Below are 134699 nucleotides of genomic sequence, written 5' to 3' on the forward strand. Positions count from 1 at the left end.
TTAGGATAATAGGATGAACTTATTAAATTATCGCATTTTCAATTCAATAATTCGATTCAATCCGACCAAGCTTATAAAAGCGTATTAAAAACAACAAAATATTTGACAAATTGTTTGTTATAGTACAAGAGACGGTATAAGATCGATCTTCACTCATCTAATAATCGGTTGAGACTTATATTTCATGAAATTTTATTGATTTATAAACATTCCTATCATAGTTTTTCTATCGAAATGTGTTCAGGGCAATTTTAATTAAATTAATTAAAATAAATTTTTTAAAGGAACGGTTATAATAAATTTTTTTAATGAAGTTTATACCATTATTTTCGTAATTAAATTACCTTTCTTCTGATACCAATTTCAATTGGTTAACAGGTCGTTCCATCCTATACCTAAACAGCTAAGTCAATATAGGTAACTATACCGATAACCAATCGAAATTGGTATCAGAAGAAAGATGTAATAACGAAAATATTATAGACTTGCTTGCAAATATCATTGCTTGCAAAAATTATTAAAATTAATTTAGTTAGAAATATCCATGAACAGTTTTCGATTAAAAAAAAATGATAGAGTTTTAAAATTAATAAAATTTCATAACAAATATGTCTCATCTGGTTATCAGATGAGTGAAGACGACCTTATACCATCTTTTAGTCCATTATAGGCGAAAATTTTTTGCACCTAATGCGGCTAAAATTATAGGGAAAAAATTTTACTGGGAGGGAGTATTTTCGGGTAAAAATTTAAATAGGTAGAAATTTTTTTTAAACTGACATAAAAGCAGAAGTAAAATATTTTTAAGAATAGTTTTTTGTAGGAGTTAAAAAAACTTTTAATATAAAATAAATAAAAAAATTTTCGATGATGATTCTTTACATATTTGTTATTGCATCGTGTATATTTTTAATGTTGTTACTTCTTAGTTAATACTCTTTTTTTACAGGTAGGTTCTGATAAAGTGGGTCACTATATATAAAGACAAGTTCAAGGTATATCTTGTACATTCTGAATCGAGAATTCTTTGTAACTGCAGTGTGGTTTTTTTTGTTTATACAACAACAAATAGTCAGTGACTTCAACGATACATCAGGTGAGATTCATTACATTTTTATATATTTTTAAATTAATTTTCTTTTTGTAACAATTATTATAAAATTTTTCTTTGTGTCATTGTTGTGATCATTTTTTAGTGCGTTTTTTTCGTTGTGATTTGTTTGAATATATTCAAGTGTCAGTGTGTTTTCACTGCCGTGTTGGTCTCTAGGTCAACATTTGATTATATAGTAAGAAAGTATTATTTTTGTAAAGTTCACGACTGATCTTAATCAATTTATTGTAGATAATTAGCTTATGGAAGTGCGTTTTCTTTTTTTTATAAAACGTTTATAACTGTTTCTTGTGGAATGAAATTAAAGATGATGATATCTTCTTCTGGTCACTTCGATCACTTTCTTTAAAAGTTATTATTGATTTATGTTAATGGGTGTGGTTGAGGTCAACAATTATTTAAATAATTAATTGAAATTAATATTTAATAATTGATTTAAAAATAAATCAAAAATTGTGCAAAGAAAACAATAAATACCAATTGTTCTACATTTGTTTTTAAATATAGAATTTTCTGAATTATTTTTTTATAGCAAAAATAAATAAATTTTGCCGAAAACAAATACAGTTATTTTTCTTTTTTTTTCAAATAATAGCACCTTAAGAGTTAGCCGGCAGAGTTTTTAGTTAAGCTAATTGTAAAACTTTCAATAAATTTTTTAAAATTTTAATGTTCGTAATAAAAATGAGAAAAAAATTATATCGCTCATTAAATTTTCTCAGGGGATAAATTTTTCATGTTCGAATATCTCAAACTTTAGAATTCATCGCAAATATAAAAGTGTTATCATTAATAAATTTAGATACTTACTTAAATTAAATATTGAGTGTAATAAATCTTTGGAACTATTCTACAAGTCAATAGTTTTGGGGACATAGGGGAAGGTAAATCGTAAATTCATTGTTGGTAATTTTTTTAAATTTCAAATCTTAATTTAATCACAGGGGTTGCGCACTGGCATACCTTTACAAATCTGCAAAAAGTAAAAAATTGTTTTTAGATGTTTCTATTTACAATTGTTTTCGAACAGTGGATTGCCTTTTAAAATCAAAGAATAATATCTACCAACTTCCTATAAAATAATATTCTAATTAATTTTTTTGAAGCCCGGTCTAATTTTGTTTTCCAAATTTTATGGAATTTTTTGAATTAATTTTCTGCATTCTTCGACAATTACTCAATAAGACTCTTTTTCTCGAAACAAAATACAAAGAAATTTGAATTATACATTTGGCATTTGTGGTATACAATTTTTCACATCAATTTTTGTAAAATAATGCAACTTACTCGTATTTTGTATGTTTAACGCGAAAGATTTAATAATAAGTATTTGTTTAAATATTATTGAGGATTGAAGTTTATGAATTCCAATTTGTTTCTTATAAACTCATCTGGCTAGCAATGAAAAGTCAAACATTCAATTAGGAACAGCAAAAACAGATCAATAGATACAGAATCACATTTCGTTTATGCTCCCAAAGTTTATCGATTAGATATCACAACTCTGGTAAAAAAATTTTAGTTTATATGGTTTACATTTAAAAATGATGATATCTGATATGGAAATTCAGGATTAGAGTGCCATTGTTTTTTCAATAAAGGACTTAAAGAGTGGCTTAAGTAGCTTACAAGTATAAGCAGTTTTTGAAAAAAGGCTTAGTTTGAACGTTTATATAAAAGTATCTGACTAGACTTTGATAATCAAGCATTAATGGATAACGGAACGATAAGATGCGCAGGCCTGGAAGTAAAGTATAAAGAGTAATAAAGTAAAATAAATAATTTTATGGTTATTATAAATATTTTTCATATAAATTATAGTGATTTAAACATGCTATAAAAGTATAAAATATAAAATATACATGAATCTAATCATATTATTTTCAACAACATTACATTACCTACTTATTCTGTAATAAAAGTAGGTTCCTCGCTACATATTGCATATTTGTTTGATTTAATTTGTTACATGTGAAATAAAATACCTACCTATTTTATTTTATTCACATCAGTCATATAAGTACCTATCATTTTATTTTCTGGTTTTCGATGAAAACTATTGTCATGCAATTGTAAAGATGTAAAGAAGAGACTATTCAAGGTAGTACGTCCCACTTTTCCTCACGTAAAAACCCACTTTTCTGTAGAATGTAAGAACATTATTTCGATATAGATGTTAAGAACAACCGTTACCTTGAGGATTCCTAAACAAAAAATTTCTGGTCCATTTATAGTAAAAGAGATATTCGCTATCAAAGTTTGTTACATGAGTTAAATGTAGATACTATTATAAGTGACAAATTTTGTATAACTTGTATAACTTAAAAAAACTTTACTCAAATTTTTTTTAAAACCACTTATTTACCATTAAATACTAACAATTTTTTTGGAACCAATAAAACGACTCATGCCCGTTTTGTTGAAAATTTATTGAAATAATATATAGATATACCAGTACCACTACTGATCTCACATATAGTGTATAAATGTATACGCATTCACTGGCGTTTACTACAATGCTGGTATGGTATGGAGACAGATACTATAGTATTTATGTTAGCATAAGTAATATTGCAGTATTGAATAGGGCTATTCATCCGAAGTTTTGTGGGTATAGCCAACCAGTATGGGCCTGCCATCCATACTGCTTTGACTCGTCCGCCATAACTATGGCTAATGCTACTATTCCCTCAATACAGTACACAATATGACGTTCACACCGAAACTGACAAATTGATATTCACAAAAAGTTTATTACCATCTTCTTCCGTAAATTATGTTATTTTTTTAAATTTAATTTCATTTAGAAATTTTGATAGGCGAAGTAAGTTTTGGTACAGTTTATAAAATAATTTTAAAGCTCATTTCTGTCTATATGTCGAGCACTCATACATACCTATCTTTGAAGACAGTAGCTTCTAAACGAAATAGAAAGAGATATAAGCAGGGCCGGATTAACCCTCAACGGGGCCCTAGGCAACCATCAATTTGGGGGCCCTTTTTTTCACGTCCGTTCCCTTCTTTTTTCGATTAAAAAATACAAACTTTTATCTTTCATAAAAATTTTATTGTCCCAATGTAATAATATCAATAAAATTACTATCTACATTTTAAACATGTCGTTTTCTACATTTGTTTTCGGCAAATTCATCAATTATATCATCAGTATCGATTTTGTTCAATAAATCTGACTCAATGCAAAGTATACCTAACATCTCGAGTCGCTCTTGTCGCGTTGTAGCTCTTTCAGCAGCTTTGATTCTTTTTAATTGCGAGAAGGATCGTTCGGCAGAACAATTTGTGATCATTAATGTTAAAAAAATCCGAAGAGCTATTTCTGTGTTAGGAAATACATCGGCTAATTGATCTTCCATTAGAATCTTATACAAATGACTATGAGTTTTTTGTGCGTCAGTGTATCTGGAGTTCACGTAACTTTGGAATTGTTTCATTTCAATAAAAAATTCTTCCAAATCTCTAGAATAAAAACGAACTAAGTTATTTATAGCTTCGTGGAGGTCTCCATCACTTAGAGAAAAGTTGATGAGAAATGCAAATCTCTCTGAAACTGAAGTGTGTTTGGCGTATAACAGCGTATTTAAACTGTATTGTGTTTGGCGTATAGCAGCGTATTTAAACTGTATTGTGTTTGCTGTATAGCAGCGTATCTAAACTGTATTGAGGTTGTTGTATAGCAGCGTATCTAAACTGTATTACATGCGTTAATTTAGTATGAACACTGATGTGATTTTATTTCATGAATATTGATGAACTTTAATACGAACATTTTTCTATGTATATTAATTCTTAATTAAATTTCTAAATTATCCTGTACGTTGTTTAGTTGTGTCCTATTTGTCCCTGCGCAACCCCAAATATTACAAGTTCTGATTATATTTTTCTTTCACTCTCTAGAATTTTATGTTTGTAAGAAAATTTTAGAAGTCTTTTTCATTTTTCGGGGGCCCCCTAAAATCGGGGGCCCCAGGCAACTGCCTATTCTGCCTACTTGTTAATCCGGCCCTGGATATAAGCAGCTCAAATACTTAAATGATTCTTTTAAAACAATTTCTCATAAAATTGTTTAAGCAAAAATTCGAATCTAAACTAAATCCATGAAATTTCATTTTATTTTTAAAAATTAAACTTTTATATCCTTTATGGCTAAAAATTTTTTGCATAGATTATTTAATAAACGAGTAATATTAAAAAAGAAATGAAAAAAATACAGATATAATAGTGACACTGGATTCCTTAAATTGCGGCAAATTCTTCCTTTTCTGTGAATATTTTTCTATTACCCAAAACAGTAATATGCTTTTTTCGAAATATTTATAATTACTTTCTAGACCAAAAACTTTAATATTTATAAAGTATTCAATCATTTAAAATTTTTATACAGAGCTATAAAATTCAAGCAACCATTGTTTTTGCCTGTGTGTCATTTTTCTGTGGTCTTTTGTCTGTGGTCTCATTGTCTTTGGCTTGCGTCATCCAAGAACCTCTAAATTATTCCAAACATAGCTCTGAGATTTGAATCTACAATGCGATTCATTGACTGAACTATTTTAATTAACATATTTTATAAAAATAAGTATAATCATTCATTGATGTTACATAAAGTAGAATGATTTTATTGAAAACAATACTTAACATAAAATGTCATATTATATCAATAATTAAAATATATTAATAATTAATTTATTGATACAATTCATAAATAATGGTGTTAGCTATTTAATAAGAATAATTATTCTAGTTTATCACAATTATTTAAATGTGAATTGAATAATTAAATAAACACATAACTTTATGGTAAAATTTTAACAATGCCACAATGCATATTGTTTTTTTTTTGTTTATTAATTAATTTAACACACTGGAGTATTTTGTATAATTTAGTAATTACTCATCAACAGTGAAGAAAAATTGTCTTGATTTTATTGATACATAGGTACATATGTAACCGACCTGAAGTATCGATTGAATTTTACACTTACAAATTATGTAGCTTAACTTTAAATATCTATACATATAAAATGCTTTGTCCTGAATGACTGACTGACGTATCAACGCACAGCCTAAATCGCTGATTGTAGAGACCTGAAATTGGAGATTGTGTTCTTTGTTAACGAAGGAATGCGATAAGAAAGAATTTTCGGAAATTATACTATAAGAGGATGGAAAAGTGGGCAAAGTTTGTATAGGGCAACGTAATTTTTTGATCCAATCTACTTCGAATTTTGCATAAACATTCTTTAACAGAATTAATGGTTGAAATTTCGTATTTTATTGAAACGCATAGCCCAACGGGGTAGAAAGTATCATTTATACGCAGCTGAAGCCGCTGATAAAATCTAGTTTCACTAAAAATGCTTTTAATAATAAGATAAGCTTTTTCTATAAAAAACTTGTATGAAGAGATGAAAAAAACTATTTATCACAATAGTAGAATAACTGATTATGAAATGAGAAGAATTTACAAAATATAATTATTTATAAAATAGAAATACTAAATAGTGTGCTCTGAAGAATTTGAAGTTGAATGTCTAATTTGCATCTGAAGTTATTTGCTAATATCACTTGAAACTAAGATTGAAAAACATTCGCACTGATTGTTTGGTTTAGTCCACAGTTCAGTGTTCTTTTTCATATTCGATTACTTACTTAATTTAAAAAATTTTTTTAAATAAAAATGCTTGCCCGCGGCCACTGCTAGGAATTACTTTTGTAAAAGTGCGTTGTATTATTTTGAAAAGCTTTGAAGATATTCAAGGAGGCCGTGTGTATTTGAAATTAGTTATGCTTATACTTGGAATTATAAAATCTCCGCTTTTCATTGGTTTCGTGACTTCTTTTATACATTTTATTTCAAATTTTCTGAATTATCCACGGTCCAGAAAGATCATATCTAGGAACGATAGAATCATGATAATCCAAAAAACACTTTTATAGTTGTGAGGAAATAAAGAATATATGTTTTTAAGTTTTAACGAAATTAATTATTTTTCCTGAATACCTATTATTTTTCTTTAAAAACTAAAGATGACATTAGTTTTAACACATTAAAAAATCAACTATTCATGAAGTAAGGAGTTGGAATTTCTTGGAGAAAATGATGACGTATGATCATACTTGAGACTTATGTTTTTAATTTTATTTATGAATTTTGTTAGAACTTTTATTATATCATGTTTGTGCGAAATTGATCTAGCTTTCTCACCAAAATACGATTAAATTAATTTTTTACTAGACTAGGATTTTTTTTCGTTTAAATCGGCAACGGTAGTAAAATAATGACAAAAATAAAAAAGAAAATTGTAAATAGCGAGAAAATTAGGTATTTATTACGCACACAAATGAGATTGAAAAATGAATATCATTGTATACTAGACGTTCAGCCCAAATCTATAAATTTAACACCGTAAGGTGTATCGAAAAACTTATCTGATTATAATGGGTATTAATTAGAATGTATACACGATTTAAAGATTATCTTAAGAAAACGAGATTTTTAATTCTTCTCGGAGAACGTCCTAAATGAGGTACCTTTCGATGCATATGATAATATTCCTCAAATGTCTGCTAACAAACTGACATTATTGTCTGTAGATAGACTTAGAAAAGTAATTATTTTTTTTTCATAATTCAAGCAGTTTTTAAGTGTAGTAAAATTAAGTTACGAGAGCATAAAATCATTATCAACAAAAATTATACCATTTTGATAGTTATTACATATTACGTATAGACATGTTTATAAAAAAATATTCCCATATATATATCGCTTACTTAAGTAGAATTTTTAAGTAATTTGTTACATTTGATTGTAGTTAATGTGTAGAGTTATGCAAAGGAAATAGAGCATATTAAATAAAGAATTAACCTCGAAATTTAATTAAATGAATTAAGAAAATCTCACCAACTTTAATTTTATTTTGCTAAATATTAATAATTCCAAACAAAAATTTAATTAGCTTTATGAATAAATTTATGTATTCCATGCAAGGAGTTAATATGGACCATAGGATCAAAATGAAGCAAAATTTTCATATTATTATTTTTAAGGATTGATAAATGTAAGATCTCATCATATTGATTATTACAGATTCATTCAACGTTTCGTTGACAAAGTCATATGCCTCTAAAATGGGCAACTTTACGATGCTACCATTTAACAAACATTTTTTATTTTGTTGTCTTGTCACAAAAATTATTGTTGAGTCACCAATACGTTGTAGGGCAAAAAGGTTTAGTTACGATTCATTTTATACTTAGTAAATTCGCTATTTATTAAATTTTTCAGGGGCATTTTGCCATCATACTAAAAACGAAAATAAAGTCCAAACAGAGGTGAAGGCAAAGATTTACGCAATTTTAATAACTGTAGAAATTCAATTTATTACATAAAATAAAAACATGAAATTCAAACTAAATTTAAAAATAAAACTTTAAGCCCACTTTCGTATCGGAAAAATCTCTATACTTACTCAAAAGTTTTATTAATATTTAAACGATATACTATTATTATTTCCACTCTTCGAAGAAGCGAAGCTATTTTATTACTTAACGAAATGTGAACCACCCGCTTTGCTGGGCATCACGACCACTTTCACTCTTTCCCCCCATAATATTCGATTATTCATCCCCATTTTCTCTCTCCACCTTTTCATCCCCCCTCCTGAAGGTTAAAAATAGATAAAGTCAATTCTTGAAGCTGGTTGTACATCTTGTCAATATTTGAGATTAATCGATACCCAACTTTTTAAGTTTTTGAAGCATATCCTTTTTAACCCCTTACTCAACTATATTATGCATGTATTATACATAAAAACTTTCCTCTTGAATCACTCTATCTATTAGAAAAAAATGCATCAAAATTGGTTGCGTACTTTTAAAGATCTAAGCATACATAAGAAACTACTTTGTTTTATGTATTGGTTATTATTTAAAGGTTCTTCATTTTGGTGGAAGCGCAATAACTATATTATGTTTGTGGCGAAATCAATCTAGCGCTCTCACCAAAATACGACCAAATTAATTTTTTTGCTTGCCAAATGAAGGTTTTTAAAATTTTATGAAGCAAAATTATGAGAGAAAAACAATATGAGCTTTATTTGAACGTGCTTTGAGTATACAAAAAAAAAATCAGCTTGTGGTGGAAATTATACATCATGCACAGCCAGATTGTAGCTCGAAAATGACAAAAACAAAAAATAAATTCAAGTATGAGTTTAATAATTGAATTAAACCCATTTAAACCCAACGATTCTAGAATGAATTTCACTTGAGTACACGTGGAATTGCATTAAAGTACCTGTCTATAAAATAAATTTCAAACATTTATAAATAAAATATCATTCTTTCTCGTCATCAGTATGGTCATTGATAAGACTTATTGAAGTATGACCTATCTATCTACAATAAATAAATAAGTGATTGATATCGTTTAGTAACTTAATATTAAAAATTCCTTCACATCTTTCTTCAATAATCTCACTTTGTCTAACATATATACTATTTATTATATGCATCTTATTTTTACTGCATAACTACATAAGACAAGACTTGGTGGATATAACCTTGGGTGGTAAGACCAATAACATTCTGATTATATGAAAAATAATAGATAACTTATTTGCAGTACAAATATCTCTGAAAATAAAAGACTTACAGAAAAAAATGATCTATGAATACATTTCTGAAAATTTGGTTTATCAATCTTCCTTTAAGGTGACACAGGATGGAAACTTCTCTTTTGCGAATCGCAAGCTACTTCTGAATTACACCATCCGAATGGTCTCTCTATGGAATATAGTAGCAATTATTACAGGGCACTGATCGGAAAACATATTTCTTCTATTTCACACCAGCTTTGTATTGAAGTGCTCGGAATGATTGGGTAAGCAAATTGCTGACAATTTCCCAAAATTGAATCAAAGAGTGGTTCCTTGTGAGACAATTCGTTTTTCCGATGTCATAATGCATCATATGGGGACAATTTTGGTCTGATAAATTTTAGGAAAGCTTACTTTCCTAGTTGTAATTTGACTTGATATATACAAAGAATTTAGTTGGAAAAATAATAGAATCAGCTCCACAATTAGCTGCATTGTGAATTGAAATTTCAATCAGATCGTATAATTTTTTCACGGATTATCGAGTGATATTACAATATACAGACAAGCTTGTACACTTGCCCACACATGATATCCTTTCTATCACTTTTCATTTCGACTTTCGAGGTGAACACATTAACTTTCTATCATATATTCTTCTTCACATAGCTACTAAAGTAACATAACTCTTAAGCAACTCAACCAATCATACACACGCACACATACACAATATGTCGCCTATGTAAGTGAGTATATTCACTTCTTGTACAACGGTAAAATTTTGTCGACATAAACAACACGGAACTAGGTACATACAGCAGGTATAACGGTGACCTCAATTGTATAGTCACAAGGTCAGTTACAAACTTACACACTGACTTAACTAATAATAATAATAATAATAATAATACGGTAAGATGTAGTGCCTAGTCAAATGTACTTTGAAACTTTTAATGGTAATTTCTCGAAAGAAATCGCATTCGTACTAACATGAGTACTCTCACCAAATTACTTGACATTTACTGAAGTTTTGGAGGCAGTAATGCTACTTATGTCAAGAAAATACATGCAGAAAAAAAAGTGATTTCGAAAAAATCTACAGCTTCCCACGTTTTTCCACAATTATTTGCAAGCTATACAGCGTAAAATTTCCGATTGATTTGTATTAATAAAGTTTTTATGATCTTTCATATTTTCTGAAAAATCTACGTCAATGTCCAATTTTCCTTCTTTAAATTTAAACCTAAAAAATTTTTTAGATATAAAATTTATTACATATCTGTCTATTTTGATTGTTTTCAATCTTACGCAGTTTGTATACCGATTGAAAATTGTACTCTCTAAAACTTTGAACTGAAGTTTTTTTCTCTAAAATTAATAGTTTTTGAATAAATAATAAAAAACTGCGGAAAAACGCGAAAAATTTCATTTAAATATTGATTTTTTCGAAAATTCGAATGGTCACGAAAAATTAAAAAAAAATTAATCGCCCGATAACTTTCAACTGAATTAAAAATGAACTGAAAATTTTTATAGAGCAAAGTATAAAATTAAAATCTTAAAAATTTGACACTAATCACAGCTTTCATAGTTTTTTTTATTGAATGGTTCTCGAGTTTGATTGACACACTTATATTTCCTCATTCTTCTTACGCTAGCAAAACGCAGTTTTTCACTGAGCACGTATATTTTTTCCTTTTCCAAACTTTTAGAGAGCAGAGTTTAGGAGAGTTTAAATCAAATGGCATAACTTTGACTTCCTCCCCATTTAGTGTCCACTCAATATCTTTTATTAGTAAGGAGTTTACTCTCACAAAATCCTGAGTTCCACCAAAATATATCCTTTGAACCAACATCATTTCTTTATATGAGTTTCTCTCTAAAATATTTCACATGAAATGTTAAAACGGTCCACGCTGTAGGTTATACAGTATTTTGCCTTCAATAAAATGTCATTCTAATATTTAATAATTATAATTTTGTATTGTATAGTCATCATAGATGTAGCGATTATAATTTAGTTTAGTATATCACGGTTATTTGTTTAAATGATGTATAAAACCGCTATACTTATAATATAGGTAACATTATTTGATTATCATTATTTATATCGGAATATTTCTTTTGTTGAAATTCTAAGTAGGTGATGTGTTGATACAGGTTGTTCGCAAAAATATTATAAATAAGAAATTTAAAAACTCTCTTTAAAAATCTTTATCTAAAATATGAAAATGGATTTAAAAGTACAAAATAACAATTAAATTTAATGCAAAGAAGCTTGGTGTGCCTTGGTTTTATAACTAGAGTGTTAAATGATAACGCAGGTAGAGAGAGAACTCTACACTTTCTTTACACTACTTATATTTCTTAGTCCACACTCTAATAAAAGGTTTTCCCTATTTTTTAAACGTGTTTTTTTTATTTATGATATTGATTTAATTTAGTAGCCCTTAAACTTGAATATAAATACTATCCCACCGCGCCAGCGAGTGACTAAGCAAAAAATCTTTTTATCGTGAAAAATTTATTTTCACTTTTAATTCAGCTAGCTATAAAAGCGTGTTTTTTAAACTATTTTTTATTATTATTATGGATTGATATCTGCGTTTTTCACCATCAAAGATTTTTTAGTTAGGTAATCTTGAAGACCCTGATCTGGATACTTGGACAACACTTAGAATTATTTGAGTGTCATTGGTCCTTGATATGTATCAATTAAATTCGATGTTTTGGAGTAGGTTAAAATCACGTTCCAAGATTCCGTTACATAAGATACATACCAAGGTAATAAACGCGTGTTCAAAACTGATAACATATTATTCTATTGGAATCACACTTTAATGTTAGTTCACAAATGTAACTACTTATATCTAAGAACACTTATATCAGAGGTCCAGACCAGTTATATAATAATGAGGTCCAAACCAGTTGAAGTCTTAAAACATAGACAAATTACACTCCCTCTGGAAGTCTTATCCAACTGTTGTACCTGGAGTTGATAGCCTAACATTACGCATGAAACACTCTTTTTATCTTGATTTCTTATTCGGAATATCTCAAAAAACCCGAATTTTTGAGACTTGTAGAGACTTTTGACTTTCAACAAGGACACAACTATCAAAGGACACTTCCCAGACCTCTGTATGTAAAAGAAGTAGAGGGAGAGGGATCATTCCTGAGATTCTTTTTAAAATTTAAAAGCATCTTTTAATTTTTATAGTACACTTTTTATCAGTTGTCAAGTGATAATTTAATGGTTATTTAATATATTTTCATTTTTTTTAATAGAATGTTTGAAGTAGCTGTTTTATAATAAATTTTTTGTTTATAGTAATTTTTTCAAGTGATTTTATTTTTTCTTTATTTAGATTCTAACATGTAATATTGTATCTTCTTATAAATTTACATATCTTATACCCAACGGCTATAAAATAATGAATAAATAACTGTTAAAATAAATTAAAAATATTTATATAAATATATGTAACAAGATAACCTAACCTATCATTAAACAAACATAACCTGAATATTTAGTGTCAACGATGTCGGTAATATATTATTAACAAATTTTTTTTTATATTAAAACTGAATAAACTTGTTATGTACAATTAATGTAAACATATACAAAATACAATTATAATAAATATTTTACAAATAAATTGAATGATTTTTTACTACTGTAAAAAATATCTTGAACTTGAACTAGGTAACTTGACCTTGAAACTATTTGGGAAGCTAAAGTGCTGTCTTTTTATAATACCTAATACAATAATTTAATCAAGTCGAATCTCTGACCTAGGTCACATGCTATATAATAATAATGACAACTAATTATATGGATTTTCTTTTAAAGAAACTATTATTGTTTAATGTTGAAATTTGTTGAGATATTTATAAAGTTTCCAGCAGTTGTAATAACCATAGATGCGAAACAACTCGTGCTATTATATTGTTTGTGGGTTCCGATGAATCAATTCTTCTAAAATTCTGCAATTGTAGCAAAAACCTCGACAAAAGCTGTAATAACGGCAATCTTAATGATGTGTGATCTAGTTCTCTTCTGCCTTTACTACGACTAGCGTACTCAATTCGCCATGGGAACTGATTCTAGCTCTGTCTGATGGTAGAAAATAGAAACTGTCTATGACAAATCAGAAATAGGAGTACGAACGTGTTAAAAGTTTAAATAATTTATTTTTTTTATTTCACTCATTATCAAAATATAATTAAACAATTCAATCATAGCCATGCATAAATTTGACTTGTCATAGACAACTTCTATTTTCTACTACTAGACAGCGCTAGAATCAGTTCCCATAGCGAATAGATTTTGAAAACCCTCTGCCCTCATGCACAGCCGTTGGTATCAATCAATATTACAGTGTTATCTTTAACAACATCTGCCCTGACGAAATATAATAACACTTTTTTCCTTGTGGTGATTAATCGTGTATCATACCCCAAACTTTCTGCGAATCCTCCATTTCTTGGATGAGGGATAAGAAGGACGAGGAGTTGCGAATAGTTCATTGTTTATTAGCCTTCCAAAACTTGCTGTTGGTAAGGGCCGTTTCTGAAGCAGTATACGATTAGCATGTGTAAAAATTGTAAATTTAAGTAAGAGCATTATTTGTAATAATAATTTAACTGTAAAATTGAAACAGTTCAAAAAAGGCTGAATACATAAATCGATTCAGTGAAATTAAATAAAATTCCCCAAACCTATTTTGAAAAACTAATTTCGAATGTTTATTGAGGTATCAAATTTTAATTTGTAAATTATTAATTCATAATTACAAAAGATAAAACATATTTTTCTATTTGATAAAATATATATGGACTTTAAAACTACACAGTTTCTAATGTACCTACCAAAGTATAATAATATACAATCGTAGCGGGAAACTTGTTGTTACATTATGGTGTTGTTTAGAAAAAAAAAAAAGTTAAAATTTACCTTTTAAAGTGATAAATAAGAAACCATATATTAAATGATTTAAACGTTATGAATGAATGAATGAATGTAAGAAGAAAAGAAAAGAAATGAAGATGAATCAATAACTTATGTTTGATTGAAAAAGTTTTATCTTTGAATTATGTAAACGGGAGAGTCTTGTACCTTGGATCGCAATTTTACTTAAATCTATGTTTTATTCAAAACATTTTTTAATGGATATAGTCTCTTTTGTTAACTTCATTATTCCTTCATACTATAAGAATTTAAACTAAAGACAAAAACTATTTAATTTATGAACCATGGTACAAGAGCATAATGTACCTTAGATAATACTCAATATAGTTTACCTCCATGCATTGTATCAGAAAGCACCTCTACTTTAATTTTACTTAAATAGTCAAGCAACCATTCTTTCGGTTCTCTCGCCTTATGGTAACTTTCTCTTCATGTTACTGTTATCTCATAAATAGCAATATCTTTCATGAAACTTAAGGATGAGTCGAGATTCATTGTCCGCAAGGTATATAACTTTACCCTATGTGTACATTATTAATATTTCTTTTCATATCAACCGTTAGAAATTTTTTCTAAAATTTATATTAATAATTATTACAAATAAAAAAAAATATATATAAATAAGTGTGAAAAATTAATTTGAATATTGAGGCCAAAATATAATTTTTTTTACACATGAAGACAAAAAATTAAAATTAGAAAGAATTATTATAGAAAACCAAATAATAATAATAACAGTTATAGAAATTTTGTGTTTTTTGTGTGTATTTATTAAAAATATTACAGTTGATGATATTTTTATTAAAAACCGTTAAATTCGAAATAATTAATGTAAACAAATACCTATCTATATACAGATTTAATGTAGTTTATTTGAAAGGGGGTTTTTTTAAAGCAAATTTGGACATTTAACACACTTTTCATTTGTATTATTTATTTTAATACTTCTAAGAATTAGTAGCGTTTCTATTTACAATTAATTAATTATTTATTTATTTATAATTCTTCATAAAGGTCTGCAAAACAAAAAATTTTTTTCAGCTGCATAGTATATTTTTTTGTAAATTATATAGTTATTAGAATTCTGAATCCAAAAAAAAAAATATACATTTCCTTCTAACACGTCAGATTTTTTTACAAAAATAAATTAAAAAACCAAATTCGATTAATTGAAGGAGTTAGTAGGGATAGCCCCTAAATTGTCAGTTTTCCTTTTTTGTCTTTGAAACATTTTTTCTTCTCACATGCTCCTCTGAGCATGTTTCGTTTTGTATCTTACTAATATAATTAGCTGTGCCGGAAAATGAAAGAGACTTTCGGATTAAAGTTATGCTTAACATTTTTAGCTCAAAATAAGCAGATTCTTTTTAAATTCAATTTTGCATCAGGCTCAAAATAAGCAGAATCTTTACAGATTCAGTTTAGAACTATCAAACAGCTGTTCATGTTATTTATTATTCATATGCCATGTTTTTCATTATTTTACATTTTTAATTATTAATTATAAATAAAATGCTATCCGATATTCCCTCAATTTAAAAAATTATAAATGGAACGTAATTTATGAAGATAATTTGGAGAAGAGATGTTTTTTTCTTCATTAAGGTAGTACCAGCATGAAATCACTTTTCGACAGATTTGGCCGAATTTTTTTTCTCGGGTTTATAATAGCTTTATTTATGAATTCCTAAAATTTCATAATTTTTGACCGTTTAGATCGCGAGATATTTAAAGACAAAGTTCGCGATTTTGAGGGTCATGTCCCATTTAAAGCATGTAAAATGTCCGGTCTCTTCAACTATTTTTTATGATATTATTATATATTGAAGAAAAAGTAGAAAAAAATGTTTATACAATAAAATTCTAAAAAAAAAATTTAGAAATTAATTTTCACTTTCGAGATATTAATTTTGACGTAAATTGATCGAAATTGGGACGTTGGCATAATTATTTCCCATTTTAAACGGTCAAAATTTCTGAAACTTTGGGAATTAATAGTAAGCATTATTAAATTCTTAAATTTAATTTTTCGTTAAATTCTGTCGAAAAAAAAATTGTACCATTGCTTTAACATAGAAACTGCAAATACCATGCTGGAAATACCTTAAATCAATGATTTGCTTTGAAATGATGCAAAAGAAACAGGTCTGATGTAAGAAAGTATAGCAGTGATATAGATAATTAATAATTTTCCAAAGAAAATATTTTTATTTGAAACGTCGACTTATCAAAGTTTGATCAGTTTCATAATGAAGTAAATTTCTATGTAAAAATGCTGGTATTATTTTGTTTTTAAATTACATTTTTTTATTAACTTTACCCGTATTAACAAAAGAAAAAACGTACTTTTATATTTTTATAATTGTCAAATAATCTAAAAATAATTATCAATACTTTTACTTTATGAAATTTTTCAATTATTAGTTTGTTAATTCCAGTTTTAAGAAGATAGGTAAATATTTTTAATCTTTTAAAAAACTGTTTAAGGAAACGGTAAAGAATAGTTCATGGAACTCAAATGAAAGTTCTTTTGCAGTGTTGGGTTCAATGTATTATTAACGGGCAGTATATATTATGATTTTGAGAATTTCTCGGATACTTTTAGTCAAATTAAAGAAAAAAAAATTTATCATTGATATAATTAATAATTTTCTATAAAAAATATTTTTATTTGAAACATCGACTTTTGAAAACATTTTAGTAAATTGTTTTTTCTACAATTTTGCTTACTATTAAAATTTTAATTTAATTAATATTAATAAAGAAATTCTCAAAATTACAGTTCATAATTAATGAAGCTTTACTTATCTTGTTAATATAATAATACATCAAATCTAAATTGCAATGGAACTTTTTTCTTAGAATTGTATCCATTATTATATCACTCTGATGTTCTAATGCAATAATTCTGGCACATCTTGTATGTACTCAATCTATTCATACTTGATCGATTTGTGTGGCACATTTTATGATATGAAAAAGATGCGTTTTAAATGTTTAGAAATTGGCATGATTTTATTTGTGTAAATATACAATGTTTACATACATTCCAATAGTTCCAATTAATTATTCACATTCTGATTACATTAAATATTATAAACAATTATTATTAAATGCGCATTTATAAACCATCAATAATTATTATTATTAAAATATCGTTTTAAAATAAATATTAAAAACGAAGTGTCTAAAAGTACAGAAAAAAAATTATAGATATTGTGATTTCGTTCACCCACTGATCTACAGGGTGGCCATACCTTTAGTAGGGTCCAACTAGCATAGGTCCACTGTTTTTTTGGCCTTAACAGTCACCCTATCATTTATTTTAACAAGCACGTTTAGTTTTCTAGAATAAATTATGGAATGCCTTAAAAATTGCTTTTTAAATACATATATTTTAATTAGGCCAGGATTTACATATTGGGCCACATGAGCTATGGTCGTAGGTGGCAAATTTTAGAGGCGTCCAATCAAAAAAGATCAAAATATTTTTGCGTACATGTAAATTTGATCTTAGGCCTGATGAAAAATGTTGAAGTTGTTGAACAAATTTTATACTCTTAAATTTCACAACCGAACGTATAATTTGTAAATCCTGATTCATACGCTTTCTGAAATAATGACGAATTCTTAAGCATATAGCACCGATAAAAAAATTGGCGTGAAATTTTTCTCTTCAGTGTAAATTGTTATATATTTATTGTATCAAAACTAGCTGAAGAAACTTAGGGCGGTATTTCTTGCCATCGCTCAAGGACGACGTTTTGTGTTAATCTGGCCCTGATTTTAATTACTATTTATTTATTTTTTATTTATTAATTTTACGTTAATTACCTTTAAAAATTTTAATTTTCCCATTAATATTGAAATTTTTGTAATAAGCTAAACGTAAAAAATATTTACTATTATTTATCCCTTTATAAAGTCTTTTTAAGTTTTTTTGAAAATTTTTATGAAACTACGGCTGTTGGATCATTTGCGTCTACACAGATATTGGATAAGGTAAAATAATTAAAGTTGTAAATTACAAAATTTTGTTCAAAAAAAATTTAAACTTTGTGTTAGAGGACATTGAACGTAGGTATATATTAAAGAAAGAATATTTGGAGACTACTATAGTAAATTTTATTTCTACGATTCTTGCATTTTATAAAATTTCAATTTGTCTTATATTTTGAACCGATACGATAGCTCGATAATGGTATAAGTAAAAAAAAATGGCAAAGAATATTTCTTCTTGAAAAACCAATACATCATTACAAGCAATAACTTATAATTATAACGATAATTACACCTTTTTATAATTGAATAATACTAGCTCATACATTCCCTTTACATTAGATTAAGGGTCACTGAAATTTTAAGTAAAATTAATGAAAATGGGTTATACCAATTTTGAATGAAATTAAAAATGGAAATCGTATTATATGATAACAAATTTATTAAAATAAAAGAATCAAATCAGATTAGATTTCCTGCATTATTATAATGCTTATGTATTTTACTTTCTAATAAAAATATTATTTACATTGTTTTTCTGTGCTCATTAAAATCAGTTATTTTAATTTACGAACAAAAAAAAAACTTGTAAAGTTAAACTTCAAACACAAGATGTTCAATATTTCATTATCTACTGTTTTATTTTACGTTAAAAACAGACGAGGTGAAATCCCATTGAAAATTCAACGATATTCTTTTAAACCGTTACAAAACAAGTTTGGTAAAAAATAAAAATTTAACAGTGACTGGAGTGTTAAAATTTATTTTTTCAGTTTTTTCTACGGTTTCCCTTTTTCTGTTGCATAAGAAATTTATTGACTAACTTACACGTAAAAAAATGATATAAGGTTTGCAACCGTCGAAAGGGTTGAAAAAGGTGTTCAATTTTCAAAATAAATCTATTCTTTACCTTTTCTTCAGTTTCAAACGGCTGATCAAAAATATAGTCTAAAAATGCGATTATAAAAAACTTCGATTTCTATAAATTCGACACTCGAGGTACAATTGAAACTTCAATTATTATACCGTATTTAATATTCAATGCTCTTTATAGCTCTAAAAAGTTTCTAATCCCTTTCAATGATTATGAAATTAAAAATCGTTTTCTTTTTATTCCTTCCCAGTATGGAGAAGTTCTAAAAAATCGGTCGATTTTTTCTCTCTCGATTTATCGTAAATAAAAGGTGATAGTAATCTCGGATTTCTGCCAATCGTGCCGTAGTAACATCAAAATATGCTGAAAAGATTTCCAAAAATTATTTATATCCTTATAATTTTTTCTGTAAAACTATATATATCTCTTTAAAATGTTCACAGAAATATTAACGATAATTGATTTTTTTCAACTAAAAAATTTTTTTCATGGCCCAGGTTTTGTTTTTAGTATTTACAAGAACAGCTTGTTACGTTATTTATCTAATGTATATATCAAGTATGTGGAAGCGCAAATAATTACATTGAATATATCTCTTTAATTACATAATTGATCTACCCAACGCTTCCACCAAATTTATATATATTTTTAAACTTGAATAATCATGTATAGTAAAAATAATGTGATTCTTTTTGTCTGCCTTTGAAGGTAAGCTTAATCATAGGTTGAAGGTAAGTTTAATCATAGGAAATTAAGGTTTTAATAGTGGTTTGAAAGGAAACAGCGTTTCTTGTTTATTGTGTTAAAAAAGTGAAAAATGCACCACATTCAAACTTCCTTAATGAAACTTTTACATTCAATGACTTTCATTAATATCAATTTTCATTATTACCAAACTTAGCGTAGCTAGTTATTGACCCAAAAGGAGGTAAAATAGAAATTTCGGGTTTATAAGGGAGAAAATAGGATATTTTTGGCATAAAAATTACATAAATTCAGCACTATTTTACCATAAACACATAACTAGGCAACTAAATCAACGACAATTACAGGTTCGGCAGGACAGTTGCCCTAACATGCCCTCTCTTCGATACGCTCTTTATCAACCCCCTAAAAGAAGTCGGCGCAATAGAATTGTTTCTTTAATACGGACTCACAGCCTATTTGTAAACGTTTAAAGTGACATATTATCATATTAATGGACTAATTTCAGTCGTAGTTTTATTGGGATTCCGATCTATGGTATAAGGGAACGAAAACATATATTTTATTTCAAAAATTGTTTTTCTGCATTATGCATCCTTTATACGTGGCTCAACAAAATTTGGACATTAAGTCATACAAGTTTTAGGACAACAAACATAGAACTGGCACCATTCAAGACAATTTTATATTATGATAAATTATATTTATTATTAATAATAATACCTATCATTAAGGTAATTATATTTGATACATAATAATGAACGCTTTCTTGGATTAAAACAATACAAGTTGATCAGAATAATCATTTATACCTACTTAGTACAACTTGTCAAAAGATGTAACTGAAAAATATGATCATTCTATTCATAAAACTTATTGAAATGTAATAATAGTTATATTGTTTGCTTTTATTATAACATATTAAACAATATGGCATTATTTCTATATTATTATTTTATTTTAATACATAATTGTTAAATATTTTTTTAATGCATAATAATTATGATGTAATTTTTTATATTATGATAATCACGAGATATCACCAATTTAAGTGCTCACTGGGCTTGTAGTTTTAAGAGGTTTTATGAAAATGTCGGTGAAAAAACGTAAGTTTATGTAAGTAAATATCTCAAAAGAATCGTGATAATTATCGTGAAAGCGTTGGGAAAAGTACGTTGATAAATAATTAATATGCTTCCACCTATATTAAGAGCTTTCAAATTAGGAAAAGATAATAATTTTCAAACAGTTTAAATTTTCTTTAAAAAATACATCAATTTACAAAGACTTCAAGTTTTATAAATAGCTCTTAAATCTCCTATTTTTATTAAAGTATAATAAAATACTTCTCAAGAATACATTTTTATTAAAAGGCTTCTACTGATCGAGAAATTGAGTCGAAAATACTGTGAAATGTGGAAAACCTGTCGAATAGCACCGATTTCCAAAATTCTTTTTTTTTCGCGTGCCTAATACCTTCAGGAACATTTACTGCCAATACCCTCTGCATTAGAGGAAAAGATAACAAATTTTTACCTCCGGATTTGACTCGGGGGGGTTTTTTAGTCGTTAGTCACGAAACCGAGGTCTGAATTCCATACTACAGTAAAGGATTCAAGATATTTTTGGCCACAAACTTACTTGTTTGGATACATTTTTAAATATAAATATAAAAGAGTCGAGTTAGATAAGTTTTCATTTATTTTGCAAATTGCCAGTAGATATATATTATTTGCACAGTAACAAAATTACTGGATTGACGCGTTTACTTGACAATTATTTATTCTTAAAAAGAGTAAATATTTCTTAAGTCAGCTATCTCAATACTTAATTCAAGAAATATCATGATCATTTTTTCAGTATATGTATTAGTAGAGAGGATTTGCATACTAATATAAAGAATCTTAATTAAAATCGTCAGCATGAAGTTTCTTTCTGAAATAGGCAAAAATATTCAGATATAGTTCTTTCTAGAACTCTAGAGTATCTGGAGGTCTTTTTTCCAAAGATCTAGCCTTGAAATATAAAAGTTCAAAGAAAACAATGTATAGATCACTTCTGTACGAAAATAAAGACACATTTCATTTCCATATGTCAAATTTGCCTTTCATAATACCACCGATAAAATTTGTAAATTTATTGTATCCAAAACGAAAATTATGTAGGTTTTCTGATTAACCTTGTTATTATTGTATCGATACCTAATATTAGATGGCCTAAATACAATAAAATTACTTTATATAATAACGTCTTTATTTCTTTTTTTGCAGTAAGTATGTTTCCAAAACAATATATCGGTTGGTGTTTGGTGGTATTAATATCCACCAGCAGTCTAGTATCCACTCTCACATATCCAAGTCAGGTATATGGATCACATCATATGGCAGTAAACAGTGAGCCATGGAAACCAACTGTTGGAATGCAAATACCACGACAACAAGAGGGTCCAGTATACCGAGGCGAACGAAAATTTGCTGAAAAACCAAATGCATTAAAAAAAGTGGCGTTAGATGATATTGATGCAGATATTCAAACAAATCAAATTGGACAAGAAAGTGGATTCTCTTGGTCAAATATGATTGGTAAGTTTCATGTATCAAAATTCACTAGCAAAAATTTTTAATTGAGCTAAATACTTCAGTAAACGAGGATTAAACCACTAAATTCTTGACTTGAAAATAAACGGAATATAATGAAAAAAAAGTTACTCGTGCCTTTTTAATGTTAAGCGGGAACTAAAAATAATGCTTGCCACTTTCCAAGTTTTAATTTTAATTTCATCACTCTATCGATTCTGGTTGTTATTTTCAACATATATTACGTCATCCTCTAGAAGTGGTGGATAAAACCCCCTGGGAAAAAGCACCACTCGGCACCATATAACTTTTTATGTACCTATGATTAAACAAAGTGTAATCTTTTTTTCTACTCATTTACTGGAGTAAAAAGTTTAGCAAAAATTTGAATAAAATAATATAATCTATTTGCTCAGACTTTAAGTTTGGTAACTACATACGTATATTTGGCAACTACATTTTTTATAATTGGTATGAATATTTTTATAGGTATGATTATGCAAATGTTATTCAATGGTGGAGGTATTCAAGGACCAAATAAATCTGATGGATTAGACAATGAGACAGGTTTGGCGCCATCCCCATGGGCAAATCTGTTATCAGTTGGTTTAAAAATCATTTCAGCTGTACTTGGTGTAACTGCTGGTACTGACAATAACATTGATAAAGTTGACAATGGTGGCTCATCCCCAATGCAGGTACATAAATTAATATTTTTATCTTCTTCATAAATCTTTAAACTTGTTGTAAAAATTTCATTATAAATGTTGTATAAAAAAAAAATTATATATATTTCTTAGTTTTTTTGGCACAATTTGTAATATAATTTTGGTCAAATATTTATTTGTTTCTTTACTTACAATAACTTTGCATCAAACTGCAATACCTAAATGTTTCAAACAGACATTTTATTATCTTCGTTACAAAACATCCTATTTAGGAGATTGATACAAAAATTAGAAACTAAAATAACTTTTTAGAAAAATTAGAAACTAAAATAGCAGGAGCTGCGTTGGTTAAGCGAATTCCTTCAGAAATTGAAAAAATATCACATTTTTCTTAAAATCGAATACCTATTGCAGTTTTAATTTTTCAATAGTTTTATTTCGAAAACTAACCGTCTAAAGAAAAAAGAGTACTTTTTTGTTTAAAACTGATCAAAAAATACAAAAATATTTTTTGTTTTGAAAAAATTCAAAATTTTTTTAAACATTTATTCTTTATGTTTTAATAATAGTATGGTCACTATAATTCGTGGCTAAACGACGAGGACGAGGAATGAAATTTTCCAAAAATAGGTCCCTTCCTTCTGTTATGCTCTATGTTATTTGTTTGTCAAAAAAAGCGTCACTTCCTATGCAATTTTCTCTGCGCATAAAAACAATAATTATAATTACCTAAGTTGTAATTCATTAGTGATACTGCGAATCCAAAAAGTATTTTTCTGCGCTCCTCTGTATGGACAGAATAAAATCATTACGAACCCATCTACAGGTTTCCAGTATGTTTCCAGGCGATCAAAGAAATTGCGCAATCTACGAGAATAATGCAATTACGAGTATCCATTTTTGAATAGATGCTGAACAATTGTAACGTTAAGAAACAAAAAAATTTCAAAATTACAAAAACATATCGGTATTATGTAGTAAAAGGTAGAAATTATATAACAACAATGGCAGTTTTTCAGCCTGTTTAAAAGGAAAATTATTTAACATTTTTCATTTGGTTATCAATTTGAAATTGTTGTTGGTTCTTTCTTAGAAAATTCGATTGCTTTTGCTTTACTAAATTATTTTTATTTTCCATTCACAACTGTTATTTTCATCATTAAATTAATTTTAACATTATTTCAATAAAGTACCTATAATTTTAAACAAACATTTGAATAATCTTAAAATTAATTTAAAAAATCACAATTTCATGCAAAATGTATATAAAAATATAGAAAAGTGTAGCACGCTTGGCATTTGCTTTACGCAGGGTATTCTCGCAGCGGTTCTGAGTGCTGTATTGGGAACAAGGGACCCCGATCAAGTTGCTACAATGGCTAAACAAGCCGGTGAGGTATGTTCATATAATTGTTCATATTGTTTTGTTTATCATTTTGGATTAATTCGAAATTATTTGTATAAATATATGCAGTTAAATAGACTGACTTGTTAGGATTAAACCTGGGAAGACAGAAGCGTTAAAAACTACTCTTATTGTAGTAACAGCTCAATTTAACAAAACGTATTGCTAAAAACTACGACCGTAATTTTTAACGCTCGTGTTAATGGATTTTTGCAACATGTTACCATATAGACCAATTTTTTTAACAGAAATGATCGTTATCCTTTTAATATTCAAAACTAGAGATAGTTTTAACACGAAACTTCTATACAGTAGTCGTAAGTGTTACATAATGCAGCTAAAAAATAAAACTAGCTAGCTAAAACAGTTCAAGTATCTCAAGTTGATAGCTAAGATATATTATTTAGTACAGTAAAAGATGTTACAAATAAAGGAAAATGAAATAAACCGATCGCGTTTTGCTAAAACCTCATGGAATGTGTTTCTTTTGTATACATGTATAATGGCTTTCGATTATTTGACAAACACTGAACATTTATGTCATACAGAACATAAGTTGTCTAATAAATAATTTTTTAAGTGAACTTTAACATTGATCGTTTCATTAGATTAATTATTTATTGTTTGTTAACAAATAGAAACATTTGCATCACTAACTCATGCCTTACTAATGATATTTGGCACGTAAGAAACACATTCCGTGAACAAAATGTGAGCGGTTTCTTTCATTTTCCTTTATTAGCCGATTTTTGTAACATCTTTCACTGTACTAATTGGTGACAGATAGAAACAAATTTATATCAGAACGTTTTTCTCTATAAAAGATCAAATAACTTTTTTCGAGTTGTTTTTCGAACAAAAGTTTTTTGTTACGTTTAATAAAGAACAATGTTGTAATAATATATTGTACATATTTTTCTCTATCTCTTACCAGTTACAGTTCCGCAAAAAGAACTATCTCTATTTTAAGTATTCAAAAGGGCAGGGTGTATCCTACCATTCCATTATTTCTATTAAAATTGATCTACATCACAACAACAATTATCCACTTGTATAGAAAAATTGCTGCTGTTTTCGCAGCTTGCTTGAAGATTATACTTTTTAAGAGCACAATTTTTTTGTGTGACAACCTTAATTGGACTTTATACAGTGTGTCACATTTAAAATGAAAACACCCTCATATTTTCGTTATTTATAGAAATATCGATGTCACACAGGGTGATAGGTCACATTTTTTAAGATACTTCTGACAAATAGGGCCGATTCTTAATATTTGCAATTTTGCGTCGCGTCAGAGATGGTAAGAGATATCGTAAAAAATTGTTAGCAAAAGTTGCTTAGAGTATTTTTTTATACCTATATACCGATTTCCATGACAAAATTTTAATTTTCTCATAATTGTCTTGGTCTACACTCAAAATTATCAATTTGTCCAGTTTTTTACATTCCATAGCGCAACCAGTGCTAAAACATGTTCAAAAATAAACTTAATTTTGAGCAAAGACATTTTGTCATGAAAATCTAAGAATACAAAAATATTCTTAGCAACTTTTCGAATAATTTTTTTCGATATCTCTAATCATCTCTGACGCTTAGCAAAATATTAAGAATCGGCCCTATTTGTCAATTTCAGTATCTTAAAAAATGTGACCCATCAAACTGTATGACTGCGCTCAATTTCAAGATATTCCCATAAATAACGAAAATATGAGGGTGTCCTCAACTTAAATGGGACACACAATACTAAAAATTTCAAGCTCACATATATTTTCTATAAAGTTAGAGGTATTGTGCGGGTTATTTTAACTGGAATACTGCAAAAATTTCAAAATGCATGTAAAAACTAAAAAATATTACAATCATTGTTTAACCTAATTTTTTTTTGTAATTTCTTTTGAACAGTTCATCAATATTGTTGTAAACTTATTGGATGCATTGAAAACATCATTTTCACACCGATCAATAGCTGCTCGGAATCTTGGAAGAAAAGACACAATGAGTGATGCAGCAGTTGCCAGTATTACATTATTAAAAGGATACATGAAGACATTATCAACATCCGACGATCAATGTATGCAAATGTATGTTTGTGAAGCAAACCGAGAATGTGCACATGATATTGGAAGTTCCATGTTCTGTCAATTTGGAACGTAAGTAAAAATAGTGCTTACTTCTATTTATTATGATTAAATAAACTTGCTTACACGAGTTGTATGTCGGTAAAAATAGCTGTGCTCTTAGTGGCGGAGAAATGAAGCTCCATTGATAGTAAGATACAATTTGTGTCACGACAGTCTTGGAAATGAAGTTCGAATAATTTTGTATAAATTTTTGTTGTCTGAACTACTGAACCGATTTAAATTAAATTTGATGTAGACATAGTCTAGAGCCTGGCTATCAAATAAAATAGCATGATTTGTACATTATTGTAACTATAAGATACATGAAAGTCAGTCCAGCCGTTTAAAAATTGTGAACTCTTTTATCGGGGGTTTATTAAATTTAATAAAATTTACTAGATACTTCTCATTTATTTATATGCCACCATAATGTCCCACGGCGAAGAGTGGTCGAGTACAGATTAGGCTTTTGCCCAAAAAATAGTGTTGCGCACCAAAATAATAAAATCGACGAAATTGTGAATGCATTTGCATATGAAGATAATGTTATAATACAATAATCTTTGTATTTAAAACTGAAGATGCCCAGCGAAGCTGATAGCTCACAGCTAGTTGAACTACAAAAAAATAGTCCTTGTTATGGTCCACCTATTAATTCACTGTTATATGGCACAAATGAAGACATATTAATTTGTTTTATAAGATATTTTTAGAAACTAAAATTTTGAAAATATATATAAAATACAAGCAGTTAAAAATTAAGATATTTATGTATAAAGAACACGGTCATGGCGAATTAAATAATTTCGTGTATTATTCATAATTTAATTTATGGTATTTTAAATGCAATAAATTTAAATATATAATTATTTTAATCAAAATATTTTATTTTAATTTTAATATTTAATTTCAATAATTTTAACAAGTGTCAATATTTTTAATATATTTATCAAATATTTTATAATGAAAGTTATAAATCACCATCGAAAGTAAACGTGTTTAACTAAGTCGGTTATTTCAATATTTGACATATGGGGTAAGATTGTTCTTTAAAAAAATGAACTGAATACCAAAACAAATTAGTGTATGCTTAAATCGACCGAATTTTTTTACATTTAATAAAAATTTCTTAATAAAAATATTAGATTAATAAATCAGGATTCAGTTACGTTGAGACAAATTGTTTGGCATCAAATCAAAGAACTTGATCGCATGAATAATTTTTGAGTAAAAAAAATTATTCGTGCGAGGAGGGAAAGATATACCATTGGCGAATATTTCTCTTTTATCGGATAACATCGGCTAGTACAATCAATAGAGAAGTTGTATGAATTTTTTCTCCACAAATCCATTTATAAATGAAAGAATAATTCATCTTAAGTATATTTAAACAATTTTTTTTAAATAAATATTTCCATTTTTTTAATGAATTATTAATAAAAAAAAAAAAAAAAACTTAAACTTTTTAATAAAAAAAAATGACTTGTTATTGGCTGTGACGTATTTACTCCCGTTGAGGCTGTGAGCCAATCGGAATTACGCTAAATTCACATTTTTTGGATTGTTTCTATGGAAAATAACGTTATAATTTAGTGAAAAGAGGTTGAGATCAGATCTTACAAATCTCGCACAAAATTTTTTTTAGGTATAGGTACTATCAGACCTGAATCTAGCTACTTTAATGTTAACACTAAATAGTTACGAAACTAAATATTGAATAAAATTCATATTATTTCATTATTTTAAAAAATCAAATCATTTTTGACCTCTCATAAGTAAAATATTACCTACTGCTTTCATACTAAATTAAGTAAGAGAAAAGTTTAAAACACAATATTTTAATATGGTATATTCTAAGCCATTATTTAAATTTCTTGAATTAAATAATACACCATTCTGTGCAGTATGGTTTTGATTTTTTTATCGGCGTATTTAAATTTCTAGTGAAAACATACACGCCAACAATTAGAACCTTTAACATCTAAACAGTTTTCATACTTAATCGTTAGCAATTTCTTTGTCGCTGAAGCCAAAAATGTGTCAAATATATGATTATTAAATCTACAAACACACGTATATTTAAACGTAATATCAATAGTAACTAATCTCACTTATTTTGTATATAAAGTGTACAAAATGTACATGCTTACTGTTAAGCATGCTTTTAATCTCTCTGCTTTAATATATAATAACTTTATTTGTAATTCAGAAAAACTTGCTTGAAAACAGACTTGCTCTTCTTATACAAATTATTTTCGCTTGGCTTCAAAAAAGGACTAAGTTCTGAATTCGTATAGTTTTTTTTTTATATGTACGGTGTACACTAACCGATGTACAGTGTACACTGATTTTTAAAATTTTTTACCAATTTGTCTGAATATTACTACATTAAAAACTCTCGTCTTTATCTTATTCAAATATTATTTTTGACCACATAAATAAATTTGAAAATTCGTGGCGAAATAATAGTAATACGGTGGGAGCGCATTTCAGAATATACAAAATAGTCTTTACAATTTATAATAACCCGTCGTCAGCCAATAACGAAGCGATATTCCCATTGTTTGCTTTATTGAGAAATGGTAAAGGTAAGTTTGTTAATACAAAAAATTGAAGTTTAAATCGTGGCTTGTGTGTTGAATTTGGATGGAAATTTGCAGTTGTAAAGCTTGATACATGGTTTTGTTTTTTAGGTATAACTGCACTATTAGCCTTATCGAATGCCGTAAACCTGCCATTTTATCACACATGCTATTGTCAATAACTTTCTTTTGATTATTACGGGCCACCCCATATAATCTCCTTAATGATTTGGCACACTTAACTGCGATTTTCTGAGACTCCTTATGTTTAGATTATAAAATATTGATAAGACAATAATTGTAATGCATTTAACAAAATTCTTAGATTTAATAATGTAATAAATTTAATTAATGATTTGTTTACAGATATGCTGCCAGTTATATTTTAGAACGATCATCAAACAGCACATTTGATAACTATTTCGAAGCAGGAAGACGTGGTCGATCAGGCAACAATTGTCGTCAAAGTTATCACGAATGTAATGAAGTTTAAAATAATAATTTTTATTTAATTTAATGCCGAATTATTTATTTACATTATATGTCAAAACAACAAAACAAAAACATACAGACCACGAACATTAAATCATATAAAATCGTAAACGAAACGAAATATAAAAAAAATCGGAAATAATAATCTATTTGAACGAGAAAGGCTATTCTTAACTTGGGGAGGGATAACATGGATGTTTTGTACTTCTTTTGAAATTTTGTCGAAAATTTTCAAATTAAATTGATTAAATACTTTGTATTATAAATCAATCTCCTGCGAAAGCTATTTTTTAGATCTAGATTTCGCAATTTAAATTTCAAGTCGCGGTTTTTAGTTCTTTTGTTGAAAGATAGACAATTTGTCTGAAAATAATACCAAAATTTATTTTTATCATTAAATTTTCCAAGAGTTATTTTGATTTGAGTTTTAACTAAATTTATATAAATGCTATTTTACTCTTATTTAGAAAAAAAATTAAATGCAAGTTTCCTATTTAAAAAAAAGTTTGATTGACGTCCTTAACCGTGACAATTATTTACAATTTATTGACGTTCTTTTGTTTTATAATATCGGTAGGCGAAATTTAACGATTTTTCAATTTTACGCGAAATTAATTTAACTATAAAAATAAATCAAAAATAAACTAAACAATTGCGTCAAACACATGTTATTCCAAAATACACTCCCCAATTTAAACAAATTTTTATGTAATATAAGTAATAAAAAAAATTGTTACCAAAAACCAAGAATTATATGACTGATTTTCAAGTGAAATTATTATCGTATGGAAATAATAGATTGTTATTTCTAGAATAGAAAAATCGCTGATTGTATGGTTAAATTATTTAAAAAAAAAAAAAAGAACTAATTGTATTTTTCTAAAATTCATTTTCATTTCATCTTTCTCTCTCATATACATATATTTTACATCATTATTATAGAACTTATTTGATGAGAAAAACAAAAAGAAAATTTTTTATTTATTATGATTTGATGAAAAAAATAAATAAAACGATGTTTAACGATGTTTTTTTATTATAGATAAAATAAAAAAACAGAACTGAAGTTTTTTTATTATTTAATATTTATGTAATATATTATTATTTGATTGTTAGTATGTATTTATTTATTTTTAATATTTAAATTTAAATTCAATAAATTATTTTTAATTTATAATTAATTATCATTTCTGTATATTTTTTATTTGATAACCTCCTAGTATTTACTTTCCAGTATAGAGAAGTTCTTGTAATCGATCCGAAAATCCAAGTATAATTTTTCAGCTTATCTTTACGTTTAATGGTCAGGAAAATGTATTAACAAAACATTTAGATTGATGTCTGTATATACACATGTGTGTGTGTGTTCTGAGACATTTTTTCGTTCACGATTTCTGAATGAAAGGTAATAGAGATCTCGTATTTGTCTCAATCGTTGCGAAATAATACCAAGACTAGAAAAGACTACCAAAGCGGCACGTACAAATAGGAATTGAAGCATATAGGGGAAGAGAAAAATTAAACTTGAAATTTTTCTATTAATAATAAGGGAACTTATCAACTTGAAATTTTTTTGAAATTGATTATTTCAAGAGAAAACATGCTAGCTTCGAAAGAATAGTTTAGCCAAAAGTTGTGAAGGGTAATATAGGACATTCGCCTGTGTCCATAACTTTGACCTACAATTATAGATTATCTTTAAGCTTATTTTCCGTTTAGAATCTAAAACCGTTTACCGTTTAGAATCTAAAATGGCTATTTAAGCAACCCAAAGACCTAGGTCCAATCTGATGTCAGAAAATGATGCCCCCTATCGAACTCTACAATTTTTGTTGAGGTCATCGGGTTTCTTTTTCTTTAAATGAGTTTTCTCAGCTTTACGTATTTAAAAAAAAAAAGCCCTGATAACTGGCTACCAAGTTTATCGAACTTGTTCTAGTTGATCTTATTTTGTTCGTCTTGAGTTTTTTCAAGTATTGAGTGGTCAAAATTTAGTTCTTTTTTTATAGCTTTTTGAATTCAAATTTTCGAAAAAAACTAACAAACAAACAAAGAGTTATAACTTTTTTCTTTTAAATTTTTTAAAATTTCGACCAGTCACTACCTGTAAAATAACGAGTACTTTAAGATTTTAACTAAAGAATTTTTGACTTTTTTTAAGACAATCCGAAATCGAAATACTAGGTCAACAGTTGAAAAAACTTTTTTTTTGTGACCTCTACAGGAAAAATAGGACGACAAAATCTAAATAACAAAATAATAATAAAGGAGATTGTATATTTATAACCTTTATATATTTTTAAAAATTCAAACTCAAAGGTTTCATTTTTTTCTACTCCCCTTAAGAAACTGAAAAACATTGTTAATTAGTTTTAAAGCTCTAGAAAATCACTCAATAATTTATCCCATGATCATTTTTTCTGTAAAACTAATATTTATGAAACTGATTTTATGAATTCTATAACATTCCAAAAATTTGAAATTTGGTTTTGAAAATCATTTGTTTTTATGAGTACTTACTCATCTATAAGTCATTTCTATTGATATCTGTTACCAGAACTCCAGAAAATGCTCTTAAAAATCCTATTCAAAGAAACTGATTTTTTATATCAAAAATGAAGGAGTGGTTTTAAGTTCTATAAATTAACATATAGAAAAATTAAATTAAAACCAAATAACATTCTTTAAACTCGGAAATAATGAAAAACTATTTTTCGAAAAGAACAAAAAAAAGTTTTAAAATTGGTGATTTTTCGATATTATAATCTCAAAAATATCAATGTAGCCGTGAAAATAATTTTATTTATAAATACGATAAAATTGAGAAATAAAAATTTAATTCAATATTTTATGTATGACCCAATTTCTTTTTTCTTTTTAAAAATAAATTATTAATAATGACCGTGTAAAGTTAGGGCAGGCTTTCAACATATATAAGAGAGAGATGCTTAAGGTAGTCCGGCTGTTTGAGCAAGTACGGGGAATGTTCATTTTTTTTTTTTTTGCGGTAAATGATAGGTTACAATAAACACAGTTTTGGGGCCTCTTGCGAGGAAAAATTTTGAATTATTAATCACTTTAAAATTGTGATTTTTATCACAGTACCTTATGGAATAGCTCACAATAATGTTAATTGTACAAAAATATCGGCAATTGATTGCTTCAAAAAAATTTATGACAGATTCTGTTTATGCAAAAAAAAAAAACTTTACTTTACGGCGCTTTCCAAAAAGAAAACATTTAAAAAAAACTTTCCTTTTTGACGCTTTTACGATATTTTTAGAGCATTTTATTACATTTTACGGTATATAAATTGCCTAGTTGACTAGTTGGCTAGTCACGTAATGGCCGGACTACTTTAAGACACATATTATTCGATTAAAGTTGATTCACATCAACACAATACGTGTGTGGTGAATTGATGTGTGATTTCAAAAGTAGAACATAAAAAAAATTATTTTAAAAATATGTAAATGTCATGAAAAACATAAAAAAAAAACTATAATCCTTGACCAATATTTTATTATATATTTATCCTAATTTCTCCAAAAAAAAGAAAATAAATAAAACAATATTATTTATTTGTTTGTTGAAAAGTAAGAATTTATTTTGTCTATAGAATTGTTTCAATATTTTATAACTTATTTTTTTCACTTAAAAAAATTACTATTCAAAAGGAAATCTAAACTTTTCTCCGAAGTAAATTGTTGTCTTAAAATGCACTGTAAAAGATTAGGTGAGAGATAATTAGAATATTGAACCAAATTTTATTTTTTACAAAAATGGAAAGATCATAAATAAGTTTTATACTAAAACTATTTTTATTTTTTTCATGATAATTTTAGAGTTACAGGCAGTTTTAAAATAACTTTTTAAAAGAGAAACCAAAACGCCCGATAAAAAAATATGCGTAAAACATCATTGTATCGTTTAAAACTGTATGATCTTTCCCTTTTTGTCAAAAAAAAGGAAATTTTTTTTCTTCAAAATCCCAATTGCTATGTGATAATTACAATTACATAGAAGAAGCGTGTGTAAATGGCAATCTTTTTATTTTTTTCCAGTGTAGGAAAATTACCGTTTTGACAAAAAGCTTATATTTGGAAGAATATCTATTATATTTCGAATCATTTAAAAAATTGAAAATTATTCACCATTTAGTTTCCTTAAAATATTAAATTAAATATTACATTTAGAGTTTTATTTTTAATGAAGGGGAATATATTTGTAACTTTTTTTTCATCCTAGTATATATGTGTATTCATTCCTAGTATATGTGTGAGACAGTATTTGTAGGTCCAGCAAAATGCCGCCGTACGATTTCACTGTTAAAAATATTCATTGTATGACCGAGATTCATCTCCAATTATGAAAAAGTCCAGCTATCTTTGAATACCTCATCTTTGCATTATTATAAGCAGCTTTCAAATAATAAAAAGAAATGTGTCTTAAGAATGACGAGATTTAAAATTAACATAGACTTAAATCTCTAATAATTTAAAGAAACTGCTAAGGCAATGAAGAAATCCTCGAAAACTGGAGTTAATTTTACATCTAGATATTACTTTTTATAATAACAATTCTTAGCCACCTTCTCCAAAATTAAACTATTTTTAATGGATCTCTGAAACATTAGTAATTTGATTCATTTGAAAACCTAGAAAATTATTGAATTTTGAGCAATTTTTCACTAAACTGCTTTCAAGTAGGCAACATAAAAAAATTTGGCATGGTTTTTGTGGTAAATTTTATTATTTTCAAAACAATTTCTAAATTTATTTATTTCAAAAGACTGTATAAAATAAAATACATCTAAAATCAGCCTTTTTTTTCATAATAGTTTCTATATGATGATAAATGCATTGTGTCAATTTATTGGCAGACACGGACAGTTTTTTTCATTACCTATATTTACAACCAAATTATTTTCACGATACGTTTTTGTAACGTGATTTTAGCCAAAATTTTCATTTACTAATCTATACGTCTAACTGTCATTTTTAATAATTCAATATTTTAGTACTATATCTTTCTGATATCAAAATGCTGCACAAAAATACACTGCAAGTTTTTGTCCCTTGTATCTACCCTGTAATTTTATATATCATGTAACCCGTGGGTTAGCCATAATGGGATCGAATTAGCACGGATTTGAAAGTTCTTTGGCAAATACGTTCACCCTGTGATGTAGCGCCACCCCTTCTGCCATGCTTGAAATGGGAACGAGTAAGAAAGGACTACAGTATTTTTGGCTATTGTGTTCAACCCGTGGCGGAGTCCACCCTTTTATCCTTCAATTTTCTGAAGTTCTAATTGTAAAGGTTCAAATTGTACAAAGTTCAAATTACAAAAGTTCAAATTTTCAAGCTCATAGTATCAAAGCTGAATTTCCAAAGTTATTTTTGTATCGAACTCTTAAATGTAATATAAAATTTTATGTAAAATGCGAGGACTCTCTTAAAAATATTCATCCATTAAAAAATAACAGATTAAATTTTTAAATATCCACGTGCTTCTTAAATTACATTAACATATTATTTATAGATAAGAGTATATCACTAGAAGTAAATATATATTCATAAATTGAAAATAATAAAATAACAGAGAATTTCGATGAGCCTTTATCAAGAAACACATTTATCGCGTTCATCCTGTACAATTTTTTGGCATTAAAAATAATAATATGTAAAATGTCAGGTGTTTTTTCAATTGTCTTAAATAATGTTTGGTCCAAAGAGTGATAAAAATAAAAGTTTTTAAATGTATAACAACAAGTAACGAACGATTTTTGGAACAAGTTTACAATAAGTAACTTTATAAAATAAAAAAACCGACTTTTGTAGGAGAAATTTCTTCCAACTCATTCGGATAGTAATATTCTTTGCGCGTGCAGAAGTGAATTTAACGACCTTTCGAAAATATTTATAACTTGAAAGTCTATTAACTGTGCCTATTAGTAAAATAGACAAATTTTTAATATTCTATTAATAATGATCCATCCCATCTCTTCTGTGTCTTGGAGAAAATTCTAGTCACATCTTTAAATGCACATCTTTAAAAGTGGCATCGCTATTAAACTCAAATCATAAGTTTTCGATACATGCATTTTTATTTAACGAAGATCAAAGACATCACAGGTATTCTTAAAAAGCTGTGTAAGTGGGCAGGTTATGTGGCCAGGGCCGGATTTACACAAAGCGCCGCCCTTGGACAGTGGCAAAAATGTCGCCCTAAGTTTCTTAATCTAGTCCTAATACTATACAATAAAATGTTATACAAAGTTACTTCCATTAACAGAGAAGCTTCTGCCTGTTTTTATTTCTATCTTTATCTCAGCTTGTTCTAAAGCTAGTTCAATGCCTAACAAGTTTTAAACGTGATATTGAACTATATCTATTGAATGAATATTTTTAGCTTATCTTATAATACGAACCAACAACATAATCCGATAATTAATCTATTATTTTTAGATTACAATGAAACATCTGATAATATTCAACGTTAGACATACGACGTTAAAATGTATTTGGCAACACCTACAAATAATTATCTAAAATTCATTGACTACAAACGAACTCAATTTCATTATTAATCGATGAATCAATCAAAATAAATTCATAAGTAATTACTATATCAAGCTTAATTTAGATATTTTTATTTGGATTAAAAATTTTTTTTTAAAATTCTTACATCGCCAGAGACGTGACGTACCTACCGGTTTTAGTAGAAATGGAATAAAATGAACCTTTCTCTCTCTTAAGTAGATGTTTAGACTAATGGTAGTTGTTACTTCCCACCGCGTCATACAGAATTTTGAATACTTTTGTTTTAGACGAGGAAATTTAACATTTTACCGCAAAAATTTCTAAAGTAAGAGCGATCGTGATGTAGGGGGAGATAATTTTCCTCGTTTGTGCATTAAAAATGCATTTTTTGTACATATTTTGTATAATTTTTTGTACATATACGATAGTAAATAATGATTAGAAAATGAATTTCTTTTCAATATGTTTACGTTTCATGACTATTACAAGCCTTTTATGATATAACAAAAAGTATGCATTTTTTTCAAAAATTCTGCTTTTGAAATTAGCATGCCCAGGTCCCCGGGTACTCCGATCAATTCTTTTAACATCGGATTCTTGTTTCAATTTCCTAAAATAGTACATCACAAAAAATACATTTTTTAATGCACAAACGAGGGAAATTATCTCCCCATAATTTGCAATGTTCACAAAGTTTATAAATGCCTTGTAAAACCTAATGCAAAAAACTACTTCTCGATCCATCTTAGGTTAAGTTATATTGGCTGTCCACGAAGGACACACTTAGGCTATAGACCCCATTGTGATACCATATATGTGATTTACCACCTTTCCGCTGATAATTTCATTTATCAGCTCCTCAATTTCCCTAAGCATACCGCGGACGGAATTGGTTACGCCTTAACCAATTGAGCTAATTGGGCGACTTCGACCCATCTTGCTTTAGAAATTTTTGCGGCGTTTTTTGTATTAAATTTCTTTCTCTATTTCTAATCTGTCTATTTTAATGGAAATGAGTGCTCTGTAACTTTCCACCAAGTAAAACAATATTAAAAATCAATTGTATTAATAAAGAAAATTTCTTCTTTTCTGGCGCAGTAACAAATATTTAAAATGGAAAAAAATATTATTATTATGACAAATATACGCCGTGCCCGCAAACTCTGAAAATGGTTAAATAACACTTTTAAACTCGAAAATTCGTATTAACTATTTTTTTAAAAGCTATAGGATAAAATCAACCCCGCCCCCTTCGCTTGGGTAGCTTTCTAAGTCTACGTCAAAAAATCAAAGCAATAAAATATCCACATGATTAAACGTATTTTAAAATACATCGCCGAAAATTTTTTTAACAGAAACTGTGTCCCAATAAAAATCAACAGTCCCCAAACATACTAAAATTTAACAAATTAAAAATAAACATTCATATTTTACAAAAATATTATTGCGAAACCAATGTTGATAAAATAATTACACAAGGAAAAAAAATAAAAATTTCACAAGATTCCATAATAATTTTTTTGTAATACGTCGTGTTAAACTTGAAAATATCTATCGAAAAAAAAAATTGTATACAAACGAATGGCCGCCCACAATACAATTGAAAAAAGTATAGAAATAATTATTATATTTAAACTATGACTAAATTATTACATAGCTCTTACATAGAATGTGAATACGACCTATTTATGAGTGAGTTTTCGAGTATAAAATAAATATTATTTACACAAGTGACTACGATAATAATACGTCGACAATCGTAACGTACATATCTAGGCGTCACGACGTTACCACTGGCATTGCACGAACAGACGTCGCGCGAATAACAACTTAAGTAGTGATATACGAGTGTTGGTTGTTTTGACAAATAGAAAGAAGCGCGAGTGAATTTTTTAAATATCCAAAATGGTTTACGAATCCGATTTCTATACGATCCGCCGGCCATACAGTACCCGTGTGACCCCATCTGTTTCTTCATATTCTGTATCTGTAAGCATTATTATTTTTTATTTATTTTATGTTTATTTTTCCCTCCCAAAATTATAAAATCCAAATGTTTGTTAATATAAAAGAAAATTTTTTCTAGTTTAATATTTTAACATTCATTTAATGTCCAATTTTTATATGTTTAAATATTAATCTATCAAACTGACAAGATTTTAAATTTCCAAAAAAAAAAAACCTTCGACTAAGTAAATAAAAACCATCAATTTATTTTTTTTTTTATTTGTCAGTATGCTTAAAATTATTTGCTTGTTGATTGTGATAAAATAGACTTTTGCTTTCCTATACAATACAAATTTTTACATGGGATGATTTTTTTTTTTACATAAGAAATACAATTTTTTGTGGATGTGATTGTTACGAATTTATCAATATGAAAATAGACGATTTTTTTATCGATTCGGAAATATTCGGATAGGAAAACTAATTTTAAAATAGTGAAAAATAACTAATGTATAACTATTTCACTCACATAATTGTTCTGCAAATCTGTGAAAATATGGAAAGTGGCCATAGAATTTGTAAAGGTAGCAACAGAACACATGCAGGCAAAGCACTTTCATACTTAATTTCAATGTCTAAATTTGGAGCGTAAAAATAACTGAAATATTAAGCTGCGCAGTAGATATCTATTAAAACAAATTTTTTTGTGTAGTCAGTCTTATGTATATGTTTAGTTAATTGGTAGCTTGTGCAAAACTTATTTTATTCAAAAATATTTTGTATATCTATAAATATATTTTCTATATTAATACTCGCGTATGAAGAATTTTGCAAAATGAACATTTTGCTTACTCATAATATTTCAAATTCCATAATTAAAAACTTAAAGATAATTAAAAATTACAATAAATTTTTATAGCCAAGAAGTCAAATATTTTTAATTAATTTATTAATTTTTTCTTTTTGAACAATCAACAAATTTTTCGCTTTATTTTATTAGGTATCTCTTTTCGAAAAAAAAAAACTTCTAAATTTAATAATAAAGCCGAAAATAATAAATAAAAATTCTTTGTTTTAAAAATCAAATACCTATTATATAAAATCAATTAAATAAAAAAAAAGAGAATTTCGATCGAAACGAGATACTTAAATTTAAACAATTAAAACATGAGAATTTTATTAAATATGTGACCAACTACAGGGAAAGTAAGCTTTAATTCCCAGGGTCAATATTGAGTTATTAATATAACTAAAATAATTTTCAAAATATTCCAAAGAAGAATATTAAGATATGTCTTTTTGAAAATCAAGGGGCAAAAAGTTATATTTCTGTTTTCGTAGGTGCCTTACAATAATATGCATTCTTTAAGTGTACAATCAGATAATAAAGTTTACAAAACTTTAATTTGACGAATGTTTTAATTACTTAAGAATATAAATAACCAATTAATCTATTATTCATTTTTTTTGTCCGATTTTTTAATAAAATTTTCAATTTATAAAAGTGTTTTGAAGCAATTACTATTTCAGTATAGTTAGTAGCAAAAACTTCCCCACTTTTTAAAAACGGACTAGCAAATTATTTGATAGTCGCTCAAAACTTATGGTAGTTTTTTTCTGTAGCTAGTATAGGTAATAACTAATAAATTGATTAGCTATGATATTTTAAATAAGATTGGTTAGGTAGATTGATTGTATATTGACCATTGATATAAACATTTTACAAAATAATTACGATTGAAAACAAGAAAATTCATTTTTCTTTATCAATGCATGTTAGGTTCTTTATTTCCGCACAATTTTTCCGTGCAACAATTCTGCCAAGTATAAAATCGTCAAATTAACATTATATATCTTTATCTTCGATTGTACTTATCATACTTTTTTAAATTCAATACAAATTTTCATTTGTTGCCCGTTTTTATTTGTGAACGCTTTCAATGGTTTACATTTTTCATTTGTTTCTCATGCAAAGATTCGGCTATGTTAAATTTTTCAAAATTAATATGAAAATCTTGCTTTCTCATTACACAAATTAGGTACTAACAAAAAAAAAAAAAAAAAAAAAAAAACAGAAAACTGTATGTTTTTTGTTAAACCTATAATATTGGCACTCGAGTTCCTTTCTCTGTGGCCGGTCACACATTTTCTTAATAAAATTTTCAAAATTTCACACACATTAAATACTATTACAAACAAAACAATTCTGGATCCTTCCAGAGACGTGAAGTACCATGGGAAAAAGTACCATTTGTACCTCGTCCAAGCTTGATACCAGATCCAGTAACTGCATTTGGTAAAAAGAAAGAACCAGCACCAGAACGAAAAGTATTAACAATAAGACCACAAATCAAAGCGAAGGTTCTTGTACATCCCCCAAAACCATACGTTTCACCAAGAGAGGCAACACGTAACAAAGTTATGGCCGTGTTACGAAAGGAATATCCAATCGAATAAAACTTATTATTTTCTAATGTAGTTTTAGAAATGAAATTTAGTATCAAATTTAGAAAAAGCTCTCTAAATGATAAAACTTTAAATTATTATTATCTAACACAAAATGCTTAATTTACGATAAATTTGATACTTTATTTTAGTTGAAACGCTCAGTATTGACCTATGCTTTTTTGCTAAATAGATTACACTAATCTTAATGAAAATAGTTGCTAAATTTTTGCTATAAATGCTTTTTATAAATAGTTTACGATTTGTACACAAAAAATACTAAAATTTTAAAAAATAAAAAAAAATTTTGGAATAAAGAACATATTTTTTTTAATTAAAACGTAAGAGATGCCCAAAAAATATTTTCACAGATTTGTAAATTAAAAAAAAATCCTGTAATTATAAATGTGAAAATTATAAACGCGAGGTGAATTTTTAAATACGAAGATTGTACCTAAGAAATACCTATTTTCGAAGTGAGTAATTTTTTTTTCGTTATCAATGTGCTGATTAAAATTAATGCTTATTTTTAAACGTTTGTTGTTTTTAGAGTGTCTACACTGTTTCATAAATTTTTTTAAATCTTTTGCACAAATTTTTTTCTTAGCTATTTTTAAATCACACACATACCTTTATACTAAAAATATATTTAGCTACAAGTTTTTAATGTCAATTTTAAAGAAATTAAGTTATTAGTTGCATGACTCATCTTCATAAAAATTCAAATTTTTGCATGAAATTTCAAAAAATAATAATAATAATTTTAGCTTACTGACATTTTTTAGAAAATATAATTGATGGTCAAAAACTTAAAAATAAACATTTTTTTTAATTTTTCTTAAAACGAATTTAAAGCAATATCCAGCTGATCTCACAGACAAGTATCAAGTAATTTTAAAAGAAGTACCTTTCGTTCCTACCCCTGTTAAATCATTATATGGGATGAGCATATGTAAATGGCGAGCTCGAAATGCAATACCATTTGGATTGGTAAAATCCATTTAACATATATTTCTTTGTTTTTTATTTAAACGCTTAAATTTATTGTCTCTTTCCATGTAATTAAAATACCGCTGCAGAATAATTTTTTTATTTTATTTACTTTTTGTAAAATCCACAAAAAACTGGGATTAAATTTCTTTTGAAATATTTTTTTTTTTTGACAATGATGCATGTCAATATTATAATTCTTCGTAAAGTTTAGCATGACTACAAAATTGAGCATCGATAACATAAGTTTCAAAATCGTTTCTCAGATAACATAAGTTTTCAGGAGAGAGACAAAAACGTATTATTATATGCATAAACAATAAATTAATATATGCCTGTCTCTCTCTTATGAGCCTAAGTTTTATTTTTTGAAACGAGTTGCGTCTGTATCTGATAACCCACGATTTTTGTGTGATCATTCACATCAAATCTTTAAAAAAATTTCGCTTTTTATTTAAAGAAATATTTTAAATATTATGATTAATTTTAATTTTATTTTTTTCTTAGACCCCCCGTCACTACTCAGTAGTAGACTCACCATATGCACCACGCCGGGCTGAAGAAAACTATTCTTATTCCTACACATCGAATACTGAATCTTCATCTCGCGCAAACGACCCCTACAGCCCATCACGTAATAACCGTAGCTACTCAACTACTGAACGTGTAAATCGTACATCTGGAGGACCTGGTGGATACAATTATACAACAACATCTGAAAGTTCAAGACGTTCAGGTGATGGTCCAGGTGGATACCATGCAAGCTACAGTTCAACAGCTAGTGGAAACCTTCCTGGAGGCACAAGATATCGTCACTTTTCATACCATGTTTAAATAATATAAATTTTTTTTAAACTAAAATTCGCTGATATTGAGTGAATTGCTTTTCTAACATAACTTTATTTATTTATTTATTGACTGAAACATAACACAAATTCAACAAGCGATACAAATTTTTATGAAAAGAAAAATAAATAAATTTTTATTAAAAATTATATCGCTCCATAAGTTTATATAAAAAAAAAGAAATATTGGAACTATTTTTCTAGAAATTTTACCTTATATTACAAAACGATTTCAAAAGTGTATTTATTTCATATAATAAAAAGCTTTTAATATAAAGTTCATATTGTTTCATTTTACAAAACCTTGAAAGACTAAAATAGTTTCTAAAAAAAATAAATTGATGGTTTTAGCAGAATAGAAGGAAAATAAAATTAATAGAAATTTTAAAGACATGAAAAAAAAAATTGTTAAATAATTTTCTTTATTTCAGACCGTTCCAACACAAATTACGAAATATTTGTCTGGAGCTGGAAAGGTAAGACCTTGTTTGAAAAACAAATTTTACTTCGTCCATAATAATCATCGTTTGTTCGTTATCATTGCATAATGATTAAACATTTTCTCAATATACAAAACAATTTTTTGCAGAAGTTTTGTCCTTATACAAAGTAATTTATTTCATTAATGCCCATTGATTTCTTAAATAGATTTTTAAATGTATAATAAAAAACATTAATCTATTCTTCATTACCTAGTGGTAATTTTCATAATTTATAATTTTGCCATAAAGAAAAGATTGTTACGAAAAAATCAAAAATTGTTTTTTATTGTACTTTTAAAATGGATTTTCTTCCGAATCGACACAATCAATACAAAAACAACTGTTAGCGCCTTAATGACACTAATAGAAAAACTTAATAAGTTTAGACTTGTGGTTGAAATTATTTGTACCTTATTTTCAATTTTGATGATGAATTTTGTTTTAACTTTATGAATGTAGAAATAATAATAAAATTTTTCGATATCTGCCTTGTTTTCGAAATATCAAAAGCTAAATAATTAAACAAAATTTTCAATTTTCGATATTTTTAAAATTACTTCAGATATCAGTGCTCATACATCCTTAAGTAGTCGGACAAAATTTGATTTGAGTTGATTTAGATTAAGTCCAACTTCTTCTCTCTAACTTTTGATCGCTGAATATTTTTTTAAAGGTAGATACATATAATACTAGTAGCATTCGAAACTTTTTTGTAATAAATTTAAATTATAGATACAAAAATTACTTTGTCATTTTTAGCTCTTATTTCACCAAATAACTATTTTTCTTAGTGCTAGAAAATAAGTTTGTTTGTTCAGAAATTATAAAGACTAGTAAATAAATGCATGTTAATAATAAAAAATTGAAAGAAACAACATATGAAATTTTCCATTACATTTTAAGAATTTAGCTTTTTAACTGAATAATGAGTGTCTTTCTAACTTTTAACTTTAATATCTAAATTTCTACATCCATTAGAGCCTAAGTGGATATATCAGTTTTGAAAAGTATAATTTCTTGATTATATGTCGTTGATTTGTAACGTGGCTTGATTCAATCGATTTTTAAACGATCATTTTAAGGCCTTAGTAATTTTCATGGTAGATGAAATCATAAATTAATACTTATGAACACTTTTTTGCGAGATTATAAGAAATTCAAAGTAATTTTAATTTTTACTGATTAAAATAAAAAATAATATACACATTATTTATTATATTTACATCTTCCCTAAGCCAACACCAACAAACATGTTATATCTGCAAATCCCCCAATAAATATCAATTTAAGCGTTCGATTTTCATGAAAATCAATAGGGCTCAGTCATTTTATAGCTGTATATTCACTTTATTCTGTATTTTTGGCAACTACATTAACACAATATCGTTGTTTATTTTAAGTATATTTCATTACATATTCTAAACAAAAAATTTTAAACATTACATGTATTTACCATTAAATACATTTAAAACATTATTATTCAGCGTTAAATATATTTTTAGTCCCGGTTTATTTTAAACTTTACACCCTCGGACCATTTAAAAATAAAGGTATTTTTTAACGTATGAAATAATTTTATCTCGTATCTAATTTTAGTTTTTTTTTTCTTTTACATTAATCTAAATAAAAAATAAACAGATATTATTTGGTTCTAGGAATATTTAAATTATTTTATGTAATTATTTATTTTAATTTTCAATTTAAAATGTTATTTTAGACGTTAAATATTCAAAATAATTTTTTTTTTTTAATTTAAAGATAAATATATTTTTGTATTTGTTTAAATTTAATTGCAAATTTCGTGATCTTGAAATTCTTTGTATTGGTGTTCATAAATATTTTTACTAGTTTTAATATTTATCAAGCCCGGATGTAGAGAGGAGTAATTGCTACAATTTATTGCGAAAAGTATCTTTAATGATTGGACAAGTAATTTCTGTAATATCTGTAATATCTACAGAAATCATATATGAGACGTGTGTCTCGGAACAATTTCTTAAGACAGTAATTCGAAAACTTGTCTTTCAAACACAAAATAAGACAAACACATTTCCATGTCTATGGTTTATTTAGGGTAATTAAGATCAAAAAAATAAAAATTCAGGACATTCGACAACTAAATAAGTTTTCTTCGAGATATCGACGAAATTTTTTTGAATAATACCTCAAAAATTATTTACTCAATCGCTAAATGAATCAGATTTTAAAATTTGATTCATAATTATCATATAAATCAAGTTTCATCAATTTCCAAAATAAAAAATTTTATGATTTTTACGATTTTTTCAAAAAGGTGCACCTTTATGTTTTTGTTGTCTTCGATTTGTTGTTGTTGTTTTTTTTTCGACGTTTGGACTAATAGTTCTCAAACTAAAATATAAGAGTATGAAAAATATAAAATGATTAACTACTCAAAAACTGCCCATTGTAATATGCAAAATTAATCTAGTATCTTCCAAAAATATTCTGGATCCGCACTTGTATTAGTTTAGGTAAAACGTTAGAAACGTAAGTAAAAAAGTAACTAAGCAAAAAGGAGAAAATAAATGGTCCAAGAGCTAATAATATTACAACCACCAAGGACGTCACCAAGATTTGAAAAATAGTTACCAAATTAATGTAATTTCCGTCCGATAAATAAATCATGTCTGGTTACAGTTATTTGGAAAAAATTCAAAACCAGTCGGTGGAAATAAAAAAAAACTATTTCAGTTAAAGATAAAACCTTAATAAATTATTGAAAACCGTTGTGTCTGACTAATTAAAGATGCATGAGCACAGTAGTGGGGACACAAATTTTAAAAAAAATTCTTTTAAAATTCCCCGTCAAAATTGAAAATTTTATAACTTGACAATATAAGACGAAAAGTAAGAATAAAATTTTTCGATATCTGGATTAATTTTCAAAATACCGAAAATTGAAAATTTTATTTAATTATTTAGTTTTCAATATTTCGAAAACCAAGGCGGATATCGAAAAGTTTTATACTTATTTTTCGTCTACGTTCATGAAGTTCATCATCAAAGTTGAAAATAAGGAACAAATAATTTCAACCCTAAGTCTAAAATTTCCTTGGCGCTCGTACACCTTAAAATATTTCGTAATTCATTCAAATAAAATTTTGAACAATTTTTCATGCAATTATTTCGTAATATAGGTCTACGTTGTGAACACATCCCCAAGAAACTTAATACCATATGTTGGTCATAAACGTCTTACATATTATACACCAACTCAAATAATACGTGTCAGACCATCCATATACTATAAAGAACTCGATCGTATTGAACATAAGTATCGTCCATCATCCACATATAGCTACTTAAACGACTATTTGAGCTCATCGTCCGCTACGGTAAGTGTAAATTAATTTTATTATTTTTTTTAAATTTATCCCTCAATATTTTTGTAGAAAATATTTTGATTCCATGTAGATTAAAATATGACCTTAAGACAGTTTTTAATTTCCATGGATATCTTTCTAATACAAAATTTATCAGAGGTGAGTTTACTGCGAATCGAAAAAATTTATAGATATCAGATTTTCATTGGTGGTATAATACACCAAACTCATATAGCAGTGATGTAAAATATCGAGATAGAATATTACCCCCAAATTCTTTTAAATGAACCAGTTTTGAACCAAGTAAAGCTACGTTAAGTTTTTGGTTATTTGGATAATTTCTCACAGTAACAGTTCCTTTTGATTTTTTCGTAAATTTCACCATTTTCATATTATTGACAGTTTAACGCTTAGAAAAACTCCAAAAAGGTCATTTTCAAAGCTGAAAAACAATGCTTTAAATTTAAATTTTTTATTGTTCCCATAGCAATATCTCCCAAATTATAGGGATCAGATCGAAATTTGATAAAGAGCTTATCCTTTTGTTTTGGTATGCTTATTTAGAAAGTCTTTAGGTCTACAGTCAATTATAGAGCACACTGTATGTGAGATACGAGTAAAAATGAATAACACGTGAAATAACGGTTTAATAGTAAAAGTTTTGGACAATTAGACTGTTCCCGTGCGCCGCGTCCGAGGTTTAACGAAATTCGCCAACTTGCGACGTCTATTGTTGTTTTGTTTACATTTTATAGTATTAAATGCTTTAAACAAAACAATATTCATTTTTAATTCTCTGAAATTCATAGAATAGGGAATATTCATGAAATTTAAATTTGGTTCAATAGTATAGCTTTTACGTAACTTTATTGGCTGGACATTTCAACTAAACTATTATTTTAGTAATTAATATCTTTTTAATTACTTAAAATTAATTAATAAAAGTACAAATTCATTGAGAGAAATTCAAATTTCTAAAACGGAAATTAAAATTTTAAAATCGGCGTGACGTCATAGTATGTGGCTTGTCAGATATGTTGACTTACTGTCCGGTATTAATTACTTTTATTTTGTGTGGTATTTCCTCGAGTTATATTATTCTACGAATTTTTATTAGAAAATTTAATAATAACGTGTGTAAATGCTGTGTTAAAAATTAATAATATTTACGGCTTATGTAATTTACCTTGTGGGATAGTGTGTTAGAATAGAAAAAATAGCTGCTATAGTAGCCTATATAGTCAAATTCAAATATTTTAATTTCCGATTTATGAGAATAGGGAAATAATAAGCAGTAAGGAAAATAGTATAATTCATGATATGTTACATTACTGTCTATATGAATAGATATTAAATAATGGTAGCAAGGAATTAGGAATGTTAAAGTAGTAAATTCACCACTGAACTTTTTATTCGAAAATATTAATCGAAAATAAATAATGAGATGAATAACATAAAGGAAAAATGTACAAAAATTATGTATAATTGATTCAGGTACGAGTCATAAATACTTATCCAAGATATTACTTACCATATGGGGGTCATAGATTATATACTTATTATACACCTTCCGAAATATATCGACTTAGACCCACTCCTTATCTTAGAGAATTAGAACGTCTTGAAACCGTTCAATATAGATATTATTGGCCAGCTTATGATTACCTTGGGGCCTATGTAGATTCATTGATTACGGTGAGTAAAAAAAATATATATCAGATTTCTTGTGATGAAGTTCAAAAAATCATCCATTTCTCTTCGTTTAGCTGATTTAGCTGTGTGAATTAAACCGTAATATCAGAATTAGGTATATTTTGCGCATGTAGTATGTGTAACTAAGGTAAAATCATCCAAAAAGTGCTAATAATTTCGAATATTATATTCATACCAATCGCATCGTATGATTTAACCTAAAATCGATCATTCATATTACAACCACAAAATTTAGTAACTTTTGACCCTAAAAAATGGTCTTTCTCCCCTTAAGCATACTTTACTGTTGATATCCTTTTCGGTATTCCAACAGAAAGCTCATCGGATGACGGAATTGAAAAATCTATTTTTTTCTCGATATTCGATACGACAAGTGATTTTTTATAAAATCCTGGGAATTTCATAAAAATGTACTACTTATTAGGCTTTTCAGTTAAGGAGTACTCTATGTAGCGTTTTTAATAAGAACCTACATCGTTTCCGAACAACCGTTGTTCACATCAATATCACTCTTAGATACTTGTGATAAGTAGTGCATTGAAATTCGATTAAAAATTTTTGTTATTTTTTGTTCCCAAAGAATCAAAATTTTAAACTGGAAAAAATTAGACAAAAAAATTATTCGACAAATGAATTAATTACTTTTTAACGATTGTTATTTTGTTTCTATAATTTTAAAATATATTTAGACAGAAATCTAATTTTTATTTAATCAAATAAATTGGATAAAAAGTGAAATTTACAAAATTTTAAAAAACTCCGATAAATTTTCCGAGTACGGAACCCTAAACCCGCACTCTAAACGTATCTAAGAAAACTCTCCAATAAATTAACTTTTTCCTTAGAGCCTTTTCCAAACTGACCCGATTTTGAGGATCATCGCATATAATTTTGTTTTTCCGGGGAGGGAACCCTAAACTCACACTTGAAACATAGCTAAGAACACTCCCCATTAAATAACCTTTCAAACATAAAATAAAAAATCCAAATCGGTTCATTCGTTTAGGTGCAGCGGATCAAACTTATAACACCCCTTTTTTTTGGTTCGGTTGTTAAAAATTATCTACTTGATCAGATGCAAAAAATTTTTCTCAATAATAAAACAACTGTTTTGACGATGATGTTATTGCATCAAAATCTTAATTTAAAAGTCTGTCGGACAACCGACAACTCGTTATATAGAGTACCGAGCAAAAAAGCTATCCATCAATTTTATACTTGTCAGAACAATCAAAAATTTTCCCTTACTCTGTGAAAGAATACGCTTCACTTACGAGAATTTTCGTAAAGGTAGAAATTGTTACGCCACACAATAATCTCTATCAACAACATTGTATGCTGAAGAACACCCATACTTCTTGTATTTATCGACCCAAGTTTTATTTTTACAAAGTTTTACTAAAGCAAATAGTGTTATTCAGTGGGGAAAGTATTAGAGTATCTATGATAAGTTACATCACTGCCTATATGATAGTCGACAAATAACGGTGATATAATTTAGGGCTGAAAGTAGTAAATCCACCACTATATTCATTATTGCAAAAAATATTTATGGGGAATAAATAATAAAATGAATATTCAAAAAAAAAAAAAACAAACAAAACAAAATAAACAAATTACATATGTATAATTAATTCAGGTACCAGTCATATATACTTACCCAAGATATTACCTACCATATGGGGGTTACCGATTATATTCTTCTTATACACCTTATCTAACATATCGAACAAGCTATCCTTATCTAAGCGAATCAGAACGTCTTGAAACCGTTCAATATAAATATTGGCCAACATATACATATCGCTACTATGATGATTATTTAGATTCATTGACAACGGTGAGTAAAAAAGAAAAACTAGACTTTTAGTAGGAAATTCAAAAAATCATCCATCTTTATTCGTTTCGCTAATTTAGCTATGTGAATTAAATCGTAATATCAAAATTAGACGTCATAATAAAATGAAGCATAATTTGCGCATGTATAAATATATTTTTCTGTAACTAGAGTAAAATAATAGCTCATCAAGAAAATGCTAATTTGAACGAATATTACATTCATCTCAATCGCATTGTATAATATGGCGACTCTCTTCTATGTAAAACCATCGAAAATCGTTCATTCATCTTACATTTACGAAATTTTGGTTAATAACTTTTTGTCCGCGAATTATTATTATATTTATAGATCCAAATTTGATTATTAATTTTTTTAAACTTTATTTTTAGTCTTTATCTTCTACTTTTCAATGGATAGTTTGCATCATTCTGATAGTTTGCAAAATTACTAAAAAAGTTTCAGAATCTTCAAAATTGATTAGTGTGGCGTTGCATGTTTAGGAATTGTCGGTATAATATTTTAACCCTATGAGGTGAAGTATTCTGAACATGATTCATACACAAAAAATCAAGGACATGTAAAAAAATAACAAAGTTAAATGAATGGTTTGAATTTTAATTTTAAAAAATATGGTGGGAGCGCAAATAAATGAATACAGGATAATATGAATTAACACGTTCCACAATTTAATTGCGTTTCCACCATTTATTTATCACATCTGTACCAATAATTAATCATTAGCCTGAAAGAATGATACCATTGTAAAAATGAAAGAAAAGTTTTCATACGTGCATAAAGATTACTGTTTTTGAAAATAAAATTGTTAATTTTAATAGCCTCAAATTTGATCAATATTTTCTAAAATTGAGTAAAATACGATATACAAATGGAATTTACTACAGTGTTAAAGTTCTATTTAACCGTGCTTAAGTGCGGAAGTAAGAATGAAGGAAAAATTACTTTCCGAACTATTAATCATATCGATCTGTGATCTGACCAAGCTGGTAGCTCACTTTAAAGAACTTTAATTGATGGTAATTAAGATTGGCTATTACAACAAAAAATAACTATGCAAACTATCCAGAGACGAAATAAAGCCAATGACAAAGGATCTTTTGTTTTTTAATTACATTTTCTTCAGATCAATATTTTTTGTAAAGGTTTTTTGTGATATTTATAAGTTATACAACTTTTTAAATTCCTACAGTTAATTTGAATTCATTTTATAAGCGTGGATTTAAATCCATGCAGTAAGCTGTTTTATTGTATTAAATACACAAAGTATAAAATTATTTATAATATTAAAAATAATTTTGATAGCCCATATTTCAGCCACAAATTGCGTATGTATTTAAAAATAGTTTTAAAAAAGAGAATACATCATAATTTGATTTTAACCAAATATTTCGTTATATCAATAAAATTTCTGAAAAATATAAATAATTGCATTGCTTGCGGCTTAAGCAAATTAAACTTTTCTTCAATAACAAAATAGCATATATTTCACTTTAGAAAAGAGCATTAACATCTGCAATCATTCTCATATATTTATTAGTTATTGAAAAACACTAAATTTATAATAAAGATTAGTATTTTATTTAAAATATCAATCAAATAATGATGTATTCTATATAATTAATCAATTATATATGAATTAATGCAGAAACATTTAACGCAGACGTTTGATGATGAAAAACGTGCAATCAGAGCCCAATCTAATGCAATTCTTCAACGAATTCATTCACCTGTACCAAAAGTTACTGTACGTGTTCTTCCATATTCTTCTAGGTAAGGATTTTCGATAAGCTTTTTTGTTGTTTTTTTTTTCTAATAATATATAAAGATAGAAACTTTTATAAAGCGCAACTTACCCTCATAAATCATTGAATTTAAGTTCAAACTTGAAAAAAATATATCCATTTTCATTTTAATATACAAAGTGTCTCAAAAGTGTGGATACAGATGGATTCACCAGGATATTAAAATACAATCGAAATATAAATAAAAAGATATCGAAGCGCACATAATGACCTTGAATTTACAAATCAAATTCATTTTTATATCCTGTATACATAAAATATATATCAAGGCATACTAATTTTAGTCCCAAGTTTGCAACGCTTAGAAATATTGATGATACGAACAAACTCCCCCCGTCCATCTGTCCGTCGAAACGATAGCTCAAAAACGAAAAGTCATATCAAGCTGAAATTTTTATAGCGTGCTCAGGCGTGAAAAGTAAGTCTGAGTTCGTAAATGAGCAACATAGGTCAGGTTGGACCCATCTTGCAAACCGTTAGAGATAGAACAAAAGCTTAAATGTAAAAAATGTTTCCTTATAAAAAAATAAACAACTTTTGATTGAAACATTTTTTTGTAAACATCACTGTTTACCCGTAAGGGCGCAAATTAGGACAAAACTTTGGTGTCCATTTCTCCCAAAACTATAAAAGATAGGGAGTTGAAAATTTGCAGGTAGCTTCAACTAATGATCTTTTGAAATATTCTCGAGAAACAAACAAAAAATCTAGAAAATACTTTCGAAAATTTTCGAATTTCCCAAAGGCCGCCGTAATTATGTTGGTTTTTTAAACTAGTTATAATTTTTTTTTTTAATTCAAGCAATACCATTAAACTTTTTCTATACAGAGTATTACGACAATTATCTCAGTCAATTGTTTGTTTTCATTTGTTTCTTTCAGAATTTAATTTTTCATATTCAATTTCACAAATATTGATTTCTTTTTTTAAAAATGGTTGACCATCAAGTTCACATGTTAGGTCATCGGCATACGCCCTGTAATAAATTCAAAAACTATTACACAGATCATATATCAATATTTTTATAATCTGAAAAGTTATTCATCCATCTTTACAATTTTGGAAACTTCTGTACTTGTTAATATGTAAATAAACACCAAAAACATTATAAGGAAATTGAAGGGGGGTTTTTTAAACCAAAATGATAGAAAATATCTACTAAGATTAAAAAAACATTTCCAATTAAAGGATCAACAATCTTAATTAATCTCTGCTCATTAAATAACAAATTTTACGTCTTGGCAAAGTATTAGTTCATAATCAATTGTCAAGTTCATAAATAAACTTGAATTGCCATTAACTTTACCTAACTGATTCTAAGCAAAATTTTAAGTCCTATACTAACTGAAACTCATTAATAATTTTCTAGATATACATCACCTATTAGAATTTCACCTGAATCATACATTCAAAGTTTAGTTACACCAGTCAGGAGAGTCGCTGACAATATTTTAAATATTTCCTACTACAGTGAACCTGCCAAAAGATTTTTAGGTAAAATGTTCTCAAAAATATTCTTCTTAATTAAGTCATTAATCATTAGGTTAGTGCTATTCAGTTTTCATTTTAGTCTGTTAAATCAACAGTCAATATAGGAATAGTCCAGAAAAATAAAACGTATAGATCCAAAAATAATGCAAATTTGGAATTAAGTTTATTAGATTTATTTTTTTGAGACCATCTTATATATGAATAATTTTAAGTACTTCAAAGTTTAATAAACCTTCGATCATTTCTATATATTATTTATGTGTGCAAATGTTAAATGTTCATACTTGAAACTTAAAAGTAGATATTCTTAACTTTCCAAGTGGACATTGAATAATTATTTTGATAAAACTATCGTAAATTTACAAAAATATAGGTACTTTTGTCGAGGGCTGGTGTCAATATAAGATTGCTATTACATGAAATTTGCAAATCTAAAAAGAACCCTGACATATACAGGGTGGGTCATTTTAATATATAAACGCTTATAACTCGTTTAGTAGTTAACCAACCAAAAAATAATTCAAACAAAAATTGTAGAGTTTGATGGCAAAATGTTCTGACATCAGATTGGACCTAATTCTTCGGATTTCTTTAATAGCAAATTTAGATCCTAAATGGTAAGAGGTGGAATAAAACTTTAAATTAGAAAGTTTATCCTTTATAAAAAAAACTAACAATTTTTGTTTAAAACATTTTTTCGAAAAACGTTAGCTTTCGGAGAAAATGCAACTTCAAAATAGGTCATTATTTCATTAGATCGAAAAAATACGCTAAAAGTTTATCGATAATTGTAGGTTAAAGTCATGGAACTTTTGTCTAGGTCGTATTTCCTCCGAAAGCTACCGTTTCTAACAAAAATTGTTGGTTTTTTTTAAGTGGATCAACTTTCTAATTTAAGTATTATTCTATCTCTTACCGTTTAGGATCTAAATTAGCTATTATAGAAACCCGAAAAACTAGGACCAATCTGATGTTAGAACATTTTGCCCCCCATCAAACTCTGAAACTTTTGTTTAAGTTATTTTGTGATTGGTTAGCTACAAAATGGGATATTTAGGTGTATAGAATAAAATGGCCTCCCTGTATATCATCAAAACTTTCATCAAATCTCACCTGATGGACAACAATTTTTACTCATTCAAATTCTATAATTTTTATCACATTTTTCGGTGTGTTTATTAAACTTTGATTATAAATCGATAATACACACCACAAGAGCTTTTAATTTCTGGCAAGCAAAAAGTTAACTAATCAGTTTAATCTCAATTAACTCAAAAATTTAAAATAGTTAAAAATTTTCTAGTTGAAATGAATTAAAAGCAAAAGCAATGTGGAGTCTATTATAAGATTAAAATTAAACATAGAAGTTTCGTATTTTTCATCGATGCATATTTATAGCTTCTACATTATTCATCATTTACTTCAAAATAATGTAACTTTTTCGATGAAAAAATATTTTAAAATTGTTCATTAGGACCTGGCCACTTAGCCTGCATTCGTTTCGCAGGTGATAAGGCGTACTCAAAACGTTCACACATGAGCGACTTAACTGACCACGTAATTCGTAACGATATTAATTTATTGAGTTACTATTTAAAAAATAGACAAGCTGCCAATGTTGGTGGAATTGAAAAACCAATCAAAGGTAAGAATTTTGATATTTTCTCCCATAATTTTGAATAATACAGTTTTTTAATGTCTGTATAGTTAAAAAATTTTGTCTTCAATGTTTAATGTCTAAAAAACAAATTTTTTTGTCCAATATTAATAAAGAGTACTTCAATAAGAATCGAAATTATGTCCGGTACAAACGCTAGGAAAGGACCGCTAAAATAATTACTACATTACTCAAAATAGACTTGGAAAATGTATTTAAAAATAATTGCGTTCTATAATTACAAAAAGTCAAGAGAGTTATAGATTTTGGAACTTATTGAGATACCCTTTATTTAATTTTCCGTGTGTATATTTGGCTCAGCAACAAAGGAAACTAACATTTATTTCTCCTTATTTTATCCTGAGTCTAAAATTCACTTATAAAGTAAATAATTATCTACTCTAATTGTATTTGATACACATGCATTGACTCATCCAACATTGCTATACCGATTGTAAACTATCTCCTTAGCCATATAAAATATATTAAGAACAGTTTTTATGGACATTCTTATGTATAAAACAAAGAGAGAATGTTTACTGTGTGTTATGTATATGTTACTATGTATGATTGGTATTGTATATGTACAACTATACTATAGAAATGAGTCTGACCGGGAGGTTCATGTTAGTACATATTCAAAGGTTCACGTTTTATACATAAAAACGTCCGTAAGAACTCTTCTTACTTCTTATAATAAAAATGGCTAACGATATGGTTTACAAATTGTAAAATGTATATACAGAACATTTCATTTTAAATGAATTAGGCAATTTTATCTTCAGGGTAATATTTTTGTTTTATTTTTAAAGAAGTTAAGACGTTCGACCTGAAAAGAAAGACAACTTAATTTTTTTTTATGAAACCTATATAGCAGATTCGTTTTCTTTCAGCAAAAAATTTGATACTTTTGCTTGAAAAATTTTTATATTAGACTTAAATTTTTCTATACTTTTTTTTTATTTCTGGCTTTTTACCGACCTAATGCAAAATTTTGACAGTCTTAATAAAACAATTGCTTACATTTTTTGTCCCTTGTATTTTTTCTTAAACTTGAAAAACCTCGTTAAAATAGTTACCAATTATTTTAGTTTTCTCATGTCAAAAACCTAAAAATTTGAAGTCTAAGGAAAAATTATTCAAATAAAACTTTATGTTTTTGGCTAAAGAAAACAAGTCTGCTTGAATGAATGTAAATTTCAATTTTTTTAAATGAAGGTGATCTACATTTCACCTTGAATGCCTTCACTAATAAAAAAGCATCAAATGAATCAACTTTTTTACGAAACTTTCTTTCAAAAATACGAACCTGAAATCTCAGAAAACTCGAGAGCTTAAAATCTCTACATATTGGATTAGGGTCTGTGTTTGTGAGACAGTGGTTTTAATCCACTGTCTGTGAAATAATGAAAAAAATTGTTATCGCAATTCTTGTTTATACATTTTTACCCGACTGCGCGACGCAAAGAAGTGGTAATGTTTTTAATAGTCAATGTATCTAAAAAGTGTAAAATAAAAAAAAATAAAACCCAACTTCGTTAAATAGAAACTGGTAAAAATAAAACAAGTCCTGTAGTTTGCATAGCGAGTTTAACAGTTGGGACCCACTATTGGCAAGATTTGAGTCGGCCTAGATTTTTAATGGGATCCTACTGTTAAACTATTGTCTATGTCAAATACTGGACTTGTTTTTTTCATTTCAGTGTATATTTAATTCAAATGTATTTTTTTTATTAAACTTTAAAGATTCTAGGGACAGACATATAAAAACATAATATTATTCCGATTTTACCCGATTTTAAGACGTGCATGTGGTCGATTACCTCCTCTAAACAACTCTCCTTGCCCTAAATCCAGACCTAAAATTTAAAAATCTACGGCAACCGTTGGTTTTTTTTTAGGAAAGATTACTTGAAATGTATTTGTTTTTTAAATTCGAAAATTGAGAGAGTTTTTTTTATGTTAAAAAAATTAAGAATCCTAGGTGTTTGGCTAAAAATATACGCATAGAAAATTTATCAAGATTTATGCATGCTCATAAAAATGTTAAGAATTGAATAAATTTTTGTTTCAATTAAAATATAAAGAACCACAGTTTTTTATATAACAAAACTTGTTGGTTTTTATTAACTAGTTTGATTTTATTCCAGCCGCTGAAAAGAAAATTGATGATGAATCCGAGCTTCCAGCTCAACCTGCTGCAATAACAGCCTCTGAATAACAACCTCTCAATTTTTTTCTGTAATCTCTTCTCACTTAACCCATATTTTTCTCATTAACACTGCCCCCCACTCACCCTATTCTCTTATTTATTTCCCGATCACAAATTATTTATTTAAATTATTTTAGATTAGAAAAAATTATTTATTAATTTTCCTTTATAATACGAATTAATCAAACAAAAATTTTTCTTTAACATTTAATAATACCTGCGTTTTTCTTACACGGAATAAACATTTATTCACACGTTTTAATGTCCACCTTTTTTGCTAGATTATTTTTTTGCATTTTTTAAAAAAACGAACGAATAAACATCGAATTAAACTGTTATTAATTATTTTCTGTAAATATTTACAATTTACAAAATAAAGTGAATTTATTTTTGGAAATATTTTTGTATAAATGTGGCAAATAGTTTTCCGTAATATTAGATTAATTTTCCGTAATATTTTTTTAATTTTTTCCGATTTTTTTTTTTTTTTTTTTTTTTTTTTTTTGTATCCGTTTCTAGTATATTTTTGTTGTTAATTGGCTAAGATCGATTGATGATATTAGAAATTTTCTTAAAGCATGTAATGTTTTATTTTTGTTTTTTGTTACAAATAACACCCCTTAATGAAAAATTTTATGTATACAAGTCATGTGGAGGACTTTTTTATAAGCATCAACAAATATTTTTTTTCAAAAAACTTAATAGGAAAATCATATTTACACTTTGTTTACACTTTACACTCTACACACAAAAATAGTTTATTGTAAAATTTATTACAATTATTTTTATACGTTATAGACGAGGAAAACTACGCATTAAATTTATTTTGAAAAAAAAAATTGTACTTTTTTCTGAGAAATTTGAAACTATTAATTAAATCCAAAATCACATGAATATTTCTAATTTCTATTCGGTTCAGGTACTGTAATTATGCTGATTAAATCGAAAACAGCTTGAAACAGTCATAAATGGTTTTATTAATTTTAATTTAGAATAAAGAGACATGTGGAGAGCCGTTAGATTTTTACCTCGGAATCCAAGGATAGGTAATGAATCTTTATAAAAACTGTTCGACTGCATATTGTTTAAAGCTTACCTAAAAAGTTAAAAACAAAAATTTGTGCGATCTTGCCCAGGGGTGGAGGAGATCCCTTCTTGGGGGTGGAAAAGTTTATGTTAAAAATGATAACGGGAATTGATGAATTCTAAGCAAAAAAAAAATCATTTGAGTATATTTCGAAAAGTCAAAACTTTTCGAGTTGTTGGCGATTGAAATTCGGAGTGTTTAACGTCAAATAACTGACAAATTTGAAGTTTTTTGAAGAAAGTAGATGGTACACTTTTTAAAGTACTATGAAAAACCATTAAAATTGGAAAAGTTTCAAGCCATTTGAATGAAAATTGACGGAGTTATCATAAAAATAAAGTTTTTCGTACCTTTCTTTTTATGTAATATTCAGTACAAAAACTGATGAATTTACCTACCACGGGAACTAAAATTAATGATTGCCGCTTTTCAATTTACTTAATTTAGGTACTGGCAACATGCTCAAAAAGTTCTAGCAGTTAAGTTTAAGTAAGCTTTAAGCAATATATTCGAACAGTTTTTATAAAGATTCATTGACTATCCTTGGATTCCGACCTTTTGACATATTTATACCTTACGGATCTCTGTTAACAAGAATTTATTCAAAATGAAAAACGATAACTAAACTATTCAATGAATTGGTCATTTCGAGTTAAATGTAATACCCTTCGGACTATCTTTTTGAACCGTAACTTTTTGAAATTATTAGTTTACTACCATTTATTTTGAAGCGATATTGTTGAACACATGGCAAAAAACTATTTAAAAATATAACTTATGCTATATGATGCCACAGAACAAATGCCAGACAAAAAAGTTAGTAATCACATTCCTAACATCATATATAGGCTTTACACAACGATAATCAATTCTCAATAAAGTTTATTCCTCATTTTTGTGATAAGCTTCCGCAAACATCAGCAAATCAGTACAATTCAACTCTGCATAATTGAAGCAAATTAAAGAAAAGTAGCGTCCATCAGATGTAATTATTTTTGACAGAAAATTGCGAATTTCGCATATGAGCAGTTAATCTTAGTTGTTCCAGTATATACTTTAATATTTTTAAAAAATCATTTCTCTATATTCATTTTTTTTTATTGTGAGTAAATTTTAAATGTGTATGTTTAGTTTGAGCCTATCGAAGTGGACGCTCCATGAAGTATGTGATTGGACAACGTAAATTATTGCAATTGTTTGCCTTAGCTTAACGCAGCAATGAAATCATTGTGTTAACGTTTCAATATTGCATTACTAGAACCATATACCTATTTTTTAATAGACCTAACTCTAAAAGAAAAACTAATTACATTCCTAATACTTCTGCTACTTTAGAAGAAAAAAAAAACATCAATATTGTAGCATTTGTTAAATATATTAAAAAATGCAGCAGCTTCTACAGAAATAAAACAAAGTCGACATCGAATTGACCAAGAAAAATGCACAATACAAAGACCACATCGAAGAAGTTAATGACATCTTTCAGTTTTTTCAGCTTTTCAGGGTTACTTATTTCAGTTTTAATAGATTATTTAATTATTCAAACTATGATGTTGAAACGTACGAATATATTTGGTATAAATTTTGCAATAAACTATAAAATAAAACAATTATACACTATCTGATCAAAGCATATAATTATGGCCCGAATAGTATCGACAGAGGTTGTTGTAATCAGAAGCTAATTAAATATATATGATGTCGTAATTGATTTGAGCATAACCAGCATCTTTCCGGACGGAGTAAAGTTTGTGGATGGAGTAAGAATATCTAGGTATTACATTAATAGTTCTCATATTCGATGCAAAAGCTTATACGATTACTTTGGTTTATAAAAAACTCTCCATATGCAAATGCAAATGCTTTATAAAATATTCATATTTTGAAAAACATAACAAATTTTAGAAAATTATTTAAAATAACGATATTTTTTATTTTACTTAGTTATTGGTCTTTCATCTGTGCGGCCATCTAGAGTTTTCTCTGCAGTCAAACCATTACCTGACCCAGCAGATGAAAAACGTGAAGTGGAAGAATTAAAAGCTGCACAAAAGGCAGCAACATTGGAAGGTGATGATTCTGCTGCTAAATTACGAGAGAAAAGAAGAGCTCAAGAAGCTGAAAAAGCAGCTGAAGAACGGTAAAATAATTCTTAACTATTTAATATACTCAAAATTAACATTATTATTTTGTTATAATAGTGCATTAGCCGAGGAACGCGCTCGTCAGAAGGAGCAAGCAAAGAAAGAAGAGGAAGCCCGCCGAGCTGAATTACAACGGCAAGCTGAGTTAGAGAAGCAACGACTTCTTGAAGAAGAGGTGAGTGTTTCCATCTGTACGGCATAGGTTAAAATCTAGAAGTTATTTAATACAGAAATATTTAGGCTGAAAGAGAGGCTCAACGTATTGAGAAAGCTCGAAAAGAAGCCGAAGAAAAATTAGCTGCCGAGCAAGCTGAAGCCGAACGTTTAGCTGAAGAAGAACGCTTAGAGGCAGAACGTAAAGCAGAAGAAGAACGATTAGAAGCAGAACGTAAAGCCGAAGAAGAACGTCAAGAAGCCGAGCGTAAAGCTGAAGAAGAACGATTAGAAGCTGAACGTAAAGCAGAAGAAGAACGATTAGAAGCTGAACGTAAGGCTGAAGAAGCTAAATTAGAAGAAGAAAGGCGGCAAGCTGAATTACAACGTTTAGATGAAATTGCCCAACAAGCTGAAGAAGCATCCTTACAAAGACAAGCAGAAGAATTAGCTGAACTTGCCAGACAAGAAGCAGAATTAGCTAAAAAAGAACAAGAAGAAGCGGAAGCAGATCAAGCTGAAGCTGAGGATAATATTGGTGCCGGTGCTGAATCTGCAGATGAACAAGCAGACATTCCTAATGAAGAATCAGCTCCAGCTGATGAACCTGAACCAGTTGTAGAAGAACCAGAAACACCTGAAGCCACACAACCTGACGAAGAACCTGCAGCACCAACTGCTGAAGAAGTTGTCGAGGATGAAGCAGAGGAAGAGGAAGAAGAGGAAGAATAAAAATTTACTATCGAACTTTTAACAGTTGGCTCACAACTTAATGTCTATCTAAAACATAAGTTTATCAAATTTTATTTTGAACAGTATTAATAACCCAATGTCACCCCTAATGTCACTAATTATTAACTCGATGAGAACACACAAAAGCTCGGGCTAACCTTTTCTATCATTTATTGTGACCAACTTATAAATTCTTCCTTATAATAAACCTAAATGTGTTACCTATTGGCAATTAAATAAATTAATGAAATTCGAGTGCCTAAACTATAGTTGAATTGAAGGAGATCGACAGGTTACTCAATGTAAGATATATTTAATTTCTTTAGACTTCATTTACTTAATTATTTGAATCCCAAATGTCAACCATCTTATTATTAATTGCCAATATCTTAATAAATTGAAAGACGCTCAATATACCTATCTATAATACCTTTATAAATATTTTAATTATTAATTTTTTTGTATACGTTTTAACATAATTATTGTGTTATATTTTATACATTATATTGTTCTCATAATATTGACGACAATTTGTTAAAATAAAAAAGCATTTATTTTCCTCTTTCAGATGCAAGGACTCGTTAAAAAAAAAATAAAACATATTTTTGATTGTTTATAATATCGTCTCCATCCACGTTATATTTATTACACTAATCATATATTTGTTTATTTATTTATTTATTTATTATTTTAATCTAATTGTTGTTTCATTTGTAATTTACACACAAAAATTGAAATTTTTTATGTACGTCTTGATATGTACACAAAAATAATTTCATTGTATCAGCAATAAAAAACATTTAATTATTTAAGTAAATCATTAATTTTTTCTAGTATAATGGATTAGATCATTAGGATTTTGAACCAAATTTTTTGTTGTTGACAAAAACGGAAAGATCATATATGTATAAGTTATTATAACAAAACTGTTTTTATATTTCCATGATAATTTTAAAGTTCTAGACAGTTTTAAAAGAGCTTCTCAAAAGGGAACGAAAACGCCCGACAAAAAAAATTTTCGTAAAACATCGTTTTGACGTAACAATGTTAATTGGATAGTTGAACACAGAATACAATTATAATTAATTAACATTATGACCTTACACGATCTTTTACGAACATTTTTTTCTCGAAGATCTTTTTGTTTCTCTAAAAGGCGTTTTCGTTTCTATTTTGAAAAGTTCTTTTAAAACTGTCTATAACTTTAAAATTATCATGAAAAAATAAAAACAGTTTTGTTATAAAACTTATAAATGATCTTTCCATTTTTGTAAAAAAAAAAAAAAAAAAAAAAAGAAAGAAATTTCAAAATCCGAATTAATCAAATAAATTGGTAAGTAATATCCCCAGTTCCCAAAAGTGTACAAAATTAAATTTGAAATTAAAGGGTCCTATGTCTTCAATGACTTCATCTAATTGTAGTCTCAAATCAAAATCATAATATATAAAAAGAAATCGGAGTGAAACTTAACTGAAAACTTTAATAAGGCCCAATTTAAAACATTAGCCGATTAGAATTTTGCTTAGGTAATTTTTAATAAAAAGTTATCAGATACTTTTTAACAGATGAATAATTCTATTCTATTTCTAGAGATGAATTAGTAGTTCCTTGGATTCATAATTACAACTCATTATCTGCTCAAATTAGTTTAAAGCAAAAAACAAGTAGCTTGTTTCCACAATTCAATTCTTAATTTAAGGCAATAAATTTTTAAAAATAGCGAAAAATAATATCGTAGCCGATTAGAATGCAAATTTTTTTCTATAAATTCGAACACAAAATTACAAAAATTTGGGTGTTCTGAAATCAATGGTTAATATACTGATAAGTATGCAAGATTTAACTTCAAAACACACGCAAAAGGTACTAAAATCATTTTGAAATTTTTTTAAATTGGAGCGCAAATGTTTTTTATTTTAGAACTTCAGAAATCAGAGAATCGGTCGTTAAAGTCATTATCCTTCTTATGTTTAGAAAGAAACATAAGATATTGAATATACTTACCTATTCCTGAAATGAAAACATTGAATATTAAATAAAAACAAATCAAGTTATGATAAACATTTAACACTACTTTTTTTTTAACAAATAAAAGGAAACGAAAAAATTGCACAGAAGCAGAGACTCGAACTCGGGTCCTCTATATATCCGATCTAGGTTCTCTAGGTATCCTATACCAAATATCTATAGAACCCGGGTTCGAATTCCGGCTTCTGTGTTATTTTTTCGCTTCTTTTTGTTTGTTCAAATGAAAATACGCAATGTGCGTTTTCCACTGAAATGTACAGTTTCACTCTTATATGTTAAGAAGTATAATGTGTTGAGATAGCAAAAGCAATTAAATGTATCATGTATGAGGGACTTTGATTTAGATCAAGTACAAAAGTAAAATTTGAAATAAATGTAAAAATTAAGTTTCATAAAAAAAATAGTTAACACTAGTTTATATACTGAAAATAACCTGAGAATGATGACGTCAAATTTCTAAATAATAAATAAGTGTTCGCATTTTAATCGAGGAAACGTTTTATTCATAAAAATAATTATTATAATAAAATGGCAATACAAAATTTTAAATTATTTCAATATCTACGATACCGATACTTCTATTCATCAAATGGGTACTGACGTTTATTTGCAATTGAAACATTTTGTACACCATGTTTACGTTTTATATGCTTGGCAAAGTTACCATCATTTGCGAAATAATGATTACATATTGTACACGAGTATGGACGTTCGCCAGTATGTTGACGTAAATGTACCTGAAAAAAATAGGAGATAGCAAATTTAATAATTATCGGCGCAAAACTGCACTTTATAGTATTGGGTGTTATACTTATTATATTTTTGGAATGAGCGTGAATGTTTATATATAAAAATTACCTTTAAATAATATTTTTCACGAAATTGTTTTTTACAATAACTACATTCATGTGGTAGTTTGCCAGTGTGGATCGATGAATGTCGAGTTAATTCTCCTTGACGACGAAATTGTTTACCACACACCTCACAGCCATACGATCTTACACCAGAGTGTGTTAATTTATGTATTTTAAGTATATACGCACTTTTAAATCTAAAAATTACAAAATACAATTCGATGTCAATGTCACGCCACTAATAACTCGCATTAGTTGTATCCAAATGTCTCCATAAGAATAGTTCTTTCTTACTAACTCTCTAAAATTATCTAAATATTCAAAAATATACAAACCCTTTCGGACATTCATCGCAACTAAATATGACTGCATCATCATGAGTATTTAAATGTTCCGATAATCGGTATTTCGTTTTAAATACTTTTCCGCATTGGTCACAAATATATTCTACGTCTGCAATTTAAACAATTTTATCTTAAATGGCAAAATAATTTTATAAACTGTAATTTCATTAATTTGATATGTCAAAAATGACGACTGCTATCAGTAAGTGTTTTCGGAATTAACAATGAATAATGTCAATGAATCAAAATTTAGTTTAAACCCAAAAATGTAAATCAAAATTAGGGTATTTTACTCTATATGAGAAAAAGTCTAAAAATATATTATTGAGATAGCTTAGGCAAAAAGCAATCGGAAAATGTTAGTTTTAGTTAATAAAATAATTCAGTTTCTGTGTAAACTAAAAAGTCTAAATTATAAATAATTATCATTCAAAATATTAGCGCCTTTATTTACACAGCCAACTGACGTCATAACCACAGAGCAGCTAATTATCATTATTCGGGCATCTTCGCCAAATTACGCGAGCAAATTAAAATGCATTTTTATGGCACTTATCGATTGAATAAATTTTTTGCTTCTTTGTCAGTGATTTATTAGCACTAGAATCTAATTGAGACACTTTTCAAAAACGCGTGTAATACCCTTAAAGAAACTTACTCTCATGACCTTGATTTTGATGAGTGATTAAACTTTTGAGGTAAGAAAATGTGCGTTTACAAATATCACATTGATGTTTACATTTTTCATCAATAGATTGATGTGTTCTTAAATGTTTATCTAATAAATATTGATTTTTACAACTGAAACAATAAAGTTAATTAGTAAAAACTCTCGTGTAATAAAATATCAATTTCTATAAATACTTTACATTTTTCCACATTGATCACATTTAACTTCGTACTCATTTTTCGATTCTAAATGTGTAATTAAATGTGCAGTCAAATGTTGTTTCAAATGAAATTTCCTTCCACATTCTTTGCAAGGGAAACGTTTTACACCTGTAATACAAATAAAAAAGGGACAAGCTAAACTAGGTATAGTACTTCAAAGCAAACTATTGATGTGAACACGAAATATAAATACAAGGAGTCCGAACGGTATAGACTTTTTTCCTGGGTATTAATGTACACAATAATAAACCCAGATCATAGTTCTCTTTTCTGCCACTGGCTGCGCAAGAATTCAGGACGTACCGATACTTGCACACATTAATAAACCCAGATAATAGTACTCTTTTCTGCAACTGATACCGACGCTATAATTATCTGTCCCTTAAATTGAGACCATTCGTTCAACATTACATTCGGACTCCTTGTATCTATACTTCGTGAGTGTGACATAATAAGGTTTTACTTTGACTAAAATTCTATGGTGGTAGCGACTTTTAACCTGAAACTTATAAAGCCTTAAAGTTGTGCCTGTGGGTAGACAAAAAGATACAGAACAAAGAACAACATGTACACAAAAAAGTTCATACAAAGAGAAAAATCGTAAATGTGCAAAACTCTACCAAAAGCTACTCGCTTCGAACTTATCGAGATGTGGTATTTTTATTTTTTTATGTAATAGGTCAGATATATGAGCTACGTAGCTACGTAATAGCTCAAAAGGCAGGAAATAAAGAATAAATATTTCATAATAGAAATATTTTATATTAAATCTACAGAAATAAAACTGTCTAAATCATTTTTTCCGGTCCCTTAAAAGGCGAAATTAGTTAAGTGTTTCATCAATTGTGAGATTAAATTTTACTATTTTTTCTCTCACTTTGCCAAAGATTCATTAGAAATTACTTAATATTTTAGAAATTAGATGTTTAGTTTCAATAATCACTTCCACATAGAGCAATCGGATGGGGCTGCCTAGAGCGGAATCGAACCTAAATCCGCCAGTGTCTAGAGAAGCGGGAAAGAATCAGCTCATGATAAAAAATTGTATGATTACTCCGGCGTCATTGTTGCCAGAGTATCTAATACCCAACGGCTTTTAAAACCGTAATAATTTTAAAACAAAAGACGCTCGTTATATGCCACTCACAGTAACTGTAGTCACTGATGTCTTTGAGCGTGTAAGCTATTCTATTTTGCAAGTCTGCGTGCGGGTAAATTATACCCGACCCAATGACCACGTAACATTTATATATACAACGTTTTTTTTGTTTTTTATTGTTTATTGATGAATTTTATAGCTCTTTTCATAGTTTTACGAACATATTAGCTGTTCTATTTAGTGTCGCTGCGGCTACGGTAGAAGAAAGTTACACCCGGCCACAATGGCCACGTAACATTTATCTATATAGTTTAGTTTTTTCAATTTTTAATTATTTTATGCTTATTTTATTATAAAAATTTGTTTAATTTTCATAAATAATGTGAAAATTAAACAATTTAATTTTCTATATCAACCTATTTCGTTGATATAGAAAACGAATATTGATATAAGATTGATTCACTGTAGAATAATGTACTGTTTGGTCGCGACAATGACTCAATAATGCCTGTATAAGTACTTACCAGTATGAATTAACGCATGTGCTAAATAAGCATATTTATAATTAAACTGTTTTGAACATTTATTACATTTATAAACAGAACCAGTTTTTGTGCCAGTTATTAAATTATGTACAATTTTTAAATGTTCATCATATTTATCATTATTTTCAAATATTTCATCACATACAGTACAAATATGTTGTTTATTATTTGTAATACCATGAACATTTCTATTATGCCTTTGTAAATTATATGCACGTGCAAAACTTTTATCACATTTATCACATTTCCATTTTAAATCATCGTCCATATTGTTTTCTGATAATTCTTCACCATCTTGGGATTTCGATTCCTTTTCTAAAAATCGAATTAAGTTTTTAAAACTGAGTGCTGATCTACTTTGTTTTTTTACCATTGCGTGTTAAAATCAGCGCATGTGAAGTATGTATAAAGTGGACATCGTATACAGAGTGGATTTTTTTAATCTATAATGGCTAATAACTCGTTTTGTCAATCAAAAATAACTTAAATCTATCAAAAATAACTTAAACAAAAATTGTAGAGTTCGATCATGTTCTCACATCAGATTATATCTAGTTCTTCGGGTTGCTTTAATAGCCAAAATAGATTCTAAACGGTAAGAGATAGAATAACACTTTAAATTAGAAAGTTGATCTTCATAAAAAAACAATTTTTGTTTAAAACATTTTTTTAATTTTTCCCTAGTTCGCGTGTTTTCTTTCCATTAAATGCACAATAATGACATATTTTTAAGTCACATTTCCTCTGAAAGTTGATGATTTTCGAAAGAATAGTTTAGATGAAAAATGTTGGTTCTTTTATGAGGCTATTAAAGCAACCCGAAGAACTAGGTCCAATCTAATGTCAGCACATAATGTCCCCCTATCAAACTCTGCAAATTGATTGGTTAGCTACAAAACGAGATATTAGCCAAAATAGATTAAAATGGACCATCGTGTATATTTTGTATGAATGTGAGAAATCAAAAGGTCCCAATGTTTTTGTCATATTATCGAATGACGACTATTTCAAATGAAATTTCCTTCCAGGAATGGATATGGCAAACAAACGCAGTAACTCATTTTGAATTATTGTGACTGCGTCCGACATCCATCATCCAATAACACGATAAATGTTTTCACTTACCTTCATTGATAGTTGCCCTTTCATCACTATGCGAATTATTTTTATTGGGGTCTATAGATTTTAAGCAAACTGTTAGTTTATGCATTTCTTTATACTGTTTTTTTGCAAAATTTCTTCCACAAATTTCGCATTCAAAACGTTTTAAACCTAAATGATTTGGAAATTATTAAAAAGCATAGATAGAATAATCAAATTTTCTTTTATTTGAACAAGAGCTTTCATGAAAAATTTATTTTTGAAAAACAATTTACCTAATAAAATATTCAGCTGTCCCGCAACTTTGTAGGTATAATTTTGCTTTTACAGTTTCTGGCAAATCTAATCAGTTTACAAAAATAAAAGTTACAAACAAAAAAGGTTTTTTCTATATCTTCTAAAAAAAATGGGCAATAAAAATGAGTGCTTCTATTTAAAATTTTAAAGGACCTTTCATGATCATTTCGAAGTCTCACATTTACGCATATTAAATAGATTTTTTGACCAAAAATACTTCGACTTACAAGTCACTTACAAGTATTTTACAAATAAAAGTAGAAGCTATTCTGAAATGTTATTTTATACATTTGTTTAATTCCCTATTCATTCTCCAAGTGGAAATATTTATTAATTCTAAATATTTTCATTATATTATTAATATGAGTTTTCACACAGTGACTTTATCATTTATTTAATAATATTGCCTATATTTTTATATAATTATGTTATTTATTTAAAAATATAGGCTATAACATACAATATATATAACATATATAACAAATATATATAACAAATGCTGAAATCATTGTGTGAAAACTCACATTAATAATAAAATAGAAAGATATAGAAGATATGTACACAGTTAGTATCTACGAGTCGATGTTAGGAGAAGTTTGCTGGTTAAAAAAAAATCAACTTCGAGTATTTTCAACAATTCAAAGAAAGTATTAAAAAAAAAAATGTTTCGAATATTCTGAAACATTCTAGAGTTTTTCCAATTTTCTATTTAAATCTGCGTGGCGGCCATCGACCTACTATATATATCCGTCATTTGAAATTCTACAATTGGGTAATCTAAAGCTAGTGAATTATGATCAAAGCTCTTGTTCAAACACTCTTTACATAGACCAACCAAATAAATTTTGGTTAAGAAAACTTGTTATTAGAGTCATTTTATTTATAACAGGCTAGTTTTTTTAACATTCGTCATTTTTAAATTGCCATCTACAAAAACCACCAAGCCATACTTTATCGGCGGTTCCAAATAGCCACTATAAAGCCATACCACGCGCCGCAAAGACGAAAGATACGTTTTACGGATATTTTGGAATCGACGAAAAAGTATAGCTTTCGTAATAGACAGGTCAAAAGTAGCTGGTTATAAAATAATTGACCTTTAACAAATAAAATTAAACTTGTTTCAAATTCTTTTAATCAACCTCGGGTTACGCCTCAAAGACCAGCGGTGTGGTCTTCATAATCTTTTCATTATTATGTAATTCGATCTATTAAGGATCGTCAAACTTGAAACAAATGAATTTAAATTTTATGCCAGTGTTTCCAAGCCTAACGATTTTACGTTCCTAGATTAGATGTAATACAAACCTAAATGGGAATTACGATGAACACGATAATTCGATAAATGATAAAATTGTTTGCCGCATATTTCACATGAGAAATTAAATTCATACGATCTAGTTTTCTTAATAATATCATGGCTGTAATAATGACTTTTAAATTCATGTAATTTTTTAAAAACTGCATTACATTCAATACACACATATTCAACAATTTTTGAACTATGCGTAACTTGAAAATGATCTTGTAAACGCTGTGCGCTTCTTAATCGTATATTACATTTATAACATTGCCAGGGTATTTTTCGCAATATTTGTTTTGTAACTAATGCATTTTTATTGTATTTGTTCGATGCCTTTGTTTCGTTACCAGCTTTATCATTTGCAGTTTTTTCTGATTTAGAATTTATATTATCTGAAAATAAAAAAACAGGGATAAGCACTTTTAAAGCATGTTATATATGGACTCAATACTAACATCGACTTAGCACAAATTCTTTGGGAAAAATAGAGATACTGTAATCAGAATCTGGTCACAATAGAGCAATCAAGCTACGATTAATCTAAGAAGTTGCCTTATGTCGATCTGAGAAATCACTGTTCGTAAAGAATTTTAGACGATATCCCGGAAAATGAATACAATTTTCGTAATTAAAACGAAAAATTCACAAATAACTTTCGAAATTTGATAAATTTTGGTATATGATTTTGACCAAAAAAACAAAATTATTGGATTCATTTGATTTTGTCGAATATTTGCTGTAATATCGTCCGAAATTATGTACGATCTTGGACCAAATAACGGTAAAAAGCGGACACACTAAAATCTGAGTGAAAATTTATCTACTTTAAAATTCGAAAGAGATATGCAGTAGGCTATAAGATAGTTAATACCTGATTTTTTGTTTATAACTTCTGACGAGCTAGAATCATGATCCTCATCGTTCAATTCATTAAAAAATGTATCATTGTTATCGCAATCACTCTCTGAAACAAGAAACATAGATTCCACAAAAATATTCTAAGCTTATTTGTAGTCTGCTTCGCGTACCCAAATCTAATTCATTTTTAACTTTTAAATCAACCTCAGTATCATTCATACATTTATAATTCTTGCTGATAAGATTTGAATCATCAACTTCTGTTTTAACTGAATCTATACTGTTATGTTCATTATTCTCTAATTTTATACTTGAATCATAATTTCTAATTATATCTCGCAATTTGTCTTGTGCATGTTTTACTTCAAGAAGAAATTTATGAAAATTTAATACTGTTTTACAACAAGGTTTACATGCTGTAGTTGGAAATTCACTATTATCGTTTATTTTGATTTGTAAATATTTTAATATAAGTGAATCTAAATGATCATTTTGTAATTCTTCAACGTTTTTTAATGAAGATAATGGAAATTGAACAGCACAAAGTCGACAAAAATTTTCTACCGGCATTTTTAATTTGATATACTTCAGAAAACTGCATTGATTATTTATTTACACTTTTTTCGTTTTCAAATGTCAACACAGATATGTCAAAAATTTATCCTAGTGACAGTTCTCGGTTGGTAAAATATGTGCGTTCGACACTGCCAATTTTATATATTGCTATATGGGCTGCGTTCCTATGTTTGTAAGTTGTTTTTTGTAGAACCAAAGACCTTATAACATGTGGGTGAGATCGCTCGACATTTTTATGCTAATGTCAAGTGAACAAAATATTTTCAATTACTATTTTTAAGTAGAGATAAATTTTTTTAATTAATAATTTAAAATTATTTGGTCGCTGTACGAAAATAGACGCATATTTATAAAATATAATCGATATTTTAGAAATACGAAAATAGGTTTTCGACTATTTTAAGGTCTGTAACTCTGAAATGAATAGTTTTAGGGGGTTGCGCCCATTTAGGCTTTTGATCAGGGCGATATGGTCCTGCATCAGAAGTTTCAAAAAATTTTCACCAAATAAGTCAAAGACAATGTTGAATGTACGGGATTCTTTGAAAATGAATTAAGGTAAATGTACCATATTACGGGATGTTTAGGCATAATGCACTTTGAAGCTGATTATTGAAATAAATATAAATATTTCCACTATAAAAATTGGTTTGTCGTATAAAATGATTTATTGAGAATTAGTTTTGACCATTTTTTCACCCCAAAGTCTTTAATTTATAGTATTAAACGTTAATTTTCTGGACTTTGAATTTGTCTCTAATTCCGTGATAAAATTTGGCTTTGAACCTGATTCCGGGAATGAAAGTACATAATTCCGGGATACACACTTAACAAAGGTAAATTAAAAAATTGTTCTGTTTAATGTAATTAAGATTATTGAGTAAAAATTGATTGAAAAATAAAAATTTTTAATTTTTAATTAATTTTTAAAAAAAATCATAACATATTGCGGAATACTAATGACAATAAATCACTGGTATTATAAATATTATCATTATCATTATTATTTATATTAATAAAATCAAGTTTCGATTTTCTCCTTTACAATGTGATACTCCCGGAATTGTATACGTAAGTAAAAACTCTGCTCATTATTCCGGGAGTTAAAAACACATTATATACTTATCATAAAAAGCAAGTATTTTAGCATAAATTATGCCAAATTAAAAAAAAAAACAAACATATCCCGTAATTACCTCACAAAAATCTACGGTATCTACAGCTCCGTATAGTTAGCAGGTAAAATTGTTATTTTCCACTCAAACTATTTCCATTCATTTGGGAATCGTTTGGGAGGATTTGGGAATATAATTTTAGAATTTGGGAATTATTAGTTTTCCTGTAATTAATGATTCTTTTTTCAGCGTATAGTTAGCAGGTAGGAAATTAAATCCACTTAATTTTTATGTTATTCGAAAGGAAATCGTTTGGGAATTACGATAAACACGGTTTCAGAGTTTGGGAATGTATAATTAATTAATTACACCTATTTTTAGTTGATTGATAGGTTATGTTAATTAACCGTACATTAATTGTTATATAGCAGTATGGCGCCAATATTCAAATATTACTGAATAATTTATTTTATAATTTATGTAAATGTTAGGTTTTATTTTGCCTTAAAACTGTTCTTATTCAATTGGAAATCGTTTGGGAAGATTTCGGAATATAATTTTATTATTTAGGACTGATTAGTTTTCATTTAATTAATTAGTTCTTCAAAGCGTATACTTAGAAGGTAAAAAATTAAATTTTCTCCATTTTTACGTTATTTGATAATAATTTAGATGGACACTAATCTAATTAATTTGGGAATCACATTAATCACGGTTTCATCATTTGGGAAAGTATAATTAATTTATTAATTACATTTATTTTTTAGTTGATTTTTTTGTGGTTATATTAATAGCGGCAATATTCAAATGTTACTTCTTTGACAATAATTTTGTTTTTTTAATTTATATAAATTATTATCAAATAACGTAAAAATGGTGAAAATTTAATTTTTTACCTTCTGAGTATACGCTTTGAAGAACTAATTAATTAAATGAAAACTAATCAGTCCTAAATAATAAAATTATATTCCTAAATCTTCCCAAACGATTCCCAATTGAATAAGAATAGTTTTAATGAAAAATAAAGCTTAACATTTACATAAATTAAAAAAACAAAATTATTGTCAAAGAAGTAACATTTGAATATTGCCGCTATTAATATAACCACAAAAAAATCAACTAAAAAATAAATGTAATTAATAAATTTATTATACTTTCCCAAATGATGAAACCGTGATTAATATGATTCCCAAATTAATTAGATTAGTGTCCATGTAAATTATTATCAAATAACGTAAAAATGGTGAAAATTTAATTTTTTACCTTCTAAGTATACGCTTTGAAAAACTAATTAATTACATGAAAACTAATCAGTCCTAAATAATAAAATTATATTCCTAAATCTTCCCAAACGATTCCCAATTGAATAAGAATAGTTTTAATGAAAAATAAAGCTTAACATTTACATAAATTAAAAAAACAAAATTATTGTCAATGAAGTAGCATTTGAATATTGCCGCCATTCATATAACCATAAAAAATCAACTAAAAAATAAATGTAATTAATAAATTAATTATACTTTCCCAAATGATGAAACCGTGATTAATATGATTCCCAAATTAATTAGATCAGTCTCCATGTAAATTATTATCAAATAACGTAAAAATGGTGAAAATTTAATTTTTTATTTTCTAAGTATACGCTTTGAAAAACTAATTAATTACATGAAAACTAATCAGTCCTAAATAATAAAATTATATTTCTAAATCTTCCCAAACGATTTCCAATTGAATAAGAACAGTTTTAAGGCAAAATAAAACTTAACATTTACATAAATTATAAAATAAATTATTCAGTAATATTTGAATATTGGCGCCATACTGCTATATAACAATTAATGTACGGTTAATTAACATAACCTATCAATCAACTAAAAAATAGGTGTAATTAATTAATTATACATTCCCAAACTCTGAAACCGTGTTTATCGTAATTCCCAAATGATTTCCTTTCGAATAACATAAAAATTAAGTGGATTTAATTTCCTACCTGCTAAATATACGCTGAAAAAAGAATCATTAATTACAGGAAAACTAATAATTCCCAAATTATAAAATTATATTCCCAAATCCTCCCAAACGATTCCCAAATGAATGGAAATAGTTTGAGTGAAAAATAACAATTTTATCTGCTAACTATACGGAGCTGGTATCTACTGCTTCAATCAGAAAAAAAATATTTTAATAATTATAACCAATTTTAAATGAGAGTTAAAAATAATTACTTCTTATTTTCCCTAATTACGGTAGACTCCCGTAATATGGTTCACTATCACTGATTTAAGAACATAATTCCGGGAATCAAAATTTAAAGAAAATAATTAATTAAAATAATTTGAAAAAGCTTTAAAACGATTCATTTATTCATTCTAATCAATATTTTTACATATTCAAAAGTGATAAACTTATTAGCTATCCAAAAAACGCTTAACAATCCAACACTGTCACCTTACGTATACACACAACATATTTGTAATAAAACCAGATGTTTACCAATCGCTCAGTTTTTCGATCAATATGAGTATTTAAGTGTGATTTGATTTGTTCAAAAGACGATTTTTTTTGTTCATATTTTAGTGCTAGAGGCTCTGTTATTTTTTTTAATTAAAAATTTATTTAGTGTTTCTTACTTTTTGATCAAAATAAAAAACTCGCGGAATAATGTACTAACCCGTAATAATGTACACTTACCTTAATTATAGACTGATAATATTGAATAAATAATAATGTGTTGAATCGATTTAATCATTTAATGAATTTTTAATATATTTTATACAATTAATCTTAAAACAGCTATTGATTATAACAATATATTAGAAAATTTCATACAATAGTATTAAAATACAAAAAAGTTTCTTTTTGTTGAATTTTTTCAAAAAATTGGCTTCAATATTCAATGATTGTTTATTGAAAATGTTTTAAATATTTCCTCAACGAACACTACATCATGAGAATTGATTTTAATTAATATAACATGTCAATGTGTGTATAAATTAACACCTCCAGGAAGGATAAGTTATTTTGGAAGGAATTTTAAACATTTTAATATTTTTAAGAAATTTTTAAAATGTATCTTAATATTTCGACGTTTAATTTTCTTTAAAAAATATATTCAATTTAACAAATACATGATTATCACATATTGCGCCAGAATCGAAATGTTTTAAGCGTTTATTCAATAAGAAATCACTAATATATAAACTCTCAATTTTTCTTATGTTTTTGTTTGTTTTAAAATTTTGTTGACATCGTAAATTTGCTTTCGAAAAGATCGATAAATTATATAATCCAATATGCAAAGTAGCAGTAAATAATATTTTCTTGATTAAATTAAATCTAATATTTCGATTGCTGATGACGTTATTGTATGTTTTATCAAACCCTTTTGTTTATTCAAACAATTCTGTTAACTTCCCAGTTATCGGCTATCCGTCACTGTAGCAGCTTGAACAGAAATTAATTTTTTAAATTATATATTAATTCTGTTTCTTCTCTCTTCGAAGGCAAAGGAGGAAAGGATCTCGGTATTTACTTTCTTATCTTATTTATTATTTCTCTAGCCGATATAAAATTCTAAAATATCTGTAATAAAATTGCCTATACACAATAAAAAGAAAGTAAAATACTGTAGATAGTTTGTATCATTTATGTATTATTTGATATTTCGTTAGCCTGTTTTTAGCCACGGGTACCAAACTGCGGAATTCCTCACGGGTAGACTAGCATGATTATAATTATGTTCCAAGATATTGGAACATCCTTTTCACGAGTTCATAATTAGACCATCAAAGAGCAGATTATATTTCGGCATTGCTAATAGCAATATAATAAATAACGGGCCATTTACTAGATGCAACTTTTCATAATTCTCCATTCGGTTATATCAGACAAGATGTGTAAGAGTTCGAAAAATTTAAGCTGAATTTAAAACATACAACTTCTGTTATACATGCCAACTTAATCACTGAACATTCGTTTCTTTCCAAGGCATATACATTTAACTCGGAAATCTAGAATTAACTAAATTGTTTGCACTATGGTTCGGCAAAATATAGTCTATCGATGTAAAATTTATCAAGTTTTATTTATTAGCATTTAAATTCACAATTTTTCTTCTGAAAGGTGTTAATACTTCATTAAATTATAAATTCTGTTGTAACCATTTCAAAAGACAATTATTTTGTTGTAAATATCGTTGACTACAATAATGATTTTTTTTTAAATTATTTTCTTTTATTAAATTTAGTATCTAATATTTGCGTAAAATATTATGGGATGCTGTATTACACCTAAGGGGAACTTTTTATTCTTGCAAATGTCTACGGTTTCTCAAAACCTTGAAATTTATTATGAAATTTCACACCGTTTCGATCCAAACTGTGAAGATAACGAACAAGAAAGAATTGTGTAATAGATCCCCTCATAATGGTTGAATTATTTTGACTGCACTTTTTTAGTAAGTGATTAAAATATTTATAACAGACATATTAAAAAGATTTACCACGAATTCAATCCACTTGAATTACAAGAAATTCGATTTTTTCAATGTTTGAAAAAATATAGCACAATAAATGCACATTTTTAATAAAAACAAATCAATAATTATCATTTTCTACAGTTATTGATAAATGGTAAATAATCTGGTAGTCTAAATTTGAACTACTGAAAATGGGTCCACTTCCTGTTTTAATTAGTACGAATTATTACCGCCAATTGACGGAGTTGCCGTGACAGTGCTGCTATAGAATTTGTGCTATCTTTGGCTAGGTTCACGGATAAGTTTCATTCACGCGGATTTGTTTATAATATTAGTTTTACCCAATAATATTTAGGTAAAGCAGAATTTAAGTATTTGTTACTTCAAACACTTTCAAAAATAGGGTTTGCAAATTTCGAATATACTAATGAACACTTTTAAATTACAAAAATCTTATCTCTTGTAGAATTGCAGTAGATTATTCATTAAAATCAATTTCAATATATCTTTAATACTGCGAACATTTGGTAATAATAATTATAATAAAAATATTAAATTTGACGTACGAGTCAAGATCATTTTGGTGTCCATAATTAGATCTTGAACGGAAACAGCATATTTTGAATGTACTTAATACTCAATCATTAGTGTTATTACCTACAAAAAGTGTATTTAATTTGTTTAATAGATTTTTTTAATATATACAATAAAATTAAAATATATCACAGATTTACATAATTTTTTTGTTTTAATATTAATCTCAAATTTTTTTACCTTTAAAACATATCCAAAATTTTTTACAAAACAAGTTAATAATAACTTTAAAATCATTTAAGTTCATGGCTTAATAATTACGATTGGATTATCTGAATTCTCAAAGCGTTAATCGATCAGAAATATTTTCAGGCAAATAAATAAATCATAAAAATATTTCTTCTGGCCCCTGCTCGCCCATATAAAGTAATCGACAAGTAAGCCAATTTAGCTATATCCGAAATACAAGTGGGCTACAATTTTGTAGAAAACTTATTAATATTAACAGTAATTTAAGTACACCAACGGTAAGTCTGGAATTATAGCAAAATCATTTTTAACCTGAAACTTATTTCTGTTTGGTAACGTGAGAAAAAAATTGAACAGAGTAATCCATTCGTCAATAATTTATTTTCGCGTTTATAGTTACAAGTTATTAAGGAAAAGCTCTGAATTTAAATAAAATTACATATATGTACTATCATAATTAGACCAATGAAAAATCATTTGTGCTACATGCAGAAGTGGTCCTATTCAGAGATACAATCATTATATTATTCTATGGATACAATCATAGACAAACATTGGCTGCGTTTGGCAGAAAAAAGCGTTTGAAAGCGCTTACTAGCGCTGAAAAACAAACTGTACAGTTTTCGGCCAGGACATGTTTGCTAACTTCAGTTGCGTTGACACAATCCGCCATTTTGCTTATTTATTTTGCAAACATTTATTTAAATAATAGCTTTATACTCCTTAAGTTGTTTGTAAAATTATATAATTAGTATATTTGTATATTATTTAATATATTATTCATTATTGGTAAATTTTTAATATGAATAATTTACAAACATATATTTAAATTAGGTTAGGTTCCCCGGTTAAAGCTAACTTAGCGTCCTAGAGGAAAATAGCTATTTAATATTTGACAGCGCTTACCGTTTAACAATCGCCATTTTGCTTACAAACGTTTACTAGTGCTTTTTTCCGCCAAACGCAGCCATTAACAAGACGATTCAATCATATTATTGGAATGAAAATGAGCGACACTAGCGTATCTCTTGAGGGTTACATGAACTAGTTCGAAGTTAATAAGATATTCTTTTTTTATTGTTCCATGTATACTTTACATGGCCGAACTGTAATAGCACCGACTTCTTTTTCTGCAGATAGCTGATTCAAATCTTAGTTACATCATCAAAATTTTGAATTTATGTAACCCTCAATAGTGTCGCTAGCGAACGGTTGTTTCCAATAATTGTATTCATATTGCACTGTCTTTAAGGGTTTGTCTATGGATACCATGGAATACCTAATCATTCATAAGTTCATCGTCATATTTAAAAAAAATATGTTATTAAATGGTAAATCATAATAATTTACATATTATGTCCATGGCATATAAATGTTCACTGGTTATTCATTTTTTATATCCCAACTACATTTATCATTCTATTGCTGCATAGGCCATGGACTTAATCAGATTTTGGCCCAAAAATGGGGCATAAACGCATACAACCAATTAAATCAATGGTAAATCCGAGTCCAGGACAGGACGGTTGGGACCAAATATCTCTCCAGTACGCCCATGGCATAGGCTAGAATCACTGTTTTTGAATTATTGTAGGATTCTGTTGTTAAATACTATGGGTAGTTAATTAATTGAACAAATACATTCTATACATGTTCAATAATTTTTTATATATAATTTGGAGCTCCACAAGATTAAATGACGACACTATAAGCAGTTATTATTGACACTTAAAAAACAAAATTTTTTAATATCATTAAATGAAAACTGTGCGACTGTCAAGGTCAAAGATTTTAGAACACTTTATACCATAGATCATGATGCTTAAGCTCAGTAATGATGTGAAAATTATGATGAGAGATTAAGTTTTGCACAGTTATTGGTTATGTTTGGCCATTTTTTACTGAACACTTCCGAATAAAATAACGACCCCCCAGTTCATTTCACTGATTGGTCAGTATATTCATACTGTTAAAGCAAATAAATTAAGTACGTCTTGGCTGAGAATTACACAGATATAAGCTAAACGCGCCTAATGTTGCTTATGAGCTTTTTATCACCATTAAGAAAATAATTAACAACATTTAAAAATGAAATAAATTTACAAAAAACAATCTCATACATTTTGTATTCAGGTAAAGCCAATGTCACACGAACACTCTTTTCTGCAATAACGTACGCACACTAAGTCAATGCACACCAACGCGATGGGCGGTGCGCATTAAGTGACATTTATTAATTAACTCTATGCAATCATAATTTAACCATAGATTTTTTATAATTATCAACCATGATTTTTCATAGTAAATTTGACTTGCTGACCTTTCCATTCAGATATTATTTAACCATTAGGTGCTAATGCCTAAAAACATTTCTTTAGTTTGACGAGCCACCCTGGTGGAAAAAATATTTGAAAAAAGAAGTCTTAGAAGTCTTAGAAAGTCTGGATAATTTTGAATTAAACAGTCCAAAAACCTTGAGAAAGTCAGAGTTTCTAAGACTTATTCTTTCTTTCTTCAAATATTTTTTCCACTAGGTCAATTTCTTCCTCGTAAGAAAGATTGTATATATATTTATATATGTGTTCATGTTTATCCCTCCACAATAAATCTCATATTTTTTGTTAAAAATATCTCTGATATTTTCCCGAGCCGCACTGAAATACAAATTTAATTGTTATTTAAATATTACACTTAAAAATGCTAACAATATGATAATAACATTATTTCAAGTTTATTATGTAGTTCTTATTTTGTTTAAAAATGTTATAAAAATAATTTGTGCAAATGTTTAATAATTGAATTTTGTCTTTTTTTTAATAGCATTATTTGTTAATATTTATTATTTCAAAAAAACTAAAAAATTTAATATCAAAAAGTATGTATTAATTAGATTCTAACAATTGTTCATAATTAAATACGTCTATCGTTAAAATAAAAAAATTCAGAAATATTTAGCGCAATTGTTAACTAAAGCGCTTTATATGTTTATATAAAAGTAAGTATCAATTCTGGATTCGAAGTTAATGGAGATCTGTATGATCGCCATTTTTTAACCATTAATCGGTATATTTCTTACTAAGTTCACTGGACTTACCATAGAGATAATACATATAGAGAACGCGAGAGATCTGCTAGCCTGTAAGTGGATGCAATATGATAAAGGGAGAGAAGACTGCCAGTGAGTTCCCCTGTGCCCTTGTCATAATAATATAATCCATAGAGATTTTGTGTCTGCTTAATTTTATTTGAATTATTTTTTGTATTAATGGATAAGGACACAGAGGAACTCACAGGCAGGCTTCTCTCTCGCTTCGCATATTGCCAGTTTTGGGCCCTGGCGTTCTCTATGTACATAAACTCTTTGGGACTTATTCTACCTTTGTTTGCAATGGGTCTGTTCAGCAGAAATTAAGCGGTTACAGCACGTTTGCTTTATGCGGCCCCAAAAGAATAAAGACGTCGCTCTTTTTGTGTGACAGAATTATTGTTTATTTTTGTACGCACGGCACGTCTGTGTAATATATATTCAAAGTATCGTGCGTGCTAATTAACTGATAAATACAAAATATTTTTTTATATGCACTTGCATGAAGTTAACGCGCTCTTAACCGAAAATTTTTTGCTGGACAGGATCAATCATGCTCTTAATATTTACAATCATCATATTTTCGACCCTAAGACAAAAATCTATTAAAAACAAATTATTTCTTCTAACCAATAATCATGCTACGGACCATGAAGGTTATAGAACAGGAGAAAGATCGCTATGTACTAAAGCATTAGCGTACCTGTACCTAAAAATTTGTAGAATTTATAGTTCATTTTTAAGCCACCAGCCGCGCTGTCATCAAGAAGTAGTATCTGTGAAGTTAGCTGTTGTTGTTAGCATAATGTACAAATTGATATATCATTTGAAATTAGCGCACAACAGCCCGCTTTTATTGATACTACGTATTGATCGCAGCGCCTCACTTATTTTATCCATATTTCGGGGACAATATTTTCTATAGCGATCGTTCTCCTGCCTATATGCTTCATGCTACGGACCTTCGTATGAACCGAAGAGTATATTTTTTAGTAATAATGGTACAAGAGAGACAGAACAGCCCGCCTAAATTTTAAATATATACTTCGTTGAAGTTCTACTTTTTGAGAATTATTTACTCATGGGGGAAAATTGCAAGTACCCTATAATTATTTTGTCATTAGCGCTTGTACTATTATTACATTAAAATTTATTTGCTAAAATTTACGTTTTACGTATACCACATTTCATTTTATGGTTTAATTTTTAAATATTTATTTTTAATTTACCGTTTTTTAATACTTTTGTAGTTTATTTTTTATATTGAACGTATTTTAAAGTTTAAAGAACATTTGCTGTTCTATTAAAGCAAATTTATTAATGTCACCCACAAGTACAGTAAGGTCTAAGCTCTATTCGCAAGTTAATTGACGTAAAACGCTGGTGTGGGATCTTATTAACTATTAAGAAGTCAGCATTTATTAACGCCACCCATCGCCAGCGTTTTACGTTACAATGGAGCTGAGTCCTTGCAACCGTCTTTAAAATACGCTTATCAATGTCATGTATAAAGGGACATTAGAGAATTATATAATAAACCATATATTTTTGTTTTCAAGGCCATGTTTTCCCTTACAAAAAGCGTTTAACGCGTCGACGCTCCTCTAAAATTTTACCAATCTTTACGATAATATATTTTTCTTAAAGAAAATAATTAATGTTTATGGTTATCCAAAACTTCTTTCTTTTTTTAAGCGGATACTGTCTCCGCACCGCTATGTATATTTTCTATCAGGAAAACATAGGTTATCAATGTATGGAGAGGAGATGACAAATTTACAGAAAGAGCATCCACTTTAAAACAGTGCGTTATACGAGCGACAAACGTTCATTGTATCGGATAATAAGAGTTTTCCGAGTACAATTTTTAGGGCTGTCATATTGGTAGTTACAAGTAGAAATCCTATGAATGTAAAAAAATAAACCACATCAATAATTCATGATGGATCATATAAAAAGTATTAACGTTAATTTTTTAGCCTTCTATAAATATTACATATGAATGTTTGTTCTATTAGCATGGAAATGAATATACATTCACCTGTAACAAATAATTAACGATCTTAAAATAAAATCAGATTCAAAAATCACGCTTGCATGAAAATTCCCTTTTGCGATAATGATTTCATTCTGTTTATTGTCTTAGAATACTTTTTTTCTCATACATTCTTGTAATTTCATAATTCAAAAAAAAAAATATCGAACAAAAACTCCGATGGTAGTGCCAGTCGGAAGGTAGATTTTGATTAGGATTACTTCGAAATCTACCAAAATCTATGAAACATAGCAACAACAATATGTAGTTAGTTTAATTATACAAATATATATTATTATATCATAGTCAAATCCTTTCTTTATCGAATAATTTTATCATACGAAGGTGGAGGTGATTCGTCAATTTGTTGCTGTTCAGATGAATTTACATCGGTTATTACCGGTTGCTGGGGTAATAAAATTGCTATATGGTAAGGGGGTGGTGGAGGTGGCGGTGTTGTTGTTGGATTATTATTAATTGTTTGTTGAATTCCTAATACATTATTTAAAGTAATTTCTTCTTGTGTAACCTGAAAATTATTTTCCTATTATTGTATAAACTAATTCAATTAGATTTTGATTTAAAAAAAAAAACAAAAAAAACAAACCTGGTTTGATAAGCCATCATTATTACTAAAATTTCTAGTAGTATGTTGACCTGCGGCTAAATCTGTTGAAGCTATTGTAGATGTTCCATTTGCATGTTGCTGTATTTGTTGTGGTGATAACATTGCTTCAAAAACAACCCAAGAATTTCCTGCACGGCATACACCCACGTAGCATGTAACCACTAGCGCCATTACCAGAAACATTGCAAATACCAGAACCTCGATGCCAGGGTCCTGCTTTTAGTATTCGATAGTACTCACGCATTGTTTATTATTGTTATAAATATATATTTGGGATACTACTTTTAAAGTTTTGGAAATTTTTTTTGTTGGAATTTATGACAAAAGGTTGGAAGCATGCCTGCATGCGTTAAGCATTAGCAATGCAACAAAAATCTTATCATAACTGTTAATGGAGGACGAAAAGACACAAAATATTTTAACTGAGATTTCACCCTGATGATAATAACATGAGGATAACAAACAGTTTATAAGAATTTTCTCAAAATTTTTGAAAAGATGAACATGAGAAAAATGTGATTCATGAAATAATTCATAATAGGGTATTTTATTCTATATGAGAACAAATCAAAAATATATCATTGAGATAGCTAAGGCGAAAAGCAGTCGGAAAATGTTTTCAGTTCATAAAATAAGAAAATAAATTTTAAAATTCAATTCTAAGGTATCAATTTTTTAATCTGTTGTTAACACCATGATATAGTAGCCTTTAAGTTATTACGTCATACGACTGTGTAAACTAAAAATTTTAAATTATCATTCAAAATATCAGCGCATTTATTTGCAAAGCCAACTGACGTCATGACCTCAGAGCAATATGGCGTGCACTACGTCCAGCGGTTTTATTCCGAGGGACAGCACTCTTTTTGTTAATTGATCGATATATACTTGAAACTGCGTGCTGCTTTTTCAAATGACCGTGATAACGTCATATTTAAGCTAGCGGTTTGAAAAAAAATCAGAAGGAAATTTGCACGGATCTAGCCTGACCACTTCAACATTCATTCATAATTATTAAACAATTAAGCAAAAGAGAACTATGTATGTATTGAAAAACAAAAATACTTAAGCACGAGATGGTTTACAAGCTCATCGGTGCAAATTTTTTGTCGGACAATATATTTTATTGTTTAATAATTAGTAATGTTATCAAGTGGTCATAATGTCCGATAAATTCCCTGCTGCAATTTTCCAGACCAATAGATTAAATATGACGTTATAATGCTCATTTAAAAACGCACCACTTTCGAAAAAAGTCAGAGAGAAAGTTTTTTAGACTCGTCAAAAGGAAACCACTCAAGAAGTTTCAAGTAAAAATTAAATGCATTTTTATGGAAAAATTTGTGCTTTTTTTTTGTTTATTATCACTATAGAATCTACTTGAGACACTTTTCAAAAATGGGTGTAATCTATTGTGATTGTAAGTATTTTTACTAAGTACCTGATTGCTTAAATAAAGTCTTGCACCTCCTGCAAATAATGTAATTAATCCAAATGTTATCCACATGCTACTGCATTTTACTTTCATCGGTCCGGCCAATTGTGGTCCTGCAATTGTATCTGATATAACATTTGGCACATCCAAGTACACACGATTATCCAATTCTGGAGGATGATGTTGACTTTGCGTATGCGAATGTGGATGTTGAAGGACAACATTCCTATGTGTGTTATGCGAATTGGCACTTGACTGTTGCTGATCATTAGATGTTGACGATCCAACACTAAAATATAATATGAAATATATAACAACCAATGGAGCTTTTTGTTTAAATAGTCTATATATACCAAGTATATACAAGCTTGAACTTATGTGTCATAATAAAGTTTAAATATCTGAGAACATGTGGGCGTATTTTGGTTGCTCACAAATAAATATTCTGAGCTTATTGAGCTAAAATAATAAAATTGGTTCAAAATAAATAAAAATTGTATTTACTTAATAACTAACTGTTGTTGATTATGGCGATATCCATGCAAATGTGGATTATTTCTATGTGACTGATGATGTCTTGGTACACGGGAATTACCAGCCACTGCAGTCGCTGAAGCAACGCTTTCAATAGATTGAAAGCGATGTACAGGTGTCACCATCGGTTTTGCTTGGGCACTGGTCCTTAAATATCCAGCGCTACCACCACCCCAAACTCCAGAATTAGTCGAACGTATTTGTGGCCTACTTCCACCTGTAAAATACAATTATATTTACTACTAGACTAAATATTCTTTGCTTTCGTTGTGAAAAGTGAGTAATGAATGCAAACTGGCTCAAAAGTTAGGTACCAATTTAAAATGAAAATTTTAATATTTTAAGTTCAGACTCTTCAGATTAACGTTCGTTAACAAATATTTTGATCAATTCAAAGTTTATTTAGCTGTTGAATGCACTTTTTAAACAACATCGATACATATACAAAATTTCAACTTATTAGGTCTTTTAGTTTGGACATATAGGAAAACGAATATCGAAGAAACTGAGCTATTATTTATTATTTTTGATCAAAAAATGTAAAAGCAATTACGTGATAATTACTTACCTGCTGATAAAGAGGACGGTACACGATGTCTGCCACTAAAACCACAAGTTTGGCTACGTTTATCAATCCAAAAATGCATGTGTAATGCAGTTTTGGACTAAAAAATATGTTAATTTTGTTTTAGTTTTTACTTAAAAGCGCTTTAACTACATTGCGCTTAATTTATAAAAACGATTTAATCGAATGCAATATTTTTATTATAAACTTTTACATTATGTTCAAATAAAAATGTATACAAATATATTTATGCAATTCTGTGTCATAAATGAATACGCAATTGCCTATGAGTATAAAAAATTTTTGAATCCTAATCCCAAATAAATAAATTATTAAATTAATATTATTAAATTCGAATTCAGCCTTTTTTACGTATTTATATAAATTTTAAATATGTTTTACATGATGCACAATAATTATTTAGCACTAAGTACCTAGTAATATTGATTTACATTTAAATTGTTTAAATAATAATTTTAAAATAATGTATATGTTTATTAAGGTGCACTGGCCAGGAATATATGATATTTTAAACAAAAACAAGTTAATATTTGTTAATAATAAGATAGTTCAAAGCGTTTTAAACTAATCTAGGACAAATGTCAGTGAATTATATGTGTATAACATACATTTCCAGTACTTTTTATTGATTTTTACGTCCATTATATGTACCATCTTATAAAAATATATGTACAGCTAAATACCGGCCGTTGTTGTGATAGATACTCAAATTGTATTAGATACATATTGGAAAACGTTTATTTAGAATTTATGATTATTAATAAAATAATCGTTTTAGCTCAAAAAAAATTGTTTCCCTAAAAATAATATGTTCTCATTTCATTTTGAGCACTATAACATTGCTAAAACTTTTTTATTTTTAATATTTCAAAATAGTAAAAAGTAGTTACAGAAATAGTAAAGCATATACCACAATACTTGAATTAGAAATTTTATTTCCAGTATTGTGGTATTTACTCTGTGATTTGAATATTGCTGAGAAAAACAATAGTTTCAAAATAAAAAGCTGGGGATCAATTTAGAAAATCTAACCTAAACAAACATTAAATATTGACAAATTTAAAAGATCCCGCATTAGGTTTACCAAGAACGTTTAGTTTACCAAAATTTGTATTCAGAAGCTAATTTAATTAATTTCTTTTTTTTAATTTTTATACATATATTAAGAAACCCTGAATGAATCAATCATGTTCTGAAGAACTTAGTTTTTGAAAATACAAAAACATCAGAGAATGGAGAATTGTACACATATTCATTTTGTAGCGAGTTCTATAAAATAGCACGTGCCTCTGATCAATAAAAATTTTTTCCCACGCTATCAAAGTCTTAAGCTGTAAAAAATCACGTGTATGGATTCGAGATATTTTTTAAATGATAGCTTCAAAATTGAAGTAAATTCCTTTTTTCAATAAGAACAGGTAGTAACGCGTAGCCGGTGGAGACCAGAAATGATGTAACGACGATCTTTATACTTTGAGGCTAGATAATAAGCAGGTCTGATTTGGCGAGAACTCAAAGTTGCCGCTCAAAACAAAATTGGGTGGAAATGCATGGTTCAATCTCTATACTCCCGTTAATAGGAGCTCAGGAATAATTTATAATAAATTTACCTTACTCTGATGCTGATTAAAAAATAGAAGTGACAAACTGACACATTAACCACCAAAGGAAGTTTAGACAGAAAGTTTAGTTTCATTTCTGAAATAGACGTGTTTATGGAAAGGAAAAAAAATTTGTGGAATATATATGTATATATATAAGCATTAATTCAAATTTAAAATATTTATTAATAATATAATACGAGCAATTAATGCAATTATTACAGAAGTGTGACTGATCTTGATGATTCACCGAATTTCAATATTAAAAACGTAGATGAGGTTTGTACTGCATAATAAACCTAAAAAAAGAAAAAAAAAATTAAACATGATGCTAAAAAATTGTTTAAATAATTTTAATTCAACCAAATAACTTACTTATCCAATTGTTCCCAAAATATCATAATTGAAGCACGATCTAAATGTCGTTTAGTACGCGATAATTCAATAACCGTCACAGCCCATTTTGCAACATTCGCATCTAATTTCATTTCATCGTATTTTAAATGGAAAGCGCAAACTGAAAATAGATTATATACGATATTATCTAGATTTGTAAGTCATTAAATAAAAGTAAAAAATAATAAATATAATAACTAACCGAGTCAACTATTGAGTTATCCTACATGTAGTGAATTAAGTATTAATTTTTAAACTTTTTACAAATAAAATTTAAACAAAATATGAGTTCATCCATTGAAATATGCGGTATCGTTTACATATATGATAATGTAAAGTGTTTTAAAAGATATTAAAAACATCATATGCCGCCTTAATTTATAAATCACAAATATAATGAAACAAAATACATTCGATTTCAAAATAAAACATATACAAATAAAATTGTTAAATTCTAAAAAAAACATGAATATTCCCATTGAAAATAGTAAAATAATATATGGAAGTATTATCACTACATATTATAAAACAAGTGAAAACAAACAATTTACTAAGTTAATTGTTGAAATACCATTCATAGACAGTGTTGATTACTCTATCACATTACACATACATACATGTCACACATACATAAGTGATATTCCCATATAATACATACTATACAATTTACGCCTAATTTGCGACCTCTCGGAGAAACAGTGATGTTTACGAAAAAATGTTTAAGCCACAAAAGTGGGTTATTTTTTTATAAGGAATATTTTTTACATTTAAACTTTTGTTCTATCTCTAGCGGTTTATAAGATGGGTCCTACGGACCCAAGACACAATTGACCTATGTGGCTCATTTACGAACTTGACCTCAATTTTACGTCCTGAGTACGCTGTTTCAGCTTGATATCGTTTTTCGTTTTTGAGTTATCGAGTTGGCAGACGGATGGACGGACGAATGGACAACCGAAATTCGACTAATTTGGTGATTTTATGAACACCCATACCAAAATTTTGTTCGCAGCATCAATATTTTTAAGCGTTACAAACTTGGGACTAAACTTAGTATACCATGAATATTACTTATATGCATGGTATAAAAAAGTAGCGTCCGTTGTCTGTCTGTCCTTATGTATGCATAGATCTTTAAAACTACGCAACGGATTTTGTTGCGGTTTTTTTAATACATAGAGAGATTCAAGAAGAAGGTTTATATGTATAATACTTGCATAATATAGTAAAGAAATACTGATTATTTTAGAGGTTTCTAATATGATATCGTAAATAAACACATTCTGTAGTATATTTAGTAAAGCATTGCATCCGTGAGAAGCCGGCATGGGTCGCTAGTTTAACATAAATGGTTATGATACATGTAATCACGATTCAGGTTTTGAGTAAAAAAATCGCAGCAAATCTATTGATATATTTGCTCTGATTTAGAAAGAAAGAAAATCCAAAATCACTGACCATTTCGTTGTCGAGATATTTTAACGCAAAATTTTATTGTTGAGCAGAAATAACTATCGTTAGAGTATGATAGTTGAAGAGAAATAACTTAAGAAGATTTTTTAACTCATCGTACATTGATATTGCCGTGGTACCGTAAAGATAAAAATGAGAAATTATTTCACAACAAGCATTTGTACTATTCTCATGCATATAATCCAAAAATTTTCTACAATATTGAAGACAAAATATTTAAAACTATTTTATCTGTTATTGCTTCATTTTTTAAATAAAAGTTTGTTTAAAATAAATTTTTTGAATCAATCAATCAGAAATTTTTTGAAGAATCTCTGACTTTGGCAACAAGGTATAATACGTACTCAAGTTGATGATGCGTAAGTGAGAAAAAGTTAGTATAAGCAGCTGATATTTAATATAAATATTTCTCATTCTAGAATGATAAACCAACTCTCCTGTTTATGCCACTCGGCTCACCAATCGATATTTACACCTAGATCGATTTTATTGGATTTAAATCAAGGACAGATACAAAATTACTCCATTTCCCAAATTTTGACATAAATTATTAAATCGAGTCCGAAAACCAAAATCATCAATATGTATTCAAAAAAATGTTTAAATTTTAAATTTTTGTAATATTGAAAAATAATTTCAAATAAAATATGTTTATAAATAAAAAAAAATTTCAAAAAATGTTATCTTACTTTTTGAGAATATTTCTACAGGTTGTTCCCACGGATACCCTTTGAATTGCCATGCAGGGCCCATGACGAACACAGCTACCACTCGATCCCAATCGGCTGGACTAAGTTTTGCTGGATTATCAACTACACGGTATGGTACAGTAACATTGCCACGTAACCTTTGTAACAGTAGTTCATTATCTCTACGTGCTCCTTCTGCCTTCTTTTGTTCAGCTGATACAAATTTTAAATCTTGTAGTATATCTTTTGCATTGTACATTGAAATTAATGATGTTGTAGCCGCTGGTATTATAATAATTGGAGTTCGTGATACACGTTTAGCATTTGATGGAACACCGGACGATGGACGAGAAGCACTCACAGGTAATGGTGCTGATTGAGGTGTGGGTGTGACTGCTGGTCGAGCTTTTGCTTGGCCTTCTGTTACTGATTTTAACGTCATACCGTGATATGTTCCCATAGTATCAATTTTGAAACCTTCTGTTTCTTCTTTTTGCCTAATAAATCTTTCTTGATCGTAACGATTGTATACAGCCGGTTGTGCAGCGGGACGAATTGGTGTTGCTCTAGGCGTAACTACTGGTGGTTGAGGTGGTCTTTGCCGACCTTCTTCACGTGCTTTTATACCTTGTAATATCGCCATTATATTCTTCGCGAAGTGCTAAAAAACAAATTGTAATTTATTTTTTCGCAAATCAAGAAACATCGTAAATATCTCGCAATACCCAATCTTAATATATTAATAAACGTCACCTCCGTCTGTAATGCTTTGAATTAGCACGTAAAATCAGGTTTTTTAAGCTCTGAGATCAATGCGATATTATCAAAACAGCTTTATTTTGGTAAAAATCCTTCTGATAGAGCTTTAGTAAAAAAAGGATTATGTAAAAAAATTTTAGGTCACTCAAGAGTTAAGATGTTGAAGCGCCCCCTTAAGAGTAGCAGGGGCAACCCGGCCACTTTCGTAGCTAATATCATCGATTTTCTTATACTTGGATGATTTCTTTAAACGACCAATATGAATAATTTTTGTTCGCTAATTATTAAAACTGAAACCCAACCTGCATAAAATAAATAAAAATTTTGAAATTATTCACCCTTGTTGGGATGGGGTATTCTTCAATTGTGTTAGCTAATAATAATTTGGGTTTTGTTACGCTTGCGAGATTTTTTTGATTTACTTGAAAATGTAATTCTTTTAAATACCTTTCCAGCAGATTGTAATATTGTAGTTCGAGTTCGCCACTGCCTTTCTCTACTGATTATATCTTTCGTGACATCCACGTCAAAATCTAAGATCACTCTTAAATCAGATCCCATACCAATATCGTCATTACCCTTAATTGTCGTTCGTTTTTTAGCCAAACGCTTAGCCTTAATTGCAGCAATTTTTTCTCGTGACATTGTTTCTGACAAAGATCTAAAAAATAGTCGAACCAAATTTATACATTAGCTTCTATTAAAAGAAATTCTTACTATGTCTTACTTAATATTGTCCACGGTGACAGAAACTTCTTTTGGAGCATCCAAACGTGCCGCCAGTTGTTCACGAACTTTCTGTACGTGTGTATCCTCAAATCGAGGTTTCTTAGCCAAACTATCGATTCCATCGCCATCAGCAGATCGTTTAATTTGTGTGGGTATTTCAAGGGGTGCACTTTTATCAATCGCTGCACAACTTGCAGTCTCGCCATTTAAATAAGCTAAAAGTTCTTTACGATCAGGACGTCGTACAACGGGTATATTTTCAACCTATTAAATAAGCATATTACAGTAACAGTATTTAACATACATATTCTAACAGAATACTTACAGCTGCTTGTCTGACGTAAACAGGATGGGTCAGTGATACATTTTTTAAAATAAATAATAAACATTCTAAAGTGTAATATTCTTTTGGGGCCCCATCTTTCCCCGAACTGTAAACAAATACATGCCATTTTAGTTACCAGCTGTCAAACAGAACTTTCTAGTAACGACTAGCGAAAAGCGTTACATACCTGTACATAAGATAATTTGTTTTGACATTTTTTGGCCATGAAAATTCACCAAATATTATCTGACCTTCTCGTTCGATTATTTCTTTTTTATTTACATTATATTGTCGTAATAAGCTGAGTGGGTCAGCCATTTTATATGTTTTGAAAGATTTAGGTTATGAATTACAATACAAACTTAAATATTATTTTATTATATAAATTTTCTTATGAACTTAACTTCGTTCAAATTATATATTTAAACTCCTACATTTATTATAAAATATTCACAAATTTTTATTATTCACAATAATTCGAATTTAACTTACAACTAACATAAAATACTTGCATTTTACTGCAATCTATGTTTAAAACTGTCAAACATTGCAACGACATCTTATAGGTTAAGTGCAAAGTTCTGGTATTTAAAAAACAGCACTTTAAAAAATAAGTGTGTTTTTTTATCAATCATTTATTAATTTAGTAATTAAAGCTTATTATATTTTTAAAGAATAATGATGAAATGATTATTTATAAATTAACAAATCGATTTGTGGAATAATAATAAAAATATTTTTTTCCTATTCAAATGGATTAAATGAAATGTTTATGTGTGTGGTGGCACTGTTATTGTATTAGTCACTAAACTGCCATGTTGAGAGGCAAGTTTTATTGACGTATGTTTTAAAAGTAAAAAAATTAGTGTACAAAAGAATTATTTGTAGAAATATTGTGATGATTATGTGTAAAAATTCAGTGAAATTACGTTTATGAACTAAATATCAAAATGAGTTGGGGCAATGAGCTTTGGGTATGTAATTTTTTTCAAAATACATGTAATTTTTATAATCAAGGTATACATTATAAAAAGAAGTAGGTTGATTTGTCTTCTGTTAGTGGAAAAATAGTCCTAAGGAAATTGTTACATATTTCATTGGTAATTAGTCACTATAAGTAATTAATTTTTTTTTATTGTTTATATTAGATGTGAGACAGTTTAGAGATAATATAATAATCTTTTTTGCAATGTTTATTATTTATATTATTAATCGTAATGTATACAGGTGATTCTTTAAAAAACAGGTGCATCTTATTTCTAATTCAACTTGTGAATATGCAATTATTGCAATTATATTTTAGTTTTTTAATTATATATTTTTAATTTTGCCTTGAAAATAAGTCAATTGTTAACTAAATTAACGTATGAAAATAATTAGAAAATTTTAATTGATAAGGAAAATAGGTTTTAAAGACTTTTCACAATATATGTTTTTTAATTATATTTTCAAATTAACCGTGCTCAAAAAATAAACATGTTAATTTTTCAATAGTTCGATTACTTTATGAAAAAACCGGAAAATGAGAATATATAAGAATATTTATTTGAAAGAAATGAAAATTATCAGTAAATTCGAAAAACTTTTCTAGACAGCTTGAATTCTATAGCAACAGTAATTTTTTTAGTCAAACAATTTCGTTAAAAACAAATTTATTTTCGAAAAGTTATTGTTTCTGTTAAAAAAAGAATTTTACTTCCGCCATGGAAGAGTTTTTGTATATTATTAAAAATATGATATTTATTTTAAGATTTTAAGAAAATTTTTATGTACCTAACTAAAAACTTAAGTTGAAAACAAGTAACGAGAGAAGTTTTTGTATTTTAAATTATAAACAATTGAATGTAGTAAAGTTGAAATTGTTTTCACTTTTTTAACCCTAGAAAATTTCTTTTTGCGTATAAAACTAAATGAAGTTGTTTATATATGCTAGTTTTTCTTATAAAAACCGTTGATAATAATTTAAAATATTGACCTTGAAAGGTGTGTATATTGACATTTGTTATTATACTACTTATTCCACTTTAAACATAGATACGTCTGGATAGAGTGTCCGTTGACTTATTAATTAACAAATAGCATTTAGTTATCTGTATGTATTAAGGCATTAAGCGAAGGTACCTGAAATGACTTGGCGGCGTAAAGAGAGAGAATAAACTTTTTTGCAAAGCAATTATCAATAAAAGTTAGCTCAACTCAATCGAAGTCAATAGACTCAAATCGAATTGGTTCGAGATATGTTAGTTTAACTTTTATTGACAGTTGAAAGTAAAAGTAGAAGACATCTTTAAAAAATTTGCGTAACCAAGGCTTTTGGTATAAATTATTTCGGTGGATAGCACCCTTTTTGTGGACTTTTTTTTTCGAAAATGGTGCATTTTCAAATGAGCATGATAACGTCATATTTACGCTATCGATCTGGAAAAACGTAGCAGGGAATTTGCCGGACACTATATGATCACTTGATAACATTAAGAATTATTAAACAATTCAGCAAAAGTGAACTATGTATGTATTGAAAAACAAAAATACTTAAGTGCGACATGTTCGACGTGGTAGACAAGCTTATCGGTGCAGTATTTTAGTCGGACAAAATATTTTATTGTTTAATAATTATTAATGTTATCAAGTGATCATAATGTCCGAAAAATTTCCTGCTGCGTTTTTTTCAGACCGATAACTTAAATATGACGTTGTCATACTCATTTGAACATGTAACACTTTTGAAAAAAGTCGTAGAGAGAAAGTTTGGTAAACTCGCCAAAATGAAGCCACGCTCATAAAGTTTCAAGTAAATATCATTTGACAAAAAGAGTGTTGCCCTGCGGACTAAGTATTGTCTGGGCCTTCATGATGAATAGATTAAAAGTATTCTAAAATTGAAGCTGAGTTACGTTCGAAAGCCTATCTTATTCAACAAAAAACAATATTTACAAAAAAAAAACTTTTCTGACACCTTGTACAAATAAATATTGTCGAAGAAGCTATTTAATTAATACTGATCGCACCCTGTAAAAATAAATATTTCTGGCACATTATTTACATCTCTCTAATACTAAAGCTCTAACAAAGCGCTCCGTTAAAATAAAATTCAGCATCCTATACAGTTTTTCGAATAGTGGTATTGACACCCTGTAAAAATAAGCTTTACCAAAAATATTGTACAAACTGGGCGGCATTCTGTAAAAATTAATTTACTAAGTATCACCCGTTCAAAAAAATGTTCACAGCTAAAACAGATGATATCTTTTAGAATCATTGAAAATCTGAAAAAACTAGAAAAATTCCTAAAATCATTAAATAAACTAGAAAAATATTTAGTTTGTCCCTAAAATGGCCACCAATTTTTAGGAATGTTTGACAATTTTCTAATGCCGTTTAGAGATTTTTTCAAAACCAGAATATCGCTTTAAATTGAGATCGGTTCAGGTTTCAGTTCAACCATAACAGAAGAAAATGAACATATAAAACGATCAATCTCTTTAAGCGGGGGTATAGTAATGGAGTCTAATTGGCACACTTTGGGTAAGGACTCCTAAAAATTAAGAACATTTTTTAACACACTTTTAACGAAATCTTTGAACGTGATTTTCACTCAGTTCAAAACGTCGGATTAAATTGAAACTTCGCGCACTTATCAAAGGCCGATGATAATACAATAATTTAAGAAGTACGTGTATCATGATCGGGATCTTCAGAATTAACGATGAATTAAAAACATATTTAATGGTGGAAGCGCAGATAACATTCCATACTGTTAATAAAAAATTAAATAATATGCTTTTGTAGCTAACTGAACTAAAAAGTAGAAAATAATTAAAAAATAGAGTGATTAAGAAAAAAAAACATTTTATTGTAAAATAGGGTGCGATGCTTTTTAAGATATTTTATAATGATTTTACTTTTACCAATATCTGTCAATAAAATATTTACATTAATTGAAATCTAGCACCCCACGCTTTTTACGATAAAATGATTTTTTCAGCTCGTTCTCATTCTTAACTCAGCTCTTGAATAAAATTTACACATGTTGACCATTGTACAATGTACTATGTATTTTTAATCGACTTCTGAAAAGGAGGAAGTTCTATGTTTTTGGTTTGAAAGGGTATACTTTCCAGGTGGACTAATAATTTTTCATCAAAATCGGTTCAGTAGTTTTTAAGATATGGACCAATACGTGTAAGTGGCCTAAATTCACTATAAAGTACAAAATAAAAAAATTTAACAGTCTACAAAAAAAAAAATTAATAAAAGAATACCTACCTATATTTAAAATACCGACACCAATCAATAATTTCCTTGTGAGCACACTTTGAAATCGACGCTGACCATTTAATGAATTAATTTAAAATAATTTTTTTTATTTTTGTGTGCATTTTTTTTTTGGAGTATATTCAATTTTTTGTATAAAATTTCATTCATAATTTTATCTGACGAAAAACTTGAATTCGTCATGCAGCGCACAAGAACCTTAATAACAATTTCAAAGAGAAACCAATCGATGGCCCACTCTATATAACGAAAATAATATATTGTAAATGTATTTTTTATAGTAAAAAAAAACCGGTACTTGAATCAAGGTTTGTAATTATTGTGATATTAAATAATGTAAATCAGTATTCAGTATTAATAAAGTGGTCAAGTATGTGCCAGACCCTACCATATATGGTACATATGTAGGCATTGATAATTTAATAAATTTTCATGCTAATGTGTTGCTATAAATTACATTATTGGTAATCAAATGCTGTAATTAAAATATAATACGGTCGTCGGTCATTTATCTTTGAAATATTTCCATATTTTCAAGTAAATTTTAATCAACTTACATAATCTTACATAATTTTGAAATTTAGTTTTAGAACATATAATCCAATTAAACAGCGAAATGGATGACAAAATTGTTACCAGAAAACTAATACATGGTCCGAAACATCGGATAAGACTTTATTATATTATAAAATTGATATATTATTATTGTAATATTTTTATTGAAAGCAGCCAACTTTAAGAATTATTTAAAAACAAGTAATGAGGAACAGGCTTCACTGCTGTCCCCTCAGCCTCTCCCTAGAAAATCCCATTTTCCTGTATTTGGAAAAGTTTTCCCTAGAGTGTGGACTCTCTCGAATTTTCCCGGATATGTGGCTTATACCAATTCTATGAACACCTTAAGGTATAGCCTTGTGCCAAGTTTAATCAAAATCGTTAGAGCCGTTTTTGAGAAAACCCCAAAAATCCCAGTTTGGCCTAGAGGGAAGTACCCTTGAAAAAAGGCCTAGGGAAAAAATGAAAAAATCGTCTGGAATTATGACCAAACTGAACCTATGTACCGAGTTGGAGAAAAATCGGTTGAAAATTGAAGGCTCCAGCTTGTTAACAGACATTCCGACATACATTTTTTTAAAACCACTTTTTTGGAATCAGGGACCCTCAAAACGTTTATTTTCGTTGAAACCTCGATATCGATTTTTTTTCGATCGCAATACTTTATTATATTTATAATATAATAAAGTAAAAATACTTTGTCCAAAAGAAAACAATCCAAGAACATAGCGTTTTATTTTTACGGCTAATCAATAGCTAAGTTATCGTAAAAAATTCACAAAATTTAAAAAAAAAACGGTTTTCTTGAAAAAATTTTAGATCTCAAAAAAACCTAACGATTGAAGTATGCAAAATTTTTCGAGATGACGCATTTTTTCGAAAAAAATCTTTAGATTATGGTAGAGTGGTTTTTCGTAGCTTAATCTCTTAAAAAGAACGCTTCGCTCATGTTGCATGTATAAAATATATCAAGTTGAATTGCAATTATCTCATAAATGGTTGTTCAAGTTGCCTTCAAATTTTGGCAACATGACATGTATTGTGCATTTAAATACTTATTTTCCATTTTTTGTGTAAATTTCAATCGGCGTGTCAATATATTGTAATCGTCGAGCAAACTACCTTAATAAAAAAATATGTTTATATATTTAATTCTTCAGCCGATTAAATAATATCTTTTGTATTTGAAAAACAAAAACATATTTTGTAGGTATAAACGAAGATACTATATCTAATAAATACTTAAACCATATTAATAGCAGATTTTACAAAATATTTTGCATGGCCCTTATGTCCAGTTTAGATAGATATATTGATAAAATAAATGTATTTTGTATGCATAAAATGTGGTTGGAGATTTTTTTGTTGGTTTATCAGACAACTACAATTTGCTGTGATTCTCAAATATACACATTAAAATTCTATTTTTAGAATTTTTTGGGAGCATTCCATGCGTTCTTTTTTTATTTAACACTTTGAAGTTGTATTGAATTTTATTATTTGGATATTGAAATTCATAAAATGAGTGTTTATATACAAATTTATGGTATCAATACTTTTAGCTATCAATATCTTGCGTCTTTATTTTGAAGTAGAATTTTTTGTTTGTGTAAACTCTATGCAATTTGTTGGGTGCGTAGTCATGATAAGGACAACCAAATTGACACCAGCGCTTCTAATGTAAAAACTTCATTAAAGAGGGAAATCATGATTAATTTTCAATTGTTTACATATAAATGGTGTAGTAAATGTCATAAAATTATTGAAAAATAACAATTAATTAAATTTGTTGCATTAGAAATTGTAAAAATAAGAGACGAAATTGTATAAATATGTAACCAATTTTTTTAAATGTAATGTTTAAATTTAAGGCCCTTATCCCCTTACATGGGGAGGGGGTAGTCAAAAGTAGCCAGAATCATCCTTACATAATTAATGAATTGTTCCTTCATGAAGTACTTATACAAGTGAAAACTTACGAAAGCAGTGTTTATTAATATAATTATTGATAGATCTTTAAAGTAGTTCGGCCGCCACATGACTAGTCAATCAACTAATTTATATTCATTGAATTTAAATCTAAGCTATGAATAAAATTAATGTTATGGATAAAAAGTAATATTTGTATCACGTAAATGTTTTTTAATGCTTTAAAAATATCGTAAAAGATAAAACTTATACGTCAGTTAGACTAATTTTTGACGTTTAAACGTTAAGTTTTTTAGCGCCATAAGGTAATGTTTTTTTTTTTTTTTTTTTTTTTTTTTTTTTGTGATAAATTTTTTTCATGATGAAAAGTTTTTTTGAAGCTCAATCACCGATTACCGTTAAAAATCACAATTTTGCTCCGCAAGAGGCCCAGTATGAAATGAAATTTACCGTACTTGTTCAAACAGCCAAACTACTTTAATCACTTGCCAAACATGTAACAATATTCAATAATTATTTTAAAGCTTTTAACAAGCTAACTTTAGAAAATAGTCTTTAATCTCTTGTATGTATCTCGCAATAAATTATTTTCGAATATAAATGTTTTTGCTTATTATGAGGTAGAGAGAACACGGACCTAAAATAGTGCAGTATAATTTTGAAACACCCAGTATAGTATCAAAAATCCAACAACCAAATCAATAATTTGTTTGAATTGATGATTATTTTTATTTATATTCTTGCATCTCATTGAAATTCATCTATCGTAAACAATGTTAGTATTTCTTGATTACCGAGTACTGACTGTTCAGTGTTTAGTTAGTGACTATTGGCTAGCCAACTAATGGCTAGTGGTCACTCGTGTAACATAAATACTATGTCAAAAATAAAAATATAAATAATATTCATTAATTAATTATTCTAAAGACGAAGTCATTTAAATGACATGACATTCCAAAACAATTTAATTGTTATAATGTATCCTATCTATCCATGTGTATTATTTAGAATATTTAGATGAATTATTTGTGTGAAATTGTCTGTGATGATAGGATATATAGAGAAACAGCTATCCGTTTTTGAGCATTCACAAGCGCCAGTAAGCGAATTTTTATTTCACTTAAGAATAACTAACTATTACGCAAAAACGTATAGAAGGGAACTGCGGCGTTCACGGGCTTTTATTGCAGTAATCGTTCAATAGGTTATTAAAGAAAAAAAACCAATTTCAATTTTTGTGGTTTTTTGCTTTTTCGTCTATTTTTTTAGGCAGAGATAGGTATAGGTATATTTTATAAATGATTTTAATTAATTTTTTTTATTCCCTTTACCCAAATGATATTTATTGAGTTAGATATTTATTATGCCAGAGAAAATAGCTCGTTGATTTATTAATAAAGATACTTAATTATTATTATTCATACAGAGTTCTTGAATTCAATACTTTACGTATATTTTAAAAATAATTAACTATTCTGTATGCAAAAGGACTTTCTATTTTTAATTTCCAGAAAAACTTTCTAGGGGATTTTAATCATATTATGCAGCGATATATATATAATATACGTTTGAAATTTCGAGAGGTTATTGATTTTATACTGTAGATGTCATTTTAGAATTTTTCGAAATTCATCCCCTAAAGAAGTGAAATAGGGGATGAAAATTTGTATAAAAATATAGACAAATATTGTGTTCACTACTTAGCCGATTTTATCAGTCATCATCAACAATTTATGCTGGGCGTTGATATATCATTCGGGATATTGCCTTTCTTCCTCTCGGATTATTTTCCCTCTATGAAAAATTTCTGATTTTAAATAAATAAAATAAAAAAAGAAACATTTTTTAAAAAATCATGAAAATCAGAGCTGCTATTGATGACTTCCGAGTTATAACACTCGTTGAGGTGACGACTTATAAAAATTTGCAAATTACAATTATAAAAAGGTTCCTTGTAGCTTATACATTTTTAGAATTTAGTAAATCGATTCATTTTTTTCGCTTTTCCTTCGCTATAATCAATTATTTTGCTATTGAGATGTTAAATAATGATTAAATCTTATTTGTTAAGACCTTCCCAATTAAGTGAATTGGATCATACAACGGTAGCTTTATTAGAAGAGACGCTTTGAGCGGAAAACAGGGCGAAATGGAGGAGCCAAGTGACGCGCCATGATCTTTATTTTGCAATAACTTTTGCTCTAAAAATTATTTTTGATAAATTCAAAATGTGCCTGGTTCTTATCAAAATTTATTTTAAAAATTGTTAAGCGAAACCAGAAACATGAAACGATTACATTTGTTTAACAAAATTGTTTCTGAGTGTTTTAAAAAATAATCAGTGTTCCAGTAATAATAAGAAAACGATTGTGTCGAAACAGGTACAACGAATAAGTGACGAACCGTTCTTGGCCGCTGTACTAAATCTAGGGTTGAAATAGCCACACGATCGATTTGTATTCCAACAAGTCTAGAACAAATCGTGACAAATATGAATGAATATATAGAGATAAATTACAAAGTAATTACTAATACAAAATAATTATTTAAATTTATTTAATTAGTATATTTGCTCAACCATTTTTTTTTATTTATAGTTTATTGAATTAGTAGGTAGGTATAATTTTATTTTGCACTGCATATTATTAATTAATAACAATAATATTATTATTAATTCATGTTATGATAAATCATATTTATATAAATTAAAAGCCGTTGACATGAACATAAAAACAATATATGATGCTCAGTCTGAGAACTTAGAGGAATGCCCTATTTAATATAATGTAATGAAACTTCTGGTCGAAACCGTCGAGCCGTTATAATGCTGTTCGTAGATAGTTGACCTTTTATTTCTCTTTCTACCAGAGATATTATAAAAGTAGTTTTAGTCCTAGGGCGATCATAGGAGCCTATGTAAATTAATCGGATATGAAAATGCATTTTGCTTGTTCCGAAAAGAATATTTATTTAAATTGTATATTTAAGGTATATAAAAAAAACTAGTTAACGTTGGAAAACAGTATAAAAATATGATGTTTTGTAAGTGAGAAAAATTTTTGAAATGTGTAACGCTTAAAAATATTGATAATACAAAATATTGATAAAATTGTTCATAAAATTACCTAATTAGATCCGTCCGTCAACACGATAAATCAAAAACGAAAAAAGATATCAAGCTGAAATCTTTATACCATGCTCAGGACCTAAAGAGTGAGTTTGAGTTCGTAAATGAGCAACATAGATCGGATCAGTTATCTTGCAAACCGTTAGAGACATGATTCAGTCAATATAGACGAAAAAAAGGCCGGACCTGGAAAAAATTACAATACTGACTCTGAGGTTATAGATCGTTAGGGGGGCATGTAAATAACTTTAAAAAAAATTAAGAGAATTTTTCGTTCCGCTGTTTTTGAGAAAATCCAAAAAAATGGGGAAAAAAAATTTGGAATGCGTTTTTCTCGGAATCTATTGGTTTAAGGGAAAAGTTTTTCAAATAAAAAATGTAGAAGGCATTGTCAGCTACATTTTATGTCATTGGAGCAACGTCATACGAGTTAAATTACAAAAAGCAGGTGGCGTTAAAGTATCAAAAAAGGGTTTTTCATGTTTTTGTAAAAGTGTAAATGAGAAAGTTGTTTGACTCAAAATTAGCTTCAACTTTTATTTAAACAATTTTTATGAAAAACTTACCGTTTCCGAGCTATAGTAAAACAATGTATGTTTAAAATAAACCAAGAAAATAAAAAGGAAATCAAGTACTCCTATTCAAAATTTTAAAAAACTTAACTTTCAGATTTTTTAGCAAGCTGTATTTCAAAAACGGTAAGTTTTACAAAAAAATTGTTTAAATAAAAGTTGAAGCTAATTTTGAGTCAAACAACTTTTTTATTTACACTTTTACAAAAAAATCATTTTTTCTTAATGAAAACCGTGGAAAACCCTTTTTTGATACTTTAACGCCACCTACTTTTTGTAATTTAACTCGTATGACGTTGCTCCAATGACATAAAATGTAGCTGACAGGGTCTTCTACATTTTTTATTTGAAAATCTTTTCTCTTAAATCAATAGATTCCGAGAAAAACGCATTCCAAATTTTTTTTTCCCATTTTTTTGGATTTTCTCAAAAACAGCGGAACGAAAAATTCTCTTAATTTTTTTTAAAGTTATTTACATGCCCCCCTAACGATCTATAACCTCAGAGTCAGTATTGTAATTTTTTCCAGTCAAAATGCCAGATTTACTGTACCAACAGGACAAAAGGTTAAGTGTGAAAAATCCAGAACTATATAAAAGATAGGGAGTTGAAAATTTTTATGAAGCTGTAACTAGTGGTATGTAACAGATTCTCGAAAAATAAAAAAGGATCCCGCAATATTAGATTGTAACGCTTAAAAATATTGATGCTCCGAACAAAATTTTGATATAGGATTTTGGTTTGGTAGGTTTGTACTTGGTCCGTCTGTCTGTCTATGGACACGATAACTCAAAAACAAAAAGAGATACTAAGCTGAAATTATGGGTGCTCAGGACGTAAAAAGTCAGAGACTAAGTTCGTAAATGAGCAATATAAATCAATTGGGTCTTATCTTGTAAACCCTTAGATATAGAACTAAAGTTTACATGTAAAAAATGTTCCTTATAAAAAAATTAACAGGTTTTATTTGAAACATTTTTTTGTAAACATCACTGTTCACCTGTGAAGGTGCAAATTAGGTTAGTACATTATACATGTATTGTATGTATCAAGTTTACACTTATTATTAGTATATTTATTATTAGTAAACACATACGTACATTACATATGCAAGTATGTACGTATGTGTTTGTTTGTTTATGTCCACTGAGGAAGTGAGAAGAAAGATACTCTACTTTATGTATAAGAGTGGCTACCTTTTTTTTATTTACATGACGTAAAAATCAAACGATTGCGTTATCAACACTGTATATACATGGTATTTCAATAATTAACTCAGTCAGTTGTTTGTTTCATTTGTTGAATTATTTTTTGACACTTTGTATGTTATATCTCCTGAGAATCAACAACTATATATGAGTTAATTAACAGTTTACAATTTCAGAGCATCCACGGTGTAAAAGAATAATAAATGTATTTATTTTAACACCAGACGCTTTGTTTTTCCAATTATACATGTATCCAATTATGTACAGGATTATGAAAATCCCATAAACCCACATCCCATAAAATATTCACCATACAAAAAACAAATTGTTTTGAATACATAGTGAGTAGTATTAACAAAAAATGAAAATTATTAAATTTAAAAAAAAAATTGTTAAATGTTAAAAAACAGGAAGCATAAATAAAAAAAACAAACTCATGCTCCAAAAATCCACTTGAATATTTTAATTGATCAGTCCAATTTAGATTATGTTTATTTTTGGAAGATTTAAATCAATGTTATAACTAAAATAAAATTAATTCATATTTTATAAAGTAGAAAGTTTCTTTAAATTATAATTAAAATAATTAAAAATTAAACTGTAGTTTTATATACACTGTGTCAATTGTATGGATCTATGATCCAAAATACATCCAATGATATTTTAACGGACCGATTTTTTGACATATTTACCATAGACGATAATAAAACTTGCGAGTAATTCAAGCGAATGTCGAGACATTTTCGAATCGTAGTTTAGAATATAGATGGTAAACTCACAAACAATTTTTAAGAAGCAATTTTGTAGGTTATTTAAACAATGACATTAAAAGCCGAAAAGTCTATATTTATTATTTAGCAAGCTATTTGGAGAAACATGTTTTTTTATACTTTGACCAACTTTACCCACCCCTGTTATCCCTTTAATATCGTGACGAAGTTTAAGAATTGAATTCTACATACTACCTGTAACCAAATTTTCATCAGGTTAATTTGTCAGCAGGTAAATGTCATTTTCTGGTCTGCCAGTACTATGCAGGGTTATCCAAAAAAATCTTACCACTTAAATGGGAGAAATACATTGTCCAAATTTCAAAAATATGTTACCACTTAAAAAAGGGACTTGTATTTTAAAATCATAATAAAAATAGAATAATGTTTTAATATATATTCCTTTTCTCGCCCTTATTTCCACCATAAAAATACTTGTTGACTGATTTGTGACAGACTCAGAATAATGTTAGCTATGAGGTCTCGGAATTGTTGAATTTTTGATCGTTAAGATCGCGTGATAATCAGCTGCAAAGTTCGCAGTTTCGAGGATCAAAGTATGTAAAACGCACTGTTCTTCCATCAATTTTTTACGATATTAAAAAATTATCTAGACAGAATGGAAGAAACTTAGTGGAGTTGAGAGGAATATTTTTAGAATAAAGAAAAAAAAATAGCTCTAGGTCGTTTTGTTTTCGAGATATTAATTTTGACGTGAATTGGTCAAAATTGAGAACTTAGGCATTAATTATCTCGTGTTATAAACTGTCAAAATTTTTGAGACTTTGATATTTAATAGTAAGCCCTATTTATAGTCTGTGAAAAAAAACCGTTTGTGAAAAAATCTCTCAATGAGTGGGTTTTATCATAGTTTTAGCATAGGAACTGCAAGTACCATGATGAAAATACCATAGTAATATATTTTTGGACAAAATGTTGCCCATTTACTTGTTAACATCTTATTGAAAAATCCTGTATATTGTGATATATTTCTCAGTTCAAAAATATCATTTGGCATTGTTTTCCAAACTTGAAAGTAGCCATTTTTTAATTTTTTCCAAACATTAAAAAAATAGCCTAAAAGCCTGGATAAAAAAGTTTCCCAACCAAAAAATTCAATTTTCCTATTTATTTATAAAAATTATGCATGTATAAAAATTATACCAAACATCTTAGAAAATTGAATTTAGCGCTTATTAATAAATTTGAGAAAACTTGGGCTCCTAGACTAATCTTGATTAATTCTTAGCGGTATTAATAAATGAATGCAAATATAAATCTATACTACGAAATTTTTTCCTTAAAAATGACAAAAATTAACATCGGCTTTTGTATAAGTTAGGTAATATTATATTATCTTTTTTAAATTTTTTGGTATCGATTATTTTCTTAGAACACTCGTGTTTAATGGATATTTATTTATGACCTATAGTACTTTTGTATAACATTACGAAACATACTCATACGTATGTGTAATTGGAAATTCCGATGTTTACACAAAGAATGTTATTGTATTAGAAGTTGGAAAAACATTGTAATTGTTGTAAATATTCATTTTTCTTCAATTTTTAGATAAAAATCAAATCTCAGACTGTAAGTAAGGTTATGTTTTTTTCTTTCGATATTTAGTATCTGATACTAAATTCTGCCGCCAGAAGGTGTCAGGCAGAATTAAATTTCAAATTACATATTAACAATATTTCGTTCAACAGACGTAAGAATCACTCCTCAGACTGTAAGTAAAGTAAGTATGATTTTTACATACCTGTAGCACCTAGTACTTGTGAATTGGCTTCGCCCCAAATAAGTGGGTAAACACACGTTCACTGTACACAATTATTCTACTCTATCGTACATATTTAGTCCATCCGAAAATAAGTAAGGTCTGGGGGTCTGGGATCTTAGTCTATTAGTTATTGACTGTTTTCCTCACAACCTTGCATATAGGTACAGTATAGAGGCCCGTTTTTTACGTGGTATCCCCAGTAGGCAATAATTAATGTTATAAATATCTAATAATTAATATTTTTCCCCATCTATTGTATCCTCAGACTTTTTTATAAGCCTTAGGCTGCGACTCAGGATCTGGTTATGTTTCTGATATTGAAGGAAGGATGGAGAATGAAGTGGCGACATTGTTGGCAGTTCATCTTCAAAATCATTCTCCTCGATCAATTTTGATATCTTCAGTATATTGCTGCAGGGCTCCCCAGTCTCTCCTGCCTCTCGATATCCACATATTGCTCCACAATTTTCTTTGTACCGACAGAATATCAACTTTAGAAGATCAGGACCTGTTGGAAGTTTTGAACTTTGAACAGGCAATAATATTTGTCCATACTTTCTGAAGGCTGTGCAAACGAACTGTGTTATTTACCAATTTTTTATCTATTTTCTTTAATATTTTTGTTATTTTTTGTTTTAAAACATACAGTTGTAGATAATTTTTTTTTTTGCCCGATAACCATTCGTATCCTTTTTTTTACAAGATACATTTAACTTTACACTTACCAATCCCCTCTTGACAACCAAAAAATAAAATTGCGTCTATAGACTTTTAAATTTTGTATACAGAGGATATTGTGAGTTTGTTCACACCAGAATTTTTATATATTTAATTATATCGAGTGGGCAATATTAATTGCTTTGATTTGATTAAAATATACATTATTATAATTCAAAAGTGATTCTGCGTTTATTAACCCAACCTACGACATTTATTGATAATTTCATGACTTATTGTGTAAGTTCTTTTTTAAAAATCATCAGACCTGCCGTAGTTTTTCATGAATGAAATTCAAACAATTTAGTTACATAGATTATAGAAAACAAAATCCTGAGAATATATATATATACTCCATGTCAAAAAAAATGCGCGTTTTAAAACATTCTAAGTGTTACTATTATAACATAACATATGATGAGTACGCTTAGAATGTTTTAACTGTAGCAGTTTTTTTGGAATCAAGTATACATAAAGCTTCGAAAAATATCATATTTTTTCTAAAATGACACCATAAATTCAGAAAAATAGCTCCATTAGTATAACCACCTCCTCTCAGTAATGGACAATACTTAATCTCCTACATTTTAAACTGTGGTTAGTAACATCGTTCTGTTTAGTTATAATATTTCAAGCCTGTAGCATAATTAAATAAATATTATCGATTAGATGCATAAGATTAAAAAAAGGATTAGCTATTTAATATAAGAATGTGAAGAAGAAGGTCAGAGAATTACTAGATTAAGTTACTTAAAATCTTTTTCTAAAAATTGTATTTACAAAAAAAATATTTTTATATGTACTGTAAAAAGGCAAATCTAGAGATTAAAATCAGAAAAAACTTATATTGTGTTGAAAAGGTTCGTACTTGGTACCGATTTAAAATGATAATAATAATAAAATTTCTTTCATAGAGACTCTGACTATACCCAGTAAAACCCCTCATTGAGAATGAAAAATTTTTGAAGCATCCCGTTTAAAGAATGCTGCTGAACGTAAAAGTTTAGGTTGCCGGTGGGTTTTTCAGATTTTCCGGAGTATTGCGTTGTGGAAAAGGATAATCGATTGGTGAATCATCTTTCTAGCATGCATAGAACAGAAAATCTTTATTTTTCATGGTTTTAGGATATTGTTTAAACTAATTTTCTTAAAACAAAATAAATTGATCCAATTGCTTCGGAAAAATTATATCATATATAATTTGGATCAAAGTTAACCAAAAATGTTCTTAGACATTTTCTCTAAACCCTCCAGTTTTCTAATAAAAAATGCGTAAGATTTGAAAAAAACGTGATTTTTACTATTTTTAACCCCCGAATAAAAAAAAAAAAAGGGATGTTATAAGTTTGACTGCTATGTGTGCTTGTCTGTCTGTTTAATAGCTACGTTTCAAGTGTGCGTTTAGGGTTTCTTTCCCGAAAAAAACTAAAAAATTGGCGACAATATGTAAAATCAACTCAATTTGGAAAAGGCATTAAGGAAAAAGGTAATTTAATGGAGAGTGTTCTTAGAAGTGTGAATTTTGGATTCCGTACCCGAAAAATTTGCCGGTGGGTTTTTAAATTTCACTTGTTATTCCTCAAAACGTATTTGAAAAAAATCAGATTTTTATATACATAAAATTTTTATTTTTAATGTAAAGCTAAAACAACAACATCCCGCAAAAATATTTGGCCTAATTGAATTTTAAGTTCTTGATTGTTAATTGTTAAGAGAGCGCGCGAAAAACAAAAAATCAAAAAACAAAAAAACAACCCAAAAATTACGATTTTCAGTTCTATACATGCTAGAATTTCCACTCATCGACTCGAAAGGAACTCAAATTAACAAAAAAGTTCTAAAAATTTCATTTTACACTACGCAACGACCCGCAAAATTAGAAAAACACTGGTTTGGTGAAGATTCTATCTTTCTAGCATGTATAAAACATAAAATCGTTATTTTGGGGTTGCTACTAAAAATCTATTAAAGAAACCCGAAGAACTAGGTCCAATCTGATGTCAGAACATGATGTCCCCTATCCAACTCTGTAACTTAAGTTATTTTTTGATTGGTTAGCTATAAAATGAGTTATTAGCCATTATAGTTTAAAATGGCACACCTTGTATATCGAATATGCTACGGTTTCCAGTACTAGTGTTAAGGAAACAAAACTCTTGTCTTATTACTAACAACCTACCAACAATCAGACTTTCTATGAATAAAAATACATGCCAACTTAGCTAAATGGATTATTTTCATATGCTAACAAGTGAAAATAAACAATTGACTGAGTTAATTGTTAAAATACCATGTATAGACAGTGTTGATTACTCTATCATATTACACATACATACATTTCACACACATTTAACTGATATACCCATATAATACAAAGTATACAATTTGAAAAAAATGTTTCAAACAAAAGTTGTTTATTTTTTTTTATAAGAAACATTTTTTGTTCTATCTCTAACGGTTTACAAGATGGGTCCTACGAACCCAAGAACCAATTGACCTATGTTGCTCATTTACGAACTCGACCTCACTTTTTACGTTCTGATCACGCAGTGAAAATTTCAACTTGATATCTTTTTTCGTTTTTAAATTATCGTGATGACAGACAGACAGACAACCGGAAATGGACTAATTAGGTGATTTTATGAACACCTATACCAAAATTTTGTTCATAGCATCAATATTTTTAAGCGTTACAAACTTGGGACTAAACTTAATATACCTTGGTATATTTCATATACATACATGGTATAAAAAGATTTATTGAAAAATGCTCATTGAAAAACTAACTACCCACTAGAGATATTCTAAACATACAAAAAGAATAAACCCATCTTTTATGTTATATTGTTATAAACCGTTAATATCCCACCTTGACTTTTGCTACTTAAGAAAAAAATCACACGGTAATTACGATTTAATCGATAGGCAGATTCGCATTAACTATCTAAAATTCTTATAAAATTTTAAACTAGAAACATTTATTTATCCTTTGTCTACGATTAAATTCACACGTGTAATTCAACATTCGTGGGAGAATTCTCTCATGTTAATATTTTCCTCACCTGATAATGCACTTTTTAAATATACACATTTATCTTAAAATTTCAAAATATTTTTGGTTATAAAAATTATTTTTTAACTAGTGAAATATTTAACTAATTCACTTGAATTATTTTTATATATTTTGTATTTCTCTTTTTGATTTTTTATTCTTTGTTATTTAGCCGCTAGATATTACTTCAAAATATTTTAACACTAATGACTATTAACATGCAAAATATTTAATAATGTGTAGGGAGTCACACATACTATTGACTCTCTGACATAGTAGGGAGAATCAGATCGATGTCCGCGCTATTTCTGTGAATGTTAAAGGAGGTTGTTGCGACTAATGTTCAAGTTGTTTGTATGTAAATAATATAGAAAATGTCAAATTAAAATTATTGAAAAATAACAATTAATTAAACTTGTTGCATTAGAAGTTTTGAAATGAAAATAAGAGACAAAATTGCATAAACAATATTTTTAAATATTAACATAATTAGAGCAGGCGGTAAAGTTGCGTGTGCAAAAATAGAAGACTACATTTTGTCTTGATTGATTGATTCTTGTTTAGAAAAGTTTCTATAAATATTTCGGATGTTGTCAGAAACTATAGTCGTCCAAAATTGTTGAGCTTTTCGAAATCATCTTTGATAAACTTCTGAAGAGTAATTACATATTGTTTGATTCTAAAGCCTAATTTTTAATTATTAAAAATTTATTACTTGTACCGATGTTTTTGTTTAAACAAAACTCTCTTAAAACACTTAACTACGATAAAACTAAAATATATTTACCTGAATACAAAAAAATAAACTATTCCATAACACTTTTAAGAATTTATGATAACTTTTAACAAGTAAAAATTGAGGCTTTAGAATCAAACAATCTGTAATTTATCAAAATTATTTAAAAAATGTTCAAAGATGGTTTTAAGATTTTGAAAAGCTCAAAAATTTAATTTATTTGCATTAATTTTCAACTTTGAAAATAAAATAACCTTTCTAGAGTTTTCCAAACATTAAACTGCTAATAATTTAAAAACGACGAAATTTAGGAAAAAATCACAAGGATCCTTTTCGACGTACAAGTACCAAAATAATTTCGGGTAGCCTACTTGGTTCAAAAAATTGTCATTTTACTGTTTTTGTGGAGGGGGAAGGACATGCAAAAATTGAATCAGTACGATTTCTGGCAACATCCGGAATATTAATCTATAAACTTTTCTGAACAAGAATCAATTGACAAAATGCGATCCTCTATTTTTTCACACTCAGCTCTATGTAGCACCTGCTCTAAATATCTTATTTAAATTTGTTAGAACATAATATTAAATTTTCAATGTAAACCATATATTAAAATCATCCATACAATTATATTAATAAAATAGTGCATCGTTGCTATGGTAACGCTTGAAATAAAACTCATGCACAGTGCGAATATTGAGTAGTTAAAAATCGTTAAAATTATTGTATCAGATATTTAATTGTGTGCCACCCAGTATATATAGTAAATATAAATATCAATTTTTGATTCATTAATTAATAGTTTGAATGTATAAATTTTTTGTTTTTATTTGAAAAAGAAAACGATCATCAATTTTGGTAGCCATGCCTCGTGGCTTTCTTCACATTTGGACCATTTTGGTCTAGAGCTAAGAGTAGTATTTGACTATGATATCAGCGGTTGAACAAGACACTCTTATCAAAGTGGTGTCTGATAACTTTTTTCCTCTATGACCATTTTCATAGCAGAAAGCTTCTTTTTGAAGGTGGTCTCAAATATTTGCATATACTCATTTTTTGTAGGAGCGCTTTTAAATTCAAATCTTCTTTACGATTCTTCCATGTCACACTCATCCAAGTGTCAAGCAATTTGTCATCATTTTTCCCGAGAAATTCTGTAGGATTTTGTTCCTACATATGATGATGAATCGTAGAAATTGAAAATAACTTTATTGATTGATGTTTTGAAGTCTACTTTTTGAGGGTAATTGGCTATTAGCGTAACCAAAGTAATATATGTGATATGGTAACCATGGATGTCATATCTTGCATAGGATCAAAAAGAAAGAAGAATCGCCAGGTCAATATACAATTCCAATCTCTTATTTCATGAAGAATTGATTTTTTAATGCGTTAAAATGAATTCTTATTATTTTTTCAAATAAAAATAATTAGAATTTTGTTTTCCATTATTAATATTTATTATTATTATCCTACTGTCCCAAATTCTTCTGTCTATTCAACTGTATATTTTGAAGAGTGAGTATAAACAAAGTTGGTGCATTAGAAGTTTGGCACGAGTGATCGCTTATTAGATCCACGAGGCACATTTAATAAAATCAAAAATTGCAATATAAAACTCACAGCACATGTTATAGTGCAGTCGACAATATATAAAAATATGTAATTACACTATAAAATATGAATTGGATTTCAGGATAAGTAATACTTTGGAAAATATTAAACTTATGCAATCATGCTTGTAATCAATCAAATTATTAAAAAGACTTTATATCGCCATTTTTCATTAAGAAGAAAAATTGTGTCAGATTTTGTTCCTCCGCCGAGCGCATTTGTTGTGACGGTCTTAATAGTTTCCTCTTTGGAGAATCATTGGAAAGCTGTTAAGCTTTTTTGAAAAAGCTTTTTGCGATTTTAATACAAGTGGTAAAATTTAATAATGAATTCATGTAGAACTCGGTGAGAAGAAACCTAAATCAAGATTAAAATTTTATAAACTTATGATTGTGTGACAAACACGGCTATGAATGCAAGGTATTATGGCAAATATAAACATTTGAGTGAACACTACTTTGAATATTCTCTGAAGATCTTGGACCGATGGGCGCTGCACGCTGCCAAATGGAGAGTCGTATGTCGTGTTGTAGAATTTCAAATGTTAGACGCCTGCGCATCCAATTGATCACGTGACAAAAAGAATATTAAACGGGTTAACGGTATCGATATTTTTACTGTTCCTACTTAACAGACACACTACCTGGTAAAGTTATCATTAAAAGTACGTTCGAAAAAACTATTGGTATGGCATCTAAAAAAATATATATCAAGTATATTTTTGGTTACTAGAACAATTTTTAATCCCCGAACCAAAAAAAGGGATGTAATAAGTTTGACCGCTATGTGTGTGTGTCTGTCTGTCTGTTTCGTTTGAAAGGTAATTTAATGGTGAGTGTTCTTAGCTATGTTTCAATTGCGAGTTTAGAATTCCGTACTCGGAACTTAAACTAAAAATAGGCGATGGCTCTCAAAATCGGTTCAGTTTGGCTTTAAGTAAAAAGATAATTTAATGGAGAGTATTCTTAGATAAGTTTCAAGTGCGAGTTTAGGATTCCGTACCTGAAAAATATGTTGGGACCACACAAAATGTATGTCTGAGATATATGCTGCAAGGATGTTAGGAAAATTTGCCATATAGCGTCTCAACTATTACTATAATGTCTTTTTGAGTTTTTATAATAAACAATAAAAGTTTTTATTACAACTGTCTTTGAACAATCATCACATAAATTAATTTAAATTTATTAAAAAATTGTTAAAAATAAATTATTATTTTTTAATGTTTCACATCAAGTACTTCCTTTTTTTTTAATATTTCAGTTTTGAATCATTGATTTGTAAAATTATAAAAAAAAGTAAATAAATATGATTCATATGTAAAATCTTAAACAATATCAAAATGCATACAGATTCCGATTCTAGTCGGTTATAAGTACACAATGGATTTCGCTTCTTTTGTTTTTAGAGAGTTCTTGGAATAAATATTACTGTACATTTCATCTAAACAATTTTAATTCAAAGTGCTAAAATGCTAGAAAACCGCTCATATAACGTGATTTTTTAAAGCGGACTCTCTGTGAAATCATTAATAAGCAAGCTATAAAAATTTCAGCTGTATATCTCTTTTCGTTTGGAGTTACTCTGATGACAGGCGGGCAGACGACAGACAGACAGGCAACCGGAAATGGACTATTTAGGTGATTTTATGAACACCTATACCAAAATTTTGTTCATAGCATCAATATTTTTAAGCGTTACAAACTTGGGACTAAACTTAGTATACCTTGGTATATTTCATCTACAGAGAATAACTCTAAAAGTTTATACCACATTAAGAGCATACATAGTATTTGAACTCAGGAGAGGCAGTATATGATTTTTTTAATTTGGAGATGGGGGGCATATTTTGAATATAAATACTTACTAAGCCAATATTAAATTCAACTTACAAAAAATATTCTCTGAGTCTCTTACATACTCAAAACCACTTATCGCTTTTGCCTAAGCTAAAAAAATATATATCTTAAAGTGAGTGTTGCGCATTTTATAACAAATTTATCTCTTTGATTACAAATATTACAAATACTAAGATTAGATATCATTTATTTTTATTTGTTCTGATTGAAATACAACAAGTATTCAATTATATTTTAATTTCAAGTACAGGGTGTGTCCATGTCATTGATATTTATAAAACCCCAGGCGAAAATAGTTCTGTTATAAAACCTATGTCTTGAAGAAATCTGGAAAGTAAAAATAATATATTTAAAGTGATTTGAATTAAAATGTAAATTTTGAAAATTTGATCCCTCGCTCTTGAATTCTTTGCTGTGGGCATATGTGGCCCAAGATTTATATTCAAAATATAAAAATTATTTATTTATTATCTAATAACAGTATACCTAGTATTAATTTTTCGACCATGGATAATTTGTCTAATTTTTTCGACCCGATTTTCCAAACTAAATTTATCGGAGTATTAAGTACGAGCGCCAAGAAATTTTAAACTTAGGATTGAAATTATTTGTATTTTTGTTATTTGTTATAACTTCATGTAGATAAAAATAAAGAATAAAATTTTTCGATATCCCTCCTTGGTTTTCGAAATATTGAAAGCTAAATAATCAAACAAAATTTTCAATTTTCGATATTTTGAAAATTACTACAGATTCTTACTTTTCGTCTTATATTGTCAAGTTAAAACATAATTCATCATCAAAATTGAAAATATATATTTTTTTAATTTGTGTTCTCACTACCGGGCTCATGCATAATTAGACGGGCAAAAACAGATTATTTGTTTTCAATAATTTATTAGTTTTAACTTTAATTTAAATAGTATTTTTTAATTTCCACCGACTAGTTTTGAAAAAATCTATGAAAACATATCATCCATCTACCGTTCTCCCATAAGAACATTTATTTATTTAAATAATCGGGCAACCCCCCTTAAAATTGATTTAGCCCAACTTAGTAAAAAAAAATCAAGGCTTTTATCCAAAATTGCCCTGGCGCTCGTACATCCTTAAATTAAAGTTTTAAAGAAAACTACAACATTAAAAAGGTAATTTGATCGAAAGTGTTTTTAGTTATGTTTAAAAAAAATCAACTTAACCGTTTGAAGATCATCGCCTCATTTCTAATTGTTTCGGGTACGGAAGCCTAAACTTGATTGATTAATTCGTTTAGGAGCTACAATGCTTCAAAATCAAGTCTGATAAATTATTTTGTTTCAACGTAGCTACTCAACGGATGATCCGATTTTGATTCTTGTTTATTTGTTTGGAAGATAATTTAATCGAGAGTGTTCTTAGCTATGTTCAAGCGTTGGGAGATCATCACCTTAAACTCGGACTTGACACATTACTTAGAACACTATCGATCAAATTACCTTTCAAACAAAAAATCAAAATCGGTTCATTCGTTTAAGACCTACGTTGCTACACACAGATACACAAATACGTTAAACTTATAAAACCCTTCTTTGTAGTCGGGGGTTAAAAATAAAATAATATTGGTCTAGTCTAAGTAAATATTTTTATATCATTCAGTTACAAGTATGTAAAAATTCAACTTTCTACCACACCCAGAAAGTAAGAAATTATTTTAAAAAATTTATGAATTTTTTTTAGAGCTTTAAACACCCTGTAGAGTAAAAGTTTAAAAAAAAAAAAGTTGCAACACACACTGGGAGGGTCATTGTTTGATATTGAAATTCCATATTTATATAATTTTATGTGCATAACCGGAAATTTGCGTAGGAGTTACATATCATATATACATTGTGTTTAAGAAGAAGTTTTTAAAAACTCTCATGTGAACGCCACACAATTTCCATATGCAGACTAAAGTTTGTAAATAGAGGCTGTGTGGCAGGTCAACCTTCGGTTTTAAATAGTATTCGCTATAATATAATACAATCAAGCAAAACATTTGATGGTAATTGTGCATACTGACTATGGTGGACCAGCAATATTTTAAATATTGCTCGTAAGGAAGAGCCATTCATTAATTACGTAAGTATTTTGGGAGTGAGGAGGGGTTAAAAATCGACAAAATCATGCTTACGTAATTATTGAATGGACCCCAAACCTTTATCCATCGTTACTAATCAAAGTTAAACTTCTATTGTGCGTTGTTCTAACAGTAATTTTTATACTCTATATATAAAATGTATCAGTTTATAGTAAGTTAAGCCTCAAATTTGTAACGCTTAGAAATATTGATGCTACAAATACATATATACACAGAAAAGAACTCTAGCAATCTCCATATGCAGCCTGTATATGGAAGTTTTTGTTTTCACAATGATGTCGTTAAACATTACTGTTAGCGAATTTCATACGCAAGGTTACCAATTTAATTGAATTTTTAATATTATTTTTCGATTTGTAAACTTTTACAAAAATTTCTATATTATTGATAATGGTTTTAACCTTGTAAAAGTACATGCAACTAAAGAATCCTACGCTATCATATCGTTTTCAAATTAAATATTCAACTTTTCGAGATTTTTTCCAAAAGGCGTAAGTGAGAACAACAGTTTAGATCATTTTCAGAATACATCTTTAATATATTGTATAATTTTCATTCTTATGTACATTTAGAATTTATTACAAAAATTAACAAAACAAAAATTTCCAAATTATTTTATGCCATTGTTCCGAATTCCACACTGTTAAATTTTTCTATAATTATTTTATATGTTTGCAGTTCTGACTTACAACCACTTAGTAATAAATAATAGTTAAATACTACAAAATTACGCTTTTGTAACTAGATAAACTAAAGAGTAGAAAATAATTTCTATAAGTTCAAAAAAAATAGAGTGATAAAGAAAATATAATTTAATCATAAAAAAGCGTGGGGTGCTAGATTTCAATTATTGTAAATATTCTATTGACAGATATTGGTAAAAGTGAAGTCATTATAAAATGACTTGAACTCTTATAAACTTATTAAATTATTGTAATTTCATTGATCCTTGATAAGTGTGCGAAGTTTAAATTCAATCCTATGTTTTGAAGTGGATGAAAATCAGGTTCAAAGCCTGGTTTAGGAATTTAAAAAAAATTATTTTAAAATCACAATAAGTACTGTATTTTTTTTTTTAATTTACTAAAGGCTTAAAGCAAGTTTGCGTTTGTTTATATTTAACGCACTAAGCTGAAGTAGAAAGTAAAGGACCCCGCACTAATGCTATGAATATTGGATCTTGTTTATTTTGACTTCATGATCACAAGTATCAATGGCCATAAAGATCTAAATGCAAACCATTTTAAGTACATATACTCAATGAATATTTTAAAAAACCCTCACAAAATATTAATCGAATATTTTTGAAAAACACTATTCGCTCTGTGCTTGAGTTTTATTTCTGACAGTTATCATAGAAACGACACACTACTTTATTAATATAATTGTATGGATGGACATATAAGTCTGTGTATTGTATATATGATTAACATTGAAAATTTAATACTATTTTCTAACAAATTTAAATAAGTAATTATGTTGATTTACATTCAAAAAATATTTATACATTTTTGTCTCTTGGTTTACACAATTTCTATTGCAATTTTCAGAAAAAGTTTCTCCCTACTATAACTACGCACAGATTCGATAGTTTTACACAGAGATTATTGGAGTCATTCAATGCCCATAACTCAAATTGGTTTACTCAATTCTTACAATATGTAGAAATTTGACCGAAACCTAATAAGATTAATGCAAAATCCTTTTAATTAGTCATATCATATCCCGTCACACACAAATGAATAATTAATTAATGACGTAAAACTTTTTTTATCAATATAAAATTATATTTACAAAAACGAAAAATGATTGAGCGGAACACTTGGATACTGTTCACATATTAAATTTTAAGATATGAATAGTTAAAATGAATAAAGCTGTTCCGCTTTAAAAAAGTTTAATTTGTCTATGGATTAAATTTTCATCTGTTCTTAAATAACTGTCAAGTACTGCGTCCCCTTTTACCTATTTGATTTTCTTGTAAATATTTAAAATCGGATGACAACGCATATCATTCAAAAAATCTAGAAGTCAATGAACACATTGATTTTAATAACACAATTCGTATACAAATATAAATAATATAATGATTGTGTCTCATTAATTCAAGTATAATAATAACCTCAACAACATCCTTAATATTTATCAAGTGTTCTACAAATACCGAGTGTGTATGAATTCATTATACTTACTACATAGGCTTATTTTGTTAATATTAACAAGTGAAAATAAACAATTGACTGAGTTAATTGTTGAAATACCATGCATAGACAGTGTTGATTGCTCTATCACATTACAAATACATACATGTCACACATACATAACTGACATTCCCATATAATACATACTATACAATTTACGTCTAATTTGCGCCCTCCCGGGTAAATAGTGATGTTTACGAAAAAATGTTTCAAACAAAAGTTGTTTATTTTATGATAAGGAAGATTTTTTACATTTAAACTTTTGTTCTATCTCTAACGGTTTACAAGATGGGTCCTACGGATCCATAGGTCAAGGCCCAATTGACCTATGTTTCTCATTTACGAACTTGAATCCCCTTTTTATTTCCTGAGTAGGCTGTAAAAATTTCAGCTTGATATCTTTTTTCGTTTTTGAGTTATCGTGTTGACAGACAGACGGACGGGCGGATAGACGGACAGACAACCGAAAATGGACTAATTAGGTGATTTTATAAGCACCTATACCAAAATTTTGTTCATAGCATCAATATTTTTAAGCGTTAAAAACTTGGGACTAAACTTAGTACACCTTGCATATTACATATATGCATGGTATAAAAATAGAAATTGAATTTAAGGATGTACGAGCGCCAGGGCAATTTTGGATAAAAGACTTGATTTTTTTTTTAATAGGAAGTTGGCCTAAGTCTTAATCAATTCTGAAAATTTTAAGGGGGTGGGGGGCTGCCCGATTATTTAAATAAATAAATGACTTCAAAAGTAGGCATATTTAACATTGGTCTTATGGGAAAACGGTAGATGGATGATATGTTTTCATAGATTTCTCTTTAGGTTTACCAAATATGAAGGTCCTCTCGGTTAGTAATCACTCGTGAAAGGCCTTTTTGTTGGAAAACCCAGGTAAATAACGAAGACTTAAAAAAAACACAAACCCCACGCTAGTTTAGCCCGGCACTGGCACTGAGCAAGACTCATTTACGGGAAAACCACAATCTATTCAATTTATACAGAGTATATTTATTTGAGTTCATATAAACATAGATCCAAAAACAATTTATTCCGAGATACAGAAGGTTAAAGATTTTTTTTTCTAAAGTTAGATGTTAGGTCATGGTTAGGTTAGATGATGCTACCTCTGTTTGAGTAGGTTATCAATTTTACTAACACTTCATTGTGATGTTCAATATTTTATAATCATGAGAGACACAAAAAAATTTTCCACTTTTATGGAACAAACAGACACGCTTTTTAACTTATAGGAATAAACCAAGTTAATGAAACAGTTTTTCAAAGATACCATGAAACTTTTTAGAAACTGAATCGTGGAAGTTGCAACCACTATTAAAAAATACCCTTACTTTGTACAAAGTGCTGTAAAAGCATGGATTCGTCGCGCTGAATGATCCATTCAAAAAAACGGCGTCTATTTTGTAAAATTACTTTGAATATTGTATTGTTAAAGAAATATTCATTTCCTCCATTATCTTCGTAATAAATTATTTTCGGACATATGTTTATATGAACCTTTTTGCTTATGTTAAGGTTGACAACTCGCATCTAAAATAATACCGTACAATTTTGAAACACCCTATATAATGAATCTATAGGCACTTGGTATATCAAATGTATTTTTACATGCATTTGATATCTATTCATGGAAAATTATGTATCTTAACAAGTTCACCAAAACACTTCACAACGTCTTCAATCGATTCTTGATGTAGGCTACGCTATAAATGTACCTATGTTACACTACAGTCTCAGCCCTGTTTCAGAAACGATTATCAACAGGGAGGCACTTGTTTGTAGCCTCGGTATGATAAACCTAAATCATTTTTATTTCGAAAAATACTCCGAACTTTTTAATTGTTTTAATTGAGTACTAATACTAATAATGCTCTTAATATTGATTTATATCCAAATCTAAAACAAATTTTCTGTGATTTTTCCGATTTTACTTGTATCCAAAAGTCACGAAGATTCGAAGAATTTTATTTGATTATTAAACAAATATTTTCTACAAAATTGATCGGAGACATCAGTCTTCAAATAAGTTCTTCACCAATTTCATAAAAAATATTCGGCAAATTTTCAAATGAAGTGGAATTTTGTATTTTTTTATGTCAAAATTATTCTACATATAGAATTTTTATCTCCAATTTTCTATAAAACTCTGCTCGGGTACCAATATTTGTCGAATAGCCAAACAAACAAAGATCATTCAAAAACTAGTGTAAGCAAAATAATAAAAACCACAGAAATTTTGTTTCAGAAACCGCCTGACATTGAGAATCATTTAAAAAAAATTCCAGAAAATTCGCCAAAAAAAAAGACAAAATAATTTTATTTGAAGTTATAGAAATTCCAGATATGTTAATAAATAATTGCGTGGGTAGGGATTTAATTTCACTAGTTAGTTGCTCACTTTGATAAATTCTTCGTTCATTCTTTGTATGACATTTTAATTCAATATTTCATTGTTTGTGCTAGTTCAACAATCAACTTAATCATAACTCATAATTATAGTGAAAAAAGTTACAAAAATTAAATAACTTAGCTAATACGAAAAAAAAATTCATGAGGAAATTACAAGATAAGGCAATACTCATATTTCATGTACGTAGTATCATTTTATAAAAAAAACATAGAAATATTGTTTTTAAAACGCTTTTATTAGCTTGAATTTTAACTTAACTTCTTAATATTGTAAATAAATCTTAGAAAATATTTGTATTAGCTAGAATGGAATATGTAAAAAAAATTGGAAAAGGTAGGAAGAACATTTAAAAATCGGAAAAATTACTACAATCATTTTCCATAAAAATATAAAAAATTAAAAAATAAACATTCAGCTCTGTCGATTAAATGAGTACTATTCGAAATATGTCCACAATCACTACGAAATCAATAAATACTATACATACAGGATTTTAGGTGATCTCACAAAACACACATTTAATCGTTGAATGATCACGATTTTTTTGTGTATTTTTCGATTTTTTTAAGGGTTTTTCAAATAGACAAAAAATAATAATTTTAAACTTCAATAAATTATGCACTTTCATATAAAATTGGTTTCGTTTCTCTGTTTTTGTTTCATTTGTTTATTTGAAAAAATCTATTATTGTTAAAAAACAGAGTAAAAATTATTTAAAAAAATGTTATACGTTTAACATGTTTAACAAAGTTCTATGTTATATTTTATCAAATGCCATTGGAATTTTAAGTCTATCTTAATTTTGATGCTTTGAGCAGCTAAATGATATTTTAATTAATTGTTAAATTTTAACGTCTTTTTCGATAATACATCAAAGTCCTTGCACGTGGTTGAAGATCGTTATGATGGGTAGTAAGCCTCGAAATTTCAAGTATTTTTATTAACAAATACAAAAGTTACAAATCCATAAAGATACGAGCTGAAAAACGAAATTTTACGTTTTTTGACAATATAACATTGCCAAAAAAAAGATTTGCAATAATCTAACAGATTTAGATCGTTAGGAAATTTCATCACGAACAAATTACTTGCTGAGAATTTTTCTATCCGATTTTCAAACGGGTTTTCCTTATTGGATGCTTTATCTGGCGGACTATCACCAAAGAATAACATATCTAAAATATATATGGACTTTTGAATCAGTTTTTATATTTTATACTTGTACATTCAATAATATTAAAAATGTGTATACTAATTTTAATTTTCTTTAATTTTAGGATCAGTTTGATAACTTGGCTGTACATACACAAAAGGGTATTGACTTTTTGGAAAAATATGGACATTTTATTAGAGATCGGTGTCACATCGAGAAAGAATATGCAGCAAAACTTAGGTAGGTTATTAATAGCTTCTTTTTGACTGCATTGAACCGAATTGAGGAAAAGTAGCACTGTCACCTCATTTATGATGATAAAAATGGATTGTCATGTATGGGGTGCCGGCATTAGCAACATTTTTTTTAGACAGCGCTCAGTAAATCTATTTGCTAAGCGCTCACCTCAGTTAAACGTTTTTATAGTAAGTACTAAAAAAGTTTAAATGTGTGAATTTCAACCTGTGAAATCCAACATAATAAATATTTTTTTGAATCTCTAAGCTCACGAATATATTTTATATGATTTCAGGCGACTTGTTAAAAGTTATCAACCGAAGAAAAAAGACGAAGACGAATACCAGTAAGTATTGAACGAATAGTATTCGTTTTTTAATTATTATTAAAGAAGCAGTTCAATTCAATACGTATTTTTGATCTTCCAGCTTAAAAAATAACCCCAAATACTTCTAATCAAGTTTACTGCAACTTTACCTTTTTTATTTGGCAAAACCATATACCTTAATATAAATATTATCGAAGATAATAAATGAGAACTCTAGGATATTTCGAAATAAATTTCGATTTTTGCCCCAATTTCCTAGATGAGTTTTTTGTATTTTATAAATACGTATTTCGACTACCATGTAGTCATCATCAGTAAGAATTAGCTAGACGTGATTACTCTTATTATGAATGTTACTCTTTGCTAATTTGGTAATTGAATACAAATGCCTTAAAATCGTCAGAAAATGAATACTTAGATACAATCCTTATCCCAAAGTTACAGATATATTTTAACGATTTTATGTCTATCAAACTCGTCCTATCTGCTATAAACGATTCAAAATCGGGCTACGATGACGTAACAGCAGTGAAAGAAATATTTCCCGAATATTATTGCGTGATTTAATAAGGTGATGATTACTTCCCCTGTAATAAATTCGGTTAAGAACTTTTTAAATGAAGAACTGTGTGTGATAACAAGCATGCAACGAGACAAGCTATTTTAAAAGAGGTGAAATATGTTCTAGAAAGAATGTTTCTACCTCCTAATTCTTTATATCTGTGGCAAGATATTCTGTTTTTAAGAGTCATATAATTTGAAAATAACTATATTCAAACGTAATAAAAAATAATCATAAAATTTTAGGTATAGCTCATGTAAAGCATTCAAACTTGTGATGAATGAAATAAACGATTTAGCTGGTCAACACGAAGTTATTGCCGAGAATTTACAGTCAAATGTTATAGAAGAATTAACAATATTAGTCAAAGATATTCGAGAAGATCGAAAGGTTTGTAAAAATAATATAAATCACTAAAAAATATCAACATATCATATTAACCTTCTAAATTAAAATTGTTTAAAAACATTTTTGTTTTTCTAGAAACATTTAAACGAAGGAGCGAAACTAACAAATTTATTATTAAATCAAATACAATCGTTAGAACGATCGAAAAAAGCATACGAAAAAGCATTTAAAGAATCAGAAAAAGCATTTGAGAATTACCATAAGGCTGATGCGGATTTAAATTTATCAAGAGCTGAGGTATAATCATCGCCTTTATATCATACATTTAAATTTTAAAGTCAGGCATGCACTCTTTGGGTGTATTCATTCAGCGAATTATAAATATATATTCAAACCGAAATTTAACAAATGGTATTTGTGTTTGATTTTCTTGTCTAACTCAAAGTCAAAGCCAAAGCAATCATGTTTGGAATACAAAGCAGTCACATTTGGGGTTCTAATAACTACGCCATTAGTCTTTCCATTACAAAAAAAGGTTATTAGAACTGTATTTGGTCTAAAAAAAAATTATAGTTGTAGAGACATTTTCAAAGGTAGGGAAATTTTGATATGTCACAGTGTTTATGTGCTTGAAATGATAGTTTTTCCTAAGATTAAATATTATTCCAATACAAATAAAGTAAGTCGTTTTAAAAGACAACGGCGTGTACCCCTGTGTGGTTACAAATGTGTCGATTTAGGACCTCGGAACCAGGCTATTCATCTGTATAATAAATTTATAAGTTGTAGAAAACAATTAATTCTATATTGTAATCGAGGGTCGAGTTTTGTGACTGCAATAAAAAAGTATTTATTAAATATTTGTCCATATTCTTTCGGAGTACTGCTTTGAGCCTTAGGCATTATTTTTATTTATATAAGTACCTTAGGTGGCTTACAAATTGTATTATGGATAGATTTATTATTGGTAAGGAATTTTATCTTAAATATTTGACTTCGCGGTTGAATTGATAATAAATAGAACAAAAAATTATATTTGTTTCATTTCATAAGTTTTTTTTTTTAATCACATATCTAATCAACTAAGAAAATCGTATATTTTGACTTAGATCATTTACAATTTATATTTTTATGTACATCATCTAATTACTATTTGTATTCCCCATCTTTAACCAAATCACTCTAATAGTGATACTCGAGAGCATACTAGTGATAAACATTTAGTATTTAGTATCATGATCGGCTGTCCTATATGTGGTTTTCCATTAGGTTTGTACAAAGGTTAATACCGGGATAATCATAGCTGCATATCTTCCCCTTCCTTTCATTTTCCCTATATATTTTTTATGACATTTACAATGTTTGTATTGTTAAAAAAAGAATGAATAAATTGAATTAATAGCATTAATTAAAATTAGTAATTAATATATTACTTTTTTAAACTTTTTTTTTTTAACTATCATTTATATTTTGTAGATCGAAAAATATAAAACAAATATGTCAATAAAATCACAAATGTGCGAGGATGCAAAAAATGAATACGCAAATCAATTACAAAAAACCAACGAAATGCAAAAATTACATTATCAATGTAATTTGCCATCTGTATTAGGGCAATTACAAGAATTAGATGAAAAACGAATAAAAAATATTAGAAATTTTATAAATAGTTCAGCGGATATTGAACGAAATGTACGTCCAATTATTGAACAATGTATTGACGGTATTACGAGAGCTGCGGAACATATAGACGAAAAAGAAGTATGTATTTTTGAAAATATTTAAACAATAGTAAATACTTAAAATTTGTTATTCTTATGTTTTTCAGGATACTCAATTAGTTATAGATAGGTATAAGTCAGGTTTTCAACCGCCAGAAGATTTTCCATTTGAAGATCTTTCAAGGACGGGAGGTGTTAGTTCAGAAACAATGGGTAGTGGTATTTTACCATCAATGCCATCCGGACCAACGACTATGTTACGTGATGTTGGTCTTACTGTTAGGGGATTATCAACATTATCGGGAAATAAAAATAAGAAACGTGTAGGAATATTCGGAATTTTTGGAAGCAATAAGGTATTTTTTTCTATTGGTTGCTTTAGAGGTAAATAATAGTCTTTCCTAAATTTGTACCTGGCCTGTAACTTGAACCTATTATTCTAAAATGTCGAATAACATATATAAAAATTATTTTTCTGTGAGCACGACGGTGAAATATTTTTAGCATTGAAATTTTTTTAGCCTAGTTTTTTGGTGAAAATATAATTATATAATATAGTCGTAGTTTTATTGAAATTTTTCACAATGAAATTTAGTGTTAATGACCCTTAACTAGTCCGAAAAAAGGTTCATTGATATCAATCCATGTATCACACACACATCAAATTCTTGGGATTCTTTCAATCAACAATTAATTTTAGCGTAGTCCGATAATTTCCATTCATATTTATTTCTAGAAACAATGGGAAAATCTTTTTGGTGAGAAAAATTTTCATCTGATCATTATTTATATTCATGATTAAGAGTTAGAAAACTAATACGGAGTTATAATGGGATTCGGATTAATCACTTTACCTGGTTTTATACCAATCATGTTAAAAAGATGTCGGGAATTTGATTAATATGTTATACATTCAAATCTACACTTACCGCCGCCTCTTTCTAAAATGTCGTCCATTTTGAAATTCGTCGATATGAAAAATTCACCCTACATTCAATAAAATGTTAATATGAAATTATATTTATTGTTTGAAGGAACCGCAACAAATTGATATGTGTGCCAAATAAGGCGTAGTAAATGGGACCCGGATTCGAACTAGTTACCTATTTATTAGAATTTTACTTAGAAAAGCTGCGTTTTATGCAGTTAAATGAATGAAAGTATTATTTATTTTTAGCGCATTATTTATTAATTTTTAATTAAAATTTAGCAAAGCTAAACATTTTGTAGTAACTTATATTAACATTTCCTTTATTTTCATTAATTTATCTGCAATTGGGTGCCTGTGGCTCTATAATATTAAACATTGGTAATGGATGGTATAAAAATATCTACCCTACGTTCTTAATTTTATTTGTAGTAAGTAATATTGAAATAATTGAAATGCATGTTGTTTGTTTTTATTGAATTTGTTATTTGTTACTTTTTTCGTATTCTACTTTTTTGTTCACTACCATACAAAAATCCACAACAAATCATTTATTATGAATGTCGATATTTCTATTTGTCTATTTCTGTTACTAACATCAAATACGTGAGGATTCTAAAGAGTCCAAAAGGTATATAACTTACATTGATTATTAGATTTGAGAAAGAATTTCGGCCTCCGTTTGTGGCACAAGTAATTGTTCAGTCTCAAAGCCTAAATAAACGTGAAAACAAGAGAAATTTGTAAAACTCAATTTGAATAAAAGCAGAAAACTATTAAAAAAAAGATTAATGGGATTTTTTTTAAATATAATATCATGGTTGTCTTTAAACTATATAACGTTGTTAAAGAAGGAGGGTGTCACTATTTGCTATTTTTATCTACAATACATTGGGATCAAAGGGATATTAAAGTATTATGTTACGTAACGATTCTCTTTCTATCATGTATTAAATTATATACAATTTGATTGTAGCTGCGTGATTTTTCTACAATATTGGTCGTAAGATTTATAAAAATTGAGTTACGTTAAGGAGAAGGGAGGGTCAATCTTAATGATTATATTACTAATTAACATCTTGATTACTGGGACTTTCTGCAGAACATGTGACAGGCCAAACTGTGTATAACCACAGCTAGGCAATTCGACTTTGCTCGTCTGAACCTTACTAGAGCACAGTTGAGAAGGGTGATGGAACTCTTGACAGGATACTGTCGATTTACCTATTCCTTCATAATATGGGGATCTCTGATAAATCCCACTTGTAGAGGCCGTATGGAGGATGAAGAAACCTCCATACATGTTATTTGCATCAACAGAAATCTGCAGGGCGTCATATTCAGAATGTTCGGATCCATAAATCCTGGGAGAAATTCCGACGTAGAAGCTGTAGGCTTTCTACGTGGCGTCTGGCCTCGACAGAATCCTATAGCTTCATCTGATTTTAATAGCATCTCTTAGATAACTCTAGATGACTTCGGGTGACAGGTCGTTCTCAAGGAGGGCACAGAGGGTCCACTTGCGATACCCCTCTTATGTTTTATAATTAATTATTGCTAATTGATGATTGGTCCAGGATAATAATTTTTCCGAAATTTTTTTCTGTTCTTAAATTTTGAAAAATAACTGTGTAATATTGATAAATTACAATAAGAACTGCTCAATTCTTCCAAAATGTGTCGGTATTCACTTAAAAGCAATGTCTACGATCGTTATTCGCCGATATTACTTAAACAATGAAACTATAATTTGATTTCTAGATTTTTTGTATGGAAATTGTAATAAATTTGAAATTGGTAATTATTGAATGCACGTCGCTTTTGTCAAGTTGAATAGTAAATAGTTACTTCCAAGCAATTAGTAATTTTTTTCCTTGATAAAAAATTATTCTATTTTTTCATGTAATTGAAAGATAATTATATGTTTAACTGATTGTGATGCTATGAATGCATCATCATTAGGTTGTTCCAACTTTTTTAAGGTCTTTTTCATTCCTTTGTTATTTAATTATTTTAATTGTAGCTATTATAACCTAAATAATTCTCTAAAATGTTAAACATTTAGATAATTTTGAATATATAAAAAATTTCCTTACCCTTCATGGAATTGATGAACAAATCTTTTGTGTATATAATATTTGTTCTATAAATTAATAAATGAAAAAATATATTTAACAATATTTCAATGCTTTGTATATTTTCATGCTGAACAGAAGTTTGCCGAGATTTGTGTTGCGTTAAAGGTATGTCATGTCCACAGCTTTTGCTTTTTGTGTGCTTAAAAGTAATAATCATTATTAGAAAAACCTTTTTCGATGAATATTTATTTTACTAATTGTATGTTTTCTTCATTAGCTTTTCATATTTTAGACTTCATCAGACTTTTATTTTTATTATAATTTGGTACTTTTTCACAATTACAATTCTAGGTCATAAAATTCATATCATAAACTTCATTATTTGTGTATACATATATATTTTGGTAATCAAACCCACAAATTAATATATTCCATTCGTTAAGCTTCGTTTAAATTTCCTACACACAAACTATGTTATAAGGGTGACTAATTTTGTTCAATAAAAAGGACGACATACCAAAATTTTTTTAAATCTCGCTTTTATGAGTGGACGTGTCTGTTTAAAGAACATTTTAAGGGGAGGATTTGTTGCTTTATTAATAACAATAGTTTACATGGTTTTTGTCCTTTAAATTAAATGTGTTTTTTCTTGAAATTGAACAATTGAATGCACTGAGTTTCGAAAAAAATTATGAAAAAACATATAAAAAATGAATCGTCTTAGCTTTATTTCTGGTATTTATGTCTCTGTGTCCCTTAAAATAGACCAGCAATTGTCCTTTGTATCCCTTAAAATAGACCAGCAATAATCATCTAACATGACCTGGTCCCAGCTGGAAGAAAAGGTTGGGAAAAATGTAACATAAATACTTAAAAGCGATGCTAGTATTATCTAAAGCCTAGACAAAGTTTAAAAAAGGTTACTTGTTTAACTAAAGTCTGAAAATAAAATATGATGATAATTTGATTCATTCTTTGACGTAATGAAACAAATATGCGTTTGCATTTAGTTATTGCCACTAAATAAAACGATATGAAATTCTCTGGAAGGACATTACTTTTATTTTATTTTGTAAACTAGTGAAATTATTATTATATCTCAATTTTTACAAAAATTTGCCCAGTATGTATACGAATAGTGAATATTCCACGAAAAGTTACATATCTCATCCATTTCTTACATAAGCTCTCGTAATTTGTAATACTTTTGTAAATACTAGCTCAATTCTCATATTTTTAAGAAAACTTTTCAACAATTTTATCTATTTATGAGGGCTAATAAAGTCACTTAATTTCACACCAAACTAAAACAACTCGCTGTAACTTTGAGCATAAAACAATAGCGGATAAATTTTATTTGTCTGATGAGAATTTATTTATTTTTTCAATAATACAAGAGACGTTCTTTGATGAGATCGAATATTTACATAATTTTAGTAGATTTTGATGCTTGCTACACATTAAAAACAATGTATTAGCTGACCCATGTTTTTTTTTATTTTGTTAAGCTTGGACATCTTCTATAGCATATAATATCGTACAAACTTATATATAAATCTTAGATGGTTTAATTTTGTAAAATAATCACAATCGCTCGTCGCTACTTGAAATATTTCATGTTATTCATCATTTGTATGTGTACATAAAATAAAATACAAAATTAATTAAAAATTACTTAAAATTAGGTAATTAATTCCAATGAAATTGTATTAATAAAAATGTGCTTCTGTAGAACTCGTCGGGTATCGATGGAAAGGATGACTACAGCGAATTACCACCCAATCAAAGGCGTAAAAAGTTAACACAAAAAATAGAAGAATTAGAAAAATTAATTGCACAAAAAACAGCTGCCAGGGATGGTTTAATGAAAATGAAAGGTGTTTTTGAAGGAAATCCACGGTTAGGTGATCCTATGACAGTTGAGAGTGAATTAAATGAATCAGGGCATAAGTTAGAAAAATATCGTGAAGAATTACAAAGGTAAACTATAAATAAAATATTTATTTTTATGAAAACTTTAAATTAAATTACGTTTTTAGATATCAAGGATACTTAGCGGACTTAAACGAAGCATTAAAAACAAATAATGGTAGTTTACAAGGTTCACCGCACGGTGCTAGATCACATGGTAGTAATGGACAGTTAAAAGTTACCGGATTAACAAACGGTTCGACAAAATCTAATCGTAATTCTGGTGGTAGTGGTAATGATGAAGATTCACTCTCACGGTCTGCTAGTGATAGCAGTGTTACGAACCCTACCGTCAACCATAATAAAACACACTTAACAGAAGGGTAAATTTTTGTTTTAAATTATATATACTTTAATGATAACATGTGAACTTTAAATAAACCATCAGTAGCTATTTACATATTTAATTGTTTTGTAATATCAATGTTATACTGCACTAACAGTAGCGGCGTTTGAGTAAGAGAGTAAAAGAGCAAAGAAAAATTGAAGACTAAAATAACCGGCTTCGGCTGATGTTTCCGATACTGCCCAGGATGCTGGTAGTGCTAAAACCGGCCCTGTATACTAAAAAATGACTACTGGTCTTGTAGTATATTAAAAGGTCTGATATCATCATATACAATTCATACATAAAATAAGGTTTCCTTATTGAACTCGAATGGTTAATTAGGTAAAATATTAAACATAGCGCTGCAATTCGCAACACCAAAATACTGAAATGAAATACTAATGGAGAAGACTGTGTAAACATTATCTTAATACATAAGATTAAATGGCAAAAAAAGGTAATTTCTAAGAGTTGTGAGTTATATAAAATAGATTATATGTTATATGGTCTTTTGTTTGTTTATACCATGGCGATGGATGTTGACCCTTTTCAACTACCATTAAAGTGTCAGCTATAGTTTCTTGAAATCGCAAATAGGGATGTTTTATTTTATGGAGCGGTTTATTTTCCTTTTTTGGAGTCGTTTGTCGATCTTTGATAGTAAGAACTAATCGTGCAGATTTATTTATTTTAAAAATCGCTAACTTAAGACAACGATCCGGTGATTCCAGTAGTTATTAAATTTAATGCTAATTATACTCTGTGTCACAAAAAACGCACATTTTTTTTTGTATATATACTCTATGTAAATCCGTGCGATTTTTGTGACATAGAGTGTACATCCGTTGATTTAGATGTCCAAAAAATCAATTTACTAGCACTAATTCTCTTAAAGTTTTCAAAACATTTAAATATGTAAATAGGTGGATAAACTTCAGTAGTTTCTACTGTATATCTTTCTTACTTCACGTTTTTTTTTTACAACCCACTGTTTAATTTTTTATATCTTGTTTTGACTACTATATCTGTGTAGTTGTTCCAACAGTCCAGAGAGCGGACTTGGCACGTCTCATACATCTTTACCAAACATAGACTCGGATCAAGATCAAAATGATGGTGTTGAAGAAGGTGAATATTGTGATGTTGAACAATTACCACCACTTGGAACGTGCCGAGCATTGTATCCGTTTGATGGTAAGCTTATAAAAATAATTTTTTTCTCTTCCTCTTAAGGCCTATTCTACAATTAAAGTCGAAAGACGTGTATCGGATGGCGGAAGCATGTGCAATATAAGATATTTTTAACATTTACTTGATATTTTCTACAATAAAGTAGCTGATCAGTGCTTAAAGTATTTTGGTTTGGACAAAAATGTTGCCATGAGTTGCTATGTGATTCGTTTTCAAAGAGATAAACAAAAACGAGACGGAACAAAATATCAGCAACAGTTGTTAGTTCTGACTTTTTACATTATTCATTTAATTCTCCACTTTTATTTAAATCAGATTTCTCAATTTTAATAAGTTTAAATCAAATTTGACACTGGACACTAAAGTAAAATAATAAACGATTGCTATATTTAGTAGATTATCCTAGTATCATATTTAATATTAATACTTAAATAGGTTAAATATTCAAATTTTATTTACAGCTACAAGTGATGGAAGTATACCAATGGCAGAAAATGAAGAACTATACGTAATAGAGTTGGATCAAGGTGATGGTTGGACAAGGGTACGACGAGGTAGTCCGTTACATGAAGAAGGCTTTGTACCAACATCATACATAGAAACAACTATTTTTCAAACTTAAAAAAATTTTTCGACAAAAACTGTATATAAAATGAAACGGTATTCACACAATTAACAAACATTTGAAAATAATCTCATTTTTAAAAATACGTATAAATATTATATCATCTTAAGTCAAAACAAATAATGTGTAGCCATAAAGAATAATGTTTGAACACAGAAGCATGTATTCATATTAGCGATAATCGAATAAAATCCGATCCTCTTTTCTTACGAAATTACTCTTAAATATTTTATAAAATTTAATATTTATTTTTATTTACCCGTAAAAAGGAATTGTATAAATTTGAAGCTAATTTACACAAAACCCAGTATAGTTTTTTAATTAATTGCTGACAAAAATATTCCCTTTTAAGAATAGATATATCATTTTACTTCTACTGGGATCCAATTCTTAAAACATCAAACTGACTTCTTTTTGTCGTTAAATCGAACAAAAAATAGTTATTTCGATATTTTTTTACAAACTGGATACATGCTTTTTAATATTAACAATATTTTTCTCCAGTTATTAGCTAGTTGAAACTAATAACATTTCAAAAATAGGTGGTCATTTGAGATTATTAAAATTGTCTCAGATGTAACAGAAAAGTTTTTAATGAACAAAATATTATTAATAAGTGCAAATTTAGTAAAATTATATATATTTATAACACGGCTCGTGACATGTGCATAATTATATAGATCGTCGTCGTTTTTAGCTAGGAGTATTATTTTTTCTATCCGAGTGGAAGCCTAAGAAAAGTGCTAATGTGTAAGTTATTTACACGGTGATTCATTGAACAAATAAAAACTGTTATGTTATGTTTTTGGATAGGTAAATGTGGAAAAAAATATTCATCATATTTTATGCTCAAAGTTTATTTTTTTGCAAAACTATAAAGTCATTGAAAAATTCATTCCAACAAAAAAAAAATGTTTTATTTATTTTAATTTTATTTCAAAATTCATTTTTTATTTATTTATTGTTTTTCTAAATCGTAGGAAATATTGTCAATATTTAACATGCATTTGCTTCTATGATAAAAATTAATTGAAATTTTATTCAAAATCATGGTTTTTCAATTATATCCATAAAATTTGGTTTATTTTTCACAAAATGTTATTTTGGACAATGGATTTTATTTTAAAGTATAATATTTTTGTTTCAAGTTTCTTGTTTTGATGTTTCCATTTTCTGAATTTACCTGTTTTAATTTATCGAATTTAATTTAATATATTCAAAATGTGCATGATAGTCATAGAACTTATATTAGAAAAGGGATTTTCTATGTAATACAAGTAAAATCTTTGGTCGAAATTGCGAGATTAATTTACGAAATTCTTCTGTCGCAAAAGTACCGTGAATTATTAAATATAACAGGTCTTAAAAATACTTTTTATAATCGTTTATCAGTGCATTCTCAAGGTCTTTCCGCAAATTCTGACTCAGATGGAAATTTTAATTGCTTAAACAACAAGAAGTAAAGGCCAAATCTGGTAAATACGGTAGTTGAATGATGATTGATCACATTGTTTACCTTAAATTCGATCACAATTACTGTTCTTAAATATATCATATATCTTTATTAACAGTCTGTCCTTCAAACAAATTCCAGATGATACCTGTAATACGAAAATTCGTTCCGAATTTGAGTTAGTCTTAATTCAATCATTAAAAATCATGACGCCATACTGAGGTGTAGTGATTTTAAACACTGACTGATATATCACGCTGATTTTAGGCATAGTAATTAAAGAGAGAACTTATTACTTCCATCGAGCATTTAAAATTATAATTTCTCGCTACTTTTTTGACAGAATGTAAACAGCTTTAAATACGGGAGAGTTACGCATACAATTAAATTTCAATGAGTTTGCACTAGTCAAATACATCTATGGAATATAGTGGCTACATTTGAATTATTTTATTCATCGTTAGTAGCAATTGTAACTTGCAATATGAATATGAGTTAAATCAGTTAAGCGTGTTTTGCTCGAGTGGCAATAAAAGTTGTAAATATATGTCTTTCAATTTCGCCCAGACAATAAAAGTAGATATTACTTGTCTCAAATATAAGTTCTATGAATGTGTTATACTGTCGCATTTTTTTAAAAATATTATGCGAGGATATCGAATATAAATATTAAAAATATGAGACTAGAACTAAAAATTTATT

The 134699-nt window shown here is 28.1% G+C and overlaps 6 protein-coding genes across 17 annotated transcripts; 3 read left to right on the forward strand and 3 right to left on the reverse strand.

Annotated features, from left to right (window-relative positions):
• Positions 1 to 1028: 1028 nt before the first annotated feature.
• Positions 1029 to 30147, forward strand: LOC123292396. 2 transcript variants are annotated; one of them, XM_044873042.1, is made up of 6 exons: positions 1029 to 1096; positions 22550 to 22861; positions 23345 to 23553; positions 24836 to 24919; positions 26831 to 27078; positions 29997 to 30147. In XM_044873042.1, the coding sequence occupies exons 2-6, from the start codon at positions 22555 to 22557 to the stop codon at positions 30121 to 30123; spliced, it is 975 nt and encodes a 324-aa protein (XP_044728977.1). In that variant the 5' UTR covers positions 1029 to 1096; positions 22550 to 22554; the 3' UTR covers positions 30124 to 30147. The 2 variants fall into 2 exon arrangements, with proteins under 2 accessions (XP_044728977.1, XP_044728978.1); XM_044873043.1 differs by lacking the exon at positions 24836 to 24919.
• An 8239-nt stretch (positions 30148 to 38386) lies between these two features.
• LOC123293704 (protein anoxia up-regulated) lies at positions 38387 to 62032 on the forward strand. Of its 9 annotated transcripts, none has more exons than XM_044874599.1 (10): positions 38387 to 38656; positions 43326 to 43370; positions 46535 to 46732; positions 48215 to 48415; positions 51937 to 52061; positions 53464 to 53588; positions 55060 to 55230; positions 60486 to 60681; positions 60743 to 60860; positions 60926 to 62032. In XM_044874599.1, the coding sequence occupies exons 1-10, from the start codon at positions 38573 to 38575 to the stop codon at positions 61568 to 61570; spliced, it is 1908 nt and encodes a 635-aa protein (XP_044730534.1). In that variant the 5' UTR covers positions 38387 to 38572; the 3' UTR covers positions 61571 to 62032. The 9 variants fall into 9 exon arrangements, with proteins under 9 accessions (XP_044730534.1, XP_044730533.1, XP_044730536.1 ...); XM_044874598.1 differs by lacking the exon at positions 48215 to 48415 and adding an exon at positions 50073 to 50273 and having other exon boundaries at positions 38388 to 38656; XM_044874601.1 differs by lacking the exon at positions 48215 to 48415 and adding an exon at positions 50073 to 50273 and having other exon boundaries at positions 38388 to 38656; positions 55093 to 55230.
• Positions 62033 to 64136: 2104 nt separating this feature from the next.
• Positions 64137 to 71148, reverse strand: LOC123293706 (zinc finger protein 883-like). The gene is made up of 10 exons (XM_044874608.1): positions 71062 to 71148; positions 70905 to 70997; positions 70039 to 70425; positions 68458 to 68604; positions 67312 to 67647; positions 65667 to 65796; positions 65456 to 65598; positions 64789 to 64906; positions 64458 to 64650; positions 64137 to 64336 (listed from the first exon to the last, which is right to left on the reverse strand). The coding sequence occupies exons 1-10, from the start codon at positions 71108 to 71110 to the stop codon at positions 64178 to 64180; spliced, it is 1755 nt and encodes a 584-aa protein (XP_044730543.1). The 5' UTR covers positions 71111 to 71148; the 3' UTR covers positions 64137 to 64177.
• An 11938-nt stretch (positions 71149 to 83086) lies between these two features.
• On the reverse strand, positions 83087 to 86206 carry LOC123293580. The gene is made up of 5 exons (XM_044874446.1): positions 86128 to 86206; positions 85530 to 85776; positions 85032 to 85314; positions 83570 to 83803; positions 83087 to 83491 (listed from the first exon to the last, which is right to left on the reverse strand). The coding sequence occupies exons 1-5, from the start codon at positions 86204 to 86206 to the stop codon at positions 83282 to 83284; spliced, it is 1053 nt and encodes a 350-aa protein (XP_044730381.1). The 3' UTR covers positions 83087 to 83281.
• A 1747-nt stretch (positions 86207 to 87953) lies between these two features.
• LOC123291970 (parafibromin) lies at positions 87954 to 92518 on the reverse strand. Its single transcript, XM_044872456.1, has 7 exons — positions 92305 to 92518; positions 92118 to 92223; positions 91791 to 92056; positions 91511 to 91724; positions 90305 to 90965; positions 88122 to 88263; positions 87954 to 88045 (listed from the first exon to the last, which is right to left on the reverse strand). The coding sequence occupies exons 1-7, from the start codon at positions 92433 to 92435 to the stop codon at positions 88009 to 88011; spliced, it is 1557 nt and encodes a 518-aa protein (XP_044728391.1). The 5' UTR covers positions 92436 to 92518; the 3' UTR covers positions 87954 to 88008.
• Positions 92519 to 92933: 415 nt separating this feature from the next.
• On the forward strand, positions 92934 to 132866 carry LOC123294225 (formin-binding protein 1-like). 3 transcript variants are annotated; one of them, XM_044875339.1, is made up of 11 exons: positions 92934 to 93091; positions 122352 to 122467; positions 122760 to 122810; positions 123600 to 123744; positions 123838 to 123999; positions 125179 to 125463; positions 125531 to 125779; positions 130186 to 130409; positions 130469 to 130723; positions 131762 to 131922; positions 132381 to 132866. In XM_044875339.1, exons 1-11 carry the CDS (start codon positions 93068 to 93070, stop codon positions 132539 to 132541), a joined length of 1833 nt encoding a protein of 610 aa, XP_044731274.1. In that variant the 5' UTR covers positions 92934 to 93067; the 3' UTR covers positions 132542 to 132866. The 3 variants fall into 3 exon arrangements, with proteins under 3 accessions (XP_044731274.1, XP_044731272.1, XP_044731273.1); XM_044875337.1 differs by having other exon boundaries at positions 130162 to 130409; positions 132381 to 132865; XM_044875338.1 differs by having other exon boundaries at positions 130162 to 130409; positions 131774 to 131922; positions 132381 to 132865.
• The last annotated feature ends 1833 nt before the right edge of the window (positions 132867 to 134699 follow it).

Source organism: Chrysoperla carnea, chromosome 2 (genome assembly GCF_905475395.1).
Source record: "Chrysoperla carnea chromosome 2, inChrCarn1.1, whole genome shotgun sequence".
In the NCBI taxonomy this organism is placed as follows: Eukaryota; Metazoa; Arthropoda; class Insecta; order Neuroptera; family Chrysopidae; genus Chrysoperla; species Chrysoperla carnea.

Coding starts and splice junctions, on each gene's coding strand:
- LOC123293706 (XM_044874608.1), bottom strand. CDS start 71,110: ATGAATGATACTGAGGTTGATTTAAAAGTTAAAAATGAATTAGATTTG. Junction 68,605..70,038: donor TCATCGTAATTCCCATTTAG/GTTTGTATTACA, acceptor CAAATCATTTAG/GTTTAAAACGTTTTGAATGC. Junction 65,599..65,666: donor TGTGATCAATGTGGAAAAAT/GTAAAGTATTTA, acceptor TTATTGTTTCAG/TTGTAAAAATCAATATTTAT.
- LOC123293704 (XM_044874599.1), top strand. CDS start 38,573: ATGGTTTACGAATCCGATTTCTATACGATCCGCCGGCCATACAGTACC. Junction 53,589..55,059: donor ACCTGCCAAAAGATTTTTAG/GTAAAATGTTCT, acceptor ATTGTTCATTAG/GACCTGGCCACTTAGCCTGC. Junction 55,231..60,485: donor AATTGAAAAACCAATCAAAG/GTAAGAATTTTG, acceptor TATTTTACTTAG/TTATTGGTCTTTCATCTGTG.
- LOC123294225 (XM_044875337.1), top strand. CDS start 93,068: ATGAGTTGGGGCAATGAGCTTTGG. Junction 125,464..125,530: donor AACATATAGACGAAAAAGAA/GTATGTATTTTT, acceptor TATGTTTTTCAG/GATACTCAATTAGTTATAGA. Junction 125,780..130,161: donor GAATTTTTGGAAGCAATAAG/GTATTTTTTTCT, acceptor GTGCTTCTGTAG/AACTCGTCGGGTATCGATGG.
- LOC123292396 (XM_044873042.1), top strand. CDS start 22,555: ATGTTTCCAAAACAATATATCGGTTGGTGTTTGGTGGTATTAATATCC. Junction 22,862..23,344: donor CTCTTGGTCAAATATGATTG/GTAAGTTTCATG, acceptor ATATTTTTATAG/GTATGATTATGCAAATGTTA. Junction 27,079..29,996: donor ATGTTCTGTCAATTTGGAAC/GTAAGTAAAAAT, acceptor ATTTGTTTACAG/ATATGCTGCCAGTTATATTT.
- LOC123291970 (XM_044872456.1), bottom strand. CDS start 92,435: ATGGCTGACCCACTCAGCTTATTACGACAATATAATGTAAATAAAAAA. Junction 92,057..92,117: donor TTTACGTCAGACAAGCAGCT/GTAAGTATTCTG, acceptor CTTATTTAATAG/GTTGAAAATATACCCGTTGT. Junction 91,725..91,790: donor GTCACCGTGGACAATATTAA/GTAAGACATAGT, acceptor ACTATTTTTTAG/ATCTTTGTCAGAAACAATGT.
- LOC123293580 (XM_044874446.1), bottom strand. CDS start 86,206: ATGCATTTTTGGATTGATAAACGTAGCCAAACTTGTGGTTTTAGTGGC. Junction 85,777..86,127: donor ACCGTCCTCTTTATCAGCAG/GTAAGTAATTAT, acceptor TGTATTTTACAG/GTGGAAGTAGGCCACAAATA. Junction 85,315..85,529: donor CAACAACAGTTAGTTATTAA/GTAAATACAATT, acceptor ATTATATTTTAG/TGTTGGATCGTCAACATCTA.